Source organism: Juglans microcarpa x Juglans regia, chromosome 4S, assembly GCF_004785595.1.
Source record: "Juglans microcarpa x Juglans regia isolate MS1-56 chromosome 4S, Jm3101_v1.0, whole genome shotgun sequence".
Lineage (NCBI taxonomy): Eukaryota > Viridiplantae > Streptophyta > Magnoliopsida > Fagales > Juglandaceae > Juglans > Juglans microcarpa x Juglans regia.
This window is the reverse complement of record NC_054601.1, coordinates 4456610-4581109: the sequence shown is the minus strand read 5'-3', so window position 1 is coordinate 4581109 and position 124500 is coordinate 4456610. Positions and strand designations below refer to the sequence as shown.

The following is a 124500-nucleotide window of genomic DNA, read 5'->3' as shown; positions in this document are numbered from 1 at the left end:
GCACTAACACATATTATCTGTGAATTGGTTTGTTTTGCCGGACTGAGTCCGAGGAGTTTCGGGGGTCGGATGGATTGTGGACGGAGTTGTGTGTTTGTTTGCATTGTGAATTGTGGTTGTTGGTTGTTAGTTATGGCATGTTCATGTACATCGCATATTGCATGCATGATCATGTTTGTAAAGAAAACTGAGTTTTCGCATGATTGTATACATGTTCTGTGTTTATTGGAATTGGATTCTCATGTGAGTAAAAGGAAAAGAGACTGTAGGGATGGTGGTAAGCAGGGATGGTGGTTGTGTCCCGCCTGTGATTCCCGCCTACGGTGCACGCGGTAGGGATGGTGGTAAGCAGGAACGGTGGTAGAGTCCCGCCTACAGTGTCCGATAAATGGGTTGTTTGTGTGAATCATTTTATGGGAGAATGTTTTACGGATATTTTGGGCCAAAATGAGATTTTTGGCGTGTGTTGGAAATAATCATTTTTCTGGAAAAAATTGGTATTTTATGGCTAAATGTATTTTGTATATTGTTGGTTGCATTAATGTATTTTTATCCCGAGAGTTGTTTGGTTTATACTTACCTATGGTACCATTTTATGGTATCGTAAATTTTGATGCAGATGATGATGACGAGCCTTAGCTTGGCTCCGTTGGAGAAGTGATCTGGGATTGCTCCTGTTTAGTGAGTTATGTTTTTATCAATTTATGTATTTACCTTTTGTATTATATTTGGAATGACTGTATATTTTTAAAGATAAATTGTGTTGAATATTTGTATTTAAATTTCTGGTACTTAGTTGACTTATTTATATTATTCCCTGCGACTTTTATTGTGCACCTTTGCATGTTGCACACATACTTGAGCACATTTCGTTAGGATGCGTGACCGTATTGTTACCATCCTGACGTCACGATTCCCTTGTTTTTGTACGTGGGAGTCGGGGCGCCACACTTTCTACTATTCATTACTTTTCACCTACTTTTTACAATTATTTAATATTTTGTTATTATTTTTTTATTATTTTTTCACTATTATTCACAAATATTTTTAACACTTTTTAGATATTCTCATTACTCAAACCAAGCCTTACATATTGAGATTGTCTATTTGCCCAATTTACCCCTCCCAAGTGTAAGAAATAGAAGGCATTTTCGTCCTTCAGAAAAGCGTAGACCCTCCGCAGAGAGGCGAAAGGACCCTCCCAGTCCATTGCAGAGTTAGAAAAAAGAAAGCGAGAGAGAGAGAGATGAGGTTGCTAACTCACAACATGCTGTCGTCGAACATCAAGGGCGTCGCCAACGGCTTCCCTCTCCGCATCGAGGTGGAGAAGGTGGTGGAGAAGAAAGTGGACTTAAACGCCGGCTTCCTTCGGAACATTTTCCCCAAGATCGAGTGGAAGGCCTTCGCCGAAGCCGCCAGGACCTTGGGCTACGCCGAGCTCCCCGAGGATGCGGACTCTTCATTTCTCGACTCCGACGACTTCTTGGACAAGTTCCACCACGCCCTCCTGGAGCTCCACCTCGAGGAAGGCGCTCTCATTTGTCCCGAGACCGGTCGCCGCTTCCCTGTCAACAAGGGTATTCCCAACATGCTCCTTCACGAGGACGAGGTCTGAAATCTTAAATCTATTATAGATACAGTGCTTTTTGGCTAATAGTGTGGGGGTGCCTAAAAGAAAGTGTGTTGTTTTCGGAAAGGGAGTCTTTGTCGTCTGAAGTGGTGATGAATATGCATTAGGGTTTTTGTTTCTTCGGCTTTAGCAGTTATCAATATGAAAATGATAAGGGTCTCTTTTTTCAATTTTAATTTTATTTTGTGGAGATGGTTTCAGCTAAAATCATATTTTAGTTAAGAGGCTCAACCTAATTTGCTTCAGACTTTTCTGCGAGGACTTGGAGCAATCTTGAGTCTTTGACATCTCTTGAAATTTTTAGGCTGATGATAAACTGAATATCACCACAATCCACATCAGCTCTCTTCAAATTCTTCGATAGACGCAGATATCCAGCTTCAGCCATACATGTGAAGAAGCTCTCAATTGCAGGGCTAGGCAGTAAAGGGGATATCCCAACTCGCCTGCGTTGTGCTTTTCTTGTCAGTGGCCAAGGCCAGGACAGTTGGGAAGTGGGAACTGCGCAGGAACATAAGCATAAGATGCAATGCACGCAAAAGCCAAAGCATACATCTTGTAAGCACGCATTTCAGTTATAATTAAATGGTTGGAGTTTAGTCCTCTGCCGTTCCCATTGCCACCATTAGAAATTGGAATGTTTCATCTCTTGAAAATCCTGAAGAGCAGCAGGCATCCTAATAAAACCATAGAATTGGGATCTCTAAATATCACAAGTCATCATCCTCAACAATGAACAACACAAACTTTTTCTGAGCTACATTGAAAGTACTCTTTAAGCTACTTACAAATAAGCAAGCAAAACTCTGTGACCACTTGATGTATGGTAAGGGCCTTGCAAACGCGACTCAGTTTGCAATTCTGACAGTGCATGAGATGATCAAAGGAAAAAAAAAAAAAAAAAGGATTATAACCAGGCAGATGAGCAATATGCATAGAAACAAGCTTGATCTTGAAGTTCGAAGTCGTCCCTTTCCTAAATTCGTGTACGGTCTCAACACAATCAAAGAGATATAACCATCCATGACTTCAATGACAACCAGAACATTAATTCACATAGAAACATTCATTTTATTGTTAGGTTTGCGGAACCTGGTTTTGTTGGTCTATCGGTCCGATTTGATGACCTGACCGGATAAGGATGCGTTGCGATATTTTTTGGAGGATTTTTAAGGAGACTTGGGCTATGGTGCGCAAACTAGTCATTGTTTGCGATCGAAAAAGCGCTAAGTAAAAAGTTCGTTCAACACTAGCTTGACAGGTCGAGTGAAGCTCGAATAGAGAGTTCGCTCGAGACGTGTTTGACACTTTGTTCGAGTGAATAACGTAAAAAGTAAAAATAAATGTTTTCGTCGTGTGATACTATAAATATGTATTTAATGAACAGTTCATTAAGCCCTAAGTGTTTTGAACAGTTGAATTTCGTCTCAAAGTGTATTTTGTTATTCCTTAACATAATAAAATCATCTACAACTTGGTAGATGTAGGCACGTTATCAAATCATGTTAATTTTATATAGTGTCATTGATTTGCTTGTATTTGCTTTACTTTATTTGTCCTCGCTGCATGGTTTTCACAATGTTTATGTATTCCTATAAAATCTTAAAGGACGGCCCGGTTTGTATTTGCAATCCATCTCAATTTATTTCAATTCATCTTAACTCATCTCACTATTATTCATTACTATTTATCAACTTTAACTCATAAATCTCACTATTATTCACAACCCATCTCATTACTATTTACAATTATCTCAACTCATCTCAACTCATATTCGAATCCAAACGACACTTAGGTCCAGTTTGTACTCGCAAGTCATCTCACTCATTTCAACTCATCTCACTACTATTCATTATTATTCATCAACTTTAACTTATAAATCTCACTACTATTCATAACTCATCTCACTACTATTCATAACCTATCTCAATTCATCTTTGAATCCAAACGATACTTTGAAGGCATCTTTAAAACTGAGTGGGCTCGGGTTCAATTTTGGCTGGTACTGTATAGATAATAAATAGAAGAATTCAATTAGATTAATAAAAATAAAAATAAGTGTAGCGAACGTCCAAGTCCAACCTCTTCCCGTTCAGAACTAGTACGTTTACAAATTTCAAAAGCCGGTCGCTATAAATACGCATAACCTTCGCGCCCAATTCAGTTCCAAGTGCGCCCTGAGAAGCCAGGACTCAAGAGCTACATAGCGAGGGAGAAATATGCACACAAATTTCTACATTTTGTAGCTGCAGTTCGTTTTCGAAAATGCAGAGGCTAGGATTTCCAAGCATGAGGAGTTTGGATCACTTCAAATCATTAGCAGGATCGGTCCCTGCAACCGCGAAGAGTTTCTCGTTCTCTTCGCGTCCTGCTTCGGATTCGATTTCTTCGGGAAGTTTCGCGAATTTGAAGCTGACCGCAGGTTTTGATAGGAGGATTTTGGTTGTATGTTTCATTTTCTCAAAAAATACAGAATATTTTGTTATGTGTGTGGTTGATTTCTTTGTTTTCAGAGAAATTGGTGAAAGAACAAGCTTCTGTGAAGACTGATCTGGAAATTTCGGTATGATATTCTCTATTTCTCCCTATATCCCTGGGATTTTTCTTGTTTGTGTTCGTCTCTTCTCTCCCACTCTCTCTATGCGTGTGTGCGCTTATGCTAGCGTTTGTGCTTCGATTTCTGAACCATTGTTCACTAACTACGGTTTGCCCGATAAGTGCATGCCACTCGATTGTTAGGGAGAAAGGAACTTGTATTCACCATGACTTGAAAGGTGATGTGGTGAACATTTTTAACAATTTCAGAATAACAAGCTGAAGAAATCCATGGAGCACATCCGGGCATTAGAGGAAAAATTGCAGAATGCCTTTAATGAAAATGCTAAGCTTAAGGTGAAGCAGAAAGAAGATGAGAGGCTCTGGCAAGGGTTGGAATCTAAGTTCTCTTCAACTAAAACCCTGTGTGATCAACTTACCGAGACTTTACAGCACATGGCTGTTCAGGTTCAGGATGGTAGGTTTTCTTTCAAGCCCGTGAACCTTAATACTTTATTAGCATCACAGTTGAAATAGTGTCTACCTTGTTCCAACAGCTGAGAAAGATAAGGAGTTTTTTGAAGAAAAACTATCTTCAAGTTCAATAGTTCTCGATGGTTTGAATCAACAAATGCATGCTCTGTCCCTGAAATTAGAGTCTGCAGAAGAAACTGCTAGAATTCGTAAGTTTATTCTTCGAGATATGTTTCCTCTAATATATATATATATATATATATATATATATATGAAAATATATATTTTATTTCCTCTGAAAAATATTCAATTTGTAAAGTAAGGAGTATTTGAACTGTATTATAATTATAAAAATAAGTTATTAAAGAATAGCGTGTTTGCACCATATTTAACAGGCATTGTGTATTGTGTTTGAATCCTGCTTATAGGTGGGAAGGAGCTGGAGAAACTCAAAATTGAGGAGGAGGAAAAGGATAAAATTCACAGAGATGAACAGAGCAAGACTGCCAATCTCATAGATGAAAAGGGTAAACATTTTGTTTCGCTTTTTCGTTTTTGTTGCTGAAGGTTGGCAGCTTCCTCCTTGTTTGGATTGCTTGTTAATATGACACTTAGGGCAAATATTGAGACCTAACGAATTTAGGTTGATGCACTTGCGGAAGAGCATAATTAGGCTTCAATTTCGGTATGCTGAGTGTTTTGGAAGATAAGCTTAAGAATCAAAACAGCATAGAACTTGCATGTAATTGTTCAATTCACTACTTAAAGAGTCAGAAAATTAATTTATGGCTATTCTTTTCAATCTTTCTTTAGGTTTGTGGAATTATCCAACTATTCACCTATTAAACTTAAGTTGTTGATTTAGTTGGTGAATTGTTATATCGTTATTCATTGTATTCATCATCATTGTGGTTGTTATTACTATCCGCATTTTACCTGGTCCCATACCAGTTACGTTGGGTTGATTTGAACTTTAATATAATTGTTATTTATATTTTGTAGCAAGTTTAAGTTAATGAACATAAAGTTAATTTAGGTAGCTCTTCTATGAAAGGAGCACAACAAAAAAAATTGACAAGCTGGTTGGTAGATAAGCCATTCCAGTATGTACAGTGTAAGAAGGATGGCTTTATAGAGCACTCTGCTCCCCCCCCCCCCCCCCCCCCCCCCCCCCCCCCCCTCTCCTCCTCCTCCTCCTCCTCCTCCTCCTCCTCCTCCTCTCCATTTATTTTATGATGAGTCTTCCTAAAGATTCTTGTGTTAACGGAGTGGGAACTGCTTTTGAATCCCTTCCAAGTGATTCAGTTGGCAAATATATAACTCAAGGATATTCCTACTCCGTTGGCACTGCTTGAGGCCTAGTAGAGACCAGAGGTTCTTTGCTTCCATTTCAAAACGAAAGACCATGTTGTTAAAGGCATACACTATAAGGCTTATGTCCCATGTTGCGGCCACCAATTGCACCTTTGATAGTTTGATTGGATTTCGAAGGACTTTTGGCTTCTACTTGTTAATCATTGATTTATAAATATCATGATGTTTTGAGTACAGATGCTATGATCAAGAAGTTTGAGGAAACTGTAGCAGCTAATAGATTGGTGACAGAGAGTTTGGACTCTAAATTGGGAGAGGTGTACATTCAGTTGAAACTGAAAGAAGATGATATTAAACAATTGATATTCACTCAGGAAAATTTGGAGAAAGAGAAGAGTGATTTGCAACTGCACAACAGTGACCTTGCTAGAAAATTGGATACGTCCTCAAAGGAGAGAAGAAACCTCGAAGGTTTGGTTCAAGTGTTGGCTGCACAGTTGGTTGAATTGGACAAACAAAACTTGACCTTTTCATACAAGTTTGATGATCTGAACTCTCTTTATGAATCTTGCTTTAAGTTGGTCCAGCAGGAGAGAGACCTTGCTGCAACACATGCTAAAAAACAATATGATCAACTTCATGATAAGTTCTTATGCAGAAAATCAGAAATGGATGCATTACAACTAATAAATCAGGACTTAAACAATAAGTGTATTGAACTTCAGAAAGTCCAAGAATCTGTTCGGGCACAACTTTCAGAGGAGTGCCGTTTAGCTGGGGAGAGAATTCAAAAATTGGAGTTTGAAGCAGAAAAGCTGGTCTCTGAGAAGCTTCAAACAGAAATGTTGGTGTCCAAATTAGAGGAGAAAATTGGTACTCTGTCAGAAAATTTGAGATCATCTGAAAATAAAATGGTCTGCAAATTTTCTTCCTCTTCTTCATACTACATATTACAATGCTTGGTTGCTATACTAATTCTTTTAATGTAATATATGGCAGCAAGATTTATTGCTGAAACTTTCGTCTTTAGAAATAGAGAACAAAGGTAATTATGAGAAATTACAGTCAGAGATACAGAAAAAAGCAGAAGAAGTAGATATTTTGCAAAAGGAGTGTGAGGCACATAGGCAGCATGTAGACTTGCTGGAGAAACAAATCAGCCATATTCATGATCTTGCGGAGGAAAAGGAACAGCTTATTATGCATTGTAAGGAGAGAGAGAAGAAGCTGGAAGATCAAATGGAGGAGGTTTTAAAAGCAGTTATATCCTTTTAATATGTGGAGTTCTCCCACACATACATTTATTTTTGTATCCTTTTGTTTGTAGCAGAATCAGGAATTGCTAACTGCTGCTGAAAGTAAACTTGTGGAAGCTAAGAAGCAATATGATCAGATGTTAGAGAGTAAACAATCGGAGTTGTCAAGGCATTTGAAAGAAATATCTCTGAGGAATGATCAGGTTTTATGTTAAACCCTTTAGCTCATGCAACATTCTTTGAGTTTGTGCAAGTACCTTCAGACTGATACTAAGCTGAAATTGATTAGGCAATTAATGACATAAGGACGAAGTATGAGATGGAGAAGCTGGAAATTGTTAATATGGAAAAAGAGAAGGTTCACTCATTATTATCATCAGTTGCAATATGATTATCTGTGAATTGTGGTTCTCATCCATTTAAACCTTCAGGCGGACAAAGCTGTTGAAGAAATGGAAAGAAAATGTGACCAAAAACTCACAGAATGTAAGGAAGAATCAAGGCTATACTTGATGCATGTGCAGGAGGAACACGCGGCTCTGGTATGCATCTCAAAGTTTGAGTCTTGTATCATTTTCTTTCTGTATACGATGCATTCAATAAGATTGGATTTGCTACTTTCTGTGTTTATCAATGTAATTTATTGGGCTTGAGTTATTTCATTTCAGACGTCTTATATTAGCTCATGCAACCCGCTGATATTATCAACAGTTTCTTATGTGCGGGGGAGTATATTTTTCTTCAATACCTGCATGCTTTTAAGACATTGGATTTCCACTCGGTAGCATCTAACTTTTAAATTGAGCTGTTTAATCCATAATTTTAGATCACATTTTAATTCAGCTTGTAACTTTTAGTCTTGATAGGTTGTTGAACAACCTCTCAGGTAAGTTAGATAAGTTTATGAGCAATTTAAAAGTGAACATAGAATTATATTAACATAACTTTCCTAGTTTAAACTTCATCCTTATTACACAAATGTCATTCTTTTGTGTGGAAGGTACTAAATTTTGAGGGAAAGTCTTGGGATGTTTATTCCGAGTTTTATAGAAGAAGCCTTAACAAATAGTTTAAACCCCGGTTCTGTCAATTGTAGGTCAGCCGTATTCAGCAGGAGCATGACAGAAAGGAATTGGCCCTTAAAGCTGATCACACTGAAGAGCTAAAACGTGCCCAACTTCAATCTGAAAAAGAATTGAGAGAGGTGCATTAGCTTCATAATTAGGTTCACGTTACTGACCTAACCAGAGTTTGTTTCTATAGCTCAATATATATATATTTTTTTTAGAAAACAACATTACTCAGGAGTGAACATGAAGCTCAGACGAGAGCTTTGAGGTGTGAGCATGAAGATGAGTGTAAGAAGCTGCAAGAGGAGTTGGATCTTCAGAAGTCCAAAGTATATATTTTCCTGCAATTCAAATCCGATCACTTTATCCTCACCTTAATAACTTTTTTTCTTAATATTGTACTGTAGGAAGAGAGGCAGAGAGCTTTGTTGCAGTTGCAGTGGAAAGTGATGGGTGACAAGCCACAGGACGACCAAGAAGTGAACTCAAAAAAGGTAATCTACTATAATCAACAGACTTCTCTCATGTTTGTGGACTTGTCTTCAAGCAAAGATAGTCTTTGTGAGATAAGTTAATATGAAAGTTCTTGGATGCAAAAAGTAGCAACTCCCACAGGACTTGTCTTAAAGCAAAATTCGTGGAAATTTTCTTATTCCCAACTCCCGAGGATTTTCTGATGTTGCACCAAGAACAGCTGACAAGCCCTGCTACATCTTAGAGTAAATAAATTTGTATGAAATTGGTAATATCCTTCACAGATATTTCAAATGAGTTTCATTTCAGTAAATATATATATCATTTTATTAAGGGGGGTAGAGATGGTGTAGGGAGAATGACGGATGACTCTCTAAATGACAGAAGTTAATATAACACTCGAATTCTATGTAAAAGATGGCAAAACCAATTGTAACGAGTTTGCTTTAAGTAAGTTTGGGGTGTGAAATTTTAATACTATATATTTTATTATGAACATGATCAACATAACTTTACAACTGCAGGATTACTCCATTTCATCAAGCAAGATGAGAAATCATGGAGGTGGCAAAAGAAATCAGCACTCTCTGGTTAGACCGGAGAGCGGAGAGAAGGTGACCAAAAAAAAATGGAGATCATTTTACCTTCCTTTCCCAATAAATTTAGCTTTTGCCAAGTTAAGATATGACAGTCACTTTTAGTCTTATCTTTTATTTTGTGTACAGAATTCTCCTTCCTTGGGAGGAATGCAAACACCAGTGTCAAAGTTGCTGAAGAAAGTAGAGAATGTAAACACAGGAAGTGTAATGAGCATTCCTCAGCACCATAAGAAGGTTAGTTACTTCTGTAGAGTATACATATACTTGTGTGTTATTTGATGGTTGAAGAATTTATTTAGCTTGCTAACATATTCCGGTTGGACTCGAGCATACTCTAACGTCCCATACTTCATGGATGGCAGGTAACTCACCATGAATATGAAGTTGAAACTTCTAATGGAAGAACAATTACCAAGCGAAGGAAAACGAGAAGTACCGTCATGTTTGAGGTATGTACCTGGCCATCTGGCAGAACCATTAAGCCTATGCATCCTATTTACTAAATACATTTGTATGTCAACAGATTGGCTTCTGGCCTTGCAGATTCCTTTTCCTACATACATTTCCTGATGCTGAATTTCCTTTTTCTGTTACACCAGGACCCAAGAAAACAAAGAAAGATTAGTACGCCAAAGGCCAATACCCCCAGAAGTATAGTCAAGGTAACTAAAACCTAAACTAATTAACTATCTTTGCTTGATGAGCTCGTTTTGCGGTGTAGCCAAACAACAAAAAAATTACCTCAGCAGCAATTTTTTTTTCCCGACATGGTCATGTTAGTTGTTTATTCATTCCGAGTGGTTTTTTGCGGTGGAGCCATGTTAGTTTCGTAAGTTCTTTGTCTTGAGTTGTTTATTCGTTCCGAGTGATTTTTGAGAGAATTAGAAGCCCTTTTGTAGATAGTAAATGAATACGGTTTCTACTATATACTTTCATGTTTAAGTACAGTGCCATGATTCTTCTTTTGATTCTACATATGTGAAGTTCCTTCTCATTAATTGATTATACAGGGAGTCAAAGGAGGAGGTCATCCACATCCTTCAAACATAGGTGATTTGTTTTCGGAAGGGTCTCTCAATCCCTATGCAGATGATCCCTATGCATTTGATTAGAGGTAATTGCAATTAATCATTCTAATTACTATGTTCCCTTTAGTCCCTCAGACTTAAAATACTGCAGGCCCCGTTATTCTTGCGCACCTGTCTACGATCTTTTCCATCGACTCTTATTTCTCAATTGTCATTCTGGGTGGGATTGATGAAAATTGAAATACCTTCGAGAACAAATTGCCTCTGTTACTTTGATTGTGTGGTTTGCTTATAACCGGTATTGTTTGATATGATCTTGGTTTTCCCGTGTCCAGAGATTTCTCACATTGTTTCTTCTGTTACGATGGATGGATTCTTCATCTTGCTGCAAATCATTATAAAATGGTAGACCATGCATAAAGCCTTCTCGCTTTCCTGCAGGTCAGAAAGAAGCTACGGTAGTCTTGAGCTGCTTCACTGCTAGCAGCATGGCATTTTTTTGGCCTGTGTAAGGGACGTGTACATTCTTCTTCTCCTCTTAATACTTGGCTCTTTTTGTAAATAAATAATTAGGATGTTTTGAAGAACGACATGACACATTCTTCGTCCAAAGTGAAATGTACAATGACTGAGTATACAAACCAATATTCATTCCCTTCCCCACCCCATCTTTTCCCATTTCCAGTTTATATTACAGATGTTTTCGACGTTATACATAAATAAGTTTACATTTTCCCGTATTTTTTTGTCTAGGTTCGGACCACATAGAACAGTGGTGCAACTGATTATTTGTGGGGCTCATTAAGTTTGCTAGACAATAGTAAATAATACTGGGCATTAAGGTTGTTGGTACTTGGTACTTGGTCCGCTTACCAGAACTGAAGCTCAATGTGACCATCGAGTTGGCTTAGATTTTTGTCCGCGCTTTTACTTGAGTAAGATATTTCAAAACTGGTTCATCCAGCCATTCAGTCCATTCAAAACCATTCAAAACTGGTTCATTCAGTCCAACTACGAGTGAGAGGAACTATATATGCACTCCATTGAGTTCCCAAATTAAAATTTCTGGTTCCGCCCGTCAAAAGTATATGTACCTGCGAGTGAGAGGAACAATATTTGTTAGGAAGAGTTGGATATTAGTATTAGAGATGACTAAACGACTGCAAAGGTAATACCATATGAATAGCTTGGGGCTGGAAAGTAGAAAGAACTACTCGGTTTGCACATTTGGATGTACCTTAGGTGGTGGGAAGAAGATACAAGATTACAATACAAGTTCTACCATAGCCTGCTTTGGAAGTGAGCAAACGATTCATTCCCGGAATTGGATAACACAGGTAAATCACCCTGCCACAGCTCGGTTGGATTACAGCAGCTGGACCCTTTTCTGGGCTTTTGAACTGTTCATATTAACGCGCGAGTAGAATCCCATGTTCTTGCAGCCTAGGAATTCGACTAAAATCCATTATTCTGAACTGCCTAAAAGAGCTACTCGAGCTCCAGAGTCCAAGCCAGGATATCTCTTTAAAGTGGTATTGGACCGTTGGACGAGAAACTGGGATAAGGGTTGGAAAAGTTGCTTTCGAGTTGGGACATTGAAGTAACTACGTACGTTCGGAAGGGACAAAATGCAACTGCACCGGCCATAATGAAATTCCCCGTGAGCTCTGATCACTTTTAATTCCAAAATGCCAAGTATGAGCTACCATCGCAAGAATAATCTCTTTGCACGCTTCCAAATTTGGCTCAAGATATAAATAATACTGTAGATAACCCTGCACCGTTAAGAGCATCTGCAGCCCATTCTCTAAATCCCCAAAATTCCCATTTTTTGGGGAAAATTTTAGGGATTTTGCCCCAAACCCCTCCCCATCCCATTTTCCATTTTGTGGTGAATGGATGGGGACGCTACAGTTTGGAGATCGACTGTTCATCCCCAAACCATTCTCGTTGGTTGGTTTCTGAGTTCCCTCATGTGTCCCCCTCCTTCAACTGTTGGCTATGTTAGTCGTTTTGGCCCCTCCCTCACACCGCGGCCACCACCGTTGTGTAGTCACGATTGTTTTGCTTCCTCCATGTAGAACTCTCTTCCATTTGGGATCCTCCATGGTTGTTTGCATCAAGGTTCTCTACCCCATTTGACCCCTATACAGTTCCTCCATGGCTGGATTTTGAGATCTAGGATTTTGAAAAAAAATCCTAAATTTCTCTCAGGTTTCACTTGTGATTTCAATTTATGCATTTTTCTTGTTGGAAATGGGTATTATTGCTATGTCCACGGAGATTATTTGTGTTCTATTTGGTTTGATTGCTATGCAATGTTTCGATTGATGCCAAGACTAGTCTGTACACCTACGAGTTGGTCTGTGCAGACCCATTGCTATGTTCTATTTGCATACTTTGTGCGTGTTTCAATGCTATGTGTTGTGTCAATACTTTGGGTTGATCTGTGCATACACATTGTTATGGTTTGTTTCAATGATGTATGATGTTTCAATGCCATTTCTTGTGTCAATGCTTTGGGTTGGTCTGTGCGGACCTATTGCTATGTTCTGTTTCAATGTTGTGTTATGTTTCAATGTTCTTGTGCTAAGTCAATGCTTATTTGTTGTTTCAATGTTATGTGCTATGCCATTGCTTATGTGTTGTTTCAATTTTATGTCTTGTGTCAATACTTTGGGTTGGTCTGTGCAAACCAATTGCTATGGTTTGTTTCAATGATGTGTTATGTTTCAATGTCATGTGCTGTGCCAATGCTTTGGGTTGGTCTGTGAAGACTCATTGCTATGTTTTGTTTCAATATTGTGTTATGTTTCAATGCCCTTGTGCTTTGTCAATGATTATTTGTTGTTTCAATGCTATGTGTTGTGTTTCAATGCTATGTCTTGTGCCAATGCTTTAGGTTAGTCTGTGCAGACCCATTGCCATGATCTGTTTCAATGATGTGTTATGTTTCAATACCATGTGCTGTGTCAATGCTTTAGATTGGTCTATGCAAATCGATTGTTATGTTCTGTTTCAATGCTATTATGTTTCAATGCCCTTGTGTTGTGGCAGTGCTTATTTGATGTTTCAATGCTATGTGTCCTGTTAATACTTATTTGTTGTACCAAACGTACTATGTATTGTTTCATTGTAGAATGGGTTGTGAATGCTCTTATGTATGTTTCAATGCAATGTGTTGTTTTAATGTTATGTACTGTGTTTCAATGCTATTTGTTGTGTCAATGCTTTGGGTTGGTCTGTGCAGACTCATTGCTATGGTCAGTTTCAATGATGTGTTATGTTTCAATGTCATGTATTGTGTCAATGTTTTAGGTTGGTCTGTGCAAACCCATTGCTATATTTTGTTTCAATGATGTGTTATGTTTCAATATTATGTGTTGTGGCAATGCTTATTTGATGTTTCAATGCTATGTGATGTGTCATTACTTATTTGCTGTGTCAAGTTTTGAGCATGTTACATCTAAATTTTTGACATCTAATAGTAAATTGTTTATAACTTTTTTATCAGGAAATGGGTCTTCACAGACCAACTCAAAGCATTGAAACAGAACATAGTATTGAAACAACACATAACAATTTGTATACTTGGGAGGAGGTTAATTCACAAGTGTAAGTGGGACCCCATCCATATGACAGGGTAATTCTAACCTGAATGGCCATCAAACATTATGTGATTTTTTTTCACAAAAGGCAATAGAGGTTTAAGGTTTTGCAACCATTTTGTGATATGTTGCTAATTTTGTTGTGATAGAGAAGTAATGCGCCTCACCTAATACATGCAACCGGAGTATAAGACTTGTGATCAAGAAGTAATGTGCCTCATTTAACCTTTGTTGGATTACCTCTCTTGGCTGTGATGATAACAAAGCCGAGGGATGACACAGGCAATTTGGTACGCTCCTCCATGTCATGGTAATTCGGATTGCCAATAAGTTGTGGCAACCAGTTTTGCAGCCATTGGAGGGTGCCAAATTTTCAGCATTTTACCTCTCAGTTCCTAAGCCGCCTACAGAATCATCTCAAACTTTGTTGTTACGTGTCTAACATTTGTACCGAATGTTGTGTGTGTATACTTTTTTAGAGATTGATTCACAAGACCCTAGACATATGTACTTCACCAATCTCATAAGTCAAGATCTGTAAGCATTCTAATGGCAGCAGTTACCTTTTGCATAGAAGATAAATCAAGTCTTCCAACATTATCTTTTTTTTTTTATGAAGTAGGGTTCGTAAGCCTCAACCTCATTAAGAATACAAATAAATAGCGGACGACTCATACAGAATCTCCTTCGAAAGAGATTCGAGGGATATACTGGTGGTTCTGCAAAATAGTCGTGAAATAGCTGTTAATGCCTTGAATATGATCACGCCAAATATACTTACGACGCTGGCGATTGCAACCACGCCGAGATGTTGATCCATCATCATCATTAAGAACAACCTCAAACTCATTTTCAGAGGATAAGTTAAGTAACAACTCGCGGAAGAACGAACGAGTCATTTGATGAAGTGAGTAGGAAATAAAGTCGAAAATTGAAAATTTGTAAGATGAAATATGGGTTAGGTTGAGGATAATGTGAGAATGTGATTGTAACCAAAATACCTATTTAAAAAAAATTAAAAAACCATTACAATTGGACGAAAAAATGTTACCGTTAGAGAGAAGACAAAAAATGTTACCTTTGTAGAGAAGACAAAAAAATTATCGATTGAGAGAAGACAAAAAATGTCACCGTTGGCGAAAGGATCATCAAAATGTTACCGTTAGAGAAATTGTGAGGAATGTTACCGTTGCATAAAGTATAAAAAATGTTACCGTTAGCAGAAGGCTAAACAAAATTAAACGTTGGATGAAGTGCTAAAGTTGTTACTGTTACATTTCAAAAATAAAATATTACCTTTGTATATGCGAACAAAAATATATTAAAAAATATCATCACGTTGGAAATCGCACATATTTTTTAAAAAAAATTATTATTCTTAATTATTTGTAATACTGTAATAATTTAAAAAGTATTATTGTATATAGTGTTTATAAAATATAGTATAATGTGATTTTTTAAAAGAAGAGGAAAAAGACAAAAATGGTAATAGTTAAAAATAGAAATAGAAATGAGAGAAAAAAGTAATAAAAAATAATAAGAAAAAGTTATTTTAATAGGATGGGGGAAAAGATTGACAATGAGATGCAATAGATTTTTTGAATATAGGTAAAATTCGGGATAAAATTTAGAGAATGATATATTTTAGTTAAAATTTGAAAAATTTTATGGAGAATGGGATGAGAATGCTCTGTCAAAAATATTTACTCTGTTTTCATTCATCATCATAATCTCTACAATCGTTTGTTACAAGTATATAAGACAAGAATAAAACTTCTATTTTAGGCTATACAAATCACATTCCTATAATCATGCTATCGTGTGAAAGAAAGAATTTCTTTCCATTACTCTCCCTATAATTACTCTCGTCTTCCCATAAATTACAACTCACGCCAACACTCCCCCTCAAGGTGATGCATACGGATCCTTTATGCACAGCTTGACCAGTGAGTTGTAGAAATCTTTGCTGGACACGGCTTTGGTAAGTATATCTGCTAGCTGATTTTCAGACTTAACAAATGGGAACCGAATTGTCTTATTCTCTAGATTATGTTTGATGGAGTGCCGATCTACCTCCACATGCTTAGTCCTATCATATTGAACCGGATTATGAGAAATATCTATGGCAGCTTTATTGTCACAAAAAAGACTCATCTCAGATGTAGGTGCAAAACCAATCTTGGTTAGCAACCTTTTCAGCCAAAGAAGTTCACATAAACCTTTGTCCATCCCTCGGAATTCTGCTTCCGCACTAGAAAGTGCCACCACCTTTTGTTTCTTACTTCTCCATGTCACAAGGTTTCCACCAACAAATGTGAAATACCCTGAGGTCGACTTCCTTTTTGAGATGTTTCCAGCCCAATCTGCGTCTGTATAGCCCTCGACTTCCAAATGATCATTCTTAGAAAACATGAGGCCTTTCCCTGGAGAAGACTTCAAGTATTTTAGTATCCGAGTTACAGCCTCCATGTGTTCCTCACTTGGACAATGCATAAATTGACTCACTACACTCACGGCATATGCAATATCTGGACGTGTATGAGATAAATAAATCAGTTTGCCGACCAATCGTTGGTATCTCCCCTTATCAACTGGTTTTCGGTCTGGATATAACCCAAGCTTATGATTCTGGACAATTGGAGTATCCACCGGTTTGCACTCCAACAATCCAACCTCGGATAATAAATCTAGGACATATTTTCTTTGGGATAGAAAGATACCTTGGTTTGATCTAGCAACCTCTATTCCCAGAAAATACTTGAGCCCACCTAGATTTTTCATTTCAAATTCACTCGCCAACTGCCCTTGGAGCCGTGATATTTCTTCTTTATCATCTCCTGTAACAATCATATCATCGACGTAGACAATTAAAGCTGTTACCTTACCTTGCTATCTTTTGAGAAATAACGTATGATCTGAGTTGCTTTGTTGGTAACCATACTTCTTCATTGCCAAGCTAAATCTCCCAAACCACGCCCTTGGCGATTGCTTTAACCTATACAAAGCTCGCTGCAACTTGCACACCTCATTAGTTTCCGATGTCACTGAATATCCAGGAGGAATATCCATATAAACTTCTTCTTCAAGATCACTATGAAGAAAAGCGTTCTTCACATCAAACTGGTGTAGTGGCCAATCCAAGTTCACTGTAAGAGATAACAGCACTCTAACAGTATTTAGTTTAGCTACAGGTGAGAAAGTTTCTTGGTAGTCTACACCATATGTTTGCGTATACCCTTTTGCCACGAGTCTTGTCTTGTACCTCTTTATCGATCCGTCAGCCTTGTGTTTGATAGAAAACACCCACTTGCACCCCACTATTTTCTTTCCTCTTGGTAATGGCACCAGGTTCCATGTTTTATTCTTCATTAATGCTTCCATTTCTTCTTTGATTGCTTGAGTCCACTTCGGGTCTTCCATGGCTTCCTCCACCCTTGTTGGAACATGATAAGTAGAGACGTCATGCATGAAGGTCTTGAGAGGTTCGGTCAGCCCCTTTGTGGACACATAATTTGCAATGGGATATAGTGATTTTCTTCCCTCAATATCTGGTGAATAGCGGCTGGGTGGTTGGCCACGATTGTGCATGTGAGGTAATACATAAATAGCAGGAGATTCCATGATATTGCTATTAAAAAGGCTTACCTCAGGTTCATTCTCAGGAGCTAGATCTTCGGGTACTACAGAGGGGGGCAAAACTGCAGCTTTGTGATTAAGTTCTTGATGTTCTTCATGATTAGCTCCTTCATGTTTAGGAGCTTGAGGGCACATGCTTATTGCACCGGGTCCACATGTACTTTGGACAAGCTCTGCCAATCTAGTTCCATCCATTTCGGCTCTTAATTTCCAGTCTCCCCCTGAAGAGCAGAATTGGGTGGAAAAAAAGTTTTGGTTTCCATAAAGGTGACGTCCATGGAGACATAGGTGCGACGAGAAATGGGATCATAACATCTATCTCCTTTTTTATGAAATGCATATCCTAAGAATAAGCATCGACGAGCACACGGGTCTAGTTTAGTCCGCTGGTTTTTGTGGAGATGAACGTAAGCGACGCACCCAAACACACGAGGTGGAAGCATCAATACCGTGGGCAAGGGCGTATGAGTTGCGAGGGCTTGTAATGGTGTTTGGAAACCCAACACCTTAGAAGGCATTCGTTTAAGGAGGTGCACAGAGGTGGTAATAGCATCAACCCAGTACCTTTGAGGAGCATGGGCACCTAGCAAAAGAGCTCTGGTAGTCTCAAGAACATGTCGGTTTTTTCGCTCGGCAAAACCGTTTTGCTGAAGGGTCTGGGGGCATGAAGTCTCATGAACAATACCATGATTTTTGAGATAGTCATGAAATTGGTGATTAACAAATTCACCACCATTGTCCGATTGAAACACTTGAATCTTAGCAGAAATTTGTGTTTTCACCATAACATGGAATGACTTAAACACACCAAAAACTGCATCTTTATGTTTTAGCAAATAAAGCCAAGTCATGAGGGTACAATCATCAACAAATAGCACAAACCATCTGAACCCGGACACAGTAGTAATCGAGGAAGGACCCCACACATCAGAATGGATCAAAGCCAATGAGTATCTTTTTTATTCGAACTCAACGGATAAGACACTCTATGACTCTTTGCTAATATGCAAGTGTCACATTGAAAATTAAAATGTTTCAACTGGGAAAACAACTCTGGAAACAAGTGTTTCATGTAAGCGAAGATGCCAAAGCCAGATTTCCTTCTCTTTAACACCAACAAGGTTCTGCATATGATGTGCTCTGCCCACACTAAAGTCCTCCATATAATAGAGCCCCCCCTCTTAGTACCACACCCAATGATCTCCTTGGTGAGAATGTCCTGGATAAGACAAAAAGTTGGATGCATAAGCACAATACAATTAAGGTCAGATGTCACTTGGCTTACGGAGAGGAGCTTATGAGATAGTAATGGAACAAGTAATGTATTGCGCAGTTGCAGAGTAGGGGTTAAGGCCACGGTGCTAGTGCCAGTGACAGGGGAAATAACACCATTAGCATTGACGATATTGGTTCATCGCGGTAAGGAAGTTTGTGTGAAATCCTTAGCGGCAAACATCATGTGGTCAGTGGCACTGGAGTCCAACAGCCATGCACCACAGTTGTCATCACCAGACGAACCATAACACACACAACCAAGGTTACCTGATTCAGAAGAGGAGGTAATGTTCGAACCGTTGGTAATCTGCAGAATGAAAGATAAGTGAGGCTCTGTAGTAGCCACAGCTGCGGTACCAAGACCCTCGCCTTTGCTGGCCATGTCACAATGCTTCTTAGCCTGGAGATCATTCCACCAGTTAGGATACCTGTGCAACTTAAAACAAGTATCCTGAGTATGCTTCTGATTGCCACAATGGGTGCATTTCACGCCCTCAGATGACACACGGGATTTCTACTTCCCATTGTGCATGGTAGATGTGTGTGTAGCAAGCCCAAGTCGGAGTCCTTTGGTGGCGAGAACAGCACCAGGAACAGCCTCTACGCTGCCAATGATCATAACAGTCTGACGACTTGCTTCGCGGCGGACGTGAGCATAGGCTTGCTCCACTGTAGGGAATGGGCGAAGCTGCAGCACGTCGCACCGAATCTTGTCCAGTCGATCGTCAAGACCATCCAAGAAAACATACACCCGGTCTTCTTGAAGGATGGAATTATACTGGTGAATATCAACTGCACACTCCATTGGATTAGGACGCCGTAAGTCAATCTCATGCCATAATCCTTGAAGATCATTGTAGTATTGCTCCAGGGAGCCTCCAGCTTGTTTAAGCTGCGTCACACGACGTCTGAGTTCATAGTGTTAGGGACCTCGGTCAAGTCCCTAAACACTAGGTTCGCCACGCTAATGGTAGTCTCAAGTTGACCGAACCCTAGTTCCTCTCTTGCTTGGTTCTCGATCAAGGATGGTCAAATGGCCAATATGGTATGGTGAGGTTAGGTGTTTAGGCTAGAAGGATGATGGAAACAAGGAAATGGTTCACGGAAGTGTATGGTTAGGAATGGTTAAGGGCGCACGGCACTGTGGTGTGCTAGGGTTGGCGCCACTTCAGGTTGGTGTTTAGGGTTTGGGAAAGTATGATGGTTGGTTAGGGTTTGGAAAAAGATGGAGATGTTGGGCGGCTTGGGGTTTGAATTTAGAAAGGTTTCCTAAATTCTTGGGATTTAAATGGAAACAAGGATATGGCCGAATATGGTAGAGAATGAGTCAATTAAGGTTCCTAAATTATGGGAACTCTAATTATGGAAAGTAGGATGGGCGGCTAGGTCAAGTCTAATTAGGCAAGTGATTGCCGAATTTGACTTGTTTGGCTAGGGAAGGTTTCGGCTAGGGCAACACAAGGAATCACTCAAACTATGGAAAGTTTGACTAACACTTGTATTGGTCGAAACCTAGGGTAAAATGCATTGGAAGAACAAAATGATGAAGAACCTCAAGAACAAAGATGAACACTCAAGAACAAAGTGTAAAACACTAATGCAATTGAATGAACACTAAAATAATCAAACAACAATCAAATCTTGATTCACGAATTGCACAAGAAATGAATAAACCTCATAGATTGATAAATCAATTTGAGATTCACGAATTGCACCCAAATTGCCCAAGTGCATAAGCACCGAAAATATGATCTCTCAACAAGTAGTCTCTCACTAGAGTTTTGCCAAAAGATTCTAAGGCAATTACATAATGTTCTATTTATAAGCAAAACAACTTGGAAACTCCCAATAGGTCCCTTGGAATTAATTAAATTAAATAAATAAAATAACAATGAGATAATGGTCATGGATCAGGTCTAGCCGTGGCATGCATGGCCCATGGTGGGCTAAGATGGTGCATGGTGGTCTCGGACTGGTCCATGGTCAAGTGGTTCGGTCATGGCTTGCTGATGGTGAGCCATGGTCAGGTGCGGTGCGGTCATGGCTTGCTGATGGTGAGCCATGGTCAGGTGGTGCGATCATGGACTGGGGGGTGGCCTAGGCGCTAGCTGCAAGGCATGGGCTGGAGCCATGCGCTGGATGGCATGCCTGGTGGGCATGCCACTGGCCTGCTCTGCAAGGCACGGGCTGGAGCCGTGCGCTGGTTGGCATGCCGTGAGGCATGCCACTAACCTCGTTGGAGTGCGGCTGGGGCTGGCTTATGTGTGCGCGCGCGCGCTGGTTGGGCTGGCTGGCCTGGCTGGTCTGGTTGTGCGGCACTTGGGCGTGCGCAGGGCCACGCGGCCCATTAGCGTGCGCACAGGCCTGCGCACTGGCATGTGCGTGAGCGCGCTACGCGCGGGCTGTCTTGCGCGTGCAGCCTGTGCCACGCGCATGATTGCGCGCGCGGGCTGCCTTGTGAGTGCGGCCTGTGCCGTGCGCATGGCTGTGCGCGTGGGCTGATGCCCACTAACCTCGCTGGCTGCGCGCGCGGGCTGACTTGCGCATGTGGCTTGTGCCGCGCGCATGGCTGTCCGCGCGGGCTGCCGATCACTAACCTCACTAGCCCGCATGCTGGGCGCCCCGTGGGTGGTTCCCCACGAGCCAAGGCATGGTTGAGGGCTAGCCAAGGCGTCTTCCCCCACCATGACTAGGACATGTGCGGCTCCTCTAGGGCCCGCTCGACGTGGGGGTCTAACACATAGACCTAAGACATGTCACTACCATCAAAATAAGTGATAGCAATGGAGTCCCACACCATTTTTGCAATAGGAAACCGAATAAAATTTCCTATCAAGGAGGAATTCATGGAGTTAATTAGCCAGCCTTTGACAATGGCGTTATCTGTGTGCCATTTGCGAAAGGATGGATCCGTCGAAGGTAGTTGTGGAATATCGCCATTGATATATCACAACTTGTCTTTGCCCAAGATATACATCTCGACAACTTGAGACCAGAGAGCATAGTTGGTGCCGTCCAACTTGATGCCGATCGGAGCAGCAGAGGGTTTGGTGGACAAGGTCGGTGTTTGAACTTTGGTAAGAGCTTCAGTGATTTTTGTGGTGAATTCGGTAAAGATGGAGTCAGCACTAGTTTGGTGCTCTGTATCAGAGTCTAACGACATCGTTGGCGAGGTAAGGTAAAGCTTAGGGTCGGCTGGAACGAGAAAGCCTAAGATTAGACTGTGATACCATGTCAAAAATATTTACTCTGTTTTCATTCATCATCATAATCTCTACAATCTTTGTTACAAGTATATAAGACAAGAATAAAACTTCTAGTTTAGGCTATACAAATCACATTCCTATAATCATGCTATCATGTGAATGAAAGAATTTCTTTCCGTTACTCTCCCTATAATTACTCTCGTCTTCCCATATATTACAACTCACGCCAACATGCTCTAAGTTGATAGAATATACAAATTGTCTAGACGTCAAGTTGAGTATAAATCTTGAAGCAAGCTTTTACAGTGGATTTCAGAGAGAGAGAGAGAGAGAGAGAAGGATCAAAGAGGGATATAGGAAGCCCTGATGGCAGGACAGTTGAGGAGTACGAGAGGGGCAATTGCCGGTAACGAAAGATTTTGGAGATGAAGATGATGGATCGATCGGAGACAAAGAGACAGACATGAATAAGTAAGTTATCCTCCCCTGAAAAAAAATGAATAAATTGGAACTGGGGTGACTTTACAGTCATTTTGGAGTCTGCAAGGCAAGGAGGGAGAGAGGAGTTGAGACTTGCAGATTTGAAAGACAACGTGGAGTAATTTTTTTGGTGTTGGGAAACGAGACCGAGAAATTGACAAAAAAAAAAAAACTATCACATTTCATTCCTTCATGGAAACAGAGACAGTTTATCTATTTTCAGAAATTCATATTTCTACATTTGCAAATGATCTAAATGGGACTAGCTAGAAGAATCAAACTAAAATATGCAGTAGAATCAAACACCAACGAAAACGTAGAGATGGCCGTCTCATCGCAGCTCAATCAATGAGTGTGAGCGCTACGCGAGCGTCAAGAAGAACGTGGAAAGAGAGAGAACCAGCGCGATTTGAAGCACCACCTCCATCAAGCCACATAGCTTAATTCTCTTGGTCTTCAACCTCTCCCTCACCAATGCAATCTTCAGCTCTCCAATTTTTCTCCTCAGCATTTCGTCTTCCTGCCACAATTTCCAAATAATAGAAAATTTTAGAAAATTCCTCGATCTGAGAGAGAGAGAGAGAGACTTGGTGACCTCGAATCGTTCGTATTCCTCGCTATTCAGGGAGCGGTTCGGAAAGGATTTGATCGCAGATAGCAGGAGCGCAGCTTTAGCACAGCGAATCACTACTTTCGATTTCTCTTTGGCTTCCATATCCGCTCCTTCCATTCTCATCTCTCTCTCTCTCTCTCTCTCTCTCAACGGTTATCGGGAGGAGCCGGATAATTAAGTGAGAGGCTTGGGCATCAGGGGGCATGGGCTTAAAGATTTAACCAAGTGGGCCGTTTCTTGGATTTCTTGTTGGATTCGGGTTGTTTTTTGTAACCTGACTGGATTTGGGTAGTGAAAATATCTTAAAAGTATTGAGAATATTTATGAATAATAATAAAAAAGTAATAATATAATATTGAATAATAGTATAAAATAAGTAAAAAATAATAAATAATAGAAAAATAGGTAAAAAATAATAATAAAATAAAGAATAGTAGTAAGAGTATTTGAGATACTCTTGATTGCCAAATTCTCCTTCAAAACTAGAATAAAGTGAGATTAATTCAGTTCAGTCTAATTTTAAATTGAGTCTAATATCTAAATACCCTACTCTTAAATTACTAAATTCATCTCAACTCAAAATTTTTATACACGTAAGACTTATAATCTTTTTCAGCTCAACACATCTTTACACGCGAGATTCATAACTATTTTTAACTTTTCATAAATAGATATAAACTCATCTTAATATATAAACACATTTAAATTTATTTTAGATGGACTTATATAACTTACTTCATCACTTAAATTCATTATTATTCATAAAAAATTTAATTTATCTTAATTCAATTTAATTTAACATCCAAACGAGAACCTCTTGATTGAGTTTAGTTGAAAGAGGTGAGCCGAGATTCTGGTCCATACAATATACACGGCATTGGGGCCGTTTGACGGTTGAGTTTTTGGATGGGTTGGCTGATCTTATTTGAAGTTGACATTTTAAATTTGGGGGTGTAGTCTGTTTAGGGGGATAAAGGAATCTTAGAACATTTTTAGTGGGTTCTTCGTAAAATTTTTTATAATTTAGTTAAAAAGTATATTTTTTAAAATTTTTTTTAAATTTTAATTATCTTTCAAAAATCTTCTACATCTCATTCTCTATCCATTCTCTATTCTATTAAAATAATATTGATCTATTCTTTCTTTATTACCTTTTCCTCTCATTTCTATTTATAAATTTAACTATTCAATATTTTTTCTTATGTTTTGAACTAGAGTAGTGCTACTCTGCCGCCCGAGTAGCACCGCTCGGTATTACCACTAGTTGCAAAAGTAACTTTTTTTTTCTATTCACATTTTTTAATGTATTTAAATATTTTTAAAAAATAAAAAATACATAAATACACTTAAAATCACTTCTTTCATCATTCGGTAAAAAAAAAAATTCACCGAGCTGTACATTTGGAGCAGCAGAGTAGCGTTTTTTTTTTTGAACTATTACTCTATTGAATATTTTAAATAAAAATTTAAATTATTTTTAATATTTTTAATTTTTTTTATATTTTCATAGTTATTTAAATTAATTTTAAAACTATAACAAATATGAGTATGAAAGAAAGTATAAATGATTGGAAGAAGAATTAATTTAATTGAAATGAATAAAATATTGATAAAAGTTATTTATGGGATGAACAGTAATTTTCTAAATATGGAGAACCATAAGGATTCCGATGGAGCGAGGTTTTGAGAGCAATTCCTAAATTTTTCCTCAAATTATAAAAAAAAAAAAAGATTATGGGAAATGAGAATGCTCTTAAATAACTATCTTGCAGGACAGATTTAAGTATCATTGATTAAGCTTGAGAGGAATGATAAAGATACGCGTAGCTTTAGAGCAGGTTTGGGGAGTGAGATGAAAATTTTGTGTTTTATTTGAGAGTTTAAAATAGTGTTTTAATATTATTATTGTATTGAGATTTGAAAAAGGTGAATTGAGATTTGAAAAAATTGAATTGTTTGTTATATTTTGTATGGAGATTTGAAAAAGATATAATAATGAGATGAAATGAGATGAAAATTTTGTGTCTCATCCCATCCCCCAAACCTGCCCTTAGAGTGTTTTATATATATTTTTTTTAAATAAATAAACTTGAGATTTATATGAAATAATTAATTTTTAATAATAAACAATTTTTTTTTAAATGAGTGCGCAAACCGCTTTCATACCTGGAATTGTATCTAATATTATTAAAAAACTAACAAGTGTACCTACTTCAAATATTTTATACCCCTGGCATATTGAATTTTACAATATTATTTCATATCATGAGTAGTAGGTGCAGTTGTATACCAAATCGTCCTAATTCGTATCGTTTTTAACTACCCAAATTTACTGGAGAAAATAGAGATGGACGGAGGATTGACATAAGAAACAGGTTTGTATATTATTGGTTGTTTGCATTTGGGTTCGTATTTTTTGTCAAATCTTTTTTTTTTTTTGCACGGTCTTGTTGGTTTTTTCTCTTCCGATCTAGAGATATGTTCTTTATTTGTATGTTTTGAGTTTGTATGTTGTGAGTTGTTTGTATTTTTGGTGAACTTTTTTTTTTCATGGGTTTGTGTGTTCTTTGTGAAAAGTAATTTTTGCACATGGTTTTGTTTAGTTTCTGTCTTCGGATTTGTGAATTTTTTTAAAATTTTTTTAAGAATGTGTGTTCTTTTCATAGGTTTCCATTAGTGTTTTGTGTTTTATGAGATTGTATTTTTTGTGAAAAATTGTACCTTTTTAGCAAAACTTTGCTTTTTCGCATTGAGCTTTTTTCTCATGCGGTTTTGTTAGTTTTCTGTTTTTGGATTTATGTATTTTTTTGAGTTTTTTTTTTTTTTAGAATGTGTATTTTTTTCATGAGTTTCCATGAGGTTTTTGTGTTTTATGGGTTTGAATGTTTTGGATTTATCTTTCTCATGGATTTTAGCTTTTTTGCATATCTTTTTCACGGATTTTGGCTTTTTTGCATTTCTCACAAATTTTAACTTTTTTGCATTAGATTCTTTTCTCATGCAGTTAGACATTTGTTTGTGTGTTCTGGATTTGGATACTCTCGATTTTTGGTATTTGTTTGCTAAGCAAGTGGCTTTATGTTGCTTTTTTAGGAGTCGTCGAGTTTTTATATTTTTTTGTTTTAGGTTTACGTCTTCTTTGCAGTTAAATATATTTGTTTGTATGTTGTGGATTTGGATACTCTCGATTTTAGGTATTTTTTGCTAAAAAAATAGCTTCCTGGTGTTGTTTTTGGGTTTTTGTATTTTTTTGGTTTTGCCATTTTCTCGGTTTTCTATATTTTTTGTGGAAAAAGATAAATTTTTTGTGTCATTTGTATTTTTTCCAACTGAGTTATAGCTTTTTTTGCATGTGTGATTTAAATGTTGGGGAAAAAATATAATCGTTTTTTATAATGTAGTATTGTAAAGTTTGTATTTGGTTGTATTCTTACCTATGATGTATACATTTGTGAGAAAATATATAATCTTGTGGGTGTTTTTGTAATTTGGTTGGTTGTATTTTTTTTTGTAATGTAATGTTGGATTTTTTTTGTTTTGTTTTATCATCCAGTGATGTGGTTTTCTCTCATGCAGCTAAATATTTGTTTATATATTGTGGATTTGAATACTCTCAATTTTTGGTATTTTTTATTAAAAAAAATACCTTCTGTCTGTTGATTTTTTTTTAAGCTGTTAAAAAAAATAGTTTTTTTTTATTATTTTTATAATCCAATGTTGTGTCTTTTTTTGGTAATGTAATGTTGGATTGTTTTTGTTTTGTTTCATCATCCAGCGATGAGGTTTTCTCTCATGCAACTAAATATTTGTTTGTATATTTTGAGTTTAGATACTCTTAGTTTTTGTATTTTTTTGTTAAATCATGGATTTTTTTTGTTTTATTTTGTTTTATTGTCCAGCGTTGAGATTTTCTCTCATGCAGTTAAATATTTGTTTGTATAATATGAGTTTGGATACTCTTAATTTTTGCTATTTTTTGTTAAAAAAAATAGCTTATTTGTGTTGATGTTTTTTATGCTGTTAAATATTTGTTGGCATCTTTTGGGTTTGTCAATCCTCTGTTTTGGGTATAGATTTGTGATTATCTGTGATCCATATATTTGTGAGAAAATATAGTATTTATTATGATCCAGTGTTGTGTCTTTTTTTTTAATAATGTGGTGTTGGTTTTTGTTTTTGGTTATGTGATTTACACATGCAATCTTGTATTTATATTTTTACTGTAAAGTTAGTTTTTGTTGGTATAGATAAAAAAAATTTAAATATGTTCTATGGAGTTTGAGTTGCTGAAGTTAATTTTTCAGGTATAATGTTGTGTTGCATTTTTTTTGATTTTGTAATGCAGTGTTGGTTTTTTTTCTTTCATGCTCTTGAAAGTTTAATTTGTACTATACTTTTATTTTTATTTTTTATTTTGCTTTAAAGTGTTTTTTTTTTTTTTGTTTCATTCATTGTGTAAGATTAACTTTTTGTTTGTATTTTGCAGGAGGTTTCTAACAATAGCATTCACATTGGAGTTTTACTTTAAGGTTTATCTTTCTCAAGTTTTTTATTTTGAACATACTCTCAGTTTTGGTAGTTTTTGTTAAATGATGGATTTTTTTTAATCATTCAGTGTTGGGATTTTCTCTCATGCAACTAAATATTTATTTGTATATTGTGGGTTTGGATACTCTCAGTTTTTGCTATTTTTTGTTAAAAAAATAACTTATTTGTATTGATTTTTTTTATGCTGTTAAATGTTTGTTGGCATCTTTTGGTTTGTGGATCCTTAATTTTGGGTACAGATTTGTGATTATCTGTGATCCATATATTTGTGAGAAAAGATAACATTTCTTATGATCCAGTATTGTGTCTTTTTTTTTAATAATGTGATGCTGATTTTTGTTTTTGGTTTTATGATTTATACATGCAATCTTGTATTTATATTTTTGCTGTAAAGTTGGTTTTTTTTAGTATAGATAAAAAAAATTTTAAATATGTTCTATAAAATTTGAGTTGTGTGAAGTTAATTTTCCAGGTATAATGAAGTGTTATGTTTTTTGATTTTGTAATGCATTGTTGACCTTTTTCTTTTCATATTTTTGAAAGTTTAATATGTACTATACTTTTATTTTTATTTTTTATTTTACTTGAAATTATTTTTTTTTCTTTTTTTTTTTTCATTCATTGTGTAAGATTAACTTTTTGTTTGTTTTTCATTTTGAACTCTATTGTATATATATTTGTTGAATTTCAAATTTTATTATATTGCTTCATTTTCTTATTGCACAAGATTTAAAGAAAGTGATCAAAGTACAAATTTGCTGAAAGAAGTATATGAATGTGAAGTTGTATGGTGTACAGTGTGTTTTTTGATGTGCATGTTAGGATTGTTGTGTGATATATTCTTACAATAAAATAAAAAATAACATTTGTCATCCTGTTTGTCCTAAAATAAAGATGCTGTAAAGTTGGTTTTTGTTGGTATAGATAAAAAAAATTTAAATATGTTCTAAGGAGTTTGAGTTGTGCGAAGTTAATTTTTTAGGTATAATGCAGTGTTGCATTTTTTGATTTTGTAATGCAATGTTGGCTTTTTTCCTTTCGTGTTCTTGAAAGTTTAATCTGTACTATACTTTTATTTTTTTATTTTTGCTTTAAAGTTTTTATTTTTTTTTTTTTTGTTTCATTCATTGTGTAAGATTAACTTTTTGTTTGTTTTTTGCAAGAGGCTTCTAACAATAGCATTCATATTGGAGTTTTACTTTAAGGTTTGTCTTTCTCAAGTTTTTCATTTTGAACATACTCAGTTTTGGTATTTTTTGTTAAAGGATTGGTTTTTTTTTTTTTTTATCATCCAATATTGGGATTTTCTCTCATGCAACTAAATATTTGTTTATATATTGTGGATTTGGATACTCTCAATTTTTACTATTTTTTGTTAAAAAAATAGCTTATTTGTGTTAATTTTTTTTATGCTGTCAAATGTTTGTTGGCATCTTTTGAGTTTGTGGATCCTCAGTTTTGGGTATAGATTTGTGATTATTTGAGATTCATATATCTGTAAGAAAATATAATATTTCTTATGATCCAGTGTTGTGTCTTTTTTTTAAATAATGTGATGTTGGTTTTTATTTTTGGTTCTGTGATTTACACATGCAATCTTGTATTTACATTTTTGCTTTAAAGTTGATTTTTGTTGGTATAGATCAAAAAATTTTAAATTTGTTCTATAAAATTTGAGTTGTGTGAAGTTAATTTTTCAGGTATAATGCAATGTTGTGTTTTTCGATTTTGTAATGCAATGTGGGCCTTTTTCCTTTTATGTTTTTGAAAGTTTAATCTGTACTATACTTTTATTTTTAATTTTTATTTTGCTTGAAAGTATTTTTTTTTTTTTTTGTTTCATTCATTGTGTAATATTAACTTTTTGTTTGTTTTTAATTTTGAACTCTATTCTATATAGATTTCTTGAATTTCAGATTTTATTATATTGCTTCATTTTCTTACTGCACAAGATTTAAAGAAAGCAATCAAAGTCCAAATTTGCTGAAAGAAGTATATTAATGTGAAGTTGTATGGTGTGCATTGTGTTTTTTGATTTGCATGTTATGATTGTTGCGTGATATATTCTTACAATGAAATAAAAAATAACATTTGTCATCCTATTTGTTCTAAAATAAAGATGCCGTAAAGTTGGTTTTTGTTGGTATAGATAAAAAAAATTTAAATTTGTTCTAAGGAGTTAGAGATGTGTGAAGTTAATTTTTCAGGTATAATGCAGTGTTGTATTTTTTGATTTTGTAATGCAGTGTTGACTTTTTTCCTTTCATATTCTTGAAAGTTTAATCTGTACTATACTTTTATTTTTATTTTTCTTTAAAGTATTATTATTATTTTTTTGTTTCATTCATTGTGTAAGATTAACTTTTTTTTTTTTTTTTGCAAGAGGTTTCTAACAATAACATTCACATTAGAGTTTTACTTTAAGGTTTGTCTTTCTCAAGTTTTTCATTTTATGAATCATACTGGCAAGGTAACATAATATTACATTTTTTAAACTTTTTCAATTCAAATAATACAATTATAAATCGAAACATAATTTTTATAGTAAATTTTTTTTTGCAGGAACATCTACCATTCTTGGAAAGTATGGCTAAAGAAATCTCAGAAAAAGAATGGATAATCGAATTCAGTGCAGATATAGACCAGATGAACCAACAATGCCATAAAAATTTTAATATCTTATCAATTAATTCTGCAAAGGAGAAAGAAATACGTTAGTTACTATGATTGTAATAAGAATTTTACTTCCTATTTAGAACTTAAATCAAACTAATTTTGTAAACTTATATTAAACTTTTTTTGTAAATATATTGATATGGTTATTGCATATATTATTTGTTTTCTTTGACATTTCATTTTTTTTTTTTTTTTTTTGCAATTAGGTTATAACTTCTTTTTACTATATGATTCATAGATTTGTAAGAAAATATATTTTTTCATGTAATACAGTTGTGTTATTTATATATAGTTCATATATATATAAAATTAGCATATATATTTTGTCTCCATTGGGCAAACGTCCCTTGGACGTTTCATTACTACTAGTATATATATAAGTATGAATAGGAGATGAACAATCTTTTTGTCTAACAATTTTTCTTCCCATTTTGCCTCTGCTTCTATTCCCAAATTTCCGTTTTGCCCTTAGGCTTCTTTCTCCCACGCGTAAGCCCCTCATCCCCTCTCAACCCTCTGTTTCTTCTTCCCTCCAGTGTGGCGCTGCACGCCAGCGTGGCCAACACCACCTAGCCCATTCTCTTCCCCTCCAGCTAGCATCTCTCCTCTTCCAATCTCAGCCCCTCTCGTGCCGCCATTAACCCTCATGAGGGAATCCAAGCCGCGACTCTTTTTCATTCCAAAGCCACCGTCGCGCTACCGTTGGCCACCATCTTTTCACCACACCACCATCGGCCCTCTAGCCACCTAAACTACTCAACCTCAGCTCCGACCCCTCTAGCTCATTTTCCGATTTGAGTATTTTGGCCTTTAGTCGCCGCCCACGCCGCCACCCGTAGCCAACTACCACCACCATTTGCTTCACCAACCACCACCACCATTTGCTTCACCAACACCTCTAAGTCTTTCCCTAGTCATCTCAAGTCTTAGTCTATTCTTATTCAAAATTTGACCTTTTGAGACCCACAACCATAGTCCAAAATACACTGTTACGTTATTGTGCCGCAATCTATTGCACCTCATTGATCATTCGAAAATTATATTTCATCACTATACGTAATTTTCCAAAGAACTCTGTGAGATTTGAACATATTTTTGCATTAACTAATTTTCTGCAGTCTGGTTGGTTGTGCCGGACTTTGAGTCCGAAGAGTATGGAGTCGATTGGATGTTAGGATGTGTTGTTTATTTAATTGAATTATGCTTGCGTGCATTTATGTTGTGTTTGGCGTCATGGCATTTATTGCATCATTTCATGTATGCTCATGTGTCGTGAATGAAAACTGGATTTTCATGTGAGAGATGATTTTTGAGTATGTTTGAAATTAATGGATTGAAAGGAATAAGAGAAAGGAAAATGAACTGTAGGGATGGTGGTAAGCAAGGACGGTGGTAGAGTCCCGCTTGTGTTTCCCGCCTACGATGCACGTGGTAGGGATGGTGGTAAGTCTCGCCTGTGATTCCTGCCTACATTGTTAGTGGTAGAAATGGTGGTAAGCAAGGATGGTAGTAATCCCGCCTGCGAAAAATTGTTTTGACAGTTGTTTTTCCAACACCGCTTGCACCAACTGGTTTCACATAATATAAACTTTCTGGATGAAAATGCCCCTAGGAAGCTAGGTGTTTATTCTAGATTACATTTCCACCGCTTACCGCTGAGTATAAAAGTCTTCACCTTATTCATTTTATACTTAGATTCTGGTTACTCATCTTCTCAAATCTGCTTCTTCATTTCAGCGTTTAAAATTTGCTGTCAGATTTTGTTGCTTGGCTTTCGAATTTCAGATTAAATTCGGTATGCTTTCTGTTTGGTTTTATGCTCTATTAATTATGAAATTTCCTTTGCTTTCATAAAATAGTAAATACTTATAGATGTGAAATTTGAAAATCTTTTTATGTTTTTTATGATTACAGAAATCATTAATTACAGTTTAGCAAAATTATATTGTAGACTCATAACATCAGGACGTAATTACTTTTACATTCATAACATGTATATACATAACGTAAAAGACATATACGTAAAAGACATACAAATAACATGTCAAGAATTTCTTGGTTGAATATCCCAGACTTTTTTTTTTATAAGTATTTCCAGACTTAATACTTAAAATTCCAAAAATTTAAGCCAAAACTCATAACATGTAATAGATATGTTATATATGTGTGTCAAACATATAAATTTTCAAATATGAAAAAGGTTGGTATACATACAGGAAAAAAAAACCCAACAGAAATGAACACATGCATTCATTTATCTACAGATTCACAATAGAATAAAAATAAATAAATATAAAAAATACAAACATCGAAGATATGAAAATTTGTTGAGATTTAAAATAACAGAACAATAGAGTGAAAGTAAAATAACAGAAACGATATTAAATTTTCACATCTAACAAAGAAATGATACAGACATTTCAGCCGTCAAACATCTGAGATTTCAGGCTTAAGATAATAACAAAAACTCACAACATGTAATAGATATGTTATATATATATGTGTCAAACATATAAATTTTCAAATATGAAAAAGGTTGGTATACATACAGAAAAAAAACCCCAACAGAAACGAACACATGCATTCATTTATCTAGAGATTCACAATAAAAGAAAAAATAAATAAATATAAAAAACAGGAAGATCGAAGATATGAAAATTTGTTGAGATTTAAAATAACAGAACAATAGAGTGAAAGTAAAATAACAAAAACGATATTAAATTTTCACATCTAACAAAGAAATGATAAACATTTCAGCCGTCAAACATCCGAGATTTCAGGCTTAAGATAATAACAAAAGTAACAAATAAAGAAGAGATGCAGGAATTTACAAAACAAAACAAAAAAAATAAAGAAACTTACGAACTCACATCTGGACACGATTGCTTCAAATATATGAATGTCTCCAGAAATAAACCCGCATAAAAAAAATACGCCAACTCAAATATGCAAAAAATGAACATCACATCTTCATTTACTTAATGGAAGAAAAATTTAACAAACAAAATGAAAAAACAGAAGACGAAGGAGTAAAAAAATTACAGACGAATGAAAAAGTAAAAATAAATAAAAATAAAGTTTAGATCTGAACATGATAGCTTCAAATATATGAAGATCTGTTCAGATCTATAGAGAGAAAAAAAACAAATATAGCACCCTAAAAAAATATACATGGAATCGGATCTGTAGGAAAGTAATTTAATAAAAAAAATTTTTGAAAAAGCTATAAACATTGACTACGATCTGAAGATTTCTAGATCTGTAGAGAAATTAAATAAATAACAAAAACCATCGTTCAGATCTCCACAAAATATCTTCAAATATACAAGGATCTGTTTAGATCTTTAGACAAAAAACTCCAGATATAAGCCAATTAAAAGAAATTTCTATCCATTCCGATCTGCATGTCGGAAGCACAAACAAAACGAACAAAAAATATAACCATTTACAAAAAAAACACCTACAGACTAACGAAAATGTAAAGAAAAAAAAACAGAGGAGGAAGATAGAAACGGAGAAATAAAACCACTTAAGAAAAAATAAAACCTACAGATGAAAGAAACAAATAGAGGGGAAAAAAAAAAGAAATAGACGAAAAGGGAGAAGAAGAAAGGTGAAAAAAAAAACAAAGAGAAGAGACGGAGGATTAGAGGAAAAGCGAGAAGAAGAGAAACAGATGAATTGAGGAGTATAATGATGTATTTATAGTAGTAGGTATAAAACAAGGGTTTTCTTTTAGGCAAAACGTCGCCTTTTTTGAAATGTCATTGATGGGTGTTACACGAATGTGCTAGAAACGGCGCCGTTTAGGTGACTTGGGCTGGGTTTGTTGGGCTGATTTTCCTGCTTTGTTTTCTTTTGGACTTCAAGTGAGAAAAAAAAACCCTAATAAAATTAAGACTATTAATAAAATTAACAATATTAATTTCACTAATACAATTATAAAACTTCATGATGTAAAAATATATATATTCTATTACATTTTTTTTTTACAGGTTTGCTATTCCTGTTCTTCATTTATTGTTCTTTATTACTGTTATATTATAATTCTAAACATTATGCAAATCATGTGTATAATATGTATTGTAAACAAGAAAATAAATTTTGAAAATATAGACATAAATCTGTACTTCATTTGTAGTTAAGATTTCTATGTTATGATTATCAATATTTTGCACATAAAAAATGTGATTTTTTTATGATAAAAAATAAAAACTTAAAATATAGATGAAACTCTATCCATTCATATTTAAAATTAAGAAATTGTATAAATCTAAATTATCGTTTTGTTGTTTGTGGATTGGCAAGTAATCAATTTTTCATATGTTTTCATGTGTTAAATAATTATATGATTAAATTATTTAACACTTAGTTAACAATTATTGTTATACGATTGAAAACTATAGAATATATATATATATATATATTTATATATATATATATATATATATATATATATAGAAACAAAAGAAAAAAAATTTAGGATATTACGCAACTTTTATTTGCAATCTCACAAATTTTATTCTTATTATATAGTTATTTTTGTTTGTAACAGTTATATAGCCACTTATTACAATTGAAGTTAAATAAATAATACTAACAAATTATATTTTAATATGTTAGTATAGCTTTATTTAACAAACGACAATGTATTATTGGAATAATCATATGATCTTATATAATATATTTCTTTATAACAGGCGTTATGGTTTTGTCACTTTGTGCTTGTCTTTCTGTTCGTTGTTTGGCTCTAATTCCACTAATATTTTATTTGCCCCTATTTCCAGGTATGTATTGTTATTATTTATACAAATAGATGTTATTATTTATATTATATAATATTTAATGCATTTATTTCTACAAGGCATCTTGTAATTATATGGAATTGTGATTATCAATTAGAATTGCTCAATATTTGTTGTATCTGTATTAAGATTTTTAATTGTAAATAGTTCAATATCATATTAAATAATTTAGTTTTAATATTAAGCATATTTTATTGATTGAATGATATTTATTTATGCTTTAAATGTAGATACTTGTACTATTGTTTATTTTTTATGATCTTGTTTCTGTACTTTATATTTTATGTGTTTGACAGATTGTTATTGATTTTTTATTAGTTTGTAAGATTGTTGCGACATTCTTATCTTGTCGTAAGAATGCTAGCTGGTAGGCTGATCTTATTTAAAAATAATTCAATTTTATTAAAACTTTCCTAATTCAATAGTCACTTTTTTATCTACAATAGAAAATTGTATAATTATAAATATGTTCGTGCAAATTCCTATGTTATAATCATAGATATTTTGTAGATAATATATGTGATTATTTTTATGATCAATAAAAATTTTAAAATATAGATAAAACTATTACATTTTATAATTATATACATTAACCTATTTTTTATTATTACATATTTTTAGATTTCATAAATATTATTTTTAAAAATATTTTTTATATTTTCACAATTGGGCATACGATACACGTTTGCCCTTTACTAGTGTGTGTATATATATATATATATAAAATAGTTGATGGATGTTTCCTCAACATCTTTTCCATCCTTTGTCAGATCGGTCACTAGTGTCAGTCCTGCATGGGCAGTACCATATGTTAATGTGAATTTTGGATAGTATTGATGATTTAATATGCCGTACATAGGATAAGATTAATGAGTTGTCTTGAATTCAATTAATGTTATTTTTTTGTTCACTCGCTTGTTTTTGAACTTGATTATTAAGTTTTCAATATGAACTAATTAATTATAGACATCATCATATATAGATAGTCTTTTACATTCTAAAACATCATATAATATATTTTGTTCCGATCACCTTCACAAATTTAAATAGAGAAATGATAATATCAAGAATAATAAATATGAAAATATTGAGCTTGCATGAGCAGTGACTCTTCGGCACAACATGATGTGAGAATTTCATATTAAAAAAAATAATATTTTATTAAATTCATCTAAAATAATTTAATCTCATTATCTAAACGAGTGCTAACTTTCTGATTGGAAATAAATATGAAAATAAATTTTTAGTTCACATAATAAATATATGAGTTGGGCTATTCTGTCGCGTAGTCCGCTCACTTTGACCGTTAGTTACTTTTGTAATATTTTTATTTTTTTATTCATATTTTTTAATATATTTAAATATTTTTTAAAAATAAATAAAATACATCAATACACTTAAAATTACTTCTTTAATCATTAAATAAAATAAAAAATTTCCCAGCGATTATAACAGTAAGAATCGGTGGGTAAAGTAATTTTTTCCTAAATATATTATTTTCTCTACGTTTTCACTATTTTATATATTTGTTTTATATTTTGCCATCCACGTTGTATTATAACGCTCATGCAAAACTGGCGGCAAACGATTTCCGAGCCAAAACCCATGCCCGAGGGTCTTTCATATTTACTCTCTCCGTATATAGCAAACGCCTTCCGCCTTTCCATTCCAGCACACGCTGAAACTGACACAGCACAAACCCAAAACCCCTCTGCCTTCAGACCCAAAATCGCTAACTTTATACCCTCGAATCATCTTCTTCATTGCCAAGAAGGGCTCCAATCGGAGGCCCAATTGATCTTTTCTTGTTGCTGAGTGTGTAATATGCTTGTGAGCCACATTCTCGTGTCCCCTCTCAGATGGGTCCCCAAGAATCATCCGAGACCACGGAGCTCGAAGTGTCGGTGAGTCTGCTTTCGAAAACTCCAGTCGTCGACTGCGAGATCAATCCGTTCGTAGATGTCACGAGCCCAGGGTCTCAAATAGTCCCACCGCATTCACTGGCTTGCAACTGGTTGGTCTCGTCTTTTCTTTCTTTTTGTCGGTATATCTTTCTTTCTGTTATGCGTATTTTCTCGTGCTTTGTTTCTTTATCTCGTATGTGAATCTGAATTACGTGCTTACTCTAATTAGCATGTTCGTGTATGCAAAACTGTCTGTAAGGTAGTTTAGAAAGAACTGGGAAAGGAAGCGAGAATTTTCGCCCGTATAAAGAGAAACGGTTTTAGCTTCTTGAACCCGACGGAATCTTGAAATCAAATGGAGCATTTAAGTTTCAACTTTCGATCTCTAGGTTTTTGGGTTGATTTCATTTTCCGTAAGATGAGTAAATCTCTGGGACACTGAGCTCTGTTTGGCATCCGAGACAACTGTGAGAAAGAATTTTTTTAAAAATCAAGCTGCCCCAATTTTTGGTTTCTTAAAAAATGTAACGGAAAATAATTTCCTGACCCTTTTAAGTTAGGCAATTGAACTTGGCTGAGGTGGGTTGAATTTTTATTTCTTTCAATTTTCTTTTCTTTTCCAGTTAAAGCTACGAGGGAACACGAGTCTAGGCACGAGCCGAAGACATTCAACAAGAGTTTGTCGACAAAATTTTAATTATTTTTCTTCCATTGTCTCTCATTACGGTGTAGCATTTCAAGACACTGTGCACGAGAAATACGGAAGACTGTTTTGAAGAACAAGAACTTTAAATGTTCTATAAGGAAATTGAAGTTTTCCCAAGTCATTATAACGTGGTAATATAGCGCCATATATAGGGCTGACTCATAGTCTATTCCTAATATACGAAGGTAATATTATAAGGATCCTCATGGTTAAATTTCTTAATTCAATGAAACTATCAATTTTAGAACCTTAAATTTTCTATGCTCCACAATATTGAATATGATAGTATTAATTTGAAAAATATAAACATACCTCCCTCCATTGTTGTTACTACAAGAACAAATTTGATAATTTGATTTGACTAGGATGATGATAGGATCCCCTTACAACTTTATCTCAAAGTGTCTTTTTTCAAATTATGTTGCAGGCTAGAATTCTACCCTTAACTTAGAGAGGTTTCCTAGCCATCATGAAAAGCCTGAGTATTTTTGTCCCATTATAACTCAGATATCTTTAACTTTCGGTTAGTTTAAACGCATAATAATTTATAAGGTTGCAAGGGTGTGTGAGACACCTTGTAGGATAATTATTACAGGGGTAATACTCTTCTTCATCTTAATCATTGTCATCCCCAGTCACACATGGTGATGTGGCAGATTTCAAGTAGGTGTCATTTAAGTGGTTGACAGAAGAGGCCATTTGAAATATGACACGTCACCATGTGTGACTGGGAATGACAAGGATTAAGATGAAGAATCGCATTCCTCTCGTTGCACTCATACCAGTAGGATGACAAAAGTGGACGTATCATCTCTCTCTCAGCCCTGCTTAAGTTCTGCAGTGAGTTTTAGTTAGTTAATTCTAGTATCTAATTTTGCAGTGCGAACATTATTTTTCTGTTCTTATGTTTTTAAGTTTACATTTTTGGCTGAGGAGCTGTGGTGTTTACATGTAAGGGTTAATATCTTTATTTTTCCATGAAAATGTGTATCCGCTTTCCCAAATTCCTTAATAGTGGGGTTCCTTCCCGATGGTTGCTGGAACAGTAAATTTAACATTCACAAAATCCCCCCGAATTTCAATTTTAATTAAATGTGGCAACAATAAATCACAAATTTTTCACGTGCAATGTCTACTTTTTCAGATTTAATTTTTGAATTAAATCTGATTGATTTACCTTTGGTGGGAGGAGATTATACTTGGACAAATGGTAGGACATATTCAAGGCTGGATAGGTTTCCGGTTTTGCCTTCTTGGGAGGTTCATTTTTCTGGTTTAAGGTCAGAAATTATTGCCGAGATTGTGTTCTGATCATTATCCTATCATGTTGGATTGTGGTGGAATTGAGGGTGGGAGAAGGTATTTTAAATTTGAAAACATGTGGCTGAAGGATGAGGGATTTGTGGACAAGGTGAGAAGTTGGTGGAATTCTTATAATTTTTCAGGTACTCCTAGTTTTGTTCTGGCTGGAAAATTGAAATCTCTTAAGAAAGATATAAAGAGATGGAATAAAGAGGAGTTTGTGACTTTGGACAGCAAGAGGAATCTTCTTTTGGAAGAGTTGAGAGGTTTGGATGAGAAGGAGGTGCAAAGGGTTATTTCAGGGAAGGACAGGAAAAGAAAATAGGGGTGGCTTCTGAACTGGAAAATATAGCGTCAATGGAGGAAATTTCATGGAGGCAAAAATCTAAGGTGCTGTGGTTGAAGGAAGGAGATAGGTGCACTAAATTTTTTCATCAAATGGCAAACTCTCATAGAAGAAATAATGTGATTGAGGTTCTTCAAGATGGGGACAGACTTATTACGGATCAAGAAGATATTAATCGCATAGTGAATTTTTATGAGCAGTTGTTTTCATAAGATTTTTCTTGGAGACCAAAACTGGACAGATTTTGTTTCGATTCTATAGATCAAGTCGAAGCTGATTGGCTAGAGAGAGAGTTTGAAGAAGAAGTACTTAATGTGGTTAAGGGTATGGATAGGGATAAGGCTCCGAGTCCAGATGGGTTCTCTTTGGCATTTTATCAAGCATGCTAGGACATTGTTAGAGAAGATATTTTGAAGGTGTTTGCCGTATTTCATTGATACATGAGGTTTGAGAAGAGTTTTAATGCGACTTTCATTGCACTTATTCCAAAAAAGGTAGGAGCTGTGGAGATGAGAGATTTTCGGCCTATTAGTTTGGTGAATGGAGTGTATAAAATCATTTCTAAGGTGCTGGCCAACCGTTGGAGCAGGCTGATGGAGAGGATTATTTTAAAATCGCAAAATGCATTTATGAGGGGAAGACAGATTTTAGACTGTTTTAATTGCTAACGAATGCTTGGAGAGTAGAATTAAAATGGAGAAAGCTGGTATTATAATCAAATTGGATATGGAAAAGGCTTATGACCATGTGTTCTGGGAATTCCTTGTTTATATGCTGAGGAGATATGGTTTTGGAGATAAATGGTGTTCATGGATAAAGCATTGTGTGTCGACTTCAAGATTTTCAATTTTGGTGAATGGAGAACCGGTTGGATTCTTTAGCAGCTCGCGTGGTTTGAGGCAAGGTGATCCCATCTCTTCCTTTCTTTTTGTTATGATCATGGATGCCTTGAGTGGAATTATTGAGAAGGCGGTGTATGGTAATTTTCTGTCCAGCTTTGTGGTGGGTGATGAGGTCCAGAGTAGTTTCAGTGTTTCACACTTATTGTTTGCTGATGATACATTGATTTTTAGTGAGCCCAATTCTGAAAATCTTCGTGCTTTAAGAGCACTTTTGTTGTGTTTTGAAGCCGTATCGGGAATAAGAGTTAATTTATCGAAATCTGAAGTCGTTCCTGTGGGTTCTGTTCAGAATATTTCAGACTTGCCAAATATTCTGGGGTGCAGAATTTCTTCTCTCCCCATGAGGTACCTTGGAAAATGATCTACTTGTCTAAAGGGGGAAGATTAACTCTAATAAAAAGTACTTTGTCTAATCTTTCCACTTATTTCTTATCTCCTGTCTCTTTTTCCTTTGCCAGCAAAGGTAGAAAGAAGAATTGAGAGTTTATTTCGGAATTTTTTATGGGGATTCTACACTTAAGTTGGATTTTCCCTCTCCTTTTAGAATTGCAAGAGATCAAAATGCAGCTGTGGGATATTCTTTCTTTTGCATTGACGATAATATTCAGTGGCATATTAACTTTTGTAGGGATGTTAATGACTGGGAAGTGGATGATATTAAGGCTTTTCTGGAAAGACTTTATAGTTCAAAGTTGATGCTAGGTAGGAAATTCTAAGTTCTTAGGTTCCTCTTTTTACAGCATATTAACTAGTCACAGGAGCTGTGAATTCCCCTGGAAAAACATATGGAAAGTGAAAGTTCCTTCCAAGGTTGCTTTTTTCTGTTGGGTGGTATCCCGGGGCAAAGTGTTCACAACTGAAAATCTTAGAAGGAGAGGTATGTACATTGCTGATTGGTGTGTCATGTGCAAAAAGGATGGGGAATCTGTTAATCGTCTCTTTCTTCATTGTGAAGTGGCCAGTTCTTGTGGAATGAGGTTTTGAATCGGATTGGTCTACTTTAGGTAATGCCCAAGGAACTAGTGGATTTACTGGTAGGTGAAAGGGATTGAAGGGTAGCAAGAATGCTGTTGATATTTGGAAGATGATTCCTTCTTGTCTCATATGGTGTCTATGGCTTGAAAGGAATGAGAGATGCTTCGAATACAAAGAACGTTCATTGGGAGACCTTAGGGATTTTTTCTGTAGTACTTTGAGTTCTTGGGCTAAAACTTTTATAATGGATGATATTTTCCAGAATTTGTTTTAGATTTCCTTTTGTTTTTAGATAGTAGGTATCTCCTTTGTATACGTCCTGTGTACTTGGGGCTTATACCTATTCTTGGGAATAAAATCTCTTATTACTTATCAAAATAAATAAATAAATCACACACATGCATATGAATTTCAGCCACATGTTGAAAATAAAATCTGATTTGTATATTGCCTGTTAAGGGAAAAAAACTGAGAGATAATTTAATGCATTGTAATTGACTATCTTTGCTTTACTGTCCAGTGTTCGATTAACATTTATCTACCAAATTTAATTAATTATACTGAAATCTTATCTTTGAAGGCAGTGTGTGTGTGTGTGTGTGTTCACAAACCTGTGTTGATCCTGAACATTGTTTCAAAAAGAGGTGGTATTCTCTGATCATGCAGTGCAATCGGTTTTTCTTTCACTACTAGAAAGACATGGTGGCTTTTAGCTAATGTTAAGATTCTGAAACTTCTATAATAAATCGTCTTATGTAGGTACCGAGAACAGTTTACTTGTTCTGTCCACCATGGTAAGTTGAGTACCTTTCAGTGCATGTCCTGTGTAGAATTGGATTTACCACCCAAGGAGAGTTATCATTGCTCTTCAAGGTGTTTCTTAGATTCGTGGAAAATACATATGGTGCGTCATCACGATGCAGCTGAAGCTGTCTGTAGGAATTTAACTGGCAATGAACAATCAGTTAGAAAGCTCAGGAGTTCTGGTTCTTGGCCTGCCTTCGGTGATGCCTCATTACTTCATCAGAGTGCAATGGTGGTAGAACGAGAAGGCAAAGAATGGATTAAGGTGGGCTCCTCAAAAGCTTATGTACCCACAATGGATGATGTTGGTTTAAGATTGAAGCTGGAATCTGCAGCTGTAGACTGTTCGCTGGGTATTCATTTGTCTCCGGTTAATATGATAGTGACTGATCCTGTGATTACTCCTCCATCTACTCCTCATCGTCATATGGTCCAAATTAGACATCTGCAGAAATCTTCTGATGATGTGATGTTTACTGTGCTATCCTATAATGTCCTTTCTGATCTGTATGCTACCAGAAAGATCTATGATTACTGCGCAGCATGGGCTCTTTTATGGGGCTACCGTCGACAGAATTTGCTCCGTGAGATTATAAAATATGGTGCAGATATCCTTTGTCTTCAAGAGGTGTTTTTTTTTTTTCACATTTATCTGCGTAGTTTTTCTGGAATATTTAGTATGAATGTTGGCCCTAGTGGTGCCTGGTAGCTTATTATTGTTTTTTGCTCATATGTTGTTCCTTCTTTGTGGGCAGGTGCAGAGTGATCATTTTGAAAATTTCTTTGAGCCTCAGCTGGCAAAATGTGGGTACTCAGCTGTGTACAAGAAAAAGACCCAAGGGGTATGGTTGAGACCTTACTGAATATAGTCATTTAATTTTTTTAAATCCACCTCTCTTCCATGGAGTTCCTAAAATCCTTTTGCCACACATGTGGTACCTTTGTATTTAACATACACCCATCAGGAGGGATGGGTGTGACAGATGGAGACCTGCATATGGGGTGGAGCTGCAGGTCCACCAGTTTGCACCCACCATCTTCTACTCCCTGAGTGTATTTGAAACTAATGCAGTGATTTGTAATTTGATAAAAAACTAAGGATTATTGTTTCTATAGTTTTTCCTTGTTCTTAACATTTATATTAGATGTAAATCAAAGACAAAGAACAGAATAAAAGCGCTCTTTCTTTTTATATGATTAGTGAGATTACTTATAGGCCGATGAAACAAATTGAAAAATTATAGCAGAACATTGAAAATTTAAAGAAATATTTTTTATTAATTGCATTCCTACAATCAACACTTATATGTATATTAATATACGTTGGAGAACTACATATAAAGCTCTGAAATTTGGGAACTTTTGGCAAAATTTAAATTGTGAGAGTAAGATTAATGGTTAGCTACCTGGAGACATGTTCTTTGGTCCTTGTTAATTTCTTTATTTGACATTGTATTTTGCGGTTGAATGTCCAGTCTTGTAGCTTCATGAGTTTGTTAGATTGATTGTGACTGATGCCTATGGTTTGTATACATTAGATTATGAGGAACTGTCGCTTTGTCTGATCTTAGGCATATTTAATTCATGGATTACCTATTCTATCTTGACCTAATCCAATCATATGTTTAGCTACTTCCAGTCATGATCTAGCAAAGTAAAAGCATTGCAATCCATTGCAGCCATCCAGTCCAAAAGCAACCCAAAACCACTGGCTTTGAATTCAACATTGACATTTCTCAACCCTCAAAAGCATGGCTATTTCTCTCTTGCCATAAAAGCCACATGGTCAGACTGCTGAGACTAGATTAAGCTCTGCTGTCTCTGTCATTGTCATAGTTGATCACTTCTGTGTGAGCGAGATGCATCTTACTATCTCTGTGCTTTTTTTACTATAAGTTGGCCTGAGCAGCCTTAGGATTTTTTTTAAGACTGCCTTAGGAGATTGAAACCCTAGAATCTCTCTCAGTTTATTCTCACTTTTTAACACAGTACTTCTCTTGACTTCTCTGTAATTTCTAGCAGTAGCAAAATAAATTTTATAGATTTCACTCCTTGCTGAGAAATGGCAAGGAATTCCATCCTCAGTCAATTCCAAGAGTTACCTCTGAAAAGATGCTAAACATTTTGCTTGGATTGCCTTGGTGATAAATTGATGAATGTTTCTTCTCATTTATTGACATTCAACACCCCAAATGGCGTAATCTTCTGGAGAGTAAGTGAAATGACATACTTTCTTGCACTGGATTGGAGCATAGTTGCATTATACTGTAGATTTCTTGTCCATGTTGATGTCATTTTTTCGTTATGAATAGTGAACTACCACACTACTTACCAGATTAAAAAACAGCCACCTTAAATTTTCTGTTTAAATTTATTTGTATGTTTGCTTTGTTTTGAGATTGAACTTATGCTTTGGTATTTTTGACAACCATACACATCAGCATTATCTCTTCTTAATCAAGGATTTTTATGTTTCATGAATCAAATCAAAGAATAATAAGAAATATATATAGTTTCTTTTGTGTATAAATTTTCGAACATGCTACTTACCTCCTTTGACTATGATTTTTAAATTTTGGCAAATTTGTGGCCACTCAACTTGAATGATGATAAAATCCTACGTCTATCGTATATTTCTTCATGTTTTGCCACATATCCCTCCTTGTAGTTGAAGTGATTTCTTATCCATGCGACTTAATGACTTGTTACCCTATCATTTTGTATGTAGAAAACCAATTTTTTGATATCTTACAGGTTTATACAGGCAAGGGGTATGTAAGTGATGGGTGCGCAACATTCTACCGTAGGGATCTATTCAAAGAAATTAAGAAATATGAGGTGAGCAAAATATGGTCAGTTGAATAACAAAATATGTCCATTTGAAAGGGTAAATGACTTGGAGGTGTCTTTGTGTAGATTGAGTTTAGAAGAACAGCATTGTCAGTGGTTGAAGCTTTGAAGCCTGAACTCAGAAATCCCGCCCGCATCCACCTGGCGAAGGTGTTTATTTATTACATAGTCCTCCATGTGCTGTATATATATGTCATTCTTGCTTCTCCATCATCTGTTTATCATTTCAGCTTTTTTTATTCTATTTGGTTTGCAGGACAATATTGCACTTGTCGTTGTATTAGAAAAAATGCAAAAAGGCAGCACCACTGATGCCATTCAAACTCGCATTTGTGTGGTACTGTATTTCAACTTTAACAGTTTTGTATTGCTAATTCTGGGAATTTATGCGTACTCAGGCCTTTTATCATCAGGCAAACACCCACATATCTGCAGATCCAAAACATCCAGATGTAAAATTATTTCAGGTACCGTTTAACTTGTACATGGATCTTCTCTATAAATTTTCATTTTAAGCAAATTATACGGGTTTGACTGTTTCTTCTTTTCTGACCCAAGGTTGCAAACCTTGTAAATGGACTTGAGAAAATTGCCCAGTCACAAATTCCTCTACTATTGTGTGGGGATATCAACTCTCTTCCTCAAAGGTTAGTCTTTTGTTTCTAGCATATCTATGTATATATGGCAATTAACTAAGCACCATCAAATTATCAATATATAGCTGCCATGAAAAAAAGCAACATTACTGTACATGCAAGCTGACCCATAAGGGTTTTTCACCTCCATCAGTAACAAGGCCATCCCAGAAAAAAAAAAAAAAAAAAAAAAAGGGGTAATTGGGTATTCCGAAATCAAGTCCGGGCCGGGTAATCGGGCAACCGGAAATGCACTGAAAACGGGTCGTGTCGGAACATTGAATTTCGGGTCGGGTCGGGTCGGGTGAACAGTCCTTCACACAAGCTTGTATAGGTAAGCAACATAAAAGTGGAAGGAGGAAATAAGTTTTTGGTCACCCATAGTAGTTTTGCATCTTGTTGTCTTATGCCACTGATCTACTCTGCTTTGATTTGCCAATCGTGATTTTTTTCATGGTCATTGATTTTCCTTTGATTGATGAACTTAATAAACAGGGGAAATATAATCAATGAAGGAAAATATTGGAAGGAAGCGTATTTAATATAATTTTCTTTGAACCTTTTTTAGCCTAAAAAGTGAACCCTATTTGTTTAACATTTTACCTTTTCCTCTAATTTTATTTACTTGTTTATCTTGATTATTTGGCTAGCGGTGGACCAAGCATGTATGACTAGTTTTGTGTTTGTTTTTTGTTTTATAGCAACTAATACTAACATCTCCCTTCATCTGTAAGCCAGCCAATAATATTAAACTAGATGCAGGCTTTGCATGTGTAAAAACAAAGAAATTGGCAAACTGGAGAGTACCAAGAGTTGAACCATGGATCTTATAAACAACCTCACTCTAATAACACGTTCTTCTAGCACTCCCGAAGGTTTAAGACTAATGATGTGTATCATGCTCACAAATGCACTATCAATGACATTGCAGTGATCCTCATACCTTTATAGTCAGTGGTAGAATTAATCGTACTCGTGAAAGGGAGGATGATTCATTTGGTATATATCAGCATCTCAAGCTTTATCATTCATTGTGTCTGGTAAGGCAATTGTTTTTCCTATGATAATTTAGTACGTACTATGGTTGTTATTGGTTACTTTCATGCATAATACAGTAGTACTATCATTGTTGGGGTGATTGTTATCATGACTTTAATTATTATGTCACTAATGCATGAAAAGGTTCTATTCCAGTTAAGTGCATATGCATCCTCCTCTCAATCAGATCTTGGAACCAAGGAGCCAGTATTCACTCACGTTACGCGAGATTTCTGTGGAACCTTAGATTACATATTCTACACAGGTATTCTAGATTTTATGTCTGAGTTGTTACCCTAATTTTGTTTTTAATACCGGTGAAAGGGCTTTTGCAGTAGGATGATTTTAGTATCTTGTGACCTTGTCAAAAACATTGCATTTAAACCTTTACTTGGAATGCATTAGATGCTGAAGAAAATGGAAAAAAAAAAATGTCATTCCATTTATATATTATGTAATGCTTGCAATAAGTCTTTTCATTTTGCATTGGGCCTCTTTCGGATAATCCAAAAAGTGAATAATAATAGTGATGATGATGATGATGATAAAGAAAAGAGATCCTGAATGACTCTGAAACAATTATTGTAAAGAAAATGGAAAAAAAAAAATGTCATTCCATTTATATATTATGTAATGCTTGCAATAAGTCTTTTCATTTTGCATTGGGCCTCTTTCGGATAATCCAAAAAGTGAATAATAATAGTGATGATGATGATGATGATAAAGAAAAGAGATCCTGAATGACTCTGAAACAATTATTGTAAAGAAAATGGAAAAAAAAAAATGTCATTCCATTTATATATTATGTAATGCTTGCAATAAGTCTTTTCATTTTGCATTGGGCCTCTTTCGGATAATCCAAAAAGTGAATAATAATAGTGATGATGATGATGATGATAAAGAAAAGAGATCCTGAATGATTCTGAAACAATTATTGTAAAGATGAATTTGTGCTTACAAATCTTAACTGAATAATACTATCCTCCCTTGTTATCATAATGCCTTAATGCTGCTAGCATTTCTTTGTCCATGTTATCTGGGACGTTGAGTTGTTGACTCATAAGGCATGTTGTTTGGCTTTTTTGCAATACTAAAGATGCAAAAGAGAGTTTGCCATCCATCCATATCTGAAATCTTTTCAGTTTGATTCTGTTGATTTCGAACTTTGAGACAGATAACTTTGCAACCAAAGGGAGCCTTAAGCTTGCAACACTTCATTCCAGATTTTATTTGCTTTCTATCGATCTATGATTTTATGATTTATTCTCTTCGATCGAGTAATTCTGAATATTTTTGCTTCCTATCAGCGAAGGATATGATTCTTGAAGGTTTGTTGGAACTTCCGTACCTTGAAAGCACTGAACCTAGCCTTCCATCACCTATTTGGTCATCAGATCATATTGCTCTCATGGCAAGATTCAGACTCAAACGACCTTCCCGCAGGAGACCAGACCCACTACCTCTTCCTCTAAACCCGTGGCAGCAATTAAGCAGTAGTACTACATTGGCAGAGTAGTTCCGTAGGTCAGAGAGTTATAGCAGGCAGTATGTAAATGCGGTTCTGTCTCAAACGATCTTTATGGTTGGTCCATTTTTTTGAAGTTTCATCATATATTAAAACTTTGGTATATAATTACTGAAAAATGGTGATAATTGATGCCCATGCCCGTGCCCATACAACTCTGTTCCTGTGTCGCATGTGACTTTTGTACGTGTTGGTTTTTGGCATTTTGCAAAGCAGTACTGTGATAATTCCTTAGTGCTCACGTGATGTATTTGGTCACGTACGTCGGGCATATCGACATATGTCTACGCTCAAAAAGCTAATCATGTCCACGCCACGAAACCCCCATACATATCATTTCTCACTGTCTCAGGACATATCTAAGGAGTAAGGACTGTGGTCTGTGTTGCAATAGCTTCCAATTATATGAAATCGAGAGAGAGAGAGTGGATTCCCTTTTCTTACGATATTTATATATATATATATATCAACTTTGATATTTACAAGAATTTAAGTTACGCCTAAATTAAGAGTAAAGAGGATAGATACCCTTTGTTCTAGTTTGGTTCGTTTAATGAATGAAACTGAATTCGAGTCAATAACACATTCATCTTCCTATACGGGTCTGTCTAATTTTCTCTAAAATAAATGTGTATGGGAAACGTGGAATAATATATATGGTCTTTGGACCGAGTGGTTGTCTATATTCTCATCCTGGAGGAGAACTTCTTCAGCTCTTTACCATCCTATCCCAAGTACAGGAACGGGGGGACACTGCAATTTAGTGGGTCGTCGTCACCTTCTACGTACCAGACAAGATCATGCATTAGAAAAATTTCGGGCAATAAAAAGTTAAAAACACTCGTATACTATTTATACAACTCTCTCTCTCTCTCTCTCTCTCTCTCTCTATCTATGTGACTCTGAGAAGTCTTTTCTTTTCAATCGTAGAGCTAGGTGGAAAAACTAAAGCCAGCAAATTAAGGGCTCTCTAGCCAGCAAGATACTTCACTTCTAAAGACAGATTCAATTGTACGTACGTAAACATACGTGAGTTGAGGGCCTTGAGCAGATCCCAAACCCTAACAACTAAAACTTTTTGCTTAATTTACTAGCACAAGAGAGTAGTACACCTTCTCTTGAATAGAGTTGGAGGGCTCTGATCTGGTGGGTGCATGAATTTGCAGTTAGGGCAAGCAGGAGATGACTTGCACAGCATGACCAACATGTGACAGTTTGTGCACACAGTTGCTACCATCTCTTGGCGATCCTCTTCGAGCGCCAACCACCATGGACTCCGCACAGTGGTGCTGCCGCTGCCTCCCGAGTTTTTCTCTTGTCTGCTGAGTTCCATAGACATGTGATGATCATTTGAACCACGTGCGGGCCTACCTGAAGTAGGCTTGGTGAAACTGTCGTCCGCATGGCTTTTTCTGTGTGATTCGCATGGTAGGGTCAGTTGGAGGTCTAAGCTCATATGCTCATGATCATGATCATAATCATCATCCGGAGTAGCTGGCTCAGGGCTCCTCCTTGGATCCCTAGATGTCCTCTTCCGGGTCCTTGTGTTGTAGAAGTGTACCTGACCTGACTGCATACACCAAGAATGGCAGTACTAATTTGGTTAAGTTATTTCGAATTATCTATGTGCTATTCTGGCTTGAGAACAATACCCATAAAGCTGATTTACACTCATAGTAGAGGAGTATCGACAGTCTTGCAATATTATTGTTGTAATTGAATCATCAATTAACAAGCTTGCATTGGGGTATATATACCTGGATATCAAGGCATCGTTGCCATTCTAGAGGTAATGGAGTCTCGAGGTGTAGCTCGATATCGAGTATGGATGTTGTGCTTTCCATTTTTGATTGCTTCTCGAAAATCTGTTCGGCTTTTGGACCTTCCAACTTTCTCTTCTTTGATAAATTCTCCAACTCCGGGATTGCCTTTCTTGGATTTGGAGAAAGGGCTGGTTGCAAGGAAACCATCGCTTCACTCCAAAGACTTCTCTCTCTCTCTCTCTCTCTCTCTCTCTCTCTCTCTCTCTCTCTCACAGACTAGTAGTGATGAAACGGTGAAAATGTTTTGCCGGTTATATAGGCTGAGTTCAACTATAACTGCGGGACAGAATCTAATATTGGAGCAAACTTTAATTGAATGTTGGACTAGAAGGGCTTGTCCTACCTATGCATGACGTGCTTGCTTGTTGGCTCTTCTTCAATGACTTGGCAGCTCCTAGCCTGCTCTTAAATTTTAGGATGTGAAATCCTAACCAACTTAATGGGAAGTATGTATATGCTCCCTCTCCCCCCTTAATCATGAAGATCTCTTAGAATAAAGGTGAGGAAGAGATACATACATAAAATGATCGAGTTTTACAATATATATTTATAATTTTTTATGTGAATTTTTTCAAATATCATTAAATACTTAATTACTTTGCATATGTGTCTATATCACTTTCGTTACAAGTCTTAAATTTCGGACAAAAACTTGAGAATATTAATTGATTATTATTAGCTCTTTGGTAACCTCTTGCTCTGCTTTTACTAAACAGCCGCGCGCATGCCCTGATTTTGATGCCACCCAAAGTACGTACCCAATAGGCCAATATCCCCAACCAGCTTGGTGATATTAATGTGAATTTGGAGTCATGAGAGATTAAGCCAAACCGAAAAGCCAAAGGCCAAAGATTTCGTTTAATGAGAGGCGGTGAAGGTGGGGAAAAAGAGACGGTAGAGGTGTGGAAGGTTCATTAAATGTGGGGAGTCTGTATACAGTTGAAGGAAAGCCTTGAATGCTATGGATCTTTAATGTACACAATAACTCCAACTTCCACAATTGGGTCACTCAAAAAACTAAAACTTTTAAAGCTCTCAACACCCCTCTTCAGCCATTTAAAACAAAACTACACCCAGACGACGTCCTTTATTATTTATTATTATTCACTCGGCCCCCAAGAACTGAGCTTTAAAAGCTCCCAACCCTCTCTCGGCTATTAAATCAACCGATTCCCATGATCAGTTCATTTCTTAATTAATCTCCAGCTCCAACTGTATTTCGTCTACTTTTATACGGTATAGTACTAAGGGATTTATCTCAGCACCTTTGGATAAGGATACCATATACAGAATATATATATATATATATATATAATATTTGTTTTTATTTTCTCCTTTATTTATCATCTTCTTGGCCAACATGCAAACTGATCAGCACATGAGTACTACTCAATGACCTTATGCCGTGATAAAGGGTTTGCAATTGTCACTCGCAATACGGTGTACAAGACAACAAAAGAGATGCTGTATTGTGGGCTTTTTCGAGTAACTTACACTGTTTGGCAAAAGATCTAACAAACACATCGTGGATTAGGCGAAAAGGGTGTAAGCCAAATTTCACCAACTATAAATGAGTTGGTGAGCGATCCTAAAACTTATATGGTCCTCGAATCTTTATATAATAGCATAAATACCAAGCTGCCCATTTTATTAATTAATCCAGTAGATATAGGACAGAGGGTAGTACTCTAATTTTAATAAGGTATATATAGCCACCCAAAAAAAAAAGAGGTATATATAGCCACCAAAATTCAAAAAATGAGATGATGAAAATAATTAAAAGAAAGCAATATTGCTGGAAATCAAGGGACCCAAACCATTAAAAGCATTGAGAAGGAGAGACAGAGGGTTCACTTCAAGTAAGTCCACCTGCCTTCATTAATTCCATCTTGAATTCACTTAAATGCAGAATTCAAAGATGACCATTGAAACAATATCTTTGCTTTCTTCAACATCTTTCTTCGTCACTCTCATCACCTGTTTCCTCCAGTTTAATGCTCCCAACCCACCTCTCCTTCCCTTCATTTATGCTTTTTTCTTTAAGCCTCTCTTCCTTTCTCGATCTCCCTCTTTAAAACTACCTATATATCTTTCATTCATGGCCTCAAAGTTTCAACCACTCCTCCCATACACATATATATAAGAATAAATGTTAAAGAGTCTAACAATGTAATTACCATACGACTAGTCAATTTCGCAAATTAAAATTCTTAATTGCAAGTTGTCCCACCAAAAGAAAAATCATGCCAGAACCGCATGCCTCGCCAAATTAAAATATCTGAGAATATATAAATATCGTAGTGAGAAGTGCATGAAAGAAATATGGAAAGCGGTGGTTTGAGCCGACAATTTGGTTGGTGTGTTTATATTTTCCTAATAAAGCTGCTAAGTATAACAAAAGGTGATTTACGGGATTGTACTATTTGCCTTAAATGTCTTACGAGAGATTGTATTTATAGAATAATCTATTTACAATATAGAATCTGTTATAGTATTTGTTATTTAAAAGATGATAAATGTTATCTCTTATAAACGTGAGCTTGAGACGACGGTATCCGAAAGCTTGGGATGGCGTTGGACTCGGAGCTGGTGGTTTTTGAATTTGAATTGGCCTTATCCTTATCACGCCACGAGGGAGACCTCACGTTGAGCTTGTCACGCAGATGGGAGTAATGAATAGAAACTATTGATTTAGTGAGCACATCAGCAATTTAATCCTTACTTGATAGGAACCAAACATCCAGAGATTTATTATGAACTTTCTTGTGGACAAAATGGTAATCAATTTTCACATGTTTTGTATGAGCATGAAATACTGGATTAGCCGCCAAATAAGTCGCTCTTATGTTGTCACACCATAAGATTGGACGAGAAGGAATAAAAATCTAAAGTTTACGAAGCAAAGATAAAAGCCATAAGGCCTCAGCAGTAGCGTGAGCAACAACACGATATTCTGCCTCGGTGCTTGATCGAGCCACGGTGAGCTGCTTTTTGGAGCTCCATGAAATAAGGTTGTGGCCATAGTATATGTAGTAGCCAAAAGTGGACTTACGATCGTTAGGTGAGCCAGCCCAGTCCGCATTAGAATAGACTGAGAGTTGTGTGGATGGGCTAGGCTTGATGAGTAAACTAAAATCAATAGAAAATTTAAGGTACCTCAGTATCCGTTTAACGACAGTCCAATGGATGTCTGTTGGCTTGTGCATGAATTGGCATACTTTATTCACTGCAAATGAGATATCTGGGCGAGTGAGAGATAGATACTGAAGGGCTCCCACCATGATGTGAAATAAATTCTCATCAAGACAAGGGTTGACATAAAAAAACGGTAACTGCTGAGAGGAGGACAAGAAAAAGGAAACTGGCTTAGCCTCGATTATGTTCAAGAGATTAAGGATGTATTGCCTCTGAGAAAGAAGAAGACCCCCTGAAATTGAGATGACCTCCACGCCTAAAAAAATAATTTAATGGCCCCAAGTCATTTACTACACAGTCACAGTTCAGCTGAGTAAGAAGATGAGTGATGGCACTTGCGTTTGAACCTGTGATTAAGATGTCATCGACATACACCAGTGCATACATTGTAAGAGAGTCAGAGGCATAGAAAAATAAAGAAGTGTCTGACTGAGAATTAATAAACCCAAGATCCACCAGTTTGTCACTAAATTCTCCCTTCCAATCTCCTCAAATAAAATACCAACTGTTTGTTCAGCATGTCAACCAAGGGAAGAGCCATCGCCTTCCCTTCCCAATTTCTCAATCTATTTCAGATCATCCTTTAGATTTAATTTTTTCTTATGTATGGGGTCCATCCCGTATTTTATCTACCAAAGGCAATAAATATTATATTTCTTTTGTTGATCATTTCAGCAAATTTGTTTGGCTCTATCCTCTTGCAAATAAATTTGATGTTTTGACTATTTTTACTCAATTTCAAAAAATGGTTGAACGTCAATTTAATCGCCAAATAAAATGTGTCCAAACAGATTGGGGTGGTGAATTTCAAACACTTAATCGGTATTTTCACAAAGTGAGAATTCAACATCGTGTCTCCTACCCTCACACCTCTCAACAAAATGGCTCTGTTGAAAGAAAATATTGCCATTTTGTTGAAACGGGTTTAACATTATTATCTCAAAGTTATACTCCTCATTGTTTTTGGGATGATGTTTTCCTAATGGCAACCTATCTCATTTACTGGCTTCCAACTGCTCATCTCGGCATTTTCCCGTTTGAAAAACTCTTTCACAAAGCACTCGATTTCACTATCATTAAGACTTTCGGTTGTGCTTGTTATCCTTATCTCCGACCCTTTAACAAACACAAGCTTGATTTTAGGTCCAAAAAATGCATCTTCATTGGCATCAGTAATCTCCACAAAGGTTACAAATGCCTTGATCCTGACTCTGGCAAAGTTTTTGTCTCTCGGCATGTAATTTTTTATAAGTCTTTGTTTCCTTTCTCATCACCCACAATGCCTCCAGTTCATACTGAAATCCTTCCTACAGCGTCGTCCACACTACTGCCTTTTTTATTCCCTTCAAATGATAGACCTGCTCCTACCATTTTTACTAATTCATCTCCTAATATTACGACGTCGCATGCGGACTCTCCTGAAACGTCATCGTCTCACCCATCTTCTTCCCATGATGTGTCAACAGAGTCTTCTCCCCTATTTTCATCTATTCCATCATTGACGCCGACACTCTCTCTAGTTCTTGCTCCATCCACAGCTGCCTTGCCTCCTAAATCTCTTCCGTCTCGTTCTCATCCGATGATCACCTGCTCATAAAATAATATTGCGAAGCCCAAGCAATATCTGGATGGCACTACCAGGTATCCTCTGCCCACTGCGTTCCTCGCCATTTCTACCATTTCTACTGATCTCATGTGCTATTCTGAAGCTCACAAATTTTCAGAATGGCATGAGGCCATGGATGCATAATTTTCTACTCTTATGAAGCAAGGTACGTGGTCCCTAGTCCCTTATAAGGCTGGCATGAACCTAGTTGGCAACAAATTGGTGTACAAAACAAAAATTGACTTTGATGGCACTCCTGAATGACGGAAGGCTTGTCTAGTTGCGAACGGCTATCATCAACAGCAAGAATTAGACTATGATGATACTTTCAGTCCAATCATCAAGCCTACAATTATTCAGCTTGTTCTCAGTCGTGTCGTGTCTCACAACTGGCCTGTTCATTAGATTGACATACACAATGCCTTTCTCCATGGTTTTCTCTCTGAAACTGTATACATGCAACATCTAATGGGGTATGTCCATCCTTAATTTCCCACTCATGTTTGAAAGCTTAACAATGCGTTATATGGCCTAAAACAAGCCTCACACACAAGATGTTTTACTATTTGATTGGTGGGATGTCCCAAATAGCGGTGCCATACTTCCAAAGGAACACGTTGACATAAAAAGGATCGAGGAGATGATGAAGTCGATACAGAGGAGGGGAAGGGATAGAGTCCATCTTTAGGCATGCCTTGCAGAAGAACCTTCTTCGTGACCTCGTCCTTCACAAAAAAATGAGATGAGTGAAATTCAACAAATATATTATTGTCTTTGGTAAATTGGCTCACAGAAATAAGGTTCTTTTAAATTTGTGAAACATGTAAAATATTGTGAAGGTTAAAAGAAGATTGTGAGGACTTAATCTCAGATGAACCAATGTGAGCCATAGCCAAACCTGTCCCGTCTCCTACTTGAATTTGATCCAAACCATTATAGGTCTCGGCATGGAGATTCAAGTTCTGAATATCATTGGTAAGATGATTTGTGGAGCCGGTGTCGGTATACCAATTATTATCAGCTGGTGTCTGTTGTGCTGTAAAAAAGGCAGACATGTTGTTCGGCATGTTTTGATAGGCCTGATCAAAACGATGGAAACACTTGATAGCGAGATGACCAGCTTTTCCACAGATCTGGCACATTGGGCGACTACCACCAAGAGAACCATGACGACCACCTCGGCCCCCTACCACGACCACATGAACCTGAGTAAGATGAAGTATGATTCGGGTGTTGTGTCTTACTAGGAGGACCACGATGTTGATCAGTGCGGGTTGCAACATTGGCAGACTAGATGGTGGCTTCAATGACTTGAGTATGTTGTTGAAGTCATAACTCAAAATTGAGAAGATGACCAAAGATATCTTCAAGCTCTATGGGATCATCCTTTGTTTGAATGGACGTAACAATGGGATCATAAGAGAACTCTAGGCCACCAAGAAGGTGCGAAACAATCTCAGTGTCAGGGAGTAGATGTCCAATGGGTGTAAGAGTTTCAGCCAAGGACTTCACAGTCCAAAAATAGTCTGAAATAGACATGCCACCTTTCGTGACAGTAGAGAGTTGACGCCGAGTTGTTGAGAGGCGAGCTCGAGAGTGAGAGGAATACATTTTTTCAAGGGCAGGCCATACCTCTTGAGATGTAGCAACACCAATCACTTTGGCAAGAATGCTTTCCGATAAAGAGGACATGAGACTACTCAAGACAATCTGGTCTTGATCAAACTAGTGAGTAAACTATGGATTGGGAATTAGAGGAGGAGCTGTAGGTGACGAAGCAGCCTCTGGGTTTGAAACATGTTAGGCAAGTTGATGACGACTCCCATCGACGTATCCAAAAAGATGTTGGCCTCTGAGATAGGGAGTGATTTGGACTTTCCATAACAGGTAATTTTCACTACTCAGCTTAATAGTAACCAAGCTTTGGATGCAAAGAGGGGTAACGGGTGGGTTTGAGAGAGATATTAGGGAAGAAGCGAAAGAGGAAGCCATTGATGTTAGTCACGTTGGCTCTTAATACCATATAACAAAAGGTGATTTACGGGGTTGTACTCTCTACCTTAAATGGCTTACGAGAGATTGTATTTATAGAATAATCTATTTACAAGATAGAATTTGTTACAGTATTTGTTGTTCAAAAGATGATAAATGTTATCTCCTATAAACGTGGGCTTGATCAGACCTTGATCAGACAATGGTATCTGAATGCTTGGGATGGAGTTGGACTCAGAGCTAGTGTCTTTTGAATCTGAATTGGCCTTATCCTTATCACTAAGTCTGTGGATACACATAAATTTATCAGTACTTGAAAGTAGTACTTCTTTATTCTATTCAACTATAAATTAGGCCGGTTCCAATTATAATTACATTCTTAGCATATGCTTTCGCTGGCTTAACTTTTAAGTGAGTCAACAATTACGACGAAACTGCGGCGCAGCATAAATCACTGCAAAAGGTTATCTGCAACGATTTATGGGGTTATTTGCAGCAAATGTCAGCGCCGCAAAATGCCCTTTTACTTGTAGTGACAGTTATTCTAAAATATTAGTCTCATTCTTATCTGATTAATTGGTCCATTAATACATACGAGCGTGTCCGATCCGTATGCTCATATGTAGAACTTTTTTATTATGGGATCGAAAGAGGTGGCAAAACTTAACACTACATGCATGATCGATATATATATAGATCAGCAGCCTTCTGAAACTGAAATTTAACGAGGAAGATGCTCTCCATGGATTGCGTAAAAAAAAAAAAAAAAAATGTTAAATGGCACGAACGAGATAAGATCGTGAGTACCTAGCTATTTATGAGTTTTTTGCTTTTGCTGGGTCAAATGGAGCAATTTGTCTTACTGATCTGAAATCTCTTGATTGGGACTTGAAACATCTTCTAGCTAGCTAGCGTGTAAAAATGAAGTGATCAATAATGATCAGAAGTGTCACCATAAATACTCATGAAGCGATATTGATCATGTTGGGAAGACCATACTTTGCTGATGAGTCTGAATTAGTACTAGAGATTAAGGAGGATATATGCCTTATTGCAATATGGTTTGAGAAATTATTAAATGGTACCTAGCTATTTGCAAGAAATATGGAAAGAATAATATATAAATATCAGTTAGCTAGGTTTCACGTTGAATTCAAAAGTACAAGGGAATTAAGCAAATGGTGTTTAATATAACATGCACCCAAGTTCACCAAAAAAAGAAGCATGCATGTTTTGCACGATCAGATCTGACCGTTGTTTTTCCACCATAAGGGTGCGGTATATATAATGAATTAACTAGGGTACGTGCTTCGGGGAACCCATTTTTAGTTCCGGCCTAACCCTACATATATCATATATATATATATATATATATATGTATAATATTTCATGAATATCTGTCCTCACATGCACATATATATCCTGCCTGCAGTTGTATTAATGTCATGCATGCCTCCTGGCCAACACCAAATTACACAACAAAACAGTCGAAAATCCCGGAGGATTCATGGTTACAAAAGTGTAAATTCAGGTACTTTTGGAATAGGACCAAATTTGGTACATGATCCGATCTTGATTAATCGTCATCTGATCCTGAATGATGAACATGACTAGTACTGCAATCATTCACTTTATATTTAGATGGAACTAGTTGTGTTGGCCGGATGGGGTCCAATTAATTGCATGGGTTCGTAAGATCGATCTTTGAGGAGGTCCTACCTTACTGAGCAAACTGAAGTACCTGGAGACCACCATAGAGGTTTGTGGACGGTCGGTGGTGCCAGTTTATTAGGTAAGGTTGTGAAGACTGAAGAGGACGTCTTCAGAAGTCATGTACCCGGCCCCCTTCATCTTTATACGTCCAATGAGGATTTTTTTAAAAGAAAAAGAAAAAAGTGCATGCATGCATGTACTGCGCGCTAGCTGCAGGTGTCATTGAATGCATGCAGCATGAATAATTAGATATGAAGCAATCTTAAATTTCATGGAATTTGAGCACTTTGATATACGTTAATGTGAAACTTAATGCATTTTGTATTTTCGCATGCAATTTATTGCATTCGAAGCAAGCCAAAATCTGGGATGAAATCAAGTAGAATTTTTGTTTGTTCTTAAAGAACATATATAATAAATCATAGAGCATTTACTCACATCCATAATTAATGAAAAAGACTATTAAAAAAAAAAAAAAAACAAAAGACTCTATCGAATCCTCAACAGATGACAAATAAATAAATAAAAGAAAAAAGAAATCAAATCCTATCTATTATATATGGGTTTAATGCACATGATCAGCATAGTACGTATTTAATATTTTCTCCTGAAAATGAGGAAGAATTTAAACTTACGACTCATGTCAACCAAAGGGATTTCTTCCTCATCATAAAACACAAACAAAAATTCATTTTATATTTGTCGTCGATAGATATGGGTTTTATATATATATGTGCCTCGATCTCATATTTTCGTTTACCAAATTAGTGAACAAAATCTAATGACCCTGCATGGAGATGGCTTCTAATTTATGGGAAAATTATCAGCAACCAAACTAGCTAGGGTGGGGGACGGGGTAATGGTGGGGTGTTCTTATATTTCCTTACATTTCGATACTGTTGAGTTTTTTTAATGATTAGAGATGTTTAAAAAATATTTAAAAAAAAAAAAAAACCATTTACTAGTGTGCATATCTGGAGTGCCATGCATCTGGCCAGCATTGTTCTGTTTAGATATATCCAAATTGTAACAATTCTTGTAGGTTACTCAATTGGGAGGAGGCTAGCTACTAGAGTGTCAAAAAAAAAAAAGAAATAAAAAAAAAAAAAAGTAAACCTCTTTAGTTTCAAGGGTATTCTAAGGTAAAAAATCATTAAGGAACATCGAAGTTTCATCCTCTGCTTAGAGCACTGGTATTGGCGCCCATGACCCATGGGACGCATAGTCTGACTGAAAGTCCAAAAGAATACAGAAGGTCTGTTCTGCAGCCACTTCTTTGATCTGTTGAAAACAGGGGGCAGCCCCAATTCCAAACGCAAGTTTTTTTGGGGGAATTGGTGGCGTTTCTTTCCTTAAAATTAACTCTCTTGTGCTGCTTTCTGTTTGGGTCTTGGGTCTAGCCTTTATCCTTGCTTGGGCTTAGGTTTGACCGAGCCCAAGCCTAAGCCTGGAGGATAATTTCATATTACATTGGATCCAAAGGAATTATCGTCGTCTCCGGCGAAGAAAGTGCAATAAGACTGCGATCCAGCCGGCATATGTACAAGAGCAAAATCCCTATTTGAAGTGGCGCACCGCGTACTGTACGCAGATGAAAAACTTTCGTGAAAGTGAGAAAATAAGGTATCGTTTGGATTTGAAGATGAGTTAAGATGGGTTGTGAATAGTAGTAAGATTTGTGAGTTAAAGTTGATGAATAGTAATGAATAGTAGTGAGATGAGTTGAGATGAGTTGAGATGGATTGCGAATGCAAACCAGACTAAGTCGCGAAGTTCACGGCAAGCCACGTGCATTAACTTTGGCATGTTGTTCGATCGGATCTTCATACATGTGATCTAATATTTCACTTGGAATCATGAGACAGTTGAGAGGACCCTGAACAAGCATATACTCACAATATAAATTAAATAACTAATTTTTTTATCAATTTAAATTCTTAAAATAAGTGGAAGCTGAATTCAAATTTTGATTTTATTCTTCGCTTATCGTTAAATTAGGAGCTCGTTTGGATAATGAGATGAGATGAAGTGAATAAAGTATTGTTAGAATATTAATTTTTAATATTATTATTGTTTTTATTTAGAAAAAATTAAATTATTTATTATATTTTGTATAAAAATTTTAAAAATAATAATAATGAAATAAGATGAGATGAAGTGAGTTGAAAGTATTTCTGGATACAATCAATACCTAAATATTGTAAGCTTTAATCATGAGATTTTTTTTTTTTTTTTTTGAAACGGTTAATCTGAATCATGAGCTTTTGAAAGAAATGTATAGCTATTGAAAAACACAAGCTGAGGTCGATCGGTACATGCATTACCGTTTGTGCCTAGCTCGGACTTTTGAGTAGGGATTGCTTAGCTTGTGTACGAGCTTGCTGCATGCACCTACGGTCCTGCTGTCATCATAGCAGCGGGTACAATGGCAAGGCCGAGGGAGATCTAGGCGCCATCACCAGCTGATCATCGCTGTGCTTTTAGCATGCAGTGCGCCATATACACGAACAGTTTCACGCAATTGGTTTGGCTGCAACTACCCCAACCCCCCCCGCAGAATTGAAAGCCTGTATTGAATGCACCTTGCCATTTGGGTGGTGCCACCTCTCAAAGGTACACTGGAAGTCTGAGTTGCCTTTAAGGGAACCTAGAAATTAGAATAAGATCGTGTTTGAACGTTGAAGTGAGTTTAATTGAGTTGAGTTGAGTTGAGTTGAATTGAGATGATAAAATATTGTTAGAATATTTTTTTTAATATTATTATTATTTTAAAATTTAAAAAAATTAAATTATTTATTATATTTTATGCTGGAATTTGAAAAAGTTGTAATAATGAGTTGAGATAAATTTATGTTCCGAACGAAACCTAAATTTCTCTTTTTTTAAAAATAAATAAAGAAAGAAAGTGACATAAGAAGAAATGCCATCATTCATTCATTCTGAAACCCACAAAAAGCTTAAAACGTTTGGGCAGCAACTTGATTCACTAGTGTGGCTATTGTCGCCCAGCATGAGGTCTTTCTGGGCCTCAGATTTTTAACATACATTCAGAATGTAAAGAAAACTCTATCCTACAAAAAACCAAAAAAATTAAAAACATAATACAATGATTTATAAAAATGTTAGAGGCAGCTAATTTTCAGGGCATTTGTGAAAGAAATTTGTTAGGTACAAGCAGTTTAGCGCACTAAACTGCGTACCAATACTCACATAATTTTTTTATTATAAAAATAAATAAATAAATAAATATTTTATATTTAATACTGATGTGCGATTTGGTACTTGAAATCCCTTTTAAAAAGATTTTTCTTTTGTAAAATGCATCGTATTACTAAATCGTACAGTTATTGTGGCAATAAGTTTTAGCCCACAGAACTTACCTTACATGGACAGTGAAGCCCAACCTCGAAACCAAAGCAAGATACGGCCCAAGACGGGCACAGCAATATCGGCTGAACCACACCAGCAAAGAAGGTGCTGCGGCCTAGCACCATGAATGCTGTTAAAAACTAGCTATCGCTCAACAAAATTTGGCCCATGCTTCATTTCTCAGTACTTGAAACTCGACAACTGACAAGAAATGGTACTTTTAGATCAACTGAGCCAATAGATGATAGTTGGCATCCTACAAATTTTTTATTTTTTATTTTTATACATTTTTAAAACATAAAAAAAAAAAAACTACAATATACTAAAAGTCAATTCTTTAATCATTAAGTAAAATAAATTAAAAAAAAATTAAATATATGAGCGGTCAAAATAAGAAATAAACTCGTGGAGCATACTAGCATTTTCCTTAGAAATAAATAAGGATAGTGCTACCATGCCATCCAAGTTTGTTTACTTGGTGTGCCCTTAGTATAAATTATATTTTTATTTAACTTTTTCTTTTAATATCATTAAATATTTTTAAAAAATAAAAAAATACTAATATACTAATAGTCATTTCTTTAAGTATTAAGTAAAAAAATTAAAAAAAAAAGTGAACTATCAAATTGAGGAGATAAACTTAGACGGCATAATATCATTTTCCAATAAATAAATCTGTCATTGAAACTGGCATCTCTATTTGCACACTAGAGAAAGGTGACAATACTCGTTGATGGTTTCTTTCTGTGAAAAGTGATATTTGCATACTAAATGATACATAGACAACTCTTTTAACAATTATTAAGCAATTTTGTTTTAAATAAAGAATATTTTTATAAAATAATTTATAAAAATAATATTATTTTACATTAATATATATAAAGATTGTAAAAAATATTATGCATGTATCATTACTTCTTGGCAAAATAGGACGTACTGAAAATATCCTCATTGGGCATCATTTTTATTTCGATTCTCCAAAATGAATCATGCCAAGAAAATCCATGAAACCAGAGTGGGATTTGTCAAAGCTAAAAAATATCATTTTCAGTACATTAATGCCAATTGAATTATGAATAAAATACCATCGTGTAAAATTATTGGCTAGTGTAGAGTAAATTTTGTTAAGAATATAATATAAATAATTAAATCTACCCTTCTTTTCTCCCTTTCCTTCTTCTTATTGTATCACAGTGATTTTTGCACACTATTAGAGCTAAGCAAACATTCGATGATATTAATAGAGAAATGTAACAATAAAATATTACACTATACACTTCTACTTAACCAATACATGATTTATCATTTTTATAATTTTATTTAAACACACATATATTTAAACATCGTAATAGAAGAATAAAAATTAAAAATTACATATTAATTAAAAATTAAAAATTACATATTAATTAAGTGAACAAGTGTGATATAAGGCTTTTCCACGTAGAATTTATATTATTAATATAAGGACGTGCTACTGTAATTGATGAATTAACCAGAGGTGTGGACCGATAAGTGTAAATGCACATTTTTTATTTTTATTTTCCTCTTTTCTTTTAATCATTTTTTTACACAATTTTAAATATTCTTTAAAAATAAAAAATAAATACTAATTCACTAATATTCACTTTTTATACATTAAGTTAAAAAATAAAAAATAAAAAATTCAATCTATCACTTTTATCGGTTTAACTAACATTTTCCTTAGAGCATTGTCATTGACTTATTCAAAAGTCAATGCATATTCAAAATTTGAAGAAATGTAGATAAAATAATCTATATTGGCTTATTCAAAAAGTAAAAATTTGAATTATGAACTATAATAATTTTAAATATATCTTTAAATTTGAAGATGTACTGTTCATCTTCAAAAGTAATATTTTATTATAAAAATTATCTCAATTGCTTTGCTCTTCAGTTTTCATTTTTCACGATTTTCACTTTTCTCGAACGCCCTTTCATTTTAATTAATTAAAAAAATATTATTAATTAATATATAGTTAGTAAAATTGTAAAATATATAAAAAAAAATTAAAAATATTATTATTAAAAAAATAATATTATATTATTATTTTGACTAATCTAATATAGAGTTATGGATAGAAAGATTTTAAATTTATAAAAAATATATACTTTTCATCAAATTTTAAAGATAGGTTTAATGAAACTAATATTGGTGCTCTTAATATAATCTTTGGCTTTGTGAAGCTAAGGGCATATCCGTCCATAAGCTGCTAATTTGGTTCTGTTTAGTGTTTATACTCTACTGTAACCTTTAATTGTTGGGTGGCGCTACGACGGAGAATTTTTCCGACAAGACAAATTGCCTTTTTTTTTTTTTTTTTCAAAACAACTTTTTTACATTCTTTAAAACTTATTTTAAAAAAAATTATAATATTAATAAAAAATAGTTACTTATTCATTAAGTAAAAAAAGTAATACACTAATAATCAATTTCTTAATCGTTAAACAAAATGTTTAAACAAATTTAAAAAATATTTGAAAAAAATACAATTTATACTAGAGGCATACTAAATAGACAAATTGAGGGGTATAGTAGCACTTTATGAGAATCTCAAGCATTTCTCTTAATTGTTTTCTCTTCTTTAGGCGTTATTTAGATGAATAATGCTAGAGCCACCGCTCTAGTATGTGTTTTTTATGTGTTATTTTTTTAATTTTTTATATAAATTTTTTTATCAATTTTAAATATTTAAAAAAATAAAAAATTTACAATATTATTAAAAATACTTCATTAATAACGAAATAAAATAAAAAAATAATTTTTTTATTTTACTTCAGGATTAAAGAAGTATTTTTTAATAATTTTTTTACTTTATGATTAAAGAAGTTTTTTAATAATGTTCTAAATTTATTTTATTTTTTAAATATTTAAAAACATTAAAAAATCTCTATAAAAAACAATTAAAAAAACACATGAAAAACATATATTAAAATCAGCGGCAGCTCTAGCATTACTCTATTAAGATATATAAATGATTTATGTTAACAATTTTTATTATTATAATTTTTTCAAATTCTTATTTTAAAAATAATTAAAAATTTAATTTTTTTAAATCTTAATATAATAATAATATTAAAAATAATATTTTAAAATATCCGAACGGGCTTTAATTTTCGGTGTGTTCATGTTCGAAACCCTAGCGTAGTTCAGCCCCCGCTACTTTCCTCTCTCTCTCTCTCTCTCTCGCTCGCTCGCTCGCGCTCCGCATTTACACTTTGCAGCGGCAGCAGAAGCAGAAATGTCGCACTTTGGGAGAGCCGGACCTCCGGACATCAGAGACACCTACTCCCTCCTCGTTCTCAATATCACTTTCCGTATTTTCCCCCCTTCCGTCCTTGCGAATTTTCGATTTTCCCCCTTCCCTGCATCTGTCTCTCTCAATCCCTAATTCCTCCCTCCCTTTTTTTTTTTTTTTTTTTCTCTTTTGCCAGGAACCAGCGCTGATGATCTTTTTCCTCTCTTCGACAAGTACGGCAAGGTCGTCGACGTTTTTATCCCTAGAGACCGAAGGTTCCTCTCTCTCTCTCTCTCTCTCTACCGCTTGGTCTGGTTTCATTTTGGTAGTTCCTGCTTTCAATTTGCTGTTTTCTGATTGGTTATAGGACCGGAGAATCGCGAGGTTTCGCGTTTGTTCGGTACAAGTATGCGGACGAGGCACAGAAGGCTGTGGAGAAGCTTGATGGTTACTTTTACTTTCGAAAATCCGACATATACAAGCATATTATAGGTTGGTCTTATTTATGTATATATCTTATTTGCTTTACAGGAAAAATTGTCGATGGCAGAGAGATTATGGTTCAGTTCGCCAAGTACGGCCCAAATGCCGAGCGAATGTAAGTTCGCTAACTGTGAGATGCATATAATTTGCAGTAAATGCCTCCCTACTACTTGAAGCATTATTTTTTTTTTGTAATTTTGTTGTTATCATCATTGTTCTAATGTTAATTACTCACATTCAAGCTTAATTTTTGGCATTCGTGTTCCTCTGGCGCCTTCAAGACCTTTGGTAGCGAGAGTGTGTTGTGTGGTGGCAACATTGGTTTTTTTGGAATTTATGCCTGATAAGTCTTGAATTCTTGGGTTACTTATCAAAAAAAAGAAAAAGAAAAAAGAGTCTTGAATTCTTGGGCATGGGAAGCAATTTTAATTCAATGAATGGCCTTTACAGTGACAGCTATGAGACAGTTGACATTTTGATTGGAACCAACATGTTAAGAGTAATTCTAATCTTAGGCCACGTAAGTCTCCAACACCACACATCAGCAGAGCTGGCTTTTCTTTTCTTCTTTTATTTTTTTTTTATTTTTTATTTTTTTCCAAAATGAACGATTCGTTTTGAAGACTACTCCCACGTTTTCCACCTTCTCCCCCAAATCTTCCATTCGAATTTGTCCCTCCGCCATTTCCTTACAAACCCCAACTGAACATTGTAGTGGAATCAATCATTTTCAATCCATTTCAGTTTGTTTGCATTCTAATGGGGATTTATATAAAAGCCGCCATTGGTTTTCGTAAAGTTGTAATTAAAAGGTCTACTTTTAGATGTATGAATATCAACCATTAATGAAGGATAAAAAGAAAAAGAAGAGAGCAAGCTCGTAAATGTCATTTGAAACCGTTGAAGAAAATAATGACAAAAAACAAATGCTGAGAAGAATCTGCACATCTTAAAACAACCCCCCCCCCCCCCCCCCCCCCCCCCCCCCCCCCCCCCCCCCCCCCCGGCGAGTAGGAAGCATGTTCCAAAATACTAAAAGAGCAGATGAGCAGAACAACAGGGATGGCGTGGTTGAACATAGTGTAGCTAAAAGAGAAGATGAACATCTTGCAAGTGTCCATTAGGGGATATAAAACTCCAGCAAAACCAACTTTTTTTATAGAGTTCCCATCATATAGTAGTCAAGTGTGATTTGTACAAGAAAAACAATTACACTCATCTTCAAAAACATTTTACACCCTAATTATTAGATGATCTAAGGTCCAAAAATATCATCCATCCTACTAATTAGAGATCTAAGTCAGCTAATCAAATTAGCCCCAAATTAACTGTCCATCCATCACCGAACTCTGCAACTTTGTTCATCCAAATCATCTATTGCCATGGTTCTCTTCCCCCATCACCTCAAGTTCCTCCACTTTGCATACCCTCAGAAAAAAAAAAAAAAAAATACAAGCCATTAAAAAATCTACACAACTTAAAATGATTCACTGCCAAAGACCAATCTCGGAGAATCTACAGAACCAGAGCTCGTTGTAACCCCACTACCATCCAAAGGTATGAATGCAATGCTCTTTGCACAGTGTCTGCAACTATTCTCAATCTTCCTTGATTGGCATCTGCTGCCAAAGATCCATTAACCTCCACAATATGAGCAACCCTCTGTTTACATTTCTCCCAATCGTCGTATTAGGGAGGGAATGTTTCTCAAATCTCTTAATGTATGTCTTGAGGGGTGTTGACGGGTTTGTCACAGTCGGCAGAGGGATGGAGGGAGGGATTTTGCCGGAGATTTTTGAGTCCCCTATCTTGTTTCTCGTTTCTCGAGTGGTGTTGATAGGGAAAAGCGATTTGGTTTTGGAAGGGGGGAGAGGGATTCGGCAGAGGAAGGGGGGAGAAGAAGGATTCGGCAGAGGGAAGGGAGAGAGTAGAGTCGACGGGGGAGTGGTTTTGGGATGGGGGAGAGGGATTCGCAGAGGGATGGGGGAGACGAAGGATTCGGCAGGGAGGGCGGAGAGCATGGAATGATTAGACCGTTTTTAAGAAATCGGGTTAGCCAGCTCAGTTGGTGTATAGTGTTGGAGACTAAACCGGCTTAAGAGTATAATTACTCACATGTTAATGGTGTTCACTTTTAGTTGCATAGTGGCATGTTAACGGATTTGTTGTTGTCTAATCAATTTATATCGGATTTAATTTTCAGTCACAAGGGAAAGATATCTGAGACAACTTCAAAGACAAAAGGCAGGTCAAGAAGTCGGAGCCCTCGTCCCAGGTGAGGATCCTTTTTCTGTGGAAGTGCTACTCATTTGGGTGTTAAGCTGGACCTCTTTTCCGGCATTGTAATTTATATGGAAGGTATAATATAATTTGATTCCAAATGAAAATTAGCAGTTTCTGAAAATCCCAAGTGGCTTTTAGTGCAAGGCCTGTGTTTGTGTGTGTGTGTGTGTGAGCTGCGTCTTGGGGAGGGGGTGAGAGAGTGCTCCAATGCACCGCTACTAGCCTCTTCTTCTCCTCCTCCTCCTCCTTATTTGTTACCCTTAATAGCATATGATCACGTCTCTTTAACTTGTGGGTAGCACTACTATGTTAACTTGGTCGTGTTGATATTCAGCTTTGTTCAGCTTGTATGGACTCATTGATTGTTTCTGTTACAAACTTTGTGCCTGGGTATAAAATGCACTTTAAGGGTTTGTTTGGCAACACAATTATTCTCAAGTATTCTCAAATATTTCATTCTCAAACATCACTCAAACATAAAACATTTTTTAATTTCAAATCTTCAACTTTTTCATCTAATCATCACCTAATCATTACAACTTTTCCAAACTCCCAAACAAAACACAAAAAACAATACTATTTTTTAAAATTTCAAAACAAAAATAATATTCAAACAATTTTTATTCAACTTTCTCTCTCCTTTCCCAAAATCTAATAAAACATCTTTAACTCAAATCATTTCACTATTATTCACAGATATATTGAGATATTCTAATTATCCAAACGGACCCTAAGTCTGTGTACACAGTCATCACAGTTAGTAAGATACTAACTGGTGGATCAAGAACCAAATTATTGTCCTATTTTTGTGGGCTTACATTATGGATGGAGTTTGCAATTGATTGTTTTATTCCATGGGAAGTAGCCTTGACTAAAAATGCTTGCATACCTTTGCTTACGGAACTAAGAATAGAATGGGGTTGATATCAATTTTCTGGAAGGCATATTGTACAAGTAGTAGATGGAATAGAAGTGATGATAGTGCAAGTTGGGTGCCCAAATCAGTTATTTTTTTTTATTTGCCTGATGATTTATTAGGCGGAGTGTGTTTCTATAGTGTTTGTTCATCTTGTTCTATTTTTGTTTTTTTTTTTTTGTCCTTAGAACCTACATTTTGTATATTTGAGTCTTCATCAACCAGAAATGACAGAAGTTTGGGCTTGTTCGACACCTTTTTTTTGTCGTAAAGACGAATTTTATTGACAAGTAGACAGGACACTTACAGAGCTAACCATGATCTTAGTAACTAATCGTGTGAAAATTGTTGCAGATTAGACTTCTCATAGATAAGTGTTGCAAACTATTTCTACGTACTCCATTTTTGCAATTCAGTGCTTCACATTCACTTTGTCATGGCTGATTGAATACTTTTTCAGGCATCGGGATGAGGACAGAGATAGGGACAGAGACAGGGACAGGGACAGGGACAGGGACAGGGATTACAAAAGGAGAAGTCGTAGTAGGAGTAGGGAGCGATCTGATCGTGATAGGATTCGTGGGAGGGAAAGAGAGCATCGTCGCCGGAGCAGGAGCCGTAGTGCAAGTCCTGGTCGTCAGAAAGATCGTGGGAGAGGCAGACATGAAGATGAGCGGCGTAGTCGGAGCCGGTCATATGATAGGTATGCAATCACTTGTACCTTAATAATTTTGAACCTCTAGAGGTTGGCTCAAGTGGTAAGGGCTTTGGTCTTGGTGGCATGCTCCCTTCAAGAAGGATAATTCCTTATCGAGGGCCTGTGTACCCCCGGGATTACTCAGGACTTTGTTGTCGGACACCCGGTACCAATACAAAACATTAATAATTTTGAATCAGAAAATTATGTGTTCATGATTTTTTATCTGATGGTAAATGGAAATTTTGTCAAAGTGCTTCCCCGGCTCGCCGTAGTCCCCTTCCTCAAAGGAGCCTATCTCCACGTAGGACACCTCCTGGCGTTGAAAGTCCTGATGCTCGCACACATAATGGAGCTCCTGTGTCAAAAACTGTTTCACCGGTTGGTCAACGTGGTGATTCTCAAAGCCCTGCTTCACGTAGTCCTGATGCTGATGTGAGTTGCTGCGCTGCATTTTTGCTGTTTTTTTCCCTTTAAGCTGGCTCTATTTTGAGTGGACTAAGGTATTTGCAGCTAAACTGTTTGTGGTAATTATGTTTGTAGGATTGAAAGAGTAGCATATGATGTGATGGAGATATCGTTGGCTCAATGCATTTGGTCTATCTGCTTTAGATATGGAGAGGACATGTTAAGTTGTGCATGTTACGATCAACACCTTGATCGCTAGGTTTTATCAGCATGGACCTTCTGGGAGGTTAAACATTACCTTGTTGGATTCAATGCCGTCCTTGACTTATGTTTGATGGTAGTTCATGTATTCTGATTTCTATAGGTTTGTACCATTTGAAGTATTCCGGAATAGTTTTTGTTACATTGCTTAAGAGTTCCTTCCAGTGGGTCATTTCCTACTTTAACGTCATTTTGCTCTCTTTTTTCCCTTCATCTGTTGCTTGCTTTCCTTCATTTTCTATGATCATCATAAATTTTATATGAATCTGCATATTGATTATTGTTTTCCTCTGTTGATGGAATTTCTCATTATCGAATATATTGTCCTTCTATAGTTGTGTGCGGGAAGGGTGAATTTTTGCTGTTTGCTGAGATGTGCTAGCTGTGGTGCTGATTTGCCTCACAGATGGTGGATATCTTGTTCATGCTGGTTGCAATCTACTGTGTCTTACCATTTTTTCTTTGATATGCCCATGGAGTTTTAGTAGCTGTGGTTGTCCAAAGATGGATGCAACTCGCATGCCTTTACGTGTAGCTGTCGCGCAGGTTCATTTGAATGCTGCCTGCTTGATTCATTGTGGTCTTAAGGTTCAGGGATTGGCCCATGTTGGTGAATGGCAACCTCCGATGCAGGAGATTATTATAATTAAATATAGTCATTAGAACGCGTGATGATTTTCTCGTTCCCCGTCGCTTTTTTATTTTTTAAATGATTGTTATAATCCTACAATGGCTCATAGGTGTTCTTTGAATGTAGTATTTATTATAAACCCCACCTCGAATTGGATTTTGGTTTTACTAATTTCTTTTTGGTCTTGGTGTCAATCATGTTATATTTCCTGGTAATGTTTTTTATTGAGCGATATGGGATTTAGGAATTACCATTTCGCCTTCATCCATTACGGCAAATCAACTATGCATTTACATCAATCTATAACGATTAAAACACCGCAATTTTCTTCGCTAGCGAGCGGTGTAATTATTACCGATCATGGAAGCATGAAAATCAGCAATCCTTTATATATTTATATATAGGTATAATCAACAATCCTAAAGATGCTCCTGTCTTTCTTGCTTGTTTGCTTTCATGGTCTTTCTATTTCTAGCCTGTTATCGGCATCCAAGTGTTTAGGGTAACAAGCTTTGTTACCCAAGAGACAAGTGCTTGTCATTTGCTGGTGTTCTCTTTTTTTTTTTTTTTCTTTTTTTTGAACTCGATGTTCCAAGTTCAACTACTTATTTTGTCGTTTATAAGATACTTCTACCACAATAATTATACGATCAGTAATGTTAAGTATAAGTTTTAAATAGATAAGTTTTATATAATTTTTTTATAAAAAAAGTAGTTTTAAATAGATAAGTTTTATATAAATTTTTTTATACAAAAAGTAGGTCTTACTAATAAATAAAAGTTTTTTTTTTTTTTACACTTTTTTAATGTGATATATTTTTTTACAAAAGCTTGCTAGGTTTATCTATTTGGAGTTTAAAAAAATCATTTCTCTCATGCGATCTATTTTCACAACAAAATGTTACATTCCTTTGCCGATAAACTCTTCGTCGCTATTGCGGGAGTTTTTGCAATGAGTGCTGCTGTCTCACTTTTAGGTTTACCCTGTTACGGCTTTTTTTTATATCGGCCGAAATTTAATTGAAAAAGCTATAAGTTAATATTTTGGGAACATTTTATTTTACTTTCATTCTAAACCTTAAGAGTTTGAATACCAGCTCATTTTAATGATATGAATCCATATCCAAAGATTCCGTCAACGTCAACGGGAAATATTCATGAAAGCCAACTCAAAAGACTGACTTGAAAAGGAAGCAGCAATTTATGGTGGTCATCAAAATCAAAGGAAAATAAAAAGGTGAAAAGATATGAAATGTGATGAGCTGGCATAATGTCATTTAAAGATTGAAAACGATCACGTTGAACCAACCCCACCAAAGTCAACTTAACCATTCAGCTCATGGTTGGCTGCTTTAGAATGATTCATAGTCGAAGAGGCTCTTTCACGTTTGAAATTCTCACTCTGATTCTCCACATAAAAGAAACTTAATAATGCACCCCAAAAGTCTATTCCACAAGACGCGTTAACTTTGGAAAAGGTGTAGAAAATGAACTCTTCTTTCAGCATGAAGATAGTCTTTCATTTCTAAGGCTTGAATTGTAGCAAAATTGTCGCCCCGGGGGGGGGGGGGGGGGGGGGGGGGGGGGGGGGGGGGGGGGGGGGGGGGGGGGGGGTTATGTAAGAGTGTTAGGTACGTAGGTGGGTTATATATAAAGCCCTTAACGATTAGAGATGCTCTAAAAGCAATAGCAATGGGATCTCCAAACCTTAAGAAACTACACATCCTAGTCTCCTTTGTGTTATTTGTTCAGTTGGTTTCATCACCAAATACTGCTTCTGCTTCTGCTATTGCAGAAGAAGCTACTGCTCTTCTTAAATGGAAAAACAGCCTTAAGAACGAAACCCAATACCTCCTACCTTCATGGGCTTCCCTTCCCAATATTCCTACCAATTCTTCTGCCAATCTTAACCCCTGTACTTGGTTTGGTATTTATTGCAACCATGCTGAAGTGTCATCAGAATGAACCTTACCAACTCTGGATTACAAGGTACACTTCAAGAGTTTTCTTTTTCCTTATTCCCAAATCTTGCATATGTTGATCTCAGTGCAAACACTCTCTTTGGTACCATTCCGTCTCAAATTAGATCTTTATCCAAGCTCATCTATCTTGATTTGTCCTATAATAAGTTGTCAGGGAAAATCCCACCTGAGGTTGGCTTCCTGACTAGTCTTCAATTCCTTTACCTTTGTGAAAATCAATTAAATGGTTCAATTCCTAAAGAAATAAGTCACCTTAAGTCTCTAAGTGAGCTTCATCTTTACAACAACAATTTAGACGGTTCCATTCCTACTTCTTTAAGCATTTTGAGCGACCTAGCTTCTTTGCATCTCTATGGCAATCAACTTTCCGGTTTCATTCCTCCAGAAATGGGAAATCTTTCCAATTTGGTTGAACTATTCATTGACACAAACTGTCTGACAGGTCCAATCCCTTCAACTTTTGGGAACTTAAAAATGCTGACCTCCTTGTTAATTTTCAATAATTCACTTTCTGGTCGTATCCCTTCGGAAATAGGAAATATGACATCCCTTAAGGAGTTGAGCCTTTCTGGAAACCATCTTAATGGTTCAATTCCAACATCATTAGGTGATTTGGCCAATCTTATGCTTCTTCATCTCAGCTTTAACAATCTTTCCGGTACCATTCCTGAGGAGTTAGGAAAATTGAAGTATGTCTATGATCTAGAGTTGAGCCGAAACCAACTTATTGGTTCTATTCCAACTTCATTTGCTAATTTGAGTGACTTGGAGTCGTTATTTCTCCGTGATAACCAACTTTCTGGTCCTATTCCTCATGGGATTGGAGATCACATGAACTTGGTTTATCTGGAACTAGACACAAACCAATTTAATGGTTATTTGCCTGCAAACGTTTGTTACGGTGGATCTCTAAAACACTTCGCTGCAAGCAACAACCATTTCATTGGCCGAGTCCCTAAAAGCTTGAAAAATTGCACGAGCTTGATCAGAGTTCGCTTGGAAGGTAACCAACTCCTTGGAGATATATCTGAAGACTTCGGTAACTATCCAAACTTGACCTTCATGGATCTAAGCCATAATAGATTTTATGGTAGAATCTCTGGTAGTTGGGGACAGTGCCCACAACTACAAACCTTGATAATCAGAGGGAATAATATCGTTGGAAGCATATCTCCCGGCATTCTTCGAAACTTAAGTCACCTACATGTCCTTGATCTTTCTCTCAATCGTATATTTGGGGTGATTCCAAAAGAACTTGGAAGGTTGACTTCTCTAGTTCAATTGAAGTTGAATGGCAATCAGCTCTCTGGTGCTATACCTATAGAATTTGGATCATTGACTAATCTTGAATTTCTTGACTTGTCCTCGAATGGACTTAACAAGTCAATTCCAAGTAATTTTGGAGGCCTTAAGAAATTATACCACTTGAATTTAAGCCAGAACAATTTTAGTGAAGGGATTCCACCCAAGCTCCTGAGCTTATCTCAAGTCTCTGAATTAGATATGAGCTATAACTCTTTAGCTGGAGGTATACCATCAGAAATTGGAACAATGAATAGCTTGGAGAAGCTGAATCTCTCCCACAATCATCTTTCTGGTTTCATTCCAACAGCATTCGAAGAAATGCGTGGCTTGTTGTATGTTGACATATCCTACAACGAGTTGCATGGTCCAATTCCCAATAGTGATGCATTCCTAAATGCTCCGCTTGAAGCATTACAAGGGAACAAGGGATTGTGTGGTAACGTTACAGGATTGCAACCTTGCTCGAAAAGGGGCCAAAAAGTCAACTTTGCTGTCGTTCTCCCTGTTTTGGGAGCGCTTCTGGTTCTGCTTAGTTGTTTAACGATTTTTCTAATTATGGGAAGAAGAAAGAAAGACCCAAAATCCGAAGAAAGTGAAATGCATGAAATTTTTCCAGCATCAACCCTAGATGGAAGAACAATGTATCGAGATATCATAAAAGCGACCAACAGTTTTGATGCCATATATTGCATTGGGAAGGGAGGGTATGGAAGCGTCTATAAAGCAAAGCTGTCGTCAGGTGTTACTGTAGCAGTGAAGAAACTCCACCCACGACATGATGGTGAGCAACGATTCCAAAAAGAATTCTTAAATGAGATTGTGACGTTGACAGAAATACGACATCGAAACATTGTTAAACTCCATGGTTTCTGTTCGAACGCACAATATTCATTTTTGGTTTATCAGTACGTCGAAAGGGTAGCTTGGCGAAAATCTTGGGGAACAAAGATGTTGCTGAAGTAGTGGATTGGAATAAGAGGTTGAACATTGTTAGAGGTGTGGCTGATGCCTTGTCTTACATGCACCATGATTGCTCACCGCCAATTATACATCGAGACATATCAAGTGGCAACATCTTGCTGGATTCTCAGTATGAGGCCCTTGTTTCAGACTTTGGCTCTGCTAAGCTTCTAAAGCTAGACTCGTCGTCTAGTTGGACTTCCCTTGGGGGCACATATGGATATATAGCACCAGGTTGCTTATTTTGTTGTTCTTTTAGTTTAAGATTAACATATAAGGCATGCATATGTGTTGACTTTTTTCTTCCATTTTCTTGACAGAGCTTGCTTATACAATGAAGGTAACTGATAAATGTGATGTATATAGTTTTGGAGTGTTGGCATTAGAAGTCATTAAGGGAAATCACCCGGGTGATTTCATCTCCTCACTATCATCTCCTTCGGCCAAGGAAAACATTCAGCTGAAGGATGTGTTGGACCAACGCCTTCCTTCTCCAACACTTGAAGTTGAGGATGAACTACTAACAGTTGTAAAGCTTGCAACCGAATGCTTAAATGTCCATCCACAATCAAGGCCTACTATGCGCATGATTTCTCAAGTCTTATCCACCCATGCTGCAAATCGTTGAGTATTGGCACCAGGAAAGTCATGAGCAAGATGGGTATTCATGGTACCGATACTATCACTTTAGGACAATAGTTGTGAAAGTAGAGTGCTTTGTTCAAGACTATCAAGGACTAATAAGCAGCAGTCCATGGGTATGCCCTACCTGAGGGTCTCGTAAGGTTAGCGTCTGATAAGTTTCGCTTGATTTACTTGTTTCTTTCTTGTGTGCTTGGTTTTCTTGCAGGTTCTATATCTTTGGTTTGTTCAGATTTAGGTTAAGTGTCTATCTTAAGGCCGTGTACTTGGACTATATGAATATAATGGTTTTGATGCCTGGGTTTTTAATTTCATAACTTATATGTACCTTCCAGGTGTCGTGTTTGTAACCACGATTTTCCTCAGCCACAAGTGAGGATAATCAATAAAATTGGGATACTATCATCTTCTTTAAAAGAAAAAAAAAAGCAGTCCATAATTTTCTTGTTTGAACCGCGTGTAATTTTGTTCAACAATTATCCGGTTTGTGAATCTTGTTATACTCACGTCTTTTGTGAGAAAGTTGTGACAAAGTTGTTGACCCTGATGGTCAATTTATTATGATTTAGTTCTTGGTTTATTTAACATTAGAATCGTGTTACAAATTTTACATAAAGAGTACACAGTTACAGTGTTCGACTCCTTGAGATGTATTTTGAGAAGGTTCGTGCTGTAATCGGCAAGCAAGTAATCGATGAAAATTTTTTTTTATTAGTCATTATTCACCACCCTACGCCTTATAAAAAATACTCTCACACTTTATGAAAAATCTATAAATATAGAGTATAAAAGTAAATAGTGACTGATGCATAATAAATCTCATTTTACAAACATATCAGACATGTGAAAACTTTTATTAGTTGTCACATTGAGAGAAACATTATTGTCCTGGTCTGGTTAAATTGTTTTATGTGGCACATTTTAATTAGTTGTTTATGTAGATAGTTTATATACAGAATAATTTAAAATGTGTCACATCAGTAAATTCTATTAAAAATTATAAAATTTAGGATGAGTAGTTGCTTTGAATAAGCAATATGGTTTGCTACACTAGAAAGAAAAGGCATTCTCTTCTGCGATACGGTTCAGCCGAAGTGGGTCCTGTATTCAAATGCTTGCACCCACAGCACTAGAGGACGTAAATGTCTCGAAAAATCAACTCAAAATGAAGGAAAGCTCTCTTATTTCTATTGTCCTTTCCTCTGAGATGATGTTGGTCAAGAATTGGGTTTCTATAGGGAGGCAATTGCCATGTAATCTTCTGCCGATTATTGAGCCATTTAAAATAAGGGTTCATTCATCGAGAAGTTGTGTACTACTTTCAAAAGCCCCCTATTAATTAATAGGAGACGAGCAACGTGAAGAAATTCTACAAATTAAGCCTTGTTTATACGAAAGTATATGGCTTTGAGGTAATGTTTTTAAACACATTAGAGTTCCTCAATAAGGTCTGAGGTAAGGGCTCCACATATCATTTCCTTGCAAATGTGTATATCAATTAGCAGTCAGACCAAAAGACTTGTGGTCTAGTGGATGTTGCCTCAATCTATACAAGTTCTGGGTCCCAATGCCAGGAGGTTTTATCAAATAAACTTCTAAAATGAAGAAGAAATATGTCAAGAAGAAATGCATGCATCAGACTTGATTAGATAACAGACCATTCCTCAAATCGTGTGAAATATCATACATGAAAAATAACTAAATATAGATCAACAACAAGACAACAGATCAGTATAGAAACATGTTCATCACGAGTCAATAGAAGTGGAACTCGATTTTTGCACCTCAGGCTCACAAAGCCTCCATTCTGGAGATTGGAAAAAGACTCAAGAAATTTAATAAACTAGTGCCGAAGATAGATAAGTGGTTATTGATAACAGGAGTTTTTGGTAATCTGAGAGAATAACAACATTTTTACCAAAGGCTGATGCACATCACTTCTTCAAGAGTTTCCGTGAGAAAATCCTCCTGCAATATGGATTGGTACTTAAGATTTTGTGAGCCTCTACCTGTTCAACCAGTGAAGCATGAAGAGGGCCCTGAAGTGAACAAAATTAAGAACAGGAGAGACATAGAGAGAGATTATCCACCATTAAATAATATCTTATCAAAGCATAAAAGCAGTTTTGAGAGGGAATTTTAGTTTTCATACCTTGGTAACTGCTAAAGCACGTTGAATGACATAGTTTGCAAATCGGTCCTGCAGCAATTGGTCAAAGTGAGACACTGAGAGTAATTCGTAGATGATTCTTGACCTATGTTCTTCAAAATGTGTAAGGCATTTTTCAACCACATGGCTGCTGAACTTCTGCATTGAGAGCTGTGCGTAGTTCCCTTTAAACTGAGAAATCAATTTGGAACTAGCAGATGGGATCTTTAGCTCTATAAGATACTGAACAACGTAATTTCTGCATCTCAAAAGAGAAATATTTTTTGTGAGACCAATTGTTGACATTTCTGGGGAAGTATTTCACATTGGGGGCGGGAGAGAGAGAGAGAGAGAGATTTGGCCTTGAGAAAACTGACACTTTCTATGTTTATAAAGGTATAACGTGGAATGTGAATTCTGAAATCAATTACAGCTTTCTGATTCAATGTGGTATTATCATAGCTAGGAACTGGCAGATGTATAATTGAACACAGCAATCAAATGGCTGTTCTTCATATCATACCCATAATTGTACAAACCGTGTGAATGCAACTGGTAGAGAAAAAAGCCAGACATCCAGCCCATATAAACGAGTGCAATGTTCTCACCAAAATTGGTGATAAGGAACCATGAAAATGAAAGATGATCTGGTGTGTAAAAAAGATCTTGTGATAGGGTAGTTCGCAAAGAAACTAGAGAATCCATCAATTATAGGAGATAGATAACAAATTGAAAAAGAGCAAGGACAGAATGAACCAATGTCTAGTTCATAAAATACTTTCAAAACAAGAGTGCTTTACTAGATAAAATTGTGATATCTCAACTCAATGTAGCCTCACAAATGAAACCAACTCAGATGCACATACCCGTACCGATGTCACATACCTTATGAGGATACTCTAGACAATATGTGGGAATTAAAGACACATTATATTGGGTGCAAAAGGAGCAGGAAAAAGGGAAATATAACGCGAGTAACAGAAGGTTCATGCCAGCAATATGTTGCCAGTAAAGTCAGATGAGACTGCACTATAATTGATTTGACATTTCATTTTTGCTTCAGTGTCAAACCCAGGCAGAAACTCCATTTCAACCTCTAGGAGTGTAGCTTATTATTCATAGCGTAGCCAAGTCAGGATTGCACCCAGTAAGTGCAGCACCATGGTTAAATAGCATAGAAGGAACACAAGCGGATCAAAGGTTTTGTGATTGTGATATAAATTCTAGATCATAGAAATTTCAACAGTTGTGCCACTTTAAACTCTCCATTTAGATGGACTAAAATGCAATAAGTTTGTAGCATAAGTTGTACAAGACAATAATGTGAACAGATCCATAATCATAAACCCAAGCTTACACTTAAATCTCAAGGTGGGTTGAAATTTAGGTCACTAAAACTTTATGATTCATCACGAACTGGCAATAAGAACCCACATGCCAAATACAGTCGTGTGGTTTATCATGTTAAAGCCGGGGTATATGGTCAGAAAACAAAGGAAAAACAACTGATTCGTTTTGAGTGTTTGCAAATGATTACCCATATGGGTCTTGAGCGAGTAGAATTCCATCTCTAGAAACTTCAGTGACCAACTTTTCTCGATGTTCTCCAATTGAACGTGCAATGCAGCGTTGCAGTACACAACATCCATGCCTATGAGTTGCCATGTCCACACAAAACTTTGCAGCAGCAGCAAAAATAAACTGCAAAGATAAACAAGAACACAACATGTCTAGAATATTTTTCAAAAAAAAATCTCTAGGAAAATATTTTTAATGGTCAAAGAAATAGAATAAAACCACATTATAGTTATAGGTTGAGTTCATAATTCAAGAAGAAAAAATGCTAGAGAAACATCTCTCTTTGGTGAACGCATATGCTGTATATCCTAGCCTTTAGTGTGAATTTGGCACTCAACAGTTGTCTTCAGCTAAATAGTACACAACCGTATTTATATTTTAGGCGCCTGCTTGGTTGTCCCAGACAATTTGTATAATGGGAAACTATATAGGGCCCTAAGTATAGTCTTCCTGTAGGTTCTCTCACTGAAGGTGCAAAACGTAAGGATTTATTCATCAGTAAATGATTGGATGCAATAAACTGTTGACTGCATAGTGTTGTATGAGTTGATTATTTGCAAGTACATTACACCCCCCCCCCCCCCCCCCCCCCCCCCCCCCCCCCCCCCCCCCCCCCCTCCTCATGCGAGCCCTTTATGTGATTTGAATGAAAAGCTCCATAGTCTCAAGACCTTGGAAATTTGCTCGTTTTAATTTGCTTAACTTTCATGTTCTTGAAGAAGTATCACTTTAGGCCCCATTATCGACATTGGCTTCTCTTCCCCTCCCAACAGGTCTACCCCGGTGCGCAAGAGCCACATCCGACAGTCGCTTAAAAGAGAAATAAAATATAAATAAATAAAAACATCCTAACCTTATTATCTTCATTGCTAAAACATTGCAAGCAACGTTGTATCACATGGTTGCCATTCGGATCCTTAACAAGAGTAAGAAAACCCAATTCAAGTGCTGAGCTAAGCAGCGAAATCTGTTTCTTAGTTTCCACGTTCTCGATCAACTTCTGTACCACACGCGTGCTGATACCATAGAATCAATACCATTCAGAAACAACAAAAATTGCCAACCAAGATAATCGAAGCTCTAATAGAATAAAAGCAAAAATAAATGTCATATGAGGAATTTACCCATGTGGGTCCAGAGATATTCTCATTAGTTGTCCTGGTTGGTTTGTCACCTTGAGCACTATCTGCATTCTCTGTTCTTCATTGCACACATCCAACAACTTCTGCACAAGGTAATTTCCAAATAAGTCGGTGATAAGTTCAACAACGTGACCGATAATTTCATTAAATATGATTTGCACGTCTTGACATGCTCCCTTATCAAACACTCTCTGTAAGAAGCGACAACCATATTGATCCTTTGCTAAGAAATATATATAACCCTGGACTTCAGCCAAAGAACAAGAAGGTAGTGGCAAGAACAACGGACAACCACCACTCGGAATCGGATCATTTTCAAAATAATTTGCAAAACTACAGTGACTATCCAATCCAGAGCTTTTCCCTCGCTGGTTTGTTTCTGCCATCTCATTGCGACAATTCTTCTTATGACTCCTTGAAGTGTCGTTGGGTTTCTTGTTGATGGAATAATTCAAACAATTCCCTCCTTTTATGATGAAATTATCATCACAAGAAAAAGCCTCTACGTCCTCTGCACCTCTCGTAGACATTGAAGATTGAGGAACCACGCTGTTTAGGATTTCTCGAGTCCTTTCATTTAAAATGGGACGACTACTTGAGGAATCATCTACATTCAAAGCCAGCTTGGGGTGCTGTTTCGACGGAGGGGAACTCAGTGGTTCCATAACACCCGTCACTCCATTGCAATTTATTTCACACCACCGGCGTGAGCTAACAGAAGCGTCTCTAAGGTAAGGCCTAACAGTAGATTGGTTCGGCCTTTGAATACCGCCGTAGTAACATCCACTGGCATTTCTTTTATCCATTGAATAATTCATTTGGTTAGCGTTAGAACTGGGGCCAGAATCCAAAGCATTCAACCGATGATGAGCAAGATAAGACCCCGTTGAATCACTCTCTCTATATCCACCCTGAAAACCAAGCGATTTCAACCTCCTATCATCGATGAAACTCACCGGAGCTCCGAGATGAGAGTACTGAAAACCCTCAAAGCCAGAAGTACGGTTGCTAAAACCATTACATTCTCCCCCATGGTTCACATTCCATGGGGTAGTCACACCCAAATAAGGACCATTAACCCCAAACCCATCGAAATCCACCTCAAGTCCCCTCATATCAGTATTATCTCTCTGTCGATCATCCATATGTATTCTATACAAAGTCTCACACAAGCCCATGTCATCCCCTTTCTTCCCATTGATGCTCAAGTACTGGGTACTGGATGTTTGATGCTTAACCTCCTCAAATGAATCAGGATATGGTGAAGCATCCTCAGAGGACCAAAACCCATTAGAGAAAGAACTCGAAGGAGAGGACTCTGATCGCAGAGAAACTCTACCAACCGGTGAGCCATTCCCGAGCTGATTGTGATGCAGACGATGACAGATATTGTGGTAAGGAGAATTTGGATTGGGAATCCCATCCAACAACATTCCAAGCTCTCCACTCCTCTTCATGTTCTCCATAACCCTCCGATCCTTCTCAGCCATTTTTTATATGCATACAAATGAACAAAAGACAAACAAAAACGAGAAAGTTACGTATAAATTAATCCGAGGAAAACAAAGAGTGCCAAAGGACTCAAAATCCCAAAACCCACATCAAGAACGGGTTCAGAGACGCTAAAGTTGATCAATCAAGGGCACACGAAAAGTCTCTCTCAAGCATGCGATGACTCGTTTGGGATGGGATGTGTTTTTTTTATTAACTTGAATACCACATTCGATTCGATTTGGTAATGCGATTCTGTGAAAGGGAAGAGAGAGTGAGACACGAAGGAAGGGTTTTGGTCTCTAATGGTTTGTTTCGGTGCGGGCTGTACGGTTCTGTCACCCTTAACGCTCACGCCATTAAAATGAACATTGAAGTGTGAAGAGGGCGTCGCACTCACTACACAGGAGAAGCCAATAGAGCGAGAAAGACAAATTTTCACACTCTGAAAAATGTCTAATTTTAATTTTAATGCTTTTACTTTTTACTTTATTTTGATCGATTCGCTCAGTCATTCGATAATCTTCCTCGTAACTTCCATGGCTTGAATTTAGGGATACTCATATCTCCAACATTTAAACATTCTGTTACATCGACATATATATCTCCGAATATAATTTTACGAGAAATTTATAAATAAATCTCTATAAATATTAATTAGGTGAAAATATATAGTAGCTCGATTTGAATTGAGAAGGGCTCTCATCTCATCTCATTTTATCATTATAACTTTTACAAATTACCATCTAAAATACAATAAACAATTCAACTTTTTTCTAATTTTAAAATAATAATAATATTAAAAAATATCTAACAATATTTTATTCAACTTTCAACTTTTATCTCAACTCACTGTCTAAACCTCACCTAAGACTTTTACATAGGATTTATCTAATTTTATATATATGTATAGATTAATTTGCCTCATTATTCAACATATATATATATATATATATAATTTTTTGATAGGAAAGTTGAGGATACGATAATTTGATCCCGAATATTGCTCGTGAGAGGGAACAAATATAGTCACTATTAGTGACATATCGATCGTATATATCAATTTAATGCGTAAATTACCAAACATCTCTGGTGTTTTTTTTTTTTTTTTTTCCTCTATCAGTTTGGATATGGATTTTTTACTCATAATATAAGACAACAAGAACTGAACAATATCTTACTATATAATTATAATTTATTTTTTAAACTTAATAGTTGTTCTTTCATTAGTTGTCTACATTTTCTTGTTACCCTCTTTAGTTTGGTTGAGAATCATCTTCGATTCTCCATCCAATTTGAATGGATTAGATAAACATAACATGTAGGTCCTTAACGTTATTCATGTATAGTTTTCAACCGTAGGTCCCTCGTATAGATATTTAAATTAGACTATCCTAATCGAATCGAAAATTAAAAGAAAAAAAAAAAATAAAGGAATCTCAATCCTCTTAATAAAAAAACTAGCATTAATGGCATGTATATTGTCCATCCTCTTGTGGTGTCACAAGACAGACTCGATGATACACACCGTTTCCAGGTTCCCTCCTTGTTAGCCCCCCTCACCATAAATGTTGTCCCAAACATCCTCTCTCTCTCTCTCTCTCTCTCTCTCTCTCGGAAAGGAGTGGAAGGGGATAAAGAAAATTCAATACATGATCCAATGCGTTTTTTTTTATAGGAAGCTTCCTGGGCGGTCTCCTACAGTTCGTTTACCTCAAGCCCCACGACTCTACCCACGGTTTTCTCCGGGTAAGAGTTAAATATTAAAAAAAGAAAAAATAATATTTATAATTATGTAGATATAAAGTAATCATTCTGAAAAAAATAAGTAAATATCAAATTCACATTAAAAAATTAATTTTTTAATAATAAATCGTATTCTTTTTTAATCTATACAATTTATAATTGTATCTAGCATTACTAAAAAAAAAAAAAATAGACCAGCTTTCTTGAAGGGTGATTTTTTTATCTTCACTGGTCTGATCGTATTGATCCGTTTCTTGCTTCCGCTCACACACGTTTGAAATAATTATTAGATACTTTTAGAATGCGAACACATCTTACCTTCATCTTATCATAATATATTATGTCAATTTTAAATTAATATTTATACATTTTTGGGCCTCGAATGCGTGCCTGAAAATCTTGTAACTTTGTTTACAAGATTCTCTCCAAAAAAAATATTTTCTGATAGAAGATCTCTCTCGATAATTAGCTCACTCGTAGAATCTGCCTTTGTCCCAAGCCATGCCTATTTACAATAATTATACCCTAACCCATGAATTAATCCACCCCAACAAACACAAGACTAGTTTCCATCCAAGTTGAATCTCCCAATGTATCTCCACCTCACCTCTCAAACTGCTTATTAGCCCCTTGGCCTGCCTGTTTTCCCTTCCAAGATTAAAGCCACTTTCATCCCCCTCTAGCATTTCTCTAAGTGGAAAGGTCCTGGAGAGCCGGCTTTAAAGGCTTAAAGCATCAAATTCGAGAACAAACGACACGGACTAATAACTCAAAAAAATTAACCTGGTAATAACACCTCAAGCACTTCACTAACACAAGCAGTGAAACAACACAATTATGGACATAAAACACCAATTAATTAGTACATAGTCCAAATGCTGGTCGACTCGTTACAACCTAAGACAACTCCTGAGACCAGAATGAAATGCCAAATAATATAATCACACATCCCACTAAGACTGAAAACAAAAACCCAAACACCAAGTGAGAGAACTGCGGAAGTTAGATCTAACGAGAATTAAACCAAGGCAATGCTGCTCTCGCCACCAGGGGGCTTGCGTACACCACCTAGATAGTCTCGAGACTCTACCTTCCCGTCAGCAAAGATGTCACTGCCACTCATCTCTCGCAATTTTGCTGTACTCGGTGGTTTCTCAGCAGATGACAGGGGAACATCACCCTTGAATATGTCATTTCCAGAAAGCTGAGAAAATTTCTGGTTATATATTTTCTTGGCTGTCTTCATCACAGGTTCCTCAGTGGACATGATATTTCTCTGACCTCCAGCAGACTATGAATAAACCCAAAGTAGGAACAGTTAGATGTTTGGATAATATACACAGTAAATAAAAGAACAAAATATATTAATAGAGAAGAAAGGAGAAGCTTGAAGGCAAGAAAACACAAGGGAAGAAAACATTTTATATAACAAGATCCTATGAACTCATTATATGTAGTCTAACCATCAGAGAAATACAAAACTATATGTACAATATGGAAGAACCTAGTTTTTGAGTAACTTCCTAATGGATCAAATTCAAAACATGTTCCGTGGCCAACCCTTGGGGAGAACGATTTGCAAACTCTCCCACCCCAGATTGCACAGTTCCTACAACACAATGTAAAAATACACATCGGCATACATATATACACACATGCATACATATATATGCACAAGTTTTGGGATCTCTCTCTTTATATGTATTGAGAGAGAGAGAGAGAGAGACTTGAGCATCCATGTAATTCACTCACACTAGAAACTTTGACAGATGTACCTACATTATGCGAAGCACGTTCCCCAATTTCTATGCTTCCTTTCAAGTCTAATATGCGAGCAGTTACTGGCTGAGGTAAAATTTCGGGAGGGGGTGCAAAGATGTCATGTCCAGAAAGTTCCTTGCACTTTGCATTAGAAAACTGCTTCTTCAACTTTGCCTCTGACTCACTATCCAGGGTCCCGCTTAGCTCACGTTGCTTTGCTACCTCAGGCACAGTAGTAGGCTTTTTGGGAGAAACGCTCTCTTCCTCACCAAATGAGATATGGCTCATTCCAGCAATTGCTTGCTGGCAAATCCAACCCATTATATCCAAGTCAATGTTAAGGTGCAGAGATCCATTCATAGAATATTCTGTCAAGAAGAAATTGATAAATACCTGGTACATGCGTATTCCTGTTCTGCTAGTCAATATAAGGTTGGTGCCAGATTCTTCTTTATCATTTTCTCCATTAAATATGCCACTACCAGTCATCTCCTTCATTTTATACCCTGAACAAGGTTTCCTGAAAATCACAAAGTAATTTTGTCTTGGAAACCTTGGACAAAAAGCGTACACAATGATATGGCCCTACAACATCTTTGGACAAGAAGGTCCAAAATAATCAAATTGGAAAACAGAGGTTTCCTTTTAACACGTAATTTGATTGAAGACATGATTATAGATCCATTCTTTTGTTTGAATCAAATATTGTCGTATCGGCAAATATTGTCGTATCGGCAAAGAAACATAGTACTGCATAACACGGCATAATGAAGAGATACTAAAATTAAATGGTATGAGTATTCTAACTCATAGAATATAATGGCTAAGAGCACTAGTAGTGGACTCAACAAAGTGATATTTTGGCCAAAGTTTAACTAGATTGCATAAAAATTCCTTGTAGTGGACTCAACAAAGCTACAATACTTTTAACTTTGATAATTTTCACTAGCCAAATTTGTTGGGTCCAAGTTGGCCAAATATTATTTTGGCATAAAAATTTTCCTCTCCCGCGTGCTATTCGTTTCGCGCAAGTTCACAACTCAAGAAAATTCCTCGTCTCAAAAGCACGAAGCGCCCAACTCCCAAACTCAACCACAGAAGGCGGCCGGTCTCCATCAGTCATCATTTCAATGACATGGCATCATCTCGCTGGAGTGCTTCAAGTTCTAGTTCTGCAATATTATTATTAGTTTATGCCAATTTTTTCTTTTAAAATCGAATATCAACGTTAGAAAATTAATGTGTATTTTTTTAATAACGAATAAATATTCAAATTACAATTAAAATAAATGAAAATGTCAAAATCAATATTTTAATAAAATAATAATGATTTGGAGAGTCTGTTATTTGTTGAAAAGTGGCTAGCTAAATTTATAAAAGTGAATTCTCAAGTCAAATTTTGGCCAAACTTTGTTGAGTCTACTACTAATGCTCTAAAGCTATGGAATAACTGATGCACATAATTGAATGAGCCAATTCCATTTTACATGGTTTTTCAACAATGTTTGTAAAAGAAAAGGATGCTGGTTCATTTTAAAAATTACCAGAAACTGATCTCATAGCAGAGATGATAACTACCATGTACTCTGATGGTCCCAATACAATTAAATGCTTTCAAATGATAACCAAAATAGAACGAGTATTTTTTTCACAATTAATGTCCTAAAAAGTCATTTATGTTCTGATCATGGCCACAATTAAGCAAAATCACGTGGTAAGAAAAAGTGGCATACATTAACTGCTAAAGCTGTCTAGACCCCAGAGAAAGATTCAAATCCTCCAAACTTCTTACCCAAAAATATTGAGCCCAAAGTAAGAGAAAAAACAAATAAAGTGGACCCTACAACATCTATTGAGCATTAAATGTTGCCTAAGAAACTTAATCCGGCAGCTATTAATCTTGTGGAGCTTACTTTTCATGCGTCTCTCTCCCACCCACTTTAGATCCAACAATTTGAGCAAAAAATTTTAAGGATCTCGATCCACTTGAAGTCACATTTCTAATTAAGAACTCTGATACAAAAACACCCAAAAAAAAAAACAAAAGAAGAAAAAAGCTATAAGATATGCATGTTTAGTAAAGCATTGAAAAACTTGTAGATAATTTACTCATAAATCTAGGCATGGAATTTGCTTGGTAATATTTTCTTCAGAAACCATTTTCTTCATGGATTTTCACTGGATAGTTACCAATACAGAAGCTATGCACCTGTCTCCAACTAACAAGGATATTCAGCTGTAGCGACACTTTTAAAAACCATGTGCTTCCAAATTCGATCAAACCTAATTACGATTAAGATCAATGAACACGCGCCCGTGGGGATTGGGGGGGGGGGGGGGGTGATTCCTCCTTATTTAGCCGTTTGAAGTTAACCTAAACATTAGACCAAGAGAGATTTTGGGTGAAAGAAGCAACTAAATGGAAAAATGGAGCATCAAAAACTATCAATTCCCAGCCTGTTCATAGAAGGGACTCGGAATAAAGTCTTCAAGACTAAGATGTGGAAGCCAATACTAGATAGAAACATTCTAGGTCGAAAGATTTGGCGTTTTAATATACATTCAGAGATTTTTATCTCAAATGATACGCAACATAATTCAGAGAGAGATTTAGACTTAAATCCGCTCATTTCACCGTGCGTGTATAGAGATCAACCACAGATCATTGAATAGATCAACCACCGGGAATAAACTAAAATTAGGAAAAGCAGAACTTCATTTTTTATAAAAACCACAATTTACGGAAAACACACAGTCAACCTCGAGTAAAAACTCCGAAACTGAGAGTTGTAGATAATATAGAAGCAGGCACGCGAACACAGCGAGAACCGATAATAAAGTAGACGAAAAGCAAAGCATGAACCAAAATCTGAAATAATCATTTCTTTATAAGAAATACAGTCTTCTAACTGCACTCGATTATGACCGAAAAAAGAAATAGAAACCAAAAAGAACTGAGCATGATAAATAAATGCGATAACATGATTACGAGAAGCAATAAACAGAACCAGATCTCACCGTTTGTTTAAGGTCTCGACCTCCTCATCCGTCACCTGACCTCCGAATACCACCTTACTGATCCCATCCGAGGGCTGAGATTAATTTCCCACAAAACCGAATGAATTCAGTCTCTAAATGAGTAAAATAGAGTCTTCCGTGGTGTGAGTGAGGAGAGAAATAAGAAATTGGAGACTGTTACCTGGTGGGAACGAACGGGGGTGAGAGAAGCCGCAGACGCAAAGGCCGATGAATTGACGGTGGGGGTTTCAGGCCAAGTGAGCAGATCTGCGGTGGATGTGTGTGGCTTCATCACCGGAGTGCTCCTCTGAGTCCTCTCCATTCTTGGCTTCTAATTCCTCGTCCTTTTCCTGCTTTCACCAACAACAGCAACCAGTTGCCCGAATTGGAAATTAATGCAAGCCCAACAGTAACAGTGAGAAGGAGGGAGGGGGAGGGGGAGTTGTCTTTCTCCTCGTCGTCCCCCCTCTTTCTCTAAAAAAAAGGGACACTGTGCTTCTCTCTCACTCTCCAGTCAGAGAGATGGGGTCGCTGCAAAGTGACGACGATGCCCTCTTGATTCGGAACAATTTTTTTTTTTTTCTACTTTTATTTTGCTTTACTTCTACACCTTTTTGCTTGCTTCTGCGTTCTGCCTACTGTTGTATTAAAGTCTCCTCTTATTAAGATTATTTATACAAATATTAATTTAAATATAATATATTAATATCCATAAAATATTATGTTTATGTATTATAATATAAGATGTAACTCTTATTTTTATTATGCAACGGATTGGATTGGAATTTATAAGATCAGCAGTTCCTACTCTAAGATTCTTCTGTTCAAAACAATTGATAAATTTCTGGAAAAAACAATAAAAAAATATATAAAAGAAAAAATCGAAAACAGATGGGGAGGGCATTGTACATAACTGTCGTTTGCCTCTCTAAATTTGAATATCGTACCGCCACATGCCGATTATTGAAGAGCATCTACCGGTTATTTTAAATTTCTCCCATAATTACCAAGATGTCCCTTTCATTGTATTCAGACGCCAAATGCCTGTTCTCATTCGGATCGGCCAATACTCAGACTGCACGAGCCTTTGCAGAATGTTTAGACACCTATTATTTTTGGTCAGGTCAAAATATCAACCAGAAAAAATTCTCTTCACTTCAATGCTAATATCAATCCTGACTCCAATACGGTCAAAAGTTTTTTAAATTTTATAATTTCACACTCTAAATATTTGGAACTGCCCCTCTCAAATAGTGTTGATAAGAAAAAATTCCTCTCAGATTTCATAGAAAAAATTCAAATCAAACTCCAGGATTGAAAAACAAAATTATATCCCAAGCTTCAAAAATTGTTCTGATTAGATCTGTTGCAAGCTCTTTATCCTCATATGTCATGTCCACCATGCTTATTTTCAAGGAAATGATAAAAAACAATTGATTTTTTGCTAAGAAGGTTCTAGTGGGGGTATGAAAACAATAAAAAAAAAAAAAAAGCTTACTCCAAAATCATGGAAATCCATATGCTTGCCAAAATCTATGGGCGGCCTTGGTTTGAAACAGACTTGCACTTTCAATTCTGCCCTCATTTCTAAACTAGCTTGATTTTTCATCAATGATTATACCAACCTATGGAAAGATGCCCTTTGTAAGAAATATTGATCAAAAGATGCCCTTTCTAAGAAATATCTAAGATCAAATTCTTTTCTAGAAGTATCTCCCAAGTCCACGGCCTCCAATTTTTGGAAAAGCATCTTAAAACAAAAAGACTTTCTAAGGTCTAGCATTTGTTTTCAAATAAACAATGGAGTCTCCACAAGAGTATGGATTGATCTTTGGATTCCAACTCTACCATCTCGTATGCCTTTGCCACATCCTAATAATACAATTATAAACCACTTCATGACTATTTCTGAGCTCACCTTAGAAGAACCGAGGCTTTGGAATATTTTTCTCTTGGATACCCTCTTCTCAGAAAATACTTCTAGAGAAATTCAGAAAATTCCCCTAGCCAATCAAAACTTTAAGCTCATACCAAAAAAGACCAAATGGCTTCACCATGCATCTAGAAATTTTTTTGTTAAATCAGCCTATGCAGCCTTGGTTTATGAGAATGGTACATCTTCTACTAGTAAACTGCCCATTAATTGGAAAAACCTTTGGAAGATGAAGTTGCATGATAGATTAAAAATGCTTCTTTGGAAAATAAGCCATGATTTACTTCCCACAAAGATCATTATCAGCAAAGTCATCCTCCTTGATGAAGACTAGATCAGATGCCCCTTATGCAAAACAAAACCTAAAGATCTCCATCATCTTTTTCTCAATTACATTTTTTCTAGAGTGATGTGGAGACATTCCAAGTGGCCGATTGATACCTCTTACTTTGCAAGCCAACCGATCTCTAATTGGATTAACAATATTATTAATCCATCATCCAACCTAAAAATCCCAGAAGAAGAGCACGAAGATTTCCAGATCTTTGCTTCCATTGCAATGGACAACCTATGGTTCACTAGAAATAAGATTGAACATGATCATGTAATACACTCAATATCTCTGTATATAGAATCAGTGTTAAAAATCTCCTAACAGCACATAAGAGCATGGGCAGGGCAAGAAATCCTAATTGAAGAAAATGAAGAAAGATAACCCGATGGATATCAACTCATAATCTTTGATGTTGCTACCAGAAAAGAGGTTCTATCCTTGAATCTCTTTGTTGGGAGTCAATGGAGAATTATTATTTGCAAAAACTGACATCATTAGCAAAGTAAGTTCAAATGTAGGAGAATCATCTGCAACCTTAATAGCCATCAAAGAAGTAGAAAGGCTGAAGCTAGAAAAAAATAATTCTAGAAGGTTACTCAAAGGTTTCCATCTAAGCAATCTCAAGTTCCTCTCCAATTTAAGAATAGATCATGAGCCCAATCATCAACGATATCATACACCATCTAAACTCATTCAAGGAATAGAAGGTGCGAAAATTCATCAATCAAAAAATTGATGAGCGTATAACTTAGAGCAATGGGTAGTGGCAATTCAAGCCTTTGGTAATATTCCTCTAATCCAAATTTCTCTATCACTGCTGCATTTCCACAGTGAGAAGAATCCTCCCAACAATGTTGTATTTTACAAATTTTCTAGCTTCCATAACTTATTGTATGTGTTTTGGGTTATATATTAAATATCATACAACTTGCTTAAAAAAAAAAAAAAAAAAGACGCCAAATGCATGTGGCTGTCGACAGAAAGGAAGGAAAGTCTGGACGAGTCGTCGCCTCTGCGTACTCTAGCAAGTCAACTTATTTTCAAGTTAAGTTCTATTTCACAATTTTATTTTAAAAAAATTCTACTACGTATATTTATGTTTGCATATTCTTTATGCACTTCGCTGATGTGATTGGTCAAAACAGTTATTTTATATTAAAAAAAAGTTATGCAACTAATGACATTAATAATATGTGCAAGGAGTACGTAAAATTAATTGCACGTAAAATTTTTGTTTTGAAAATTATGAATAATCGAGCAAGATTTAAATTTTTATATATATATATATATATATATATATATATTACAAAAAGAGTTATGAAATAGTCATTATTCTTTGAAGATAAACTTTCCGGAGGTAAAATTACCTTAAGGGCTGAGGTCGTTTGAAATATTAAATCATTTCCAACTTTTAAAAGCTATATAGAGATGTTAATACGGAATAATGTGTATTTTTAGAAGTAAAAATGTTATATTGTCTTTCCTAACCGTTGGTTAAAAAATATGTTTTTTTAATATTTAAAAAAAAAAATGATCTAGGTCATTTTGAAAGCAGCGTAGCAGCCAACACCCTTTTAGATGCTCATAGCATGAAACAAATGATCGCCAAATACGAGATTATGTGGGTTTGTGACCATAAAACTTTGGCATATATGCATGCAAACCGTGAGTTAAGTAAGTAGTACAAAGAGATAAAAATAGGCAATGATATATATATACCAGAAAACACTATATATAGACACAAAATAATTTTACAAAAAAATTCCACATACTGATGTGCTAGTGTGCCACGTCTCTCCCCTATTTTTTTTTTCTCTATTTCTTTCTCCCCCTACCCCCGCCCCACCACCCGTGCCCTCTCCATGTGCCTTCTATCTGTGCTGGCCATGGAGGTCGGAGACCACCTCAAAGTGGGTAAAAGATGCCGATGGTCTAAGCAGCACCGTTGGCTTGGAGCTCAACGCATCTTGTCGTGCATGTTGGTGCACATTTCGCACACTGTGTGTGGCCACCTTTAGGTGGTTGGGATGGTCAGGATCTTAGCCGACGGCTTGCATGGTAGATGGTCGCTGTCCTTTAGACGTCTATAGTGGTCAGGAACCACTTCTTGAGAGAGAAAGAGAGATGAAAGGGGAGAAGAGGGAGAGGAGAAAGAAAGAAAAAAAAAAAAAGGAGAGGTAGCCGCCTCACATATACCTCTGCTCTATCCTTTTCTTTTTGGCGAAGCAAATCATCTTTGGGCTCTGCAACAACCCCATGTGAAATCTGTCATGAATTTTAATCACGTAATATGCTTGCTTATTCATACGTGGGGTACGTCAAAAGAGCAAAGAGTTTCGCGTGTTCTGAACGCCCGCCCATCCATCGATCATCATACTTTGATGCGTATAGGTCTTGTTGACGTTTTTCTTGTCGGGGAAAAATATATGACGCAGTAATAGAAAGGACATTAAAGTATATAAATCTACTTATCAACATTCTTTTTTATAATTTTAAGAACTGAAAATACAGCAGATGAATTTCACAGTAATTAATTTAATGATATATTTCACCCTTTTTTTTTCATCCTCAAAAGAATAGGGAGGGTGGTCAGTATAACTTCTCCCTTTAGACGTGACTCTAAAAGCCTCCACTCGTTGTGACATATTCGATTTGGGTCGTAGCTACTAGCCTTAGAATAGTTCGTCACCTCAACCCCACCAAAATTTTCAAAATTTTAGTTCAAAGATTTTCAAAATTTTAGTTCACAAATTTTACTTATGCAAATTATTTCAAACTTCTAATGTCGAGGAAGGGAGGAAAGAACGATCTCCTATCCTTCTTTTCCAATTTCTTTGCCAATTGGACTACCACCTTGTGGTTATAGATTTCACCATAATTACAAAAAATATGTTTCATGTTGTGGGGTCTATAAATTAGATCCTTCCCAATAGTAAAAGGTTTTAAAAGGCAAGTTATTGATCAAACAAACATACTTGCTACTATATACTATAATTATATAGTGTGTAAAAAGAGTAATTTTATATATAATCATAAAGTATGTAAACGCCGTGTAATTATTTTGAAAAAGAGTGGGGTCACTATTAAAAAATTAATTTTTTAATATAGATTTCATATTTTATTTATTTTTTTCAAAGTAATTACGCGATAGTTACACAATTCAAGATTGTAAATATCTTTTCTCTTATAAAAAAGAGTTGACTTTGAGCAAACAATGAATAATCAAAATTATTCTTTTAAGTTTTATTCAAACACAAAAATAATTTCAACTTATTGTTTAGTTATATTTTATCTTCATTAACAATTCAATTATTTTTCTAGTCAGACGAACTTATTCATGAGATATTTAATTTTGACGAAATAGATTATCCATATCTTATAACTTTATCTAGAAGTTTTAATAAAAAAAAATAGGTCTTTTGTGTAAGTATCACATAATTATATGGTCTACATAGTCACAGGAAAATTATTATATTTGAAAGGATGTAAGCAACATTATTCAAATTAAGATATTTATATTATAATATTAAAAAATAATAAATACAAGATTATTTAAATTAATAAAAGTTGAGCGAGCACGTGTTTTATACAAAGAAATTTGATCAAATCGATCTCAAGCGTCTTATTAAGGAGTCTTATTTATTCATTACTGTATTTTAAATAAATAACCAATTAGCTTTTAATTTAATACGATAGTTTTTTAAGAGAAATATTTTAATCATAAAAAAAATTAATAAAAATAAATTTATAGAGAGACATAATTTGACATGAGGTGTTAAATTATCAAATTATTTTTATTATAAAATATTATATGAAATTTAGGGAGTTAATAAATAGATAAAATCATATCACATTTAGCGAGTTAAAATAACACCTCTATTATTTTAGAATAAATATAGATGGAAGTCACTGTTGAGAGCAATCATTTTGTACACATGATGTGACATCATATAGACCATACATCTTTCAAGTCTAAAAAAAAAAGTAGAAATTTAGAAGTAGCCATATAATAAGTACAAAGTGCGTATTGCTATAGTGACTTCTCTCTAATATTACTCATTATTTTAATCAGTTTTTTGGGTGAACTCATGTCAATCAGCTAAGGAGAGTCGTTATTACAGGACGAGGAACGGAAGATGCCCAAGAAATAGATAATAAAAGTGGGCCCACCATGTTTGGATGTAGAAAGTTATTAATACGTGCCATTCTGTAATCGTCAGTCTTTTACTAGATTTATATGATTTCTCTGTATAATCTTACCAATTAAATATCATCAGCGTCGCTATATCTAACTACGACTGCCATCATGCACATTAGTTGGTAAGTCATCTAAATACAGTTCCCAATTAAAGTATCTTAGCTGTCAGCCCCATGTCCTCGTCGATCGTTTCCATAGACAACATGCTGTTGATAAATGTTAATAGGAAAATGCTTCGGTGATTGAAGGTGGTGACCGATGCACCCCCTTGTCAACGTAGCAGCACCGAAATGTTAATCGGGTGTGTCAAACATTTTTAAAAAATAACAAAATATCAAAATATTAATTATTTACTTCTTTAATTATTAAATAAAAAAATATTAAAAAATAAAATAAAATACATGAATGATCAAATTAAAAAAATAAATTGAGGGAACATAATATCATTTTCTACGTTAACCTCGTAGAAGTTGTTATGTTAAGTAGTTAATAAGGGAAAAGATATCATTTTAAATTTTTATCACAAATTGGATTTTAAATAAAAAAAAATAACTAAATACATGAAAGTTGATTCTATTCAGACTATTCTATAGTATTCATTATTGTTGGTGTATATATATATGTAAATTTTATTTGTAACCCAGTATATAAAGCACCCCTCTTATACCGTTTACATGACTATATATTTGGCAGTATTAAATATAAATAATATATTGTTTCACTTTATGTCCCTAAAGTCTAATCTAAAATGCCTTGATTCAATTAAGGGCGTTGTTACTCAGCCGCTTCTATGTTGCCGCTTGAGCCACGGAGCTAATTATTAAAAAAAACAAAAAACAAAACGCAAATCGAAACTAAGGAAAAATAAAATTGCAATTGAATTCCTAGGCAAACAGATTTTCGCTCAAATTTCTTTTAATTCTCTCTCATCTTTTAGCATTTTTCTTGATCTATTTATTGAGTTTCATTGCAGCAAAGAAAATGGAGGAGAAGAAAAACCCCTCGGAAGTTTGGAACTCACTTCATTTTGTTTCCCAGCAGTCGCAATTCAACATACCACAAGTCCAAATTCTTAGCATTATTCAAGCTTTTTTCAACTAGAATTTCAGTCGGTTATGCAGAGAGATGCATTTTGAAGCCCTTTTTGTTAATGTGGGTTTTTGTTTATATTGTGAAATAAAATGAATTAAATTTTTTGACCTGCATCGTCCAACTTTTGGTAAAAAATGGGTTGTGCGAACTGCAAAATTGAGAAAAATGAAGCTCTCCATCTCTATAGAGAAGGTATGATTTTCATCAAACAGGCTCTTCCATTGAAAGGAGCTCCTCATGCTTCCCCCCTTGGGTTTTTTTTTTTTAATGTCAAGTGGCTGCTAGCATAGAGAGGGGACAAGGTAGCTTTTCCCTTCAATTAAATGATCATTGTCAATGAGGATAAGCGTCATCTATAATTATCAAGCGAAGAAGCCACGTCGACATTGTTAAACACTAGAAGGCGAGGAACTGTTTTCACTTGATTCTAATGGTTTAATAACTAAACATCAATCAATCTAATTAACCAACTAGCTAATCATTCATTTTGAAGAATGAATAAGAGAAGGGGACCGACTCGAATGGTCGTATATATTCATGATGGGCCAAGGGGAGAGAGAATTAGAAATCTGTGCATGTCGGCAGGAGGATGAAGATCAGATGAAACATATATGGTACCAGCAACCTAAATGGTCCAAATTAATTAGCCAATCATAGTGCTACTTTGTTGGACACTTCTGTTGACTGTTAATGCGCTATTTGACCTAACTTATTAAACTGAAACAGAGAAAAAGAATTTCGGAAAATGGACTAAAAAAGGTTCGCCCACCGTGGGGCTCGAACCCACGACCACAAGGTTAAGAGCCTTGCGCTCTACCGGCTGAGCTAGACGGGCTTTTATTAGAAGGTCCGTAACTTTTTTTAATTGACTTTTATTCTCTATCAATGTTTGTTTTAGCTACCTTGAAATGGACGTCCTTGGAAATTACTTGAGGTGTTATATATTTGCCTGCGGGAAGTGACTCGATGGGCGTTGGGCTGGTCGGCCCTTACAAGGGGTGACTCATCAAGGGGTTGAAGGCAACTGCAGATTAATTTAACTTTGAAAGACGGATTGTGAATATTGTACCAAACAGATTGCGGCGATCCATCGAATTTAGAGGAAGCGTCTCAAGACAATGGATTTAGCCCCCCATTTAGATATGAGATGAGATGAGATAAAATGAGACGAGATAGTTTTAGATAAATGTTAAAAATTGAATAAAATATTATTAGAATATTATTTTTTAATATTATTATTATTTTAAGATTTGAAAAGTTGATTTGAGATTTGAAAACTTGAATTGTTTATTATATTTTATGTGAAATTTTAATAAAATTATAATAATGAGATGAGTTGATTTCCGATCATTCTAGTCCAGAGCCTAATTTTGTGCGGTGAATCTCATGGGCCAGGCCCAGTTAACTTTAACTTAAACCATCTAATTTTGTTGGCCATGTAGGCCCGCAAGAAGAAACGGGTCAAAGCTCAAAATCAAATCATTCGAAGGCTGCACTTAATATTATTCGTTCTAAAAGCTGCACGTCCACGCTTCTCCGATACCAAATCATACCATATACTGATATACAAAACTCAACGGGTATTAACTTCACGTTTGGATATTTACAATATATCAAAATATATGTGAATAGTAGTGAAATTATTTGAGTTAAGATGTTTTATTAGATTTTGAACAATGAGAGAGAAAATGTTGAATAAACATATTAAAAAAATTAAAAAATTGTTTGAATATAGTTTTCTAATATAATTTTTATTTGGAAATTTGAAAAGGTAGTAGTATTATTCTTTGTATTTTATTTGAGAGTTTGAGAAATTTATAATGATTAGATGGAAAAATTGAAGATTTGAAATTGAAAGTGTTTTATATTTAAGTGATACATGTTTGGGAAGGAAAAAACTAAAAATATCTAAGAATACTTGGGAATAGTTTTGTTGCCAAATTGACCCTAAAATGATAACAACTTCCTCAACAATCATGAAGAGAATATACATGTACATTGTGCTTAAAACTTTTGCTATAAATTTGTCGATGTGTTAATACACTATTTATAGTGAGACCTAGCTAATATAATTGTTAAAAAACTAAAATACCAATCATTTTTTAGCATAGCTAATTTTCACATTAGCGATATATTGAGTATGTAAAAAATAAGGTTTATAAATAGATATTTTTTGGTGCTAGTCTAAATATGGAAGGAGATCTTTAACCTTTTGATAGATGAATTAATCATTTTAGGAAGGGATGTTCACACCCCCCACTGCACTAGGCTTAACTCATCCCTAGGAGGCCTAGCAGCCAAAACATAATCAACCCACTAATCAGGATAAGAAGGAGGCCCATGGCCAATGCGGGAAGAGATTCAACTTGGAAAAATGGGACGGTATTTGCTCTAACACGACCTTGCACACGCTTGCAGCAGTAAAGCCACGCCGCATTAAAGGGTCATATACAAAATGAGAATTAGGATCCCGATGAGAGCCACTATCCCTGAGTCCCTAACAGAATACATAGATGTTGGTCACACTCAAGTACTTGCCACACGGGACATGACCCAAGGGAGTCACGCCACATTAAAGATGACGACATAGTACTAGGTATGAAGGACGGGAGCCCCTAACACAAGATACCGGGGGACCATCTCATGAACAGGAGGTATAAAAGTCAAGTCTCAAGTTAGAATTCATTTTCACATATTTTTACATACAAAAATTTTCTCTAAGGATCAAATGGCTAACTTAGGCATCGAAAGTGTATGAAGTGAGCCTTCACATCTCTTGTATTACAAAAATATCGAATCTAGTGACCGGTGTGTGAAACACATCGTCAACAATGTTTGGACAAATTGATCAGTACTTGTGAATATCAGAAACCAAAATTGGAGCATCGTGGAGCTAAGCTGTCCTTAATTCCCTCAACCAACCAAATGTTTGATCCGTGGGGCGGGGACATGCCTGCCTTATTGTTTGGGTTCCGGTACCTTTTTGGAGTGTTGTGAATGCAACGCAATCTTTAATTAATTCTTCTTAAGAGATAGATATATATGATCATTTACTCTTATTTCATTTTTATTTTTATCATGGTCAATACCTAGAAAATAGTTGTCACGGCCGTTAATTTAGCACTAGCTAATGGACAAGTACTATTAATTGCTGCCGATGGTGATTCATAATTCCGATGCAACACACACACACACACACATATATATATATATATATATGCAATTCTTTTCTTTAAGAATACTATTATTTTAAAGTTTTGATTCACCTTTTACGCTTCTTATATGCATGCATAATTTAAAAGATAAATTTTAAATTTTAAATATTATCGATCAAATTTTATCATTTAAGTGAAATTATTATTACGTAATTCCGGCAAATGAAACTCTTTTAATAGTTTGTGAAAATTTGAAAAATGATACAAATGGTCCAAGGGAGAATGGTCGATATACGTACATAATCTAGTATGGGTGCGTGGCCGGAGTAGGGGGCCTGGATCCCCCGTCGGATCTACATGTGTGGCTTTAGCATTTCTATATATATTATTGCATTCGTACGATGATCTGAGCGAAGACGAAAAAACAATGCACCGGCCAATTAGCAGGCATCGTCGGCCAGCTAGCTACCACCCAAGATGCCCTATCTTTCCTGCATGTACGTACGTAGAAGTCCTTGCATCTTACCATCCACGTGGAACGTCCCTGATCCTTATTTGTCGTCTTGTCGCTCGCAAGTTGTAAGCGTGAGGTGGTGTATATATAGTTGGGCGTTGTTTTAATTTCTTAATATTTTCTCACTTTTTTAATTAATATTCCATGAAAATAAGTACAATTTTTAAGTCTTCTGTTTAAATTAATTTCATGATTTAATTCGAAGAAGTATCAATACAATGAGCACGCAAACACTCATCAATATTTAATAGTACCTGCAGTTAGCCAGCTAGCTAGCTAGCGTCAAGACAATCAATGCAGCATGTAGATATTATGGTTTTCACTTCAGATTACGTCTTTCGATCTCTCGTTGAATTTAATTAAGACCTGTTTTAATCAAATCCTAATTAATTTAAAGGTCTAATATTGCAGGTATTCACTGAGACGTTCCATCTTTTCACTTCTAGGAATACCTTCTAAAAATGATTTCATTATTTGATTTTTTTTTTCCAAAAATAAATTCAAATGTTTACGTCTTCTTGGTTTAAATTTTCAACACACAGTTTTAGGATGTACAATTTCTATACACTTTTTTTAAAAAAAAATAGATAAATCTAATATCTATATAATAACATTATTTTTTTGATGATAAATCTCACTTTTTTTTAAAGTGAGTATGCATACGAGATTTGTACAACTTAAAACTGTATCTAGCATTAGTAGTAATGAGAAAGTAAGTGATTTATTGATTATCCCCGGCCATGCTTCAACTATTTAATATTGACTGGTTTAAACCCATTAATTGACTTGAACGTTTGAATTAATTAAACTATAAAGTATAATTAAGATTTATTTAATTCTGTAGAACTTTTGTTCAAACTCTAGGACTACTTATAAGAGTTAAACACACAATTAATAAATCTCACAATCATGTTTATTGTTGTTCGATCGTGTGACTCTTTTACTCTAGACCCTAGAATTCAAGCAGTAACTCTAAGCTAGAGATATTCTTGATCCATGTGTGTATATCTTTAATTAGACTATGGGGAAGGCCTTTTCAAAGTGTTAATGTTAGTCTCATGAAATTTCTGGGTAGCAGAGAAGGCAAAAAACAGAAGTGAGAGCATTAATATATTTCTGTAGAAATTAATGTTACAGAGAGGGTATATAAACAAATTTCAAACTAAAAATATATACATGAAGTAAATTATTAAGTTAATATATATATATATATTATATAAATAGCATTTCGATCAATCTAAATGGCTGTAGCATATTAATTTATAATCTCCTGACTTCACTCATCGAAAAGGAAAACTGAAGTGGGGAACAGGTGGGGTTAATGAAAATCACTGAATACCCGCTGAGGCAGACAAAGATAATGCCCTCCATGTCTCTATATAACCATATTTTTCTGATTTGAAAGCATTGAGAATTGTTTTGCACAAAAAATGATAAAAAGAAAAGGTAACGGATTGAGAGGTTGACCATATATAAAAATTACATCGATATTTGCATCGATCGATATATAAATATATGTGTGTACTGTTTGTATGTGGGCCGGGAGTTCTAATGGAAATCTTAGGTTAAATTGAACACATGAATAAACTATGCTGAAAGAAACAAACAGACTCTCCCTCCCTCTCTAAGAAAGTCAATTCTATTTAAATACCTAGCTAAAACATTTCGAGAATGGAGGCAATATCAGATCAGACGTTTTACTCTAATTCCGGCCTCGACATAGGCACAGGCGCCCATGCAAGATAAGTACTAGTGCATGCTGGCTAGGATATATAGTTAGAGAGGTTTAAGTACTGTATATATTTATATAAAGAATTGTTACAACCATAAAGAAATTTATAAATTGACGTGGCTAGCTTCATATGATACGTTAAATCAAAATACGTCGAATTATAAATTTACTTTTATACAATCTTTTGTAGCTAAAGCATATCTCATTTATATATGTACTGATATACATATAAAGTTCTTTTACTTTCAGAAAAATCCGGTGAACAGATGAGTAGTAGTACTACTGTAGACTAGTGTATGCATGTAGTGATGGGACCAGAAATTCATATTTATTAATTAGGGGTTAACTGATCATAATATAATAATTAAATATTTGACGTTATTTTCTCTTTAATGGAAAAAAAATTAGTGTATATAAGTGGCGATATTATATGGAAGAGAAAGGAATTAACAAATATATGAATAAGATCAAAGAATTATTAGTAGTTAAAATAGTTTCAAAACAAAAGAATATCTAAATATATATATTTTGGTAAAAGTATTTTAAGAACGTACGTATATACGTACGTGGACGTGGCCTATTTTTCCCAGTCCGGGAATCTTAAGAAAATAAATAACCAACAAATTACCGGTGAAAATTTAATAAAAGTTTTCCAAGGAAAAACTTTAATTTGATAAAGTACTCTTCTCCAATATTTGAGTACGTAGTACCTAACTTGCAATTGGCTTTATATATAGGATAGAGACTTGTCCAACAGCCCAACCCCCTAAAATTATTTCGGTTACTCCATTTATATATGTAAGTTAGGTATGGCCACTAATCTAAATGTTAATTAATAAGGCCGTCCAAACCCTATATATATATATATATGTATGTATGTACGTGCGTACGTCTTTTACTTGTACGTGGAATTTCAGACGTCGACGTTCATATACATGATGACCAAGAAACCGTACCGATCGAGTTTATATATATTTATAATACGAGATCAGATCGAACGGTCAAGGGAATTATTATTACATGTGTTTTTATATATTTAATTTGTAGAAGATCAGAGATCATCGAGCTGGAAAGATCAATTTATAAAAGGCTAGAAAATTAAGAAGTTAGCAGATGATCTTGATCTCGATCCATGATCGATCTTTCGATGCCCAGCTTATGGTCTAACATTACAGCAGCTGTCTAAAGCTGGGACAGGGTAATTTTTAGTTGGTTCTGATCATCATCATCAGTCTTCGATCCAAGACCCCACGGCCGGCCTTGCGTCAAGCTTTCATCACCTCTTACGCACCAGAAATCATTTAAAACGACGAAATTAAACAAAAAGTAAAAAGTGGCATAAGGGAATCAACCGCCCACAAGTACTACTTGATCAAAGGAAATCGATTGAGTGTTTGTCATGTTTATATATATTATGGACTAATCAATTAATAATTTGGTTCATTAATGAGATCAGCCAATTAACAACTATATATATACTTACATATATATATAGAAATTAAAATCATTTTAAAAAAATAAAATCTAGATATAACCAAGAAGCTGCATGCATATATAAGACGAATTAACCATTGTAAATGCTATAAATGTAAATACTTTGATCTCCAAGACCTCTATCTTTGTATTTGGGTTGGCTCAAGATCTTTGATCGTTTGGACAAGACGTACGAATTAAAGAAGGAAGAGTTATAGGGCTAACTTTTCAGTGCAAGAAGTTTTGTGGCCAGTAGTACTGTTTTTCTCTCGTCTTGACAGAACCCTCCAGGGACAAGTGAATGACCCAGAGAAAAAGAGAGAAGAAAGGATCATCATTGCTAAAAACCAGATTATTCCCTGGCAAGGGGCCACCGCGATTCCAAAGGAAAGAAAAAGAAAAAGAAAAAAAGATTACTCACATGTCACCACATGATCCTCTCAACGTACGTGTCCTCTCATTTATATACGAAAATCGGCCTACATATGGCCAATAGTCTCTCCTCGGCCTCCTGATCATCACCATCATCATATCGTTTCTTGGATATATATAGCTAATATATTTTCCAACCGATGATCATTATCGTTTTCCCTCATTCTCTTATGCTTAAATTAACATATATTCAGTCGTTTAAAAAAAAAAAACATTGGTCGGAATTGATTTCTAGGTGCATGGCTAGCTAGTAGCTTGATATATAATTTGTTAACTATTTTATAATTAGATAATTAATCCGTACACAAAACCTTATAAAAGCAATATCTCTTCATGAACTCATGTGTTTGATCCTCCATTAATATATGCCTAGCTAGCATGCACCTTTATATATATATATATATATATATATATATATATATAATGACTTCACAGGCCCAGAAGTTCTCTTATATTCTCCATCGAATTGGATAATTTGCGCGCTGCATGTGGATGACAAGCTCGATCATGATCATAATTCCGTGCACTAATGGCAATATTTGATTCTAATGCCAATGCGCACCGAATGATTTTTTTTTTATTATTATTGTTTTTTTTATTGTCTCTATATATGCATGTAGTAGCTAGAAAGCTAGGTTTTAAATTTTCTAATTAAATTTTCTAATTACTAATTAAATTTTTCATTCAAATAGCTAGTAAACAAGGGATTAATGAATGCTGTGGTGCAAATGACGGAGCTAGCTAGGCCACCCCGATCGATATTCAGGGTTTTTTCTTTCCTCAAAAGCTCGGTACCACAGGCGAAATCTCCAATGAGAAAATAACTTCCAACTTAATATATAATCCAGCTCTGACGCGGTCGATGATCTCAAACTCGCTTAACAAAAGCTAGACCTAGCTAATATTAATTAATTATGAGATCCTTATGTATAATTAGAAATTAGTAAAAATAATAAGTAGAAGCTCCAATTAATAACCTGTAAAAGATTCTACGTACGTTAAGAACATGACATATTGATCAGCGGAGAAAAAGCTCATGATGATATCTAGAAATGTAAAAACTTCATCCGATGATGAGCCCGTGGCCCGTGATTCATGTTCTAACTCATAAAAAATAAAATAAAAAATAAAAAATAAAAACCCAAAAAAGATCGAACCATATATATATATGTAGGGAGTGGGCACAACAGTGACATACATATATAGCCTTTTAATTTGCCATAAACTCAAGAGCAAGCTAGCCGTGCAATTTTCATAGCACCACGATCTCAAAGAAAGTTAAAACAGTACTACTTGGACCACCCTTGATTAGAACCTTTTTTTTTTTTCTCTAACAGATAGAGACCTTTGAGTGTGTTTGTGGTGTGAGATAAAGGTAAAAAAATTTACAATCTAAGGTCCTTTAATGAACGACACCGGCACAGACGTGTTCGTCTTCTTCTCCAGGAGATGAAGTACGTACGTATGTATGAGGAAGCCATGGATACATCCAAGAAAGGTGAGAAGCAAGAAAACAAATTACAGACGAATATTGAGGAAGCGATAGAGGAAAACTCAGTTTTATATGCATCCGGTGCAAATATAATCTCAATTACAGCAAAGAAAAACGTAATATATATCTACGTACACAATTAAAATAATATGATGCCTTACATAATATTATTCTTTGACTAAAACTGAAAAGAAACATTAAAAAAGACATGAATATGATGCCGCAAGTTGGCTAAGGTCAAGCGATGGGCGGGTAATCAGGTTACTATATATCTCAAGCTAAAATGATTGACCAATACCACCACTACTTTTATCGCCGCAGCAAAATTAAACCTCTTCGTATCGATCGAACTTTTATTAACAGTACTACTGCATGTGATTCGTAGCACTCTCTATTCTAATTTAATCGGAAGGACAAATCCACGAATCAACCGTACCTTGATCCCTTGCAGACATATTCAGAAAAACCTTCTCATGGTTGATGAAGCCCGATGATGGAGATGCCGAGTAGTTCAACTTACAGCCACCAACACTGGCCGATTTACCGTAACTATCATCCAAAGACCTCAAATGATCTTGATCACTGGCATTGTTCGATCCAGCTAATACATGATTTGGATGCCCACTAAGGTTTGCATTGACATGTCCATGTCTCATACCCAATTCCTCAAGAAATGGTATCGCCACACTTCCGGGAGACGGTGCACCAAATCCGGACACATTAAGTGAAGGATGAAGATCAGATGGCTGTGGAAGAGACTGAAATGCGAGAATTGGGGTTTGGACGTTCCGCATATTTCGAGGCTGTCTTGAAAGGTCTAGACTAGTTGGGATTTGATGGAAGTTATTCACAGTGATAAAGTTGTTGTTAGCAGTGCTACTAGCAATAGTAGAAGCATCACCCAGTGTGACGTTGCTCAACAAAGAAGGAGAAGAGGACAAAAATGAAGATGGGTGCGCTCTTTGGGGAGAAGGACGCAAAGGGTAATGAACTCCCACTGGTTCCAAATTACCAGAGGACCGCAAGGCCGAGCTACTGCCAAAAAGATCGAGTCGGCGAGAGTAGGGTGAGGCTGAAAAGGGTGGTGAGGGAATTCCAGTGAATTCTTGCACCATCGCTCTGAAATTCGAGGTATCGGTGGTGAGAACAGTGGTGGGAGCTCGCCTTGTAGCTCTAGTTCGCTTCTTGGAGTTGCGGGCAACGTTGGGTTGTGTTGTAGCTCGTGCAGTACTATCGTCATGAACAGGTCTTATCTGCAGCGATGATGGACGTGAACCCTGGGAACTGAATTGGCCTGATAGTGATGAGGCGGCTGCGGCTGGCAGGTTTCCAATGTCGTCTGTGCCATTGGCTTCAGATCTTAGGCCTCTACATGGAACCGCATCGAGATTTAGCATGGAATTGGGGTTTGAGTTCACTTGAGATTGGGAGAAAGCATGATGATAATTAGATGAAAGATCCAACAAATCGGATTGGTGGTTTTGGTTTCGAGAAAAAATCAATGGCTGTGGGTTTGAGATGTAACTATAGTGGCCGGGAGGATTCATGAAGGTCGGGGCTGACTCCGCCCGTGAATCGTACTCTTCGTCACCACCACTAGAAGACTGCATACAGCTTCCACTATCACCAGAATCCATAGCTAACGGCCTGTAACTTAAAAGTAAAAAAGTTAGGGTAGTGATCAAGGAAAAGGAAAACAAATATGAAAGCTAACAAATCAAGAAACCTGGAAAGAGAAGAATTAGAGGTTTGATGTTGGCAAAGTTGCACAGAGAGAGAGAGAGAGAGAGCAAATTATGAGAATCCTGAAGCAAAAGAACCCAGGAAGTGAATGAAGATCAGAAACATCTTATAAACCAGTTCTACATGAAAGCCATATATTTGAATCCCGGATCTGCAATGGAAGCGAATCTTTCCCTTGCAATTTCACTAGGAACAAAAGTTTCTACAAAGATAAGGGAGAATATGCGAGTAGATGTTAATCATCACCATAAGATCAGGTGGAGGGTCTCCACGAAGGCTATGTAAGATATGGGAGGATATCGTTTTGTTCTGCGGTTTTTCTCTTTATTTCCCTAATCTGCTGAAGTAGTACTAGGGTTTCAGAGTAGGAAAGAAAGAGAGAGAGAGGTGAAAGGAAGAGGAAAGGTTGTTTAACCTTTCTGCTTCAGAAAAAGAGGGCTCAACTATAGATAGATCCTCTCTAGTCTCTAGAGAGTGCAGGGTGGGGTCGCCATTTGAGTACGAGAGAAAATAGCTGCCGGTGGCTGGCAACGGGTCAAACTCGAAGTGAATGTGTGAGAGCGAGACCAATATGTTACGATCAGAGAGTGAAAGGGGTCGAGAAAAAGATAGGGACTAGTACTACTATCCATCTACTAGCAAACGGCATTTCAATTTTTTTTTTTTTTAACATCCTTAATAATAAAAAAAATAAAAAAAAATAGATAATTTTATTAATACACACTTTCTTAATCATTAAATAAAATAAAAAAAATAAAAAAATTCAAATATAAAAAAAATAATAAATTAATAGTAATAAAATAGTAACCTATCATTATTCAAAAGGTATTAAGGGAAAGCAGCATCTAATGGCTAGTTATAACAAAAAAAAAAAAAAAATTAAAGCGGAAAATGAGCTATAGGAAAAGGAGAATGGTATGAAATTATAAGACGGTGGGCGGCTAGCAATTAAAACTTCTACGCTACTACGGCATGCAACTGTTTAAATAAAAGATAATTAATTTTAAATGAGTTTCAAAAAAGATTATAAGCGTATCATTATTTAATTAAATTTATTTGTTTTAGGTGTTGTCAGGCCTTAACCTTATCGATCACTACAGTCACATGCGCCTCTCCTCTTTGGAAAATGATAAGATTTCTCCTCATTTACTACTAATTTATTCCTCTTTTTATATTTATTTTTTTTTTAATTTTTTATTTTACTTCCTGGTTAAAGAAATGACTATTAATAAAATTATATATTTTTTTTAATTTTTTCTTAATGATTAAGGATGTTAAAAAAATACTTAAAAGAAAATAATAAAAAAATAAAAAAATTTAAAATATAACATGAGTGGTAAAGGAAGAGTAAACCGGTTAGAAGGGTATCATTATCCTAATTATTTACTCAATACTGTGCGGATATAATATAAATAATTAAGGTCTGATTTCATTACACAAATGAGATGAGATAAGAAATTTATGAATAGTAGTGAGATAATTTATGAATAGTAATAAAATGATTTGAATTAAGATTTTTATGAAATTTTGGAAAATGAGAGAGAAAGAGTTAAATAAAAAAAATTACAAAGTCAAAAGATGGTTGGAATATAAATTTTAATATTATTTTTACTTTGAGGTTTGAAAAAATTGTATTCTTTTTTTGTTAGAAAGTTTGAGAAAATTGTAATGATTAAGTTATGATTAGATGAAAATATTAAAAATTAAAAAGTATTCATGTTTAAATGGTATTCAGATGTTGAGATGAGATGTGATGGTTTCAAAAGTTTGTGAAACCAAATCAGATCTAAATCCACCCCTTCTTATCAATTTTATTTTTTAAGACAAGTAATGATTTCAGATGATATTAGCGTAAAAGTCATAACTTCGAATTATGTTTCTATACTCTATCTTATTTAATTAAAGAGAAATTTTATTTGTAATCCTGAGTGGGGAATTATCTGTGCAGTCTCATTGATGAATGAGGTAAAAGAGAAAAAAAATATCATTTTAAAATTGATATTATTATAATTTAAATTTTTTTTAAAATATATTTATATAGACTTGCATGATTAGTCCTCACATGAGAACTGTACGTAAACTAACTCTTAATTATTTAATCCATTCATGAAAGAAATATAACCCACAAATAACGAATAATAATAATATAATATAATATAAATAATTAAACAAACATCTTCATCATTTGAGTTAAATCACCCATCAGACCGGCCAAATCTGATCCGGAAATCCAAGCTAGCAACAAATCAGTTTGTATTGGAGATGGGGGGAAAAGAGGAGTAAATTAGTAATAAATGGGGGGTAATCTTATCATTTTTCAAATGATTGTTTCTCAATCATCCATTGATAAGTAATTAATGATAATAATGTAACTAATGAAAAGCAGGTGCAGGTTAATTAAAAGAAAGAGGTGAGCAGGCCTTGCCGTGGAGGTGGACGGTGTGTGGTTGAGGTCTTTGTCATCGAATGGATCATGGACCGTGTTAATTATTCAGTTCTGTTTTGGTTGTGGGCCTGTGTCTATCAATTGGCCATGCCCTACCTGACCCGACCCATTCGGCGATTCTCATGGCCCCATAGATCCAAACCGAAAGAAACGCTCTCTCTCTCTCTCTCTCTCTCTCTCTCTCTGCCTGTGTAATATTCATTTAAAAACACACTCAGCCTTACTTGTGCAGCATTTGCTTCCTTAGGTTTGGACATTTAAGATTTTTCTTAAATGCTTTTTTAAAGTTTTTAGAGAAACTTTTTCTAATATTTTTTACACACATCCTTCATGTTATCCCCCTAACATTGCATATTTGTTAGGAGAAAAATGGATTTTGTGATCAATAATTTATGCTACTTATAAATCCGTGTAAATACATTATTTATTATAGAAAAACTTCAATTTCAAAGGAATATGAGCAATATGTACATTTCCAATAAAAGTTGGATACTAGGTGATCATATCTAGTTTCGTAGTATTGTTTTTCTGTTTCATTTTTTAAATAAAATGAATATGACTCAAAATACTCTAGCCAAGCTTGAGATTTTTTTTTTTTTATTATTCTTTGTTCGAACTTGACTCGATAAGCTAAACTCTCAACTCGAGTTCATCCCACAAACAAGTTCGAGTCGAGTCAAGTTGAGCTCGAGCTCAAATTGTTTATTTTTTAATTTTTTGAATAAGATTTAATAATTAATAAATTAAAAAAATAAAAAATAAAAGATCTAATATTAAATTTATACAACTAACAAGTAGAACCTCTATTTAATTATAAAATTTTAAAAAATTTATAAATAATTAATATCTAACTAGTTGATATTTATCCAAAATAACAATATATTATATGCCTACATGTATTATTAATACATATACTTAATATGATAGCATATATCTATTTCATATATGGTTCTCACATACCAGTTTATGAAAATATTTAATTTTATCGACTAATTATTATACAAATTATAAAATATACTTATAAAGTATATTTACTATATAGGCATAAGTAATGAGATTACATATTATGTATTTAATTATAAAAGTTGTATGCTTATATTATTAGCTAATACATATATATGTATATATACATAGGTGTATGTATATATTTATCAATATATGAATGAATTTTCGAGCGGGTATTTACTTTCGTGAACGAGTTTTTTTTTTTCACAAGTCGAGTTCAATTTGAGTTTAATCGAGCGAATACCGAGCAGGCTATTGAACAGACTGGTTCATTTACACTCTACTCTATTTGAATGTTAAGAGTATCTCATATGATTTGAGTTTAACTGTAAATAGTAGTGAGTTAAGATATTTAAATGAGTTTTTTGAATCTCATTAAGATATGTTTAGATGTATGAAATGAGTTGAGATATGTTTAACTTTTTTTTTTTTTTTTTTTTGTTTTATGACAAGATGAAAAAATATTGGATCTCATTAATAATTAATTTTTTGTCGTAGTGATGGAATAATAATAAAAGTCACATCAATAAATAGTATTAAGTTAAGATAAAATAAGTCGTGTGTATTTGAATTACGAGTATATCAATCTCTACGAAATTATATTAAATGATCTGAGAACATAACACCCAAATGTCCCCGCAGTCTTAAGTAAAAGAGTTTAAAGTGTCAAATTTTGAGTTCGCATTCACAAGCCCATCCTTCGCCTTGATTACCGAAAGATTGGCCACCTTCAAGATCGGGCTGTCTGTCACAGTCTGTAAATTAACGAAATCTTGGGCCACTGATAAGAAATCGTCTTCTGGAGACCCTCTCGGGCCGCTTGGGCTTGGGACTCTTGAAAGCCAACCCAAATATGAGGTCTCTGGCCATATATAGGGGTGTAGTCTTTGGATTAAAGCATATCACGGATGCACATTTCTGCTTTTAGAAGGACCCATGGGCTTTATAAGCCGCTTAGCCTAAATGGTCATGTTCGCAAGGAATTTTGCTTTAATTCTGCTCTGGTCTTTCCGGGTATTTTGTGGTTGAATCAACAAATGCATCTTCCTGATATTGTTGGAAGACCTCGGTCCCACATGAATTTAGACGTCGTTTGAAGACTTTTGTGTGTGTGAATGAATGATCTCCTAACAGTGTAAATAATTAATTACTCATATTATATAAATATCTATGATGAAAGTCAATGATTTTGGTGTTATTATTTCCCGAAAAGCTCAATCCATTAGAAATCATGTTGGAGCACATGGACACACCTCCACCTGGTTATTCTCATGTTATCATTCGCCCCCTCTGCATTGTCATTAATAATGAAGAACGAGTCCGATGAGAATTGAGATATATATATATATATATATATATATATATATATATATGATTTGGTTTGGAACCTATGTTCCATTGATGTGACCACTTTAATCAATTATTTAAGATATCAACAATTTTAACATTTAAATGTTAAATATGTTTTGGTTTTTTATTATTAAACTTAATTTTGTAGACTTGTGTAGTGCACCCATTTCATAAAAATCAGATAAATCATCTGTTATTCACTATCGGGATATGATCCCTAAGATTTATTTAATTGCATTAAAGAATTCAATCTTTAAACTCGCAAATATAAAGCAAGATGAAAGCCTAGATTTACTAATCAATCCAATTTCCAGGGATTAAGATGTCAGCAATTATTTTTTGCATGGAATATTGCTAGTTCCTATAGATTTGTTTGTCATTAAAATTTATTACTGGTTGGGGGTTAAGAATGTCTTTGTTGAGGTTGATCCTAAGGAGAGCTAGCAAATTACTACATGAAAATTACTTATTTGTTATCAGTTATTTTCTATTAAAATGAAACTATTTTTATTATAAATAATCTTTTTATAACAAAAAAAAACCTCCTCATAAATTTATATATATATATATATATATATATATTTTTATAAACTAAGAATAGATCTCGAAGCAGCTTAAAACTGAAGCCTAGCTGGGGCATCTTAATTTCAAGGACCTTGGATCACGTAAGCACCTGTACGTACGTATTTCTTGATGTAAAAGGCAAAATACGAGGCGATGTACGACCATCAGGTGAGACGTACCTGTCACTTATCTTCCTCCTGAGCCTTGAGTTGCAAGCGGCATAAATGTGCCTGATGACTTTGCACAACATATACGGATCACTTGCCCCCCTCCCAAGCGGCTTGCCCACATTTCCACGTTCTTTCTTTTTCTAATTTCAAAGCTATTCCAGCGTAGATATGAAGCTCCTTGAAGAAGAATTTCCACGACTTTTCCTTTTATAAAGACCATATATAAGATTTTTTTTTCGTAATTAATGTGCTCATGAGGCTCGATCTTGGCCCAAAGGCTGGCTGTGCTTGACAACGTTGAATGGAATTGATCCCGCCCATATTTTGTCCCGACACTATCACATTAATTAGTTGTATAAATATTATTATTTTTACATAGAATAAAAGGATCGTGCGAAAGCTTGTGATTTCAAAACATGCATGGCTCAGGTGGCCCTTGCTTGACGTTAATGTCAATATTCAGGTGCATTTTACGTAGTTTGGTGCAATAGAGAAGACATCTGTGATTGTGGTCGACAATCGAGAAACAGGGATGATCAGTATCCATGCCTCCTTAATTAATTGCATTATTATTCTGATTAGCTTAAAGGGTTGGAGGTCACGTTTCTAAAAGTTATTTATTTTTTATTTTTATTTTTTATGATGAGGACGATAACTCAATTTTATTGATAGTCCTCACTTTGAATTGAGGAAAATTGAGTTTACAACCAGAAACCTGAGAGTTTCAAATAAGTATTAAGACTAAAACTTAAGTATCAAAAACTAAAAGATCCAATCATCCAACTATAAACTAAGAAAGTCAAAAAATTACAAATCAAATAGAAAGAACAATCTTAAGAAACCAACCTACAAGAAATCACACATATAATAAAATAACAAAGAGACAAGAAATAAAAATCAAGTACCTCACTTTGATAATCTCAAATAAGGAAAACCAATTTTGTCCATGCGAAGAATGTCTCTTAACTGACTAGATAAAGTATTCCTATCATTAATCCATTCCGTACTTAAACCCCAGCATTACCTTCGCGATAGATATGAGTAATTTTATAGTTTATGCAAAAAAGGTTCATGCAAAGAAGGCAAGTTTGGGTCTCATCTAAATCAAATTATTTATGTCATTTAAGTATTTAATTATGAAAAATTCTTCTTATCAGTCACTATTCACTATCACATACTCTACATCCTATAAAAAATAATCTCATACTCTATAAAAAAAATTATAAATATGAAGTATGAAAATAAATAATAATTGATGGATATCATTTCTCTTTAATGATACGTGCTCTGTCAACCTGCACGGACTTAATAATAGAACTTTTCTTCAAAATTAGCAAGCAACCGACGATCATAAGGTTCTGCTTTCCACTACCAAGTGTCCAAATGGCAAATGTCACATGATCTTGGTCTAGAGGCTTAGAACCGTTTTAGCTATCTCTTATCTGTTTCGGCATTCTGTACATCAATCTGCTACCGTTTTTGTCCAATTGTTCAGAAAAAAAGTGTAAGCACATTATAAATTTACATAGAGAATCGATACCGATCTCTTTCTAAAAAATTGTAAACTTAAACTACATTCAGCCTTTTTTCTTTTTTAATTTTTATAATTTTGCGTATAAGAACTAACATAAATATTAGTTTGAGTATGGCCGAATATCTCTGGATGTTAGTTTATGCGACAGACTTCTATATAAATAACGTGTTTAATGAGTCAATATGTAATCGAACTTGCAATTTTATTTTTTTTTTTTATTTTTTTATTTTTTTAGGATAAGATGCAGCTGCAAAGAATGTGTTTTAGCTTGAATCCAAGAATTGAAAGGAACATAATAAACACTTTAATGTTGCCGTCTAGAGCTGGATAGTTAGAGACTTTATGAGTCTGTTATTGGGAGTTACAAGCCGGCACCGACTAATAGTACTGAACCAGACATGAGGTAGGTACATGCATTATCCATACACAAATAGTTTACTAAACTGTTCCAACATCGTTGCTTAAAGTAAGTGGTCCTAGAACATTGTATCTGTCGTCCTAACATTCACAAAACTACAATCTTATCACACAAAACGACATTTAAAAAACTGCTACAACCCCGAGAGAGAGAGAGCAGGGGATGAGGGGGAAGCTAGGAAGGGAAGGTGCTGGCGGCAGGGGAAAGAAACTGGTCCATAATCGAATACAGCTGGTGCTGATCGTTCCAATTTGGGGTCCATGCCAAACAGTCCCTTGCTGGCGGTGCCTTACTGTTGCTAATAGGCTCCTAATTCGGGGTTATTCCATTTCCTTTTTCTTCTTTTTTCAGTTGACTCACGCAATCACAGAAACGTGCTCATCAATTTGTTTTTACGTCTTGGGGGAAAAACACTGAATAATCATTGAGTTTTTTGTGTTTTGGACAGTGGATCTACCAAAACATGTCATCTGGATCATCTCCACTTGTAAATGTATCTGTTTTTCACTTTGTTGACTATATCAGTGAAATATAATGCTTAATCTTAGCAGTTTAACTAAATAGCAAACATACGAAACTACGTAAATTGGATCGCATCAACTTCTGTGATCGAAAATGATAAAATTTAGAATGAAGTGATCAAGTTGATAATTGACATCTATGAGTAACTAATGAAGAACGATTTACCCATATAGCTAGTGAAACACAATCATTATGGGCTATTATAACATTAATGAACACATCGGTTTTTTTATCCTCTTTTTCACTTCTTGGGTAAAATGTTCCGAATTTTGGTGATTTAGACAATGGATCTACAGCATGAATCAAATATCATTCCATCTCAACTTCTAAATTTTCGATTTTCAAATGAATGGCTCTGCAAATTTTTTTGAAAGAGATGACCATAGCAACCTAAAAAGCTAACAGTGTGAAATCACTATTTGTCTTAAAAGTTTAAGTCAATGAGAAGAAGTAGATTTTATTATTTGTATTATATTCTTAACACTCTCCCTCACGTGTGGACCAGTCTCTTCTTCAATGAGTAGGCTCAACACATGGAATATTTAATTAAATAGATAGAATGTAAAGTCATGATTCGAATTCAGAACTTCTGTTCTGTTATTACGTGAAATCATCACTTATCTCAAAAATTTAAACAAGAGATAAATTTTATTATTTATATTATATTACATAGCTATCTTTTTCTAAGATAAGGCAAATTACAAGGAGGGGCTTGGTTTTGCAAAACGCCAGCCAGGTCGGTCATTTCAACAACAAATTTACAATTAATGACAAGTGCACGTTTCTATTATTTTCCGATCAAAGAGCATAAAAATATAAATCGGGTGATTTATATTTGTTCCATCCATGTCCCTTGTCTTCTTGTACATATGTTTGAGGTTTTATTAATGAATATATTGGCATGGAGCCTCTGGCTGCAATATCACTTGAAGCCACCAAAATAGGCTAAAGAGGTATCTTGATTATAAGTTGCTTAGGAAAAGTAAATCAATCAATCTTAGCTGTAAAAACGTCCGGTTCTCCTTTTTGTATCATGTGGGCATTATGATATTCATTGAAGTGATATTTTAGGCATCTTTATTTATACAGGGATTTTATTTTTTAATAATTTCTTTAATATGTGGTTCTTCCTTTGTAAGTCTTGAGCCCTCCCTACTTCTTCCCCCTCTCAAAAATTCCAAAGTTAAAAAGTTGTTTTCTTGGAAGCCACACTACCAGGCTGCGAGCTTTTATATACATACACGTTATCCAAGTCTGCCTTCCATACAACATCCTTCATTTTCAAGCCTTCTTTTGATTATTTTCTCTCCTTTTGTAATTCTTTCCAGATTCAATAAAATTTGTATACGATTTTGACTCCTCTATGGCGGAAATAAAGTGCAAAGTAGCTGGTGATCACTTGGGTTGTGGTTTTATAGGGGGAATCTTCCAACGCCGGAGCTACTGGCCGAGAAGAACTTCTGTGCATTCACTTCCGGCAGACACTAGCAATGATGTAGTCAATGCAAAGAGTGCTGAAAATTCCAAGAGGCACAGAAGCAGCTCCGGTGTGTCTGCTCCCGCAGCATCCAATTTAGGTAAACCTGCACCAAAACTCAATGAACAACCCCTCGCAAGGAACTCTATCTCGCTTCATTCCAGGCTTCCTGCCTCTCACATTCAAGGTCAAAGACTGTCCGATGCTCCTAGAAACTCAACATCATCTTGCAGTACTAGTTCAGGCCAAAGAAAAATGTCTCGGCTCCCGGACACCGGAGATGAAAGGAAGCCGAAAAGAGAGCCCCCCGGAGACAGTACAGAGCTGACTAGGATGGCAACTGATTCCCAGCAATTAAGTGAAAGCAAAGCCCTTGTTCGAGCCACATCAAGCAATGTAATGCTTTTAGGCCACCTCGGTAACTTGCGGCAGACAGGGCCAGGGAAATTGGTAGCAAATAACAGTCCCAATGCCACTGTTAAAACTGTGAATTACCTTTCCGGAAATCTTCAAGAGAAAAGCTCCATGCCTAACCCCAAAAATGGCGTTGGGAAAACTGGCAGCAATGCTATTATGGGCAACATTGTCAGGAAGAGTAGTGATAAATATAGACAGTTTCGAGGTCCGGTGAATAAATTAGATCCTGAAGCGTTCAAGTCTCTGGGAAATGATGCATATAAGCAGGGAAGATTTGAACAGGCCTTAGCACAATATGAACGAGCCATAGCTCTCGATCCAAATAAATCCTCCTATCATTGCAATAAGAGTGCCGCTTTGATAGGTCTAGGCCGGCTTGCGGAGGCTATCTTTGAATGCCAAGAAGCTATTCGGATAGTGCCTTCATATCATAGAGCTCATCATCGTATGGCAAAACTGTATCTCAGGTATTCACCTGTCATTCTCTCTTTTACTCGATAAGAATTCAGAAAGGTTTTTCCCGTATTTCATCCTTGTAAAAATTTCCATAAAGGAGACTATAACATGTGTGTGATGCAGAGTGGGAGAAGCACAGAACGCAATGTATCACTGCAAATACTCTGGCGCCTATGCTGACTCGGAAGACATAGCCCAAGCTCAGTCTCTACAGAGACAACTCAGCAGGTGCACCAAGGCTCGTAAGCTAAAAGAGTGGAATACTCTGCTAAAGGAAACCCAGTCAGCAATATCTTCCTGTGCTGACTCAGCACCACAGGTTAGCTAGCTAGCTAGCGCTCTTGGTTCCCATTTCACATACATGCTGGAGGTTGATATTTGTCGTTGTTATTCCATTTGGCACCTTTGGTATTCTGATTTCTGATTAAAAAACATGAAAGGTCTACGCTCTGCAAACCGAGGCCTTGCTGAACCTTTGTAGACATGAAGAAGCCTATGCGACCTACCAGAAGGCACCAAACTTCAGTATTGATTTTTGTACAAGGCTGTTTGGCCCTTCAGGTAGTGCTTACATAATGATGATTGAGGCACTGGTTTTCCTGGCAGCTGGCAGGTTTGTTGCTCTCATATCAATCTTGATGTTTGATCTGGCAGATATCTTCTCAATTTTTCATACGAATTTGAAGTCTTCTCAATTTATTACTGTCCAAAAAACTCACACGAATGACAATAAATGCTGCCAGACACATCTCATGTGTTTATATCTTTTTAACTTGAAGTTTCAGAAGCATCTTCTCAAGTTAAATTACATGTCAAGAAATCTAGCGGCTGAAAATGGTGGGTATTTAATTTGAAATAATGCTACGTATAGTTGTAGAATGTGCAAATACCATGTAGTTATTTTAAAAAAAAATAGGATCTATTATTAAAAAAATATTATTTTTTCATATAAATCTCATATTTATTCATTTTTTTAAAATAATTACAAAGTATTTATACACTCCCAGTTATAACTATTATTTCACTTTAACCTGAGCAGGGGCACAAGGATTTCCGTATTTACACTTGTACATTAAAGTTGACCAGTAAAGAATATGCACAGTAAATCATATCAAGTCGTTCCCCTGCATTTGGGAATGTTTGCAAGTCTGGCAGTTTGCGTAGGAGTGCTTGGTCAAATATGTCGAATACCGTAATTTTTTGTTTTTCTTGTCCAAATTCTGCAAATTACTGTACTTCAGTGACCTGTTTTCTTATTTGAAATGACTGTCGGTATCAAGAAAGTTACTGGAAACTTCTCAAGTTATTGAAGAACATAATTAAATTTATCTTTCCAATCGGTTTAAACTTTTGGAGCAAGTATGATTACACAGAACAATGATAGTTTTGGTTTCAAAACAAATATATGGAAGAAGTCACGTATGGAACCATTTGGTTGGACTGCAAGTTCATTGCACAAGAACCAAAACGCACGCCAAGCAAAACAGAAATTATATTAATCTAGAAAGTTCGAACCTTTTTGAATCGGAAAATGATAGAATTATCATCTTCCTATTATTTATTTACTATTTATTTTATATTTGATTTTTTTTTATTTTATTTAATAATTAAGGAAGTAATTATTAATAAAATTATATATTTTTTAATTTTTTTATGGTTAAAAATATTTAAAAAATACTTAAAAAATAATAAAAAAATAAAAAACTTGAAATAACTGTAAGTAGTAAATGAATACTAACCCTATCACTACCCTTTAGATTTGCCCAGTTCTTGTTGCTTTCTAATGACAAAGAAACTTCTCATTGCTCTTTACAACTCACTACCTATTAATTGGAAGAAAGGTTGATATGCTAAAGAAAAATCTATTTGTTAATGAATGTAGAAGCCTTCCACGTACGTTAACGTCAGTTAGCATAAAACAATGTTGGACAGGTTTGAGGATGCAGTGGCAGCATCTCAACATGCAGCTAGACTTGACCCAAGCGACAAGGAGGTGAATACAGTGGTAATCGGGGCTAGAGCATCAGCATCAGCTCGATTGAGCGGAAATCTGCTCTTCAGGGCATCAAAATTCTCTGAAGCGTGTGGGGTATACAGTGAAGGCCTAGAAAATGATCCTTATAACTCAGTTCTGCTGTGCAACCGAGCAGCCTGTCGGTCAAAGCTGGGTCAATTTGAGAAAGCTGTTGAAGACTGCACAGCAGCCCTGAGCGTGCGGCCTTCTTATAGCAAGGCTAGGCTACGACGGGCAGATTGTAATTCCAAGGTATTAATTATTGTCACTTGAAATGTTTATGTTATTTGCTATCACTTTGATCTGTTTTTATGGTTTTTGGGAAATTAGTTGGAAAGATGGGAAGCTGCAGTTCAAGACTATGAGATATTGATAAGAGAGACTCCCGGGGATGAGGAAGTGGGCAGGGCTTTGTTTGAGGCCCATGTCCAGCTTAAGAAGCTACGTGGTGAAGACATTAAGGACCTAAAATTTGGTCCAAATTTGATTTTCATCACTAGTCATGAACGTTTTAGACACTTTGTAACCTCACCAGGTAAATCATTTCTTCTCGTCTAGACTTTGTCATTTTCAATCCTGTCGTGTTACATTTTACATAGTTTTTAATTTGAGAATTGGGTACAGACACAAACTGACTATACAAAATAAATTTACAAACTGATGTAACTTTATAAAATTCATTAAATCTACTTTATAATAAAAGTAACTTTACACGATCTGACGTACCACATCAGTTTATGAGTTTATTTTTGTGTAATCTTTTTGTAATTAAAGTATTTTCCTTCAACATATATAAGGATTTTAGACCAAACAAATTTACCAGTTATATAAATGACAGGGATGTCCGTGGTGCTTTTTTGTAAGAAAACGACCCAAAAGCAAGTGTTGCAAGTCCTGGAGCAAGTTTGCCAGAAATTCCCATCAATCAACTTCCTGAAGGTTTGGATAGATCATATATAGCCAACTCCACCTTTAAGATAGATATATATATATATATATATAGTTTTTTTTTTCCTTTTCTGGTTTCATCGGAGTTGGGTTTTGTGAAACTTCTTTTGAGAGGAGCATTAACTGATTTAGGTAGGTATTTGTCAATAAATCCAGGTTGAGATCGAAGACCACCCCTACTTAGCGAAATCAGAGCGTGTAAGGTCCGTTCCGGCCTTCAAGATATACAAGAACGGAACAAGGGTGAAAGAAATTCCAGGCAACGACCGTGAAGTATTGGAAACTTCAGTCAAATTGTACAGCAGTTGAAGATCATACATATATTTGTACAAAAGCAAAAGTGGATATAATTTTGTGCATAGGCATCATGGGACAGGAAGCTTCTAATTTTACAAATTAAGAAGGAAGGAATTGAAGCCCATCATATAATAAATTGGGCTAAGTACGTGGAAATCTCTGTTACTTTGCTGCTGGCATTGCACACTGAAGTGGAAGAAGAGGAGTGAGGGAAATTAATCAGCTTGGTACGAAATTACAAGTGAAGTGAAACTTTAGGGTGTTCTTTGTACTTCAACGATTTTTATTTTCTTGCTTTTGAATGTGAATGTAGTACGTAACCTTTAAGCCTCTATTTGTGTGTTAAAATAGATATTGATAGTAATTTGTGATTAGAAGGATGATCTTCACGTACAAATATATTCCAATTGTGTGTCGTGAAATTGAAAGGTTGGACAGATTATCATTCATACAACACTTTTGGCTTTCGGCTATCATGTTTGGTAAATTAATTTTAGAGTTTTTATCAAAAATTTTGAGATGTGTTTTTTATTGATACATATATAAGTACAAGATATATAATATTACCGTGCATCACCCTACAAAATTTTAATAGATAGAAGGTTCAGAAGATACATCAGTTCCAAAATCGACTAGCGCATGTAGAGGACAACGGGCAGAATCCAATAACCATTTTAGTAGCATACCCTTAAACCAAATTCCACATGTGTCTTCTTATCTTTCATAGTGAAAAGATGAGTGCTACAGTTACAAATTAAGAATTATATAAAAATAATCTTATAAATTGACGTAATTTTATGTAATCTATTAGGTTTATTCTACAATAAAAATAATAATTTTACAATCTACAAATCATATCAAGCCATATCATTTTGTGAGGTTATTTTTATATAATTCATTTATGACTAAAGTATTTCTCTAATGAAAAAGACCCCGAGCTTGTAATATTGAAAAACAAATATATGTTCCTTTTAATATTATTTATAAAATGCGCGCCTTGGAAAAAAAAAACTATGATATACTAACATTTAGGCCCATTTGGATTCAGAGTTGATCTCAACTCATCCTATTTAATTATTACAATTTTTTTAAATTCTCATACAAAATATAATAAACAATTCAATTTTTTCAAATTCTAAAACAAAAAATAATAATATTCTAACAATATTTTATTCAACTTTCATCTTAATTCATCTCAATTCATCTCATCTCAACTCATAAGGGCCTTGTTTGTTTTCGCAGATCATGAGATAAGATGAGATGAATTAAAATGAAAGTTGAAAATTAAATAAAATATTGTTAGAATATATTTTTTTAATATTATTTTTGTTTTGGGTTTTGAAAATTTTGAGTTGTTTATTTTATTTTATGTGTGAATTTGAAAAAATTGTAATGATGGGATGAGAAGAGTTGAGTTGAGAAGTGTTGTGAAAACAAATGAAACCCGTGTTTACCGTAAACTGCATTGATGGTGTAATATTTAGATAACATTGATATGGATCGGTGGAGCTGACAAAATATTTATCAACTCTTAGCCTAAACAAACATGCACTGCACAGTACTTAAGATCATATGCATGAGAAGGTTCTTAATTTTTTTTTAAGGACATTAAAAACTAGGTGACAGTCTTTATTCATCACGAGAATGTACATGAAAAGCAAAATCTTCTCCAGGGAAAGGAAAGAAAAGCTGTACAAATGTGATGTGATTTTCATGTCACGGCAGGAATATTAAAGACAACAAAGGTTACTATACTATAATGGGACTGTCGGATTTTTCAGTTTTCCCGCATAAGATGATGGGGGCCGGAAAATAGGAAAAAATATATAAAGAAAACTTATTATTGAAAAGGATAAAAAGACTAAAATTTAATTGGTAAAATTTAAATTTAAAACATAACAGGTGAAATAATCATGCACCAAGATCATCATCTTTTCCAACTTCGACTTCTTGAAATTGGATCTCTCATTCCACCGGCAAGCCATGTCTCCTTTGCTACATCAGACGAGATTTTGCAGAAATCAGTGTCGTATTTCATCACAACCATGTTCTCTTTTTTCGTTCTCTTCTCTCCCTCCATTGAACACTTCAAACTCTTTGCTTTTCTCTCTCCTTTTCCTGTACCTTTTTCGTCTTCGTCTTCGTCTTCCTCATCATGCCTCTCTTCTTCTTTCTCTTCCAACCAACCTTTTGCAGGAGCAGATCTACAGCGCATAAGCAGCAAAGCATTTGGTGGAGGAGCAGCAATATTACATTCATCATCAGATGGTCTCTCTATCTCTTTTTCATCATCTTCTTTGCACAACATGTTATTCTGGTTTTCCTGTAGAACCACGAACCATTTGGAGAATGCAGTTCTTGAAGCCTCATTGCCATCAGTACTCCCCTCGAAGCCCACGTCATTTTCCCGATATTCTCCATCTTCTTCGCCGTCTTCATCCTCAGTAGTTATATCTGACTTACGAAATGTCCCAAAACACCGACAATCAAATCTTATGCTTCGTAAACACGTCAAGAATTGCATTACATCTTTCTTTAACCCGAGAGCTTCAACCCAACTGGGTCTCTTTTTATGTTTTCCGTTTATATGAATTTTTTCAACTTCTTCCATGACTGATTGCCAGCTATTGCATGAACTGCTTTTGGACCTGACCTTGATCTGCCCGGCGCACGTGACTTTCGGGGACGTCGGTTCCGAGATCTCCGAGCCCATTGGCTTGGTTTTGGACCATAGCAAAGGGCTGTCCTGGACGCCACCTCTGGTGCTCGTTCTTTTCATCAGGTGGCCGCCGCGATGGTGCCTGTGGCTGCGGTGGCGCTTGTTCGTCTCGGAAGGTCTTGCTGGGCTGCATATGGGCTTGGGCATTAGTGTTAGGTGGGCTCGAGAAGGAAAACATACTAGCAGATCAGCCGAAGGAGCTGCTTTATTGGCTTCTCTTCCATTCATGGCACTCGCTTAAATCTCTTCTATCCTTTTCTTTTCTCTCTTTTGTTAGATCTTCTGCTTGATGAATTACTGCATCTGCAAGTGGCTTTTGGTTATTGTAATTGAGTGAGTTTGGATGGTTTTTAAAAGAAAGGAGTGACTGAGGGAGAGGAGGCAAACTTTTGATCATTTGCTTTTATCTTTAAAGTGGAATAGAAGAGTTAACCCGATTGGCATAATCTCAACCTCTAAAATAGAGGTTTAGAGTTCAAAATGTCCCTCCTTCAAATTAAAGAAAAAAAACAAAAAAAGTGTACAAGAGGGCTGCTTTCTTACATATAGCCTCTACTTTCTTTGTAATGCTTGCAGCTAAAGCATATAATAAAATACATATAAATACAAGAAAAAAAAGAAAAGAAAGGAGAATGGTAAAGTTGAAGCACGAGCCTCGTTTCATGATTCAAATTATATATCCGACTTTTACGTATTGATGTTTTTATTAGTATAAATATTAGATATTTATTCTCTTCTTGGGTAGAAGATATTAGCTGTATAGAAGCATCAAACATATATAATTGAGGGGTGGGATCGATGTGTCTCTGATCGGTAGGATACAAGTAAAAGTTGGAGAATTTTCCTAATACAAGATCAAGGTAAAAGGAACACCGAAAGTCGTAGAGGCGGCGGCGAAAACGGGACTAACTAAAGTGAGCTAGGATGCCATAATTAAGGGAGTAATGCACTTGAGAGCAATGGAGGATATGGCCCCCGCCCCCAAACCACCCATGACCCATCATCATGATAATAACGAATATAAATCATAGACGCCAAAAACAAATGATCATAAACATAGTGATTAGAGAGAGGTATTTATATTATATATATATATATATATATATTTATATGCATGGCTTTGTGGGGACCTGCATGGTATCCTTAAAGTTTAATGTAGTTAAGAAGATTTTTTATGCTTAAAAAATTCAAATATTTTCGTTAAAGTTCAAGAAGGATCGAAGACATGAATTATGATGAATCTATTACGTGTATAAACTTGAATTAATGTACATATCGTTTTAATTTTGTTATCTGTATGTTTTTTTTTTCCCTTCTAAATAGCCACCAAATTAATATCGTGGTAGGCCACTTCCGCAAAGTAGGCAGGGTCTAGAAAATTATTAGCCCAACCTTCTTTGATAATGACATGACCTTGACAAAAGGGAATTGTGCTAGAGCTAG

General features: G+C 35.5%; 12 protein-coding genes, 1 non-coding gene and 1 pseudogene across 20 annotated transcripts; 6 read left to right on the top strand and 8 right to left on the bottom strand.

The window, feature by feature from the left end:
- Window positions 1-1172: 1172 nt before the first annotated feature.
- LOC121263189 (multifunctional methyltransferase subunit TRM112 homolog A-like) lies at window positions 1173-1806 on the top strand. The gene has a single exon (XM_041166016.1). It carries the CDS (start codon window positions 1247-1249, stop codon window positions 1613-1615), a length of 369 nt encoding a protein of 122 aa, XP_041021950.1. The 5' UTR covers window positions 1173-1246; the 3' UTR covers window positions 1616-1806.
- Window positions 1807-3689: 1883 nt separating this feature from the next.
- Window positions 3690-11120, top strand: LOC121262827 (synaptonemal complex protein 1-like). Of its 2 annotated transcripts, XM_041165453.1 has the most exons (19): window positions 3691-4052; window positions 4144-4193; window positions 4436-4643; window positions 4723-4848; window positions 5068-5166; window positions 6191-6867; window positions 6953-7201; window positions 7284-7412; window positions 7499-7567; window positions 7641-7751; window positions 8306-8413; window positions 8498-8608; window positions 8687-8773; window positions 9278-9367; window positions 9479-9586; window positions 9715-9801; window positions 9952-10014; window positions 10363-10466; window positions 10716-11120. In XM_041165453.1, exons 1-18 carry the CDS (start codon window positions 3896-3898, stop codon window positions 10462-10464), a joined length of 2631 nt encoding a protein of 876 aa, XP_041021387.1. In that variant the 5' UTR covers window positions 3691-3895; the 3' UTR covers window positions 10465-10466; window positions 10716-11120. The 2 variants fall into 2 exon arrangements, with proteins under 2 accessions (XP_041021390.1, XP_041021387.1); XM_041165456.1 differs by lacking the exon at window positions 8498-8608 and having other exon boundaries at window positions 3690-4052.
- Window positions 11121-22747: 11627 nt separating this feature from the next.
- LOC121263200 lies at window positions 22748-23398 on the bottom strand. Its single transcript, XM_041166034.1, has 2 exons — window positions 23181-23398; window positions 22748-23105 (listed from the first exon to the last, which is right to left on the bottom strand). The coding sequence occupies exons 1-2, from the start codon at window positions 23319-23321 to the stop codon at window positions 22947-22949; spliced, it is 300 nt and encodes a 99-aa protein (XP_041021968.1). The 5' UTR covers window positions 23322-23398; the 3' UTR covers window positions 22748-22946.
- A 13445-nt stretch (window positions 23399-36843) lies between these two features.
- On the top strand, window positions 36844-48426 carry LOC121262890 (carbon catabolite repressor protein 4 homolog 1-like). 4 transcript variants are annotated; one of them, XM_041165569.1, is made up of 11 exons: window positions 36844-37241; window positions 42122-42794; window positions 42928-43008; window positions 44921-45004; window positions 45083-45166; window positions 45273-45353; window positions 45415-45483; window positions 45575-45663; window positions 46583-46691; window positions 46846-46954; window positions 47997-48426. In XM_041165569.1, the coding sequence occupies exons 1-11, from the start codon at window positions 37087-37089 to the stop codon at window positions 48203-48205; spliced, it is 1743 nt and encodes a 580-aa protein (XP_041021503.1). In that variant the 5' UTR covers window positions 36844-37086; the 3' UTR covers window positions 48206-48426. The 4 variants fall into 4 exon arrangements, with proteins under 4 accessions (XP_041021503.1, XP_041021502.1, XP_041021504.1 ...); XM_041165568.1 differs by having other exon boundaries at window positions 36845-37241; window positions 42922-43008; XM_041165570.1 differs by having other exon boundaries at window positions 36847-37241; window positions 42922-43008; window positions 45430-45483.
- Window positions 48427-49160: 734 nt separating this feature from the next.
- On the bottom strand, window positions 49161-50262 carry LOC121263114. The gene is made up of 2 exons (XM_041165907.1): window positions 49972-50262; window positions 49161-49784 (listed from the first exon to the last, which is right to left on the bottom strand). The coding sequence occupies exons 1-2, from the start codon at window positions 50182-50184 to the stop codon at window positions 49305-49307; spliced, it is 693 nt and encodes a 230-aa protein (XP_041021841.1). The 5' UTR covers window positions 50185-50262; the 3' UTR covers window positions 49161-49304.
- Window positions 50263-52922: 2660 nt separating this feature from the next.
- On the bottom strand, window positions 52923-54469 carry LOC121262732 (uncharacterized mitochondrial protein AtMg00810-like). Its single transcript, XM_041165322.1, has 2 exons — window positions 54223-54469; window positions 52923-53488 (listed from the first exon to the last, which is right to left on the bottom strand). Exons 1-2 carry the CDS (start codon window positions 54467-54469, stop codon window positions 52923-52925), a joined length of 813 nt encoding a protein of 270 aa, XP_041021256.1.
- Window positions 54470-65038: 10569 nt separating this feature from the next.
- LOC121263061 (serine/arginine-rich splicing factor SC35-like) lies at window positions 65039-70407 on the top strand. 3 transcript variants are annotated; one of them, XM_041165844.1, is made up of 8 exons: window positions 65039-65248; window positions 65366-65444; window positions 65537-65616; window positions 65701-65767; window positions 67856-67927; window positions 69312-69554; window positions 69803-69983; window positions 70092-70407. In XM_041165844.1, exons 1-8 carry the CDS (start codon window positions 65173-65175, stop codon window positions 70095-70097), a joined length of 804 nt encoding a protein of 267 aa, XP_041021778.1. In that variant the 5' UTR covers window positions 65039-65172; the 3' UTR covers window positions 70098-70407. The 3 variants fall into 3 exon arrangements, with proteins under 3 accessions (XP_041021778.1, XP_041021779.1, XP_041021777.1); XM_041165845.1 differs by lacking the exon at window positions 67856-67927; XM_041165843.1 differs by having other exon boundaries at window positions 65537-65767.
- Window positions 70408-72467: 2060 nt separating this feature from the next.
- Window positions 72468-75839, top strand: LOC121262831 (annotated as a pseudogene).
- Window positions 75840-77351: 1512 nt separating this feature from the next.
- LOC121262854 (putative pumilio homolog 10) lies at window positions 77352-82501 on the bottom strand. Its single transcript, XM_041165513.1, has 5 exons — window positions 80589-82501; window positions 80318-80480; window positions 79424-79587; window positions 77890-78145; window positions 77352-77776 (listed from the first exon to the last, which is right to left on the bottom strand). Exons 1-5 carry the CDS (start codon window positions 82094-82096, stop codon window positions 77672-77674), a joined length of 2196 nt encoding a protein of 731 aa, XP_041021447.1. The 5' UTR covers window positions 82097-82501; the 3' UTR covers window positions 77352-77671.
- A 2164-nt stretch (window positions 82502-84665) lies between these two features.
- On the bottom strand, window positions 84666-89267 carry LOC121263060. The gene is made up of 5 exons (XM_041165842.1): window positions 88804-89267; window positions 88623-88696; window positions 85998-86124; window positions 85623-85907; window positions 84666-85134 (listed from the first exon to the last, which is right to left on the bottom strand). The coding sequence occupies exons 1-5, from the start codon at window positions 88942-88944 to the stop codon at window positions 84862-84864; spliced, it is 900 nt and encodes a 299-aa protein (XP_041021776.1). The 5' UTR covers window positions 88945-89267; the 3' UTR covers window positions 84666-84861.
- A 7674-nt stretch (window positions 89268-96941) lies between these two features.
- Window positions 96942-97014, bottom strand: TRNAK-CUU. The gene has a single exon. It is a non-coding gene; the product is annotated as a tRNA-Lys (tRNA).
- An 8008-nt stretch (window positions 97015-105022) lies between these two features.
- Window positions 105023-107287, bottom strand: LOC121262983. Of its 2 annotated transcripts, XM_041165721.1 has the most exons (4): window positions 106967-107287; window positions 106704-106782; window positions 105840-106624; window positions 105023-105794 (listed from the first exon to the last, which is right to left on the bottom strand). In XM_041165721.1, exons 3-4 carry the CDS (start codon window positions 106612-106614, stop codon window positions 105379-105381), a joined length of 1191 nt encoding a protein of 396 aa, XP_041021655.1. In that variant the 5' UTR covers window positions 106615-106624; window positions 106704-106782; window positions 106967-107287; the 3' UTR covers window positions 105023-105378. The 2 variants fall into 2 exon arrangements, with proteins under 2 accessions (XP_041021655.1, XP_041021656.1); XM_041165722.1 differs by having other exon boundaries at window positions 105840-106782.
- An 8524-nt stretch (window positions 107288-115811) lies between these two features.
- Window positions 115812-120670, top strand: LOC121262858 (TPR repeat-containing thioredoxin TTL1-like). Its single transcript, XM_041165519.1, has 7 exons — window positions 115812-117090; window positions 117203-117398; window positions 117520-117692; window positions 119012-119345; window positions 119424-119628; window positions 119932-120032; window positions 120198-120670. The coding sequence occupies exons 1-7, from the start codon at window positions 116093-116095 to the stop codon at window positions 120348-120350; spliced, it is 2160 nt and encodes a 719-aa protein (XP_041021453.1). The 5' UTR covers window positions 115812-116092; the 3' UTR covers window positions 120351-120670.
- A 1279-nt stretch (window positions 120671-121949) lies between these two features.
- On the bottom strand, window positions 121950-123505 carry LOC121263025. Its single transcript, XM_041165793.1, has one exon. The coding sequence runs from the start codon at window positions 123283-123285 to the stop codon at window positions 122266-122268; it is 1020 nt and encodes a 339-aa protein (XP_041021727.1). The 5' UTR covers window positions 123286-123505; the 3' UTR covers window positions 121950-122265.
- Window positions 123506-124500: the final 995 nt, after the last annotated feature.

Bases quoted from the DNA above. Each gene is read 5' to 3' on its own strand.
- LOC121262890 (XM_041165568.1), top strand. From the start codon at position 37,087: ATGGGTCCCCAAGAATCATCCGAGACCACGGAGCTCGAAGTGTCGGTG. The intron at 45,167-45,272 runs GTGTTTATTTAT...TTTGGTTTGCAG, and splicing joins CCCGCATCCACCTGGCGAAG to GACAATATTGCACTTGTCGT. The intron at 45,354-45,414 runs GTACTGTATTTC...ATGCGTACTCAG, and splicing joins TTCAAACTCGCATTTGTGTG to GCCTTTTATCATCAGGCAAA.
- LOC121263189 (XM_041166016.1), top strand. From the start codon at position 1,247: ATGAGGTTGCTAACTCACAACATGCTGTCGTCGAACATCAAGGGCGTC.
- LOC121262732 (XM_041165322.1), bottom strand. From the start codon at position 54,469: ATGCCGAGAGACAAAAACTTTGCCAGAGTCAGGATCAAGGCATTTGTA. The intron at 53,489-54,222 runs GTTGCCATTAGG...TTATTTTTTTAG, and splicing joins GAAGCCAGTAAATGAGATAG to GCGTGGAGGTCATCTCAATT.
- LOC121263114 (XM_041165907.1), bottom strand. From the start codon at position 50,184: ATGGTTTCCTTGCAACCAGCCCTTTCTCCAAATCCAAGAAAGGCAATC. The intron at 49,785-49,971 runs GTATATATACCC...TGGTGTATGCAG, and splicing joins AACGATGCCTTGATATCCAG to TCAGGTCAGGTACACTTCTA.
- LOC121263061 (XM_041165843.1), top strand. From the start codon at position 65,173: ATGTCGCACTTTGGGAGAGCCGGACCTCCGGACATCAGAGACACCTAC. The intron at 65,768-67,855 runs GTAAGTTCGCTA...TTTAATTTTCAG, and splicing joins GGCCCAAATGCCGAGCGAAT to TCACAAGGGAAAGATATCTG. The intron at 67,928-69,311 runs GTGAGGATCCTT...ATACTTTTTCAG, and splicing joins AGTCGGAGCCCTCGTCCCAG to GCATCGGGATGAGGACAGAG.
- LOC121262983 (XM_041165722.1), bottom strand. From the start codon at position 106,614: ATGGATTCTGGTGATAGTGGAAGCTGTATGCAGTCTTCTAGTGGTGGT. The intron at 105,795-105,839 runs ACTTTATCACTG...CAACTAGTCTAG, and splicing joins TAGTAGCACTGCTAACAACA to ACCTTTCAAGACAGCCTCGA.
- LOC121262827 (XM_041165453.1), top strand. From the start codon at position 3,896: ATGCAGAGGCTAGGATTTCCAAGCATGAGGAGTTTGGATCACTTCAAA. The intron at 8,609-8,686 runs GTATATATTTTC...ATTGTACTGTAG, and splicing joins TGGATCTTCAGAAGTCCAAA to GAAGAGAGGCAGAGAGCTTT. The intron at 10,015-10,362 runs GTAACTAAAACC...TTGATTATACAG, and splicing joins CCCCCAGAAGTATAGTCAAG to GGAGTCAAAGGAGGAGGTCA.
- LOC121263060 (XM_041165842.1), bottom strand. From the start codon at position 88,944: ATGGAGAGGACTCAGAGGAGCACTCCGGTGATGAAGCCACACACATCC. The intron at 86,125-88,622 runs GTGAGATCTGGT...TGTGATTTTCAG, and splicing joins GTCGAGACCTTAAACAAACG to GAAACCTTGTTCAGGGTATA. The intron at 85,908-85,997 runs GTATTTATCAAT...TGGATTTGCCAG, and splicing joins CAGGAATACGCATGTACCAG to CAAGCAATTGCTGGAATGAG.
- LOC121263025 (XM_041165793.1), bottom strand. From the start codon at position 123,285: ATGAATGGAAGAGAAGCCAATAAAGCAGCTCCTTCGGCTGATCTGCTA.
- LOC121262854 (XM_041165513.1), bottom strand. From the start codon at position 82,096: ATGGCTGAGAAGGATCGGAGGGTTATGGAGAACATGAAGAGGAGTGGA. The intron at 79,588-80,317 runs GTTAGGATGTTT...TTATCTTTGCAG, and splicing joins TTAGCAATGAAGATAATAAG to TTTATTTTTGCTGCTGCTGC. The intron at 77,777-77,889 runs GTATGAAAACTA...TGTTCACTTCAG, and splicing joins GTGCTTTAGCAGTTACCAAG to GGCCCTCTTCATGCTTCACT.
- LOC121262858 (XM_041165519.1), top strand. From the start codon at position 116,093: ATGGCGGAAATAAAGTGCAAAGTAGCTGGTGATCACTTGGGTTGTGGT. The intron at 117,693-119,011 runs GTTTGTTGCTCT...AATGTTGGACAG, and splicing joins GTTTTCCTGGCAGCTGGCAG to GTTTGAGGATGCAGTGGCAG. The intron at 120,033-120,197 runs GTTTGGATAGAT...CAATAAATCCAG, and splicing joins CATCAATCAACTTCCTGAAG to GTTGAGATCGAAGACCACCC.
- LOC121263200 (XM_041166034.1), bottom strand. From the start codon at position 23,321: ATGAGAATGGAAGGAGCGGATATGGAAGCCAAAGAGAAATCGAAAGTA. The intron at 23,106-23,180 runs GTCACCAAGTCT...AAATTGTGGCAG, and splicing joins AGGAATACGAACGATTCGAG to GAAGACGAAATGCTGAGGAG.